Raw genomic sequence first — 144,179 nt, 5'->3', positions numbered from 1 at the left:
TCCCTCTCTCTCCCCTTCCCCCTCTCACTCTCTCGCTCTCTCTTCTCTCTATCGTTCCGTTCCTGCTCCCAGCTGTTCCTATTCCCCTAATCATCATTTAGTCTTCCCACACCTGTTCCCGATCCTTTCCCCTGATTAGAGTCCCTATTTATTTCTTTGTGTTCCGTTCCTGTCCCGTCGGTTCCTTGTTTAGTATTCACCATGCTGTGATTGCCCTGTCCTGTCGTGTTTTTGCTGTGATTGTGTATCGCCCTGTCCTGTCGTGTTTTTTGCCTTCATCAGATGCTGCGTGTGAGCAGGTGTCTCTGTCAACTACGGCCTGCGCCTACCCGAAGCGACCTGCAGTCTGTGGCCGCTTCTCCAGTTATTCCCCTCTACAGACTAGAGGATTTCTGTTATTCCCTGTTTGGACTTAAATAAACTCTGTTTCTGTTAAGTCGCTTTTGGGTCCTCTTTCACCTGCATGACAGAAGGAACCGACCAAGGAATGGACCCAGCGACTTCAGACGCTCGTTACACTGCCGTCGAGATCCAAGGAGCCATGCTCGGCAGACACGAGCAGGAATTGTCTGCTGCTCGCCATGCCGTGGAGAACCTGGCCGCTCAGGTTTCCGACCTCTCTGGACAGTTCCAGAGTCTACGTCTCGTGCCACCTGTTACTTCCTGGCCTGCCGAGCCTCCAGAACCTAGGGTTAATAACCCACCTTGCTACTCCGGGCAGCCCACTGAGTGCCGCTCCTTTCTCACGCAGTGTGAGATTGTGTTCTCTCTCCAACCCAACACATACTCTAGAGAGAGCTTGCTTACGTCATTTCACTCCTTACTGGCCGGGCTCGAGAATGGGGCACAGCTATCTGGGAGGCAAGGGCTGATTGCTCTAACAAGTTCCAGAACTTTAAAGAGGAGATGATTCGGGTTTTTGACCGTTCAGTTTTTGGTAGGGAGGCTTCTAGGGCCCTGGCTTCCTTATGCCAAGGTGAACGGTCCATAACGGATTATTCTATTGAGTTTCGCACTCTTGCTGCCTCTAGTGAGTGGAACGAGCCGGCGCTGCTCGCTCGTTTTCTGGAGGGACTCCACGCAGTGGTTAAGGATGAGATTCTCTCCCGGGAGGTTCCTTCAGATGTGGACTCTTTGATTGCTCTCGCCATCCGCATAGAACGACGGGTAGATCTTCGTCACCGGGCTCGTGGAAGAGAGCTCGCATCAACGGTGTTTCCCTGCTCCGCATCGCAACCATCTCCCTCCTCTGGCTCAGAGTCTGAGCCCATGCAGCTGGGAGGGATTCGCATCTCGACTAAGGAGAGGGAACGGAGGATCACCAACCGCCTGTGCCTCTATTGCGGAGTTGCTGGACATTTTGTTAATTCATGTCCAGTAAAAGCCAGAGCTCATCTGTAAGCGGAGGGCTACAGGTGAGCGCAACTACTCAAGTCTCTCCATCAAAATCCTGTACTACTTTGTCGGTCCATCTACGCTGGACCGGTTCGGGTGCTACATGTAGTGCCTTGATAGACTCTGGGGCTGAGGGTTGTTTCATGGACGAAGCATGGGTTCGGAAACATGACATTCCTTTCAGAGAGTTAGATAAGCCTACGCCCAATAGCCTTAGATGGTAGTCATCTTCCCAGTATCAGATTTGAGACACTACCTTTAACCCTCACAGTATCTGGTAACCACAGTGAGACTATTTCTTTTTTGATTTTTCGTTCACCGTTTACACCTGTTGTTTTGGGTCATCCCTGGCTAGTATGTCATAATCCTTCTATTAATTGGTCTAGTAATTCTATCCTATCCTGGAACGTTTCTTGTCATGTGAAGTGTTTAATGTCTGCCATCCCTCCCGTTTCTTCTGTCCCTACTTCTCAGGAGGAACCTGGCGATTTGACAGGAGTGCCGGAGGAATATCATGATCTGCGCACGGTCTTCAGTCGGTCCCGAGCCAACTCCCTTCCTCCTCACCGGTCGTATGATTGTAGTATTGATCTCCTTCCGGGGACCACTCCTCCTCGAGGTAGACTATACTCTCTGTCGGCTCCCGAACGTAAGGCTCTCGAGGATTATTTGTCTGTGTCTCTTGACGCCGGGTACCATAGTGCCTTCTTCTTCTCCGGCCGGGCGGGGTTCTTTTTGTTAAGAAGAAGGACGGTACTCCTGCGCCCTGCGTGGATTATCGAGGGCTGAATGACATAACGGTTAAGAATCGTTATCCGCTTCCCCTTATGTCATCAGCCTTCGAGATTCTGCAGGGAGCCAGGTGCTTTACTAAGTTGGACCTTCGTAACGCTTACCATCTCGTGCGCATCAGAGAGGGGGACGAGTGGAAACGGCGTTTAACACTCCGTTAGGGCATTTTGAGTACCGGTTCTGCCGTTCGGTCTCGCCAATGCGCCAGCTGTTTTTCAGGCATTAGTTAATGATGTTCTGAGAGACATGCTGAACATTTTTGTTTTTGTCTATCTTGACGATATCCTGATTTTTTCTCCGTCACTCGAGATTCATGTTCAGCACGTTCGACGTGTTCTACAGCGCCTTTTAGAGAATTGTCTCTACGTAAAGGCTGAGAAGTGCTCTTTTCATGTCTCCTCCGTTACTTTTCTCGGTTCCGTTATTTCCGCTGAAGGCATTCAATGGATTCCGCTAAGGTCCAAGCTGTCAGTGATTGGCCCTGCTCCAAGGTCACGTGTCGAGTTGCAGCGCTTTTTAGGTTTCGCTAATTTCTATCGGCGTTTCATTCGTAATTTCGGTCAAGTTGCTGCCCTCTCACAGCTCTTACTTCTGTCAAGACGTGTTTTAAGTGGTCCGGTTCCGCCCAGGGAGCTTTTGATCTTCTAAAAGAACGTTTACGTCCGCTCCTATCCTCGTTACTCCTGACGTCACTAGACAATTCATTGTCGAGGTTGACGCTTCAGAGGTAGGCGTGGGAGCCATTCTATCCCAGCGCTTCCAGTCTGATAAGGTTCATCCTTGCGCTTATTTTTCTCACGCCTGTCGCCATCTGAGCGCAACTATGATGTGGGTAACCGTGAACTGCTCGCCATCCGCTTAGCCCTAGGCGAATGGCGACAGTGGTTGGAGGGGGCGACGTTCCTTTTGTCGTTTGGACAGACCATAAGAACCTTGAGTACATCCGTTCTGCCAAACGACTTAATGCCCGTCAAGCTCGTTGGGCGTTGTTTTTCGCTCGTTTCGAGTTTGTGATTTCTTACCGTCCGGGTAGCAAGAACACCAAGCCTGATGCCTTATCCCGTCTGTTTAGTTCTTCTGTGGCTTCTACTGATCCCGAGGGGATTCTTCCTTATGGGCGTGTTGTCGGGTTAACAGTCTGGGGAATTGAAAGACAGGTTAAGCAAGCACTCACGCACACTGCGTCGCCGCGCGCGCTTGTCCTAGTAACCTCCTTTTTCGTTCCTGTTTCCACTCGTCTGGCTGTTCTTCAGTGGGCTCACTCTGCCAAGTTAGCTGGTCATCCCGGTGTTCGAGGCACTCTTGCGTCTATTCGCCAGCGCTTTTGGTGGCCGACTCAGGAGCGTGACACGCGCCGTTTCGTGGCTGCTTGTTCGGACTGCGCGCAGACTAAGTCGGGTAACTCTCCTCCTGCCGGTCGTCTCAGACCGCTCCCCATTCCTTCTCGACCATGGTCTCACATTGCCTTAGACTTCATTACCGGTCTGCCTTTGTCTGCGGGGAAGACTGTGATTCTGACGGTTGTCGATAGGTTCTCTAAGGCGGCACATTTCATTCCCCTCGCTAAACTTCCTTCCGCTATTCATTATTGAGAATGTATTCAGAATTCATGGCCTCCCGTTAGACGCCGTTTCAGACAGAGGCCCGCAATTCACGTCACAGTTTTGGAGGGAGTTCTGTGTTTGATTGGTGCGTCCGTCAGTCTCTCTTCCGGGTTTCATCCCCAGTCTAACGGTCAAGCAGAGAGGGCCAATCAGACGATTGGTCGCATACTACGCAGCCTTTCTTTCAGAAACCCTTCTTGGGCAGAACAGCTCCCCTGGGCAGAATACGCTCACAATTCGCTTCCTTCGCCTGCTACCGGGTTATCTCCGTTTCAGAGTAGTCTGGGTTACCAGCCTCCTCTGTTCTCATCCCAGCTTGCCGAGTCCAGCGTTCCCTCCGCTCAAGCGTTTGTCCAACGTTGTGGCGCACCTGGAGGAGGGTGAGGTCTGCACTTTGCCGTTACAGGGCACAGACGGTGAGAGCCGCCAATAAACGCAGGATTAAGAGTCCAAGGTATTGTTGCGGCCAGAGAGTGTGGCTTTCCACTCGCAACCTTCCTCTTACGACAGCTTCTCGTAAGTTGACTCCGCGCTCATTGGTCCGTTCCGTGTCTCCCAGGTCGTCAATCCTGTCGCTGTGCGAACATCTTCGTCGCGTCCATCCTGTCTTCCATGTCTCCTGTGTTAAGCCCTTTCTTCGCACCCCCGTTCGTCTTCCCTCCCCCTCCCGTCCTTGTCGAGAGCGCACCTATTTACAAGGTACATAAGATCATGGACATGCGTTCTCGGGGACGGGGTCACCAATACTTAGTGGATTGGGAGGGTTACGGTCCTGAGGAGAGGAGTTGGGTTCCGTCTCGGGACGTGCTGGACCGTTCACTCATCGATGATTTCCTCCGGCCAGGATTCCTCCTCGAGTGCGCCAGGAGGCGCTTGAGTGGGGGGTACTGTCATGTTTGTCATTTATTATCATGTCTTGTCCCTGTGCTCCCCATTCTGTTCGTTTCCCTCTGCTGGTCTTATTGGGTTCTTTCCCTCTTTCTATCCCTCTCTCTCCCCCTCCCCTCTCACTCTCTCGCTCTCTCTTCTCTCTATCGTTCCGTTCCTGCTCCCAGCTGTTCCTATTCCCCTAATCATCATTTAGTCTTCCCACACCTGTTCCCATCCTTTCCCTGATTAGAGTCCCTATTTATTTCTTTGTGTTCCGTTCCTGTCCCGTCGGTTCCTTGTTTAGTATTCACCATGCTGTGATTGCGTTTCGCCCTGTCCTGTCGTGTTTTTGCTGTGATTGTGTATCGCCCTGTCCTGTCGTGTTTTTTGCCTTCATCAGATGCTGCGTGTGAGCAGGTGTCTCTGTCAACTACGGCCTGCGCCTACCCGAAGCGACCTGCAGTCTGTGGCCGCTTCTCCAGTTATTCCCCTCTACAGACTAGAGGATTTCTGTTATTCCCTGTTTGGACTTAAATAAACTCTGTTTCTGTTAAGTCGCTTTTGGGTCCTCTTTCACCTGCATGACAACCAGAGACTCTGGGTTCGCGCCCAGGCTCTGTCACGGCCGGCCGCAACCGGGAGGTCTGTGGAGCGACAGACAATTGGCCTAGCGTCTTCTGGGTTAGAGGTGGTTTGGCTGGTAGGGATATCCTTGTCTCATCGCGCACAAGCGACCCCTGTGGTGGGCCGGGCGCTGTGCACACTAACCAAGATTGCCAGGTGCACGGTGTTTCCTCCGACACATTGGTGCGGCTGGCTTCCAGGTTGGATGGCGCTGTGTTAAGAAGCGGTGTGGCTTGGTTGGGTTGTGTTTCGGAGGACGCATGGCTTTCGACCTTCGTCTCTCCAGAGCCCGTATGGGAGTTGTAGTGATGAGACACAATAGTTACTACTAACAATTGGATACCATGAAATTGGGGAGAAAACGGGGTCAAAAATAAAAATATATATATTTTTTTAAATGGGAAGAGTTAGCCTGTAATCTGTAGTTACCTAGATTACCTCATTGGCTCACAGAACAATGTAACATTTTTCATACGCTTGTTTTAGTCAATTACAAAACTACTTTCAAGAAAAGTAAAACATGTCTAGATGACTTTTCAACATTGCCATGCTCCCAAGCATTCTCACTACTTATATAAATGTAATATGCCCCTTTTCATGAGGATGCTAGCAGCCACCTGAGTGAGTGCTAGCTAGCTACCGACCAGAACATTAAGCTAGCCAAGACCAACAACACAAACAAACGGACTACACAGCTACACGTAGTGAGTGAAGTTACAAACGGCCTGTACTACACAAGTGAAATGTATTACCTGTGATTAAATGTTTTCCACACACATAGCTACGTGTAGTCTACTTGGACAATGCATCCCCACATTTCCCACTCTCCCACAGGGAATAGCCTGAAGCCACAGGGCTCTTCTCGCAGGCTCTATTTCCCTACATGGAAGCATTGCGAAACGTAGGTTGGGATTTTTATCTGGCTACATGTACATTTAACAACACAGCAGCTTTTTGGCATGTTTTGTTATTTCTGTATCACAAAAAATCTACAATGAACATGTCTCTTTTCCAATGGGGCTCAATTGGAAAGAATGTTGGTTTTTCCCCAATTTGTGGGCGTGGTCGAGGGGAATTAATTATTATTACGTGAATACCTACTGGGACTATATACAGTAGAAACTCTTAATGGTTCTTCATGGAACCTTAGGAAAGGATTATTTATAGCACAATACAGTTTCCATTAATAACCTTATGAGCATAGTTCTTTCTAGAACCTTAAAAAAAAGGTCCCACTGTCGTTACAAGCCAAATAACCCTTATTTGGCACCATACCATTTGTTTGTGGTGTATAAACTGAGACAAAATGATTCTAGCACTGCATTTGGTGGCTAAATCACAATTAACATGTAATTAAAAACACAAAGGTGCAACGAGGTTTCTAAATGCAATGAAATGCGTGAGGCATGTAGTGAAAGAGCCACCGTAAATGAAGTTAAATGAAACAAATGAATGAACACTGTAACTCACCTGAGAACAGGAAGCTATTAAAGATGTGTCTTATCAGAGCGCCCTGGCGACACAGGTTCCTCTCCATGGGGAGGGCCATGACTCTTCCGTGCTCTGATCCTGGGCACATTAGATTTAATTGGAGACTCCTGCTCTCACTTGCTCAGAAGGCTGACTTCCTCAGCTGAACCCACATTAACTCCTTTGAAACTGCAGAGTGCTGGAGTGCGGGGCTGAATGGAGGAGCGGGGAACCGCACGGGACACGCTCTGAGTGTAATTATTCCCGAATGAATTATGGCCACTTTCTCCAGGGGCCTGTCTATCCTTTCACAGCTGTGTGCCTTATCGCAAGCTCCATTCTTCCACTGTTTACCTGTGCTATGCCACCCCTGACACCACACACAGGCTGTAGTCCCTGGGCTGGAGTGACTCATTTGTCTTGTGCTGCTATACCTGTTTAAGCAGAGAGCAGTGTGTTTCCTTTTTCTATTTCTGCAGTGAATGATAAAAAAAACAGACCAATGCATACTCCCAACTACTTGGCTAATCTGCTACATGATATATACCAATTCATCTGAATGGATTATGCTGCTGCTATTCTTTGTAAGAAACTCCTCTTTTGCTTATTTTAGTTTCAATATTCAAATGGGCAATAGTATTCATAATAGATTATGTGAAGTTTGTATAATATTTTATAACAAATTACAACAATTTTAAAATAGAATTGAAAAGAGACTCAATTGTTTGCTTTTAGGCCAAAAAAGTAACTTATCTTGTTAATAAATGGTTAATTATTCTCCCCTAAAGCTCATCTGTAAACTGCTGTACCTACCTCAAATCCCTTCCTCTAATCCCAAATGAGAAAGCTATATTTATACACGCTTGATCTTGGTTATGCATTACAAGTTTACATTTTTCATACTTCTTGTCCAATATGCAGGATCTTTGTTCAATATTCAACACTAAGCCAACGATGGGAGAATCCATTGAAAATACAGCAATAGAATTCAAGGAGCTCATAACTAATGATTTACATTGAAACATGGTCAACACACAGTTCCCAAGGTTTCCATATCAAAATGCATTATAATCTATAAGAGGAGCGAATCAATGGGCAAATTATTTGGGGAAGGATAAGCCAAACTGTGATACTACGTATAACTCTGAAACACTTTCTTTATCCAATGCTAGAATGTCCACAAGACAGACAAACTGTATTTATATGCTCACAGAAACATGAATAAACATCAAGTGCACTTTAAATCAATTCATAAGTCTCATGCCACCCACCCACACACACACGTCTTAGCATGAACACATAACAGAAACACAATAACAAGGAAGATGAAATTTGTTCTCCAAAACCAGTGAATCGTAAAAAAAACCTTGGGTTTGCCATGGAGGGGGCAGAGAGGAAGCCAAGACAACTAGCCACGTCAATGCACAACTAACTAGTTATGGCCTGTGTCTGTCCACAAACGGCACCCTATTCCCTATGTAGTGCACGACTTTTGACCAGGGCCATATGGGCCCTGCATAGGGAATAGGGTGCCATTTGAGAGGCATCAATGAAAGACCAGAAGACTTCCTCCAGCTCGCCTCCAGAGGCACGAACTGCTGTACAACTCAAGAGCTTCACTTGCCACAGCAAAGCTTTCTCTTTTTCAGTGATTTGTTTTGTCCATCATTGTGGTGTAACCTACAATCAGCTGTACCAGAAATGACTGTTTTTGTTGGTAAATGCCGGGCAGGCCAAGATGTCACAAAATGTTGTATTAAAATATTCAAAACCGGAAGAATCTTTTCCAAAGCGGCCTAGATGCAAAGTCAGCTTGCCATGCAACAACCCGTGGAATTGCTCATTTAAAATGGTCTAATAAAATGTTCCACTGCAGCTTTCGGCTGGACTTGTTCAGAAAATATTAGCGAACACCTCTTTAGCATCATGTAAATGCCACAGCATGTTCCCAATAGCCCATCAATCATTAGCATGTACAGTTGATGGCGGTTTTGGAGCAGTGGCTTCTTCCTAGCTGAGCGCCCTTCCAGGTTTTGTCGATTTTATAGGACTCATTTTACTGTGGATATAGATACTTTTGTACCTGTTTCCTCCAGCATCTTCACAAGGTCCTTTGCTGTTGTTCTGGGATTGATTTGCACTTTTCGCACCAAAGTGCGTTCATCTCTAGGAGACAGAACACGTCTCCTTCCTGAGCGGTATGACGGCTGCATGGTCCCATTGATTTTCTGGAATTTTCCGAGCTGTTTAAAGGCACAGTCAACTTAATGTATTTACATTTCTGACCCACTGGAATGGTGATACATTGAAATATCAGTGAAATAATCTTTTGGAAATTTTTGGGAAAAAATGACTTATGTCATGCACAAAGTAGATGTCCTAACCAACTTGCTAAAACTATAGTTTGTTAACAAGAAATTTGTGGAGTGGTTGAAAAATGAGTTAATGACTCCAACCTAAGTGTATGCAGTCCACTCATAAAGCTCATTTCCTGCTGATGTGCCAATGTTTTTCTAAACATAATTGATGAGTGAACACACAACTGAAATGAAGTGCTTCACACTTTTTTTTTTAAATGAAGAGCTGCAAAGTGTTGTGGTAATCAAGTGCCACACAACTTCTGAGGGAGAAACTCTGTGTTGCTGACAGAATTCTTCCTCTAGTCTATCACATATTCAAAGCCAGCTTGCCATGAAATGAACATCACAGCCTGTTTATCCTTTAACTGAGCTGATCAAAGAAGTATGGTATTGTTTCTGATCTCAAATTAAGACGGAGAATTGGCCTAAAGTACAAAATTGCATGTTAGATTTACAATGTATAATTCATGTAACATTTCGAACAGAAGAGTGGTGAAGCAATTGCAGTCTGAGCAATTTCACTTCTGCACATACAGTGAAGTGAATTTGATTGCACCTCGGTGATTCAGTTTAGTGTTCCCTGGCATGACATTGATGATGATGACTCTCAATAGCTGTGTATAGACTAGAGTTGCAAAAATCTGGTGACTTCCTCCAGAAATCCTGTTTGGAAGATTTCTGGTATTATGATGGAATAAGCAGGAAATCCGGGAACCCACCAACCAGGATTTTGGGAAAACCAGGGAATTTTGGGAAAGTAAGAGGAATTTTGCAACCCAAGTACAGACTGTTTCTCAATCCTTTCAAGTCTACTTTTCTTGACATTCATAGAACGAACAGTTTACTAAACCTAAACCATTTGGAGTCAACAATTATATCTGTTATATTAATTTGAAATATTTACACAATTTTTAAGTTCTTGTATCATTCTACTCATCGTCACGGAGGATATGCTGAAAAGTGTCTGAGTTTGATGTTTGTTCTATTTAACATGCCATTCTAATAAATGTATTTTAATTCAATTAAGTGCCTTGCTCTTTTGTTTTTGTTATAATACTCTCATACAGTAGATTTGGAAAGTGTTCAGACCTCCTCTTTTAGTTTTTCCACATTTTGTTTATTTACAGGCTTATTCTAAAATTAATTAAAGTATTTTTTTCCCTCATCAATCTACACACAATATCACATGACAAAGTAAAAAGTTTTTTTTCCAAATGTATGAAAATTTTAAGTATTCAGACCCTTTTCTAAGAGACTTGAAATTTAGCTCGGCAGCATCCTGTTTCTATTCATCATTCTTGACATGTTTCGACAACTTGATTGGAGTCCACCTGTGGTAAATTCAACTGATTAGACATGATTTGGAAAGCCACAGACCTGGCTATATAAGGTCCCACAGTTCACAGTGCATGTCAGAGCAAAAACCAAGCCATGAGGTCGAAGGAATTGTCCATAGAGCACAGAGATAGGATTGTGTGGAGGCACAGATCTGAGAGTACCAAAAAATGTCTGCAGCATTGAAGGTCCCCAAGAACACAGGGGTCTCCATCATTCTTAAATGGAAGAAGTTTGGAACCAACAAGACTATTCCTAGAGCTGTGCTTTGACAAGGTAGGAGTGGGATACAGAATATAGCCCTATTTGGTAAAAGATCAAGTCCATATTATGGCAAGAACAGCACAACATAGCAAAGAGAAATGACAGTCCATCATTACTTTACGGTCAGTCAATATGGAAAATTGAAAGAACTTTGATCATGAACTTCGACCACATTTCTTCAAGTGCAGTCGCAAAAACCATCAAGTGCTATTGTGAAACTGGCTCTCATGAGGACCACCACACGAAAGGACCCAGAGTTACCTCTGCTGCAGAGGATAAGTTCACTTGAGTTACCAGCCTCAAATTGCAGCCCAAATAAATTATTCACATAGTTCCAATAACAGACACATCTCAACATCAACTATTCAGAGGTGACTGCGTTAATCAGGCCTTCATGCTCGAATTGCTGCAATGAAACCACTACTAAAGGACACTAATAAGAAGATACTTGCTTGGGGCAGGAAACACAAGCAATGGACATTAGACTGGTGGAAATCTGTCCTTTCGTCTGTTGAGTCCAAATTTGTGATTTTTGGTTCCAACCTCTGTGCCTTTGTGAGACGCAGAGCAGGTGAGCGGATGATCTCCGCATGTGTGGTTACCAATGTAAAGCATGGAGGAGAAGGTGTGATGGTGTGGGGGTGCTTTGCTGGTAACACGGTCAGCGATTTATTTTGAATTGAAGGCACACTTAACCAGCATGGCTACCACAGCATTCTCCAGCAATACACCATCCTATCTGGTTAGCGCTTAGTGGGACTATCATTTATTTTTCAACAAGACAATGACCCAAAATCCACGTCCAGTCTGTGTAAGGGCTATTTGACCAAGAAGGAGAGTGATGGAGTGCTGCATCAGATGACCTGGCCTCCACAATCACCCGACTTCAACCCAATTGAGATGGTTTGGGATAAGTTGGACCGCAGAGTGAAGGAAAAGCAGCCAACAAGTCCTCAGCATATGTGGGAACTCCTTCAAGACTGTTGGAAATGCATTCCAGGTGATTACTTCCTGAAGCTGGTTGAGAGAATGCCAAGAGTGTGCAAAGCTGTCAAGGCAAAGGGTGGCTACTTTGAAGAATCTAAAATATATTTTTGATTTGTTAAACACATGTATGGTTACTGCATGATTCGATATGTGTTATCATTTTGATGACTTCACTAATATTCTACAATGTAGAAAATAGTAAAAATAAATAAAAACCCTTGAATGAGTAGGTGTCCAAACATTTTGACTGGTACTGTATGTAAATGTGATTTCAGTTTCTTATTTGTAAGAAAATTGCAAACATTTCTAAAAACCTGTATTTGCTATGCATGTCATTATGGTGTATTGTGTGAAGATTGATGGAAAAAAAAATGATTTAATCAATTTTATTATAAGGCTGTAACATAACAAAATGTGGAAAAAGTGAAGGGGTCTGAATACTTTCCAAATGCACGGTATAATGGTCTCATGCAGGCAGTGATTATGTTCAAAACTCTGATAATCTAACAGATGGGAAGTCATGTGCTGCTGACTTTGAGTTGATGATATCATGAACGGGTGGGACGACGATTTGAAGCTCATTGTGTGAATATGAGCTTAATAATGAAGAAGTACTCCGGGGTGAGAGAGCTGGGCCAAGAAAATGAACGCGATAGAAAACCGTTTCACCCCCCCCCCCCCCCCAATACCATAGGAATAAAATCTAAGTTTAGGTGCAGTGCTGCAATCCGGAATGCTCAAGGAGCGGTTGCCATGGAAACAGAGTTACATTGGACCAAAATGAAAGCGTCTGAGGCTTAGACTTTTACTGTACATACATTTTGAACCACATATATTGTTTTCACATCGTCATCTCTTTCTTGTTCTTTAACCTCATACCACACGTACAGTACGTTCGTATTGGCCCAGTCAAGATTACAGTGCTAGCTGGATTTAACATTGACATTGAGAAAATATAGCATGTGTTCAAATCCAATTATAGTAAAAATGTGCTGTCAAATTCTGCTGTTGTATCCAGTTGCATATGATGCATGTGAACCTTTTACCTCCCAAGTGAAAGTTTTAGAAATCTTATCTGCATTCTTGAATCTTCTGTGATAATGACTCACCGACGAATCCAAACATTGGGAGAAGATGTAGACATGTCTAATTCTTAGGATGAATCTTAAAAGGCAGCTCCCGTAAGGTTAGACTTATCATAGTCATTTCTCTGCACCTTTTTTTTTCTATATACCATCCCTATGTAAGCCCTCATAAATAAAATAAAAAAGCCCCATGAAATGTTCATATACTATACGAGTTCTGTGTCAGTTGCTACAGATCAACACATAAACTATATTGAAAAGAGCTTGGATTCTGAATCAAATCTGAGGACTGAAGATATTTCCTAGTTGATGTACAGTTTGACTTTGTTTGTGGATATCTAATGGCATGACTTGTAAAGTCTGCTACTGCCACGTACGTACAGTAGAGGACCTACTTTCTCATGATTAAAGTAAATCTGCAGTGGTCTGTTCTGCGTCAGCCAGGATTGCTAGAAAAGTTATGTCACTCCACAATCTTAAAGGCCCTCCCTTGAAAACCTTTTATTAACTCCCTCAAAGGGAACAGTTTGAAAATGCCTACACACCATGATCACGTGTGGCAATCCTGTTCTTGTTGAATTTATGTTTCCAATTTCAAAAAGCACAAATTTAACCGATTGCTTAATCAGAGTTAATCTGTGAGTTGAGTGGAGTTTTTTGTTTAAAGACATGAATTAGAGCTCATGTGTTTAAAGTTTGTTTATTCAACAAAATCTTCTCAAAGTAAGCTAAATTTGAAAACTGTTGTTGAGTAAAACCCTTTCCCATCACACTCAGCTTGTTCATGTTTGCCTTTGGAATGCAACACTGTAAAAAAAAAGTACATTCAACCAATTGCTTATTCAGCATTATTATGTGAGTTGAGTGGGCTTCAAAAGGACTAGAATTTGAGTGAATGTGCTGAATTCTGTTTACTCAACAAACTCTGCTCGAAGTCAGCTGAATTTGAAAACGGCTGCTGAGGCAAATTACAAATTCATGTTTTCTTAAAAGAACTCAACCTTCCCCATCATGCTCTGCATGCTCTTTTGCAGGTAGATTTTCTGAATTGTTTGTTTCAATACCCGTGTTTGTGCATGTACTTTGATTGGTTGATTAATATTATCCTACACAAACATAGCATACATTTTTTTCTAAACTAATCCAATCTAGTAGTTGGATTTATGGCACCTGTTACTGAGATGGCTGTTCCAGTTTATATGATTTAGGTAAGTCTTAATAATTTATTTATTTTCAATGACGGCCTAGGAACAGTGGGTTAATTGCCTGTTCAGGGGCAGAACGACAGCTCTGAATCAATCTATATGCAGGTTTCGGGATATTAAAAGTTCCAGTTGTTGGATATCTTCACTCTGGCTGGATTCCAATAGGAATTGCACAGCACTTTGCAAGCCAGCATAATCTGATTTGCAGACTTGCTGTGGCCTGTAAACCAGGAGTTTGAGACCATTGTGTTGGGGTGTAAATAGGCTCTCAAAAGGCCTTATCATAAATGTAATTGTATTGTCATAAAGAGTTTAATATTAAATATAACATATTCACTTAGACACTCACTTGGTGAAGGCTGCAGTACTGAAAACAATTGAATACAACAACCATGTCTCTGTCGCTAACAAATACAGTAATGGGTGGTAACTACCATTCACTCGAAACGCAAGGCAGTCTGGTAAATAAGCAAACAAGGTCCAATAAATTCTCAAATTGAATGCATGTTGGTTCAGCTACATGCCCAAATGTTGAGCAAAATCACAATCCTATTGCAGCTGGTTGCCTTACAATTGTAAATCACCATATTTTTTATTTACATTGTACCCTCCAGAAGAGTGTGAGGTTTGTATTTTAAAACGGCAATAATGTTCTCTAGACATCAACTCTTTTGGAATATGTTTTAGGAGATCTCATAAAAACAGAGTCAATTATTTCTAAAATAACTCAATTTACCAGCATTCTTGTTTAGTTGTATTTCTTACCAAGCACCACTGTCAATGTTGACTTACTATATATCAAATTACATTTTTTTTTCCATTTCCACTGCATACAGAAAATCAAATCAGAACATATTATTTATAAACGTATCCAGCTGTGTCACATAAAACCAATATCATGCAAACAATGACATTCACTAACACCCAGGGGTCATTAGACAAGCCCATCTGGGTCAACATTGGCCACTTAGAGTAAAACCCTGCAACTTCACATTATACATTCACTTTACACTCATCCTTGTATTATTACACTCATACTAACACACATTTATTTTTGCTATCATATACTCTAGCCTGAGCCAAACATAGCGCACCACTTTATCTCAGGGCACAGACACGAAATAGGCCTATGGTCTTTACTATAATACTGCAAGAAAGAACAATTATGTATTTGTGATAACTTACCAGTGGTTTCCACTATTCCTTCCAATATGACCACAATTTCAAACTGCTCTGTTTGCATGGATCTCTGGGAGAGTTCGTAGAATGGGCTTTTGGTGTCGATCACATGGCAGATTGTGAGTGGTGAGACCAGGAAGAGCTGGTCCGCCCCGGTACTGAAGCCCACGTCCAATTCCAACTGATCCAGAGGAAGAAACTCGCCTTCGGGCGTCTGACGAGACTATGGAAGCGTGCATAGATGGAGTTTGAAAGAGAGACACAGTTTAACTACTGCGACCTAGCGAGCCATACTGACAGCCATCCACAATTTGTGAGCAATCAAAGGCGATCAATCATCAGTAAATAGACAGAGTGAGTCAATCGAATGAGGAGGGCTATAGCTAATCAGGCACATCAAGCCACATAAAAGGTTGTTTAACCCAGTTACCACCACTATAGCGCTCCAACTTAAATGGGGTCTATAGGTTTATTAATCAAATTGTTTAGATTCATAAAAATGTAAACATTATAGCATTGCCACTAAATGTGTCTGGAATTAATAGCTTTATGATTTTAATTCACATTGGTAAGCCCATTTGCAAAGAAAGTAAAAAATAAAAAGTTATATCAGCAGGGAATAATACACTTTATAATAATAACTTCATTCTAATAACGATTTATTTCATTATCTTTTCCAACCGTGTTTAATATTTAATTGTGCGTAATTAAACGATAAGAAAACAAATGCATTACACCGTCTGAAATAAGTATTTTGTAACGTTTTAATACACAAATATTGTTGAGCTATATGGAGGCATAGAAGTGCCACTTACTTTCAGCAATTTGCAGCGGATCTGTGCGGAGACCATATGGCTATTACGCAGGTTGCCGACTCTGAACATGAGAGTTAGTTTTCCATCTCGCATCGAAATAGCTGCATGTTCACTGAACATCAAAGTCTCTGCCCTTTTCTTGGGCTGGGACATCTTAATGAACATGCAGCCAATCAAAAAAGCATCAACGATTGATCCCAGGATTGACTGGAAAAGAAAGAGAATGATCCCCTCGGGACATTTGTCCGTGATATACCTATAGCCATATCCTATTGTGGCTTCCGTTTCTATGAAGAATAAAAACGCGGAGGGAAAGTTGTAGACATTGGCAACGCATGGCGTATACTTGTCATCGTGGGCTCGATGAAGGTCTCCTCTTATGTAGGCTATGATCCACCACATGAAGGCCATGAAGAGCCATGCCACCGTGTATGTAAGGATGAAGATGAATAAATTCCAGCGCCATTTCAAATCGACCAGTGTGGTGAATAAATCGGATAGATATCTACTGGTTTCACCACCCAGGTTTCCATGCTGGACGTTACATCGCCCGTTCTTGTCCACAAAGCGTTGCCTCTTCTTCTTCTTCTCTGGTGCCGGCTGGTTGAATCCAGACCCGCTGGATGAGGTGGTCACTACCTGATAATCGTCCCCAAATTTCTTTCGGAGTGCAGACATACTACGATGGCAGCAGCGATAGAAATAATCTGAAGGGTTTAATGTAAAGTCTATTTCTGTACAGGACTTCGTTGTAGTTGCAGCAATTGTCCTTATGTTGTGTCCAATATCTTGGACCTGGAAATAAGGCGAGGAAAGTGCGTTCTGTAACGAACTAATCATGCACTGTCCCCTCGCTCCACATACTGTTCCTACTACTGCACTCCAAAGCCATGAAAATAAGAGAGGGCTAATGTCACTTCAATCACAACAAAGAGCTCTTCACCCGAAAAGGAGTCCGCTATAAAACAATTACGCACAGGATCATCTGCTATCCAAACGCGTCCGTTGCAGTTCAGGTTTTGAACAGATTAGTCTTTGGTGAGTCGCTGCTGATTACTTATCGCCCTCCCAGGTTAGACCAATGCAGGTTGGCTCAACACTTTCCTCCTCCGTGAAGTCCACACCTTGGGTTAAAAGTTTAAACTGTTTCGACGCCCCATCAAGCAATCTGGATCCGGTAGGTAATTAATGAATCGTTGGTAAATGTGATTAGAAACCGTGGTCAATATGAAACGGCACAATACGTACTGTACATCCGATTTCAGCGTTGGTGTTGGACACAATTTGGTTTCCAAACCTCCGCTTTGTGCTACTGCAGGCGCACATAGGATCTGCATTCAGTCCTATGACAGTGGAATATGATGGATTCGGGGAACAATTTACTGTCCGCTCATACTTATGTGGTTTCACCTTACCGATGATGCCTGCAATCTGTATTTCCCGCGTCCCCTTTTCCTCTTCTGGTGTGATTTTTCTTGTGATGTTCTTATGGATGCAGGTATTAAGAATCCAACAGCAGCTGTTTCGTTCTTTCTCTCGATTTTCCCCTTCACGTCTCCTGCGCACTGCACGTTCCTTATACAACGATGCACTCACTATTTCCTACTGGTACTACAAACAGGGGCGGCCGTAGTGATTTGCAGGCCCCAGGATGAGGCCCCAGGTATGACACCACATTCATGTCAATAGGAATTAACACTCATTTTGTCTTCCATTGTGTAAAGACGCTCACTATCAAAAGAAACTATTCACACTCAACACAACAACAAAGAATTAGTGTATTTAAATTGTAGTACATTTGACTAAATTACTCACTCAAAATGTATGAACTATAATATATTATACTTATAAATATACATTTTTAAAAGTATTTTCACACAAAGTAGACTTTCATTGACAACGATGCTTAACATGCAAATGACTATTCAGAGACTTTCAAAATGTACATAACCTCAAGATTTAGTACAGACCTGGCCTGAAACAAAATGTAGATACAGTAGCCTATTTTGACAACAATTCAGTGAATGCAACAAGTATTACATAGACAGATAAAGGGAGAATATTTTTTTAAAAAAACACAACTATTGTTCAGAGACAATTTCCTTAAAAGATTTGTAGGACAAATTCATGTCACACTGTCACATGAGTGTTTGCATTTAGCCGACAACATGCCATGAAACTTCTTGAAGCCTCCCCATCCTACAAAGTCAAACAACATGTAGAAATTTACAACAAATCAGTAAATGCAACAAGTAGTAGATACAGTTGAAGTCGGAAGTTTAAATACACTTAGGATGGAGTCATAACTTGTTTTTCAACCACTCCACAAATTTAGTAACAAACTGTAGTTTTGGCAAGTCGGTGAGGGCATCTACTTTGCATGACACAAGTCATTTTTCCAACAATTGTTTACAGACAGATTATTTCACTTATAATTCACTGTATCACAATTCCAGTGGGTCAGAAGTTTACATACACTAAGTTGACTGCCTTTAAACAGCCTGGAAAATTCCAGAAAATCAATGGGACCATGCAGCCGTCATACCGCTCAGGAAGGAGACGCATTCTGTCTCCTAGAGATGAACGCACTTTGGTGCGAAAAGTGCAAATCAATCCCAGAACAACAGCAAAGGACCTTGTGAAGATGCTGGAGGAAACAGGTACAAAAGTATCTATATCCACAATAAAACGAGTCCTATATTGACAAAACCTGAAAGGCTGCTCAGCAAGGAAGAAGCCACTGCTCCAAAACCGCCATAAAAAAGAAAGACAATGCTACCAAATACTAATTGAGTGTACGTACACTTCTGACCCACTGGGAATGTGATGAAAGAAAGAAAAGCTGAAATAAACAATTCTCTCTACTATTATTCTGACATTTCACATTATTAAAATAAAGTGGTGATCCTAACTGACCTAAGACAGGGAATTTTTACTCAGATTAAATGTCAGGAATTGTGAAAAACTGAGTTTAAATGTATTTGGCTAAGATGTATGCAAACTTCTGACTTCAACTGTAGAAAAAGATTTATAGCAGAACTCCAAATGCACCCACACAAAGTAGGCTATTGGACTGACAAAGATTCTTACTTCTGTAACAATGTAAAAATGCAAACAACTATTCGGAGACTATTTACAAATGTAGAGATATGAGCCTACTTTGAATTCAGTGACTGCAGACAGATACTGAGAGAAGATACAAAACACAATTTTTTTTAAAGTACCCAATTACCCCAGAAGACATGTAGGACAAATACATATTTCACACTGTCACTTTAATGTTTACATTTAGCCTACAACATGTCATACAACTTCTGGAAGCACGGCCCCATTCTGCAAAGTGGCACAGAACACGTAGAGCACCCAAAGGAGGTTCCTACACATCTCCCACTATTTGCCCTGTGTCCACTCCGGATGTACACCACACACCCTCTCTTGCTCCCTTCAAACTTCACCAGGGAGTGGCCTGCTTTTCATATTAGGAGTAACCACTCTTGGTGAAACATTCTTGTCTCCCCGCTTTCATCCACAGTAGCCATATCACAAAGTGAATGCACAAGCTGCATTTTGAATGCCTTCAGGGACCGGCACCTGCGGTTTCTTGGAAGATGCCTTTGCAGGGTCCCCCACACTGGTCTACTGTCGCCGCCCTCAGGGTACCACACATAGGAAGAAATATGCCATGCAATCGCTTTGAGCAGCTATGTAGGTACATGCACTTTTTGGATCCAAATTCAACAAACGAGACCTACACATTTCACAAAGTAAGCTGTGTGGTACATGGGTGAATGATGAGACTTAGGCTCCCCTCTGTAGTGTGCTCTCTTCCCCCTCCTCTCAATGTTCCTCTTCATATTCTTCTCCCTCCTGTTCCTTCTCCTCTTCCTCTCACCCTCCACTCTCCTCTTGCTCCACTCCTCCCTTCTCTTCCTCCTCCCTCCACAGCTCTATGCCTCCAGTCATCTCTAACCCCCCCCCCCCCTGCCTTCTGCTGCTGAGCCCTGACTCTCCACCGCTTCCCTCGCTCACTGACCTAGAGTAACAGAGGGAGAGAGAGAGAGGGGGAACAGAAGAACAAATAGGATACAATGGTGGTCAGGATCATAATCTCTCCCTCTCTTTCTCTTTCAGACATATGCACACACTCTCTCCCTTCCTCTCTTTTCCACAGCCATACAGATACTCTCTAATAATCACCTCTTAAGGGTTTCCATAATAAAATAACCCTAACCTTAACCGTAACCCAAACCCTAAACCAACTCCTAACACTAAACCTAACCCTAAACCAACTCCTAACACTAAACCTAACCTGCTCACTGACCTAGAGTAACTAGTAAGTCTTACCGTAATTCTAACCCTAATCCCAAAATAGCCTTTGCCCTCATGGGGATGTGGGATATGTCTCCACAAGGGAGAATTTACCTAGACACAATCACACACACAGTATAATCACGTGGTACCCCTGGAAGAGTTGCTGCTGCATCTGCAATAGCTAATGGGGATCCTAATAAACTAAACGAAATCATGATGCTATACAGCACTTCCATTCAATAAATCAGTCAAATCCCATTACACACAAGCACCCCCACACATATACAGTATCATCATAAAGCTATACAGCACTTGCATTCAATCAGTCAATCATCATTCACAATTATTTTTTTATAAAGCCCTTAGTGGCCGGATTGTTTCTAAGATCATTATATGCTTATAGTTTTGTCAGACTGATGGGTAATCAGGCAGGATAGAGCACACGAAAAGACGTTCATAAATATGCTCATAGGTGACCAGCAGGGTTCGATTATAACCGTAAAGGCTGTATATGGTACACATACTTCAAGACCCATGGTCAGATTAATTAGTTAGCTGGTTGTCTTTGTAGAGGGGAAGTGAGACGATCAGGGGAGTGTCAGCTTCCCGAGCAAAGCACAGTGTTGCTGCCTCCACTCTACTCTAATTATCTTATAACTACTGAGATAGATAATGTTCTTATTAGTTACGAAGCTGGGAGAGTTTCCAAACGAATAGCACTGGCAGAAACAAGCAACTTGTTATGAAATAAATATCACTAACTCAATATCATTTGAGCTAGCAAACAGTAATCTAAGTTCCACAAATCAACACAAGTTACTCTAATCTCAATTTCGTGGCATGTTAGCTGGTTTTCTGTATGGCTAATGATAGGTACTGAAATTGGCAGCTTGGATTGTTTTCATATGGATTACTTCAGTAGAAACAAGACAAAATGTGACCCGATTCAGGAAACTAGGCGTATGTCGCAATTCACGACTTCACAGGAGAGCCGTTTTGAACGTAAAAAATATTTTGTGTGTAACGGTCGTCATATGAAGAAGGTGTGGACAAAAGCGCAGCGTGGTACGTGTTCATGATTCTTTATTTAAAAAAAACTGAACACTGAGACAAAATAACAAAATGTAACAACACAAAACAGTTCTGTCTGTTGAAGACACACAAACAGAAAAACAACTACCCACAAAACACAGGTGGGAAAAGGCTACCTAAGTATGGTTCTCAATCAGAGACAACGATGGACAGCTGCCTCTGATTGAGAACCACACTCGGCCAAACACACAGAAATAGAAAACATAGAATGCCCAACCCAATTCACGCCCTGACCAAACCAAAATAGAGACAAAAAAATATGATCTCTAAGGTGATGGTGTGACAGTGTTTTTTGGCAGAAATACCTTTCTTGAACATGTGAACATTCATGTGCCTTAATAACAAACTTTTATGCAATCTGTAAATACGAATAAAGTTGTTAAATTAAGAGCCGAGTTGGTTTAGCCAAAGAAAAAGGTAGGAACCTTCACGCTAGCCATAATTGGTTTGAGATAATGAGTGGGCTGGACATGCCAAGAGATGAATTTCCGATTATTCTGCGGTGTAGCATCTTGTCTATAAAATGAGCTGCTCATTATGCATAGATAATCCTTTCTACTGCAGTAGCCACAGAGAACTGCAAATATGTTGCTACTGCTCTCAATAACATTGCTGCCCTGAATTTATCAGGCCCTATCAACAAAGGTCAGCGGGAAAAAGTTGTGATGGAATACTTTCTGGAGGACGATCGTGCCATGCTGACTCTCTCTGACTCTGAATCAGAGGAAATCCCTGATTTAGGTAAAAACATTTTCATTGTAGAGTCTTCTGATGATGGTGATGAGGAAGAAACCGCGATCAACAGTGTTGTTGTCACAGAAGAAGTTGACCGAGTTTTGAAATCAGTGGAGCACGAAGAGAAAACAAGCTGTGCAAACTAAACTGAAATGACACAGGATGTCTAGCTAGCTAACATTGAACCTGTTTGGTTAACTTTATGTAGCTATGACAATCATTTTGTGTTGCTAGTTAGCTAGCTACCATTACGTGTATGAAGTACAGTGGGGCAAAAAAGTATTTAGTTAGCCACCAATTGTGCAAGTTCTCCCACTTAAAAAGATGAGAGAGGCCTGTAATTTGCAAATAAATTCATGAAAAATCTTACAATGTGATTTTCTGGATTTTTTTTCTAATTTTGTCTGTCATAGTTGAAGTGTACCTGTGATAAATTACAGGCCTCTCTTTTTACATGGGAGAACTTGCACAATTGGTGGCAGACTAAATACTATTTTGCCCCACTGTATGTATGGTGATGTGAAATGGCATTCTGAGATGACATCTATTGTATAATAATGCAAAAATGTTAGTGGAATTTGTCTTTCAGCATCAGTAGAACTCGCCGGACTCTCCTCTACCAGTCATACAGGGAGAATGGTCTAATGCCTCCCATCAAAAAGAGAGCTGGCCCAGCAAAGGCAGCAGCGGAGTCATCAACTACATGCACCAAGTTTGCCCCTGACTGGTGCTTCGGCCTCATCAAGCAGCGCTTCAGAAAGACCAGCATGAACACTTTGTCTGAGATTGCTGGTGTTGTGAAGGACAGCACTGTGACAGGGGTCAACATCCCACAGTTGGTTGGAATGGAGGATGGTACGGTGCTGGAGGAAAGCTATGGCTGGCAACAACACCTGACTCCGTACTTCAGGCCGTTGCCAGAGATCAAGCAGTACCAGCACTTCAGGTGAAAATCATTTTCATTGCATTGCATGAGGTTATTCTTCTTATCTAAACTTGGGAGGTGAATTGATGTTGTGCAGGGTTGTAATGTCTTATGATTTCTTGTTGTTGTTATTGCCTGGTTTACAGCTTCGATGCTCTGGAGCCTGGTGTTGTTGTCGCCAAGGACATTTCTGACTGTCGGGACCAGGCTTCAGCTGCTGCGCAATGCCGACATCCTTCCTCCCATAGATGGTCTGCCTGTACAAACACCACCTGGACTGGACACAGCTAGACAAACTTCTCTTTTTGAGAAGATCAGGGAGTTTTGCGACGAAGAAGCTATGGACATCACATGCCCTGCACCAAAGTCAAGGGCAGGACAGAAACAGGCTCTTCGAATATAGATTCCCTTGTTCATGAGTGGTTCGGACGGAACAGTCATCAGCACTATCTGCAGTGTCTCTATTCAAATGACTCTCTCCTAACACACGCCATACGTTGCTGCTACTATTTTACATTTTTTTTATCCTGCTGCTCAGCCACTTTACCCCTGATTGTATTCGTATAACTACCTTGTCTATCACTCTATCATTATTGATATTGTTCTTGTACATACTGTGTATTTTATTTATATTGACACCATCTATTTCTGATATTGCTACTATGCAAGTAACCATTTGGCTGTTCACACCTTCTGTAGAGACCCATCCACTTAGCAAAACTTAACATAATATTGATATATAACGTGAATATTGATATGTGTGGTCATAACATGATTTTGTGACATACCACAACAATATCATGTGACCGTATCAAATGTCCACCACATAAATATAAAACGCATCCACATAAATATATGGGGCATCCACATCAATATATGGGGCATCCACATCAATATATGGGGCATCCACATCAATATATGGTGCATCCACATCAATATATCGGACATCCACATCAATATATGGGGCATCCACATCAATATATGGGGCATCCACATCAATATATGGGGCATCCACATCAATATATGGGGCATCCACATCAATATATGGGGCATCCACATCAATATATGGGGCATCCACATCAATATATGGGGCATCCACATCAATATATGGGGCATCCACATCAATATATGGGGCATCCACATCAATATATGGGGCATCCACATCAATATATGGGGCATCCACATCAATATATGGCGCATCCACATCAATATATGGCGCATCCACATCAATATATGGCGCATCCACATCAATATATGGGGCATCCACATCAATATATGGCGCATCCACATCAATATATGGGGCATCCACATCAATATATGGGGCATCCACATCAATATATGGCGCATCCACATAAATATATGGGGCATCCACATCAATATATGGCGCATGCATCTGTTTATGTACTGTACATGTGCACCACAGTGAGGTTTCAACTCAGGTTGCATGGCCTTAACTTATGTATGGAATACTATGTGATAAGTGTGTGTGTAACAGTATATAAAGGAGGCTAATGTATGGTGTGAAGGCATTTGGGCAGTGTTCAAAGCACTTAAAGTACTACATAAGTATTTTGGGGGGTATCTGTACATTACTTTACTATTTATATTTTTTGGCAACTTTTACTTTTACTTCACTACATTCCAAAAGAAAATAATGTACTTTTTACACCATCCATTTCCCCAGACACCCGAAACGAAAGTACTCGTTACATTTTGACAGGGAAATTGTCCAATTCACACACTTATCAAGAGAACATCCCTACTGCATCTTATCTGGTAGACTCACTAAACACAAATCCTTCGTTTGTAAATTATTTCTGAGTGCTGGATTGTGCCCCTGGCTATCCGTCGATGAGAAAATAAATAGTGCTGTCTGGTTTAATATAAAGAATTTGAAATTATTTACTCAAGTATGACAATTTAGTTCTTTTTCCACCCCTGAACATGGCTGGGGGTTATAGCATTTATTTCACATGATCCATCAATTTAGACACGTGTGTCTGGGTAAGCGACATGTAATATTTGTACAATATTTTTATCTGGACACTTTGTTTACTTGATTTTTTTCTTATTGTAGGCTACTACCACTTTTAGTCTTAATCTTTACTACACTACTCACTGTTTAGCACATGACCTCATGTGAATCCTTAAAGAGATGGGTGGGGCTATCTTAAGATGGTGTGAACACTGCTGAATGGGTGTAGACAAAGGAGAGCTCTCCAGTAGGTAACAAAACATTCAAAGGCCATTTTCTCAGTGTATCAACTTTCAAAGCAGAATGACTTTCCTATTGTTCCTAAAAAAATGCTGTGTATGATATACCACTTTGTAGCTCTGAGTCTCTACTATCCAATGTAAAAAAAGCAAAAGCAGTTCTCATGGTAACCAAACAAACAGACTTGTTAGTTTAGCTAACCAAACCATCTGTCCTCATTTTCCATCATGAAAATGGAATTCAACAATGCCAATGTTTCAAATTGACTTTAGCTTTCAAAGGCATCTCAAACATAGAACATGCAAGAATGAACTATGGCCATTGAATTCTACCATGCAAAAATACTGTGCTTTCTAGGGAAATAATGCATGCTCTAGAATACCCGTCAAGCTAAACAGAAACAAGTATTCCACAATGCAATGGAATATGTAGGTATACTCGGGATACCCACTTATTCTTCAGTGAGCATTGCGTATTCTCATGTCTTAATCCCCACGATGTGTATCAAGGTAGTGGAAGTATACAGTGGGGCAAAAAAGTATTTAGTCAGCCACCAATTGTGCAAGTTCTCCCACTTAAAAAGATGAGAGGCCTGTAATTTTCATCATAGGTACACTTCAACTATGACAGACAAAATGAGAAAGAAAATCCAGAAAATCACATTGTAGGATTTTTAATGAATTTATTTGCAAATTGTGGTGGAAAATAATTATTTGGTCACCTACAAACAAGCAAGATATCTGGCTCTCACAGACCTGTAACTTCTTCTTTAAGAGGCTCCTCTGTACTCTACTCGTTACCTGTATTAATGGCAGCTGTTTGAACTTGTTATCAGTATAAAAGACACCTGTCCACAACCTCAAACAGTCACACTCCAAACTCCACTATGGCCAAGACCAAAGAGCTGTCAAAGGACACCAGAAACAAAATTGTAGACCTGCAACAGGCTGGGAAGACTGAATCTGCAATAAGTAAGCAGCTTGGTTTGAAGAAATCAACTGTGGGAGCAATTATTAGGAAATGGAAGACATACAAGACCACTGATAATCTCCCTCGATCTGGGGCTCCACGCAAGATCTCACCACGTGCAGTCAAAATTATCACAAGAACGGTGAGCAAAAATCCCAGAAGCACACGGGGGGACCTAGTGAATGACCTGCAGAGAGCTGGGACCAAAGTTACAAAACCTACCATCAGTAACACACTATGCCGCCAGGGACTCAAATCCTGCAGTGCAAGACGTGTCCCCCTGCTTAAGCCAGTACATGTCCAGGCCCATCTGAAGTTTGCTAGAGAGCATTTGGATGATCCAGAAGAAGATTGGGAAAATGTCATATGGTCAGATGAATCCAAAATATAACTTTTAGGTAAAAACTCAATTTGTCGTGTTTGGAGGACAAAGAATGCCATACCTACTGTGAAGCATGGGAGTGGAAACATCATGCTTTGGGACTGTTTTTCTGCAAAGGGACCAGGACGACTGATCTGTGTAAAGGAAAGAATGAATGGGGCCATGTATTGTGAGAGTGAAAACCTCCTTCCATCAGCAAGGGACACCGCCCGGGCAACAATGGAGTGGCTTCGTAAGAAGTATTTCAAGGTCCTGGAGTGGCCTAGCCAGTCTCCAGATCTCAACCCATAGAACATCTTTGGAGGGAGTTGAAAGTCCGTGTTGCCCAGCAACAGCCCCAAAACATCACTGCTCCAGAGGAGATCTGCATTGAGGAATGGGCCAAAATACCAGCAACAGTGTGTGAAAACCTTGTGAAGACTTACAGAAAACGTTTTACCTCTGTCATTGCCAACAAAGGGTATATAACAAAGTATTGAGATAAACTTTTGTTATTGACCAAATACTTATTTTCCACTATAATTTGCAAATAAATTCATTAAAAAAAATAAAAAAATCGTACAATGTGATTTTCTGGATTTTTTTTCTCTCTCATTTTGTCTGTCATAGTTGAAGTGTACCTATGATGAAAATTACAGGCCTCATCTTTTTAAGTGGGAGAACTTGCACAATTGCTGGCTGACTAAATACCTTTTTGCCCCACTGTATGCCATATCAATGAATAAGGCTGATGGAACAGATCAGAATGTTTAGCTCAAAATGTTGACAAACTATTATTTCTTCACATTTTAGGCACACGGTGGTAGATCTGTGAGCGAATGTTCCAAAACGCACATGTTAATGGTTTCATGGACGGAGATGGAAATATCTGTTAGACATTTAGAAAGAGAGGAGATCTAAAGATGCAACAACTATCATGGGCTGCTAATATAACTAGGATAATGCCTTTGGCTGCTAGACAATGAAAGAACGAAAACTAATAGAACAGGAGAAAGCAGATAAAGAAGGTTTCAAACATCCAGGTTTCAAATAGTGAAGTAACAGGAGAAATATTGTTATGCAGGTGAATGAGGACCCAAAAGCGACTTGGCGAAAACAGAGTCTTTATTCCAGTAAAGGAAATAGGCAATACTCCTAGACAAATCAGAGCAGAAAACAAAACATAAAAAACTAATTCCACTCGTAGTGACGAGGACAGACTGGAGACTCGACCATAAACTGTAGGTTGCCTCGGGAAGGCACCGATCGTAGCAGACTCAGACACCTGCTCACACGCAGCATCTGAGGGAAACAAGACACAGCACGGCGAACAATATACAAGGATCCGACAGGACAGAAACGGAAAACAAGGGGAGAAATAGGGACTCTAATCAGAGGACAAGATACGGAACAGGTGTGAAAAGATTAGATGATTGATTAGGGAATAGGAACAGCTGGGAGCAGGAACGGAACGATAGAGAGAGGAGAGAGAGGGGGGGAGAGAGAGGGATAGAAAAAGGAAACGAACCTAATAAGACCAGCAGGGGGAAACGAACAGAAGGGAAAGCAAAATGACAAGACAATATAAGACAAAACATGACAGTACCCCCCACTCACCGGCGCCTCCTGGCGCTCTCGAGGAGGAACACTGGCGGCAACGGAGGAAATCATAGATCACAAACGGTCCAGCACGTCCCGAGAAAGAACCCAACTCCTCTCCTCAGGACCGTAACGGAAAACGAAAAAAAAGGAAACTAGGGTACTACTCTAAAAAAAATGAGACACGGGTAGAGAACTGAAAGCTTTAGAGCAAACAGGACCAAACAGGCCAGGAGAGTAACAACTAGGGACAGACTGAGACACAGCAAGGGCAGGAACAAGAACAGGAGAGATGCGGTGGCAGGGAACAGACTGAGACCCAGCAAGACCAGGAGCAGAAGCAGAAAAAAAATTACCAGACTTATTCTGCGCGCAGTCCGAACACGCAGCCACGAAACGGCGCGTGTCACGCTCCTGAACCACCAAAAACGCTGGCGAATAGAAGCAAGAGTACCTCGAACGCCGGGATGGCCAGCTAACTTGGCAGAGTGAGCCCACTGAAGAACAGCCAGACGAGTAGAAACAGGAACGAAAAGAAGGTTACTAGGACAAGCGCGCGGCGACGCAGTGTGCGTGAGTGCTTGCTTAACCTGTCTTTCAATTCCCCAGACTGTCAACCCGACAACACGCCCAACAGGAAGGATCCCCTCGGGATCGGTAGAAGCCACAGAAGAACTAAAGAGACGGGATAAAGCATGAGGCTTGGTGTTCTTAGTACCCGGGCAATAAGAAATAACAAACTCGAAACGAGCGAAAAACAACGCCCAACGAGCATGACGCGCATTCAGTCGTTCCAGAACGGATGTACTCAAGGTTCCTTTGGTCAGTCCAAACGACAAAAGGAACGGTCGCCCCTCCAACCACTGTCGCCATTTCCCTAGGGCTAAACGGATGGCGAGCAGTTCGCGGTTAGCCACATCATAGTTACGTTCCGACGGTGACAGGCGATGAGAAAAATACGCACAAGGGTGGACCCCATCGTCAGTATCGGAGCGCTGGGACAGAATGGCTCCCACGCCCACCCCCGACGCGTCAACCTCAACAATAAACTGTTTAGTGACGTTGCAACAAGGATAGGAGCGGATGCAAAACGCTTCTTGAAGAGATCAGAACAACAATCATACGACCGGTGAGGAGGAAGGGAGTTGGTTCTGGACCGACTGAAGACCGTGCGCAGACCATGATATTCCTCCGGCACTCCTGTCAAATCACCAGGTTCCTCCTGAGAAGAGGGGACAGAACAAACAGGAGAAATAGCAGACATTAAACACTTCACATGACAAGAAACGTTCCAGGAAAGGATAGAATTACTAGACCAATCAAAAGAAGGATTATGACACACTAGCCAGGGATGACCCAAAACAACAGGTGTAAAAGGTGAACAAAAAATCAAAAAAGAAATGGTCTCACTATGGTTACCAGATACAGTGAGGGTTAAAGGTAGTGTTTCACATAAGATACTGGGGAGAGGACTACCATCCAAGGCGAACATGACCGTGGGCTCCCCTAACTGTCTGAGAGGAATGTCATGTTCCCGAGCCCAGGCTTCGTCCATAAAACAGCCCTCCGCCCCAGAGTCTATTAATGCACTGCAGGAAGCTGCCGATCCGGTCCAGCGTAGATGGACCGGTAAGGTAGTACAGGTACTTGATGGAGAGGACCGTCTAGTAGCGCTTATCAGTCGCCCTCCGCTTACTGATGAGCTCTGGCCTTTAACTGGACATGAAATGACAAAATGACCAGCGGAACCGCAATAGAGACAGAGGCGGTTGGTGATTCTCCGTTCCCTCTCCTTAGTCGGAATGCGAATACCCCCCAGCTGCATGGGCTCAACACCAGAGTCAGTGGGGAAAGATGGTAGTGTCGGAGAGAGGGGAGACACAGTTAACGCGAGCTCTCTATGAGCTCGGTGACGAAGGTCTACCCGTCGTTCAATGCGAATAGCGAGTTCAATCAAAGAATCCACGCTGGATGGAACCTCCCGAGAGAGAATCTCATCCTTAACCTTAGCGTGGAGTCCCTCCAGAAAACGAGTGCAACGCCTGCTTTACTGGAGGCAGCAAGAGTGCGAAACTCTATAGAGTAATCCGTTATGGATCGATTACCTTGACATAGGGAAGACAGGGACCAGGAAGCTTCTTTCCCAAAAACTGAACGATCAAAAACCCTTATCATCTCCTCTTTAAAGTTCAGATAATCGTTAGTGCACTCAGCGCTTGCCTCCCAGATAGCTGTGCCCCACTGCCGAGCCCGACCAGTAAGGAGTGATATGACGTAGGCAATCCGAGCTAGTATGTGTTGGGTTGGAGAGAGAACACTATATCACACTGGGTGAGAAAGGAGCGGCACTCAGTGGGCTGCCCAGAATAACATGGTGGGTTATTAACCCTAGGTTCCGGAGGCTCGGAAGACCCGGAAGTAGCTGGTGGCACGAGACGAAGACTCTGATACTGTCCTGAGAGGTCGGAGACCTGAGCGGCCAGGGTCTCAACGGCATGCCGAGCAGCTGACAATTCCTGCTCGTGTCTGCCGAGCATCGCTCCCTGGAACTCGAGAGTAGAGTAGAGAGAATCCATAGTCGCTGGGTCCATTCTTGGTCGGATCCTTCTGTTATGCAGGTGAATGAGGACCCAAAAGCGACTTGGCGAAAACAGAGTCTTTATTCCAGTAAAGGAAATAGGCAATACTCCTAGACAAATCAGAGCAGAAAACAAAACATAAAAAAACTAATTCCACTCGTAGTGACGAGGACAGACTGGAGACTCGACCATAAACTGTAGGTTGCCTCGGGAAGGCACCGACCGTAGCAGACTCAGACACCTGCTCACACGCAGCATCTGAGGGAAACAAGACACAGCACGGCGAACAATATACAAGGATCCGACAGGACAGAAACGGAAAACAAGGGGAGAAATAGGGACTCTAATCAGAGGACAAGATACGGAACAGGTGTGAAAAGATTAGATGATTGATTAGGGGAATAGGAACAGCTGGGAGCAGGAACGGAACGATAGAGAGAGGAGAGAGAGGGAGGGGGGGAGAGAGAGGGATAGAAAAAGGGAACGAACCTAATAAGACCAGCAGGGGGAAACGAACAGAAGGGAAAGCAAAATGACAAGACAATATAAGACAAAACATGACAAATATAGTGATGCTAATGATAGGCCGTACTCTGGTAGATGGAAAGGCTTTCCCAATAACCTTCTCAAAGAAATGTTAGCTAGTTACAAAGTAGCCTATGCCTACCTGGCAGAATAATTTCATGCTTATTTGCATCAATCCAGTGGCCATTTGTTTTGCATGTGTTACAGAAATACCACTATCCAAACAACAGTGCTAGGTGCCTGTGCAATTGAACTAAAGGGTAACTACACAAAAAAAAAAAAAAAAAATCTTACATTTTTCCCAGACCTCAAAAGTGGTCTTGTGATGTGGTGTAAGCATTGTTAAGGACTTACAATATCAAATGCTGTTATTTTTCTATTACAAAAGTGTGACTTTGAGAGCAAAAACATTTTTAAAAAATGGGGAAAGTCAGAAACCTGTGAATTTCTGACTCAGTTCACAGACTAATTGATCTGTTTCAATAGTAGGCCTACTATTAGCCTACTTGCACAGTACAGCTATGGTTGTCCTGACTGTGAAAGACCAATATGGGGTTTATAATATTAGGTCATTCAGAGTGTATGTCACGGCTTCTCATACAATTTTTCACACAGGGTGCCTTTCCTTCATGATGTCGGGCTATTTGGAAATAGTATAGTATACCCACTTCTCAGGCACCACGACACCACTACACACAGAGAGACAAAATGGCCAATTTTGTGCAGGTCCCAGACCGCATACAATCGTTCGGAAAAGAAAAATAACATTTGAAGACGCTTCGTAATCAGCAGGTATACACTAACAGTAAAATATTTACCTTACAGCCCTTCTCAAAAATGCAGAGAAAAAAATATAAACAATAGAAAAATAGTAGCACAAGGAATAGTACACGAGTAACGATAATTTGGTTATATACAGTGCATTTGGAAAGTATTCAGACCCCTTGACTTTTTCCACATTTTGTTACGTTACAGCCTTATCCTAAAATGTATTAAATACATTTTCCCTCATAAATCTACACACAATACACCTTAATTATTTTTTTTGCAAAAAAAAACAAACATAAGTATTCAGACCCTTTGCTTTGAGACTCGACATTGAACTCAGGTGCATCTTGTTTCCATTGACTTGTTTCCATTGATCAACTTGATTGGAGTCCACCTGTCATACAGTCAATTGATTGGACATGATTTGGAAAGGCACATACCTCTCTATATAAGGTCCCACACCTGACAGTGCATGTCAGAACAAAAACCAAGCCATGAGGTCAAAGGAACTGTCCATAGAGCTCTGAGATAGGATTGTTTCGAGGTATAGATCTGGGGAAGGGTACTGAAACATTTATGCAGCATTGATGTTCCCCAAGAACACAGTAGCCTCCATTATTCTTAAATGGAAGAAGTTTAGAACCACAAAGACTCTTCCTAGAGCTGGCAGCCTGGCCAAACAGAGCAATTGGGGGAGAAGGGCCTTGTCAGGGAGGTGACCAAGAACCCGATGGTCACTCTGACAGAGCTTCAGAGTTCCTCTGTGGAAATGGGAGAACCTTCCAGAAAGACAACCATTTCTGCAGCACTCTACCAATCAGGCCTTTATGGTAGAGTGGGCAGATGGAAGCCACTTCTCAGAAAAAGGCACATGACAGCCCACTTGTAGTTTGTCAAAAGGCACCTAAAGACTCTCAGACAATGAGAAAAAAGATTATCTGGTTTGATGAAACCAAGATTGAACTCTTTGGCCTGAATGCCAAGTGTCAAGTCTGGAGGAAACCTGGCACCATCCCTACAGTGAAGCATGGTGTTGGCAGCATCATGCTGTGGGGACTGGCAGGGACTGGGAGACTAGTCAGGATTGAGGGGAAGATGAACGGACAAAGTACAGAGAGATCCTTGATGAAAATCTGCTCCAAAGTGCTCAGGACCACAGACTGGGGCGAAGGATCACATTCCAACAGAACAACGACCCTAAGCACACAGCCAAGACAACGCAGGAGTGGCTTCAGGACAAGTCTCAATGTCCTTGAGTGGCCCAGCTAGAGCCCAGACTTGAACCCGATTGAACATCTCTGGAGAGACCTGGAAATATCTGTGCAGTGAAGCTCTTCATCCAACCTGACAGAGCTTGAGAGGATCTGAAGAGAAGAATGGGAGAAACTCCCAAATACAGGTGTGCCAAGCTTGTAACGTCATACCCAATAAAAATGTAGGCTGTAATTGTCACACCCTGACCATAGAGAGCCTTTTTATTCTCTATTTTGGTTAGGTCGGGGTGTTCCTATCTAGGTGTTTTGTTTCTATGTTGGCCTGGTATGGTTCCCAATTAGAGGCAGCTGTTTATCATAGTCTCTGATTGGGGATCATATTTAGGCAGCCATTTCCCCACTGTGTTTTGTGGGATCTTGTTTTTGTGTAGCTGCCTGTGAGCACTGCATGAGCTTCACGTGTCGTGTATTCTTCATTGCTTTTTTGTTCGATTCCCTTAAATAAAAAGACGTTGAACCGATATCCCGCTGCGCTTTGGTCCGAGTATGCTTATGACGATCGTGACAGTAATCACTGCCAAAAGTGCTTCAACAAAATAAAGGGTCTGAACACTTATGTAAATGTAATATTTCAGTAAAAAAAAAAAAAAATATATATATATATATATATATATATATATATATATATACACACACACATTTTAGAATTAAGGCTGTAAAGTGGGAGCCACAATCTCACATTTGGACTCACCCAGAGTTCCACTGGTCTAATGTCCATTCGTGTTTCTCATGCAAAGCTGTCATCAAGGCAAAGGGTACTTTCAAAGGGTGGCTTCTTCTCAAATATAAAATATAATTTGATTTGTTTAACACTTTTTTTGGTAACTACATGATTCCATATGTGTTATTTCATAGTTGTTCTGTCCTCACTATTATTCTACAATGTAGAAAATAGTAAAAATATTGAAAAACCTTTGAATGAGTAGGTGTGTTCAAGCAGACTGGTACTGTATATTAACAGATACATAGATATAGAAATACACTGCACTTTCCCCCACTTTCGTCAAGTGTATTCAGCTACTGTGAGCAACTTCAAACACTCACTCAATCATTTTCCAACCAATTTGACGTGGTATCCCACCTGGTTCTTCAAGATCAATATGAGTGTTGAGGCTGTTTGTTTGCAGCCAGCATCTCATTAGCGCTCGTCTTCATCCATTTGCTGTTATCTCACCTCAAGTCTTTACACGTCTGTGCAGTACAAATGATCACATTCTAAAAACAGCACAAAGTCTGTGGCTGGCTAAAACCAACGGAACACTCGCCAAACGAAGGATTGTGTAACAGCTAACACGTTGAATGTGCACCCAATAGCAGCGTGTGTCTGAAGCAATAATTCAAGTCTCTCGAGGGAAAGAGGGAAGGGAACACACGTTTTTTTTAAAACCAGGCAGCAGTCACCGAGGCCTTCATTATACCAGGTAGACGAAGAAGAACACAAACGAACTGCAGCATTCAGTCATTTTATAATGAGTGTGGGGTGACACAGGTCACCTTTTATATGTGTACTTCCCTCGTTAAGAGGAAGAGGCTACTCAGATACTGATTCCTGTGCAAAGATGAAGCCATTAGCTTTGGCTGGACAAAGGTCTACTCTTGTGCTGTGAGCTCGAGCTTTTTAATTGCTACGTTTCCAGACACATACAGCTAAACTTTTGCCAGGCATCCATACCCTGTCACAACACTTGACAATGTGTCTGTCTGCACTTTTAGTAGATACGCTACTTAGGCCTAACTGGATAACTTAGTGTCCATGTGTGTCGAAGTCACTATGTTACCCTGTTGTGTTCTTATTACTGTGCAATCAGTCATAATACAGCATGCCAACCGACGACATTTACACGGTACAAGAGGTCAACAGTAAGCTGCTCATCACACAGTCGTAAGAAGTCGGTGAAGTGTTACCCTCCCGTTCTATTGCTTTTTGTCCATTTCAGACCGTGTTTGGCTATTCTGGAAATAATTAGCCTTTAAAACAGCTACTTGTTTCCATGTGGATTCACTCTTACTTCGCAGGCGTCAGAATCAAAGCAAGTAAATTACCCAGCTAGCATTGACATATGGTGCAAGGGAGTCTGCTATTGCGCGGCTATTTATGGCTGCTCCCGGCTGGGTCAGTCAGTCACAAGGGACCCTTCGAAAATGCTGTGTGAACAATCGCTTTAATTGTGAGCAATGCCTTTAACCCACACACTCACACGCAATTAGTTTGACATTTTCACTTTCATACTGCATGTGTCACTCAAAAGCACATAGAGGATTTGGGTTGGAGGTTGATCTGAGTCTCTTCACAGTTCACACACTGGAAGGCTGTTGAGTTATGCAACATTGTATACTAAACTGGGGGGGGGGGGGTTGCAGATTCATTCTTGTTTTAAGATTATCCTAGAAAGGGGTTCGGGGATCTGTAATGCACATTGCAAAGAGTACAGAATAAAACACTCCCTAGTTGTGATCGCACATGTAAAAGGATGATATCAGGTTTTCTATTCCATTTCAAGTGAATGGTATTTCGGATTCCCATCATCGCCAAATCTTGTGTAAGGAAATGTTATAGGCCTACTCTGCTAATCAATATATTTTTTAGCCAGTATACTGTCTCCCATCAAGAGCTTAAAGGAAGAAAGTTTGACATTCTTGTGTAACCCATTTCATAAAAATAGCCTGGGCAAGACCTGATGGGACGGCCGGGATTGATTTATTAATCTAATCAGAGAGACGTAGGGGACATGCATTTATCGTGCACTCTGTATCAGCAGAGATGGCACTTGAGGTCATTTGCTGGGAAGAACAGCCAATCACTTGACAAGATCTTCTCTCATTTCCCTTCCCATCTCACTCCATAATCCTTCTGATCAGGGATACTGCATGAGGCCATGCTTCTGGTCACATATTAGGTTGGTTGATTGGGCACCCTATTTCTCACCAATGCTGTTGTCCTCTATTTGAAATACTATACGACCTTATTTTATTGTGACTACTCTGTCACGCCCTGGTCGAAGTATTTTGTGTTTATCTTTATGTATTGGGCCAGGCCAGGGTGTGGCATGGGGTTTTTGTATTGTGGTGTGTTTTGTCTTGGGGTTTTGGTATATAGTGGGATTGTAGCTAGTGGGATGATCTAGCAGAGTCTATGGCTGTCTGGAGTGGTTCTCAATCAGAGTCAGGTGTTTATCGTTGTCTCTGATTGGGAACCATATTAGGCAGCCATATTCTTTGGTTGTGTTGTGGGTGATTGTCCTGAGTGTCTTGATGTCCTTGTTAGATGTTAGTTGACACATGTATAGGCTGTTTCGGTTTTCGTTTCGTTTATTGTTTTGTAGTGTCCGTGTTTAGTCGTGTTTTACGTTTGTTTAAATAAACATGTATCGCAATCGACACGCTGCAGTTTGGTCTGACTCTCCTTCACCATTAGAAAACCGTGACAGAATCACCCACCACAAACGGACCAAGCAGCGGCGTGTCAACAGGCAGGAGCCACAGGAGAGGCAGCAGCAGCAGGAGCAGCAGCAGCTGCAGTGGGAGAGGTTGCACTACCTGGAGAAATGGACATGGGAGGACGAACTGGACGGTAAAGGACCCTGGGCTCAGCCAGGAGAATATTGCCGCCCCAAAGCCGAGCTGGAGGCAGCAAAAGCAGAGAGGCGGCATTATGAGGAATTAGCACGGCAGAGCGGATGGAAGCCCAAGAGTCGGCCCCAAAAATGTATTGGGGGGGGCTCACAGGGAGTATGGCTACGCCAGGTAGGAGACCTGAGCCAACTTCCTGTGGTTACCGGGGGGCTGGAGAGACCGGGCAGGCACCGTGTTATGCTGTGGAGCGCACGGTGTCCCCAGTGCGGGTGCACAGCCCGGTGCGGTACATTCCAGCTCCGCGTATCGGCCGGGCTAGAGTGGGCATCGAGCCAAGTGCCATGAAGCCGGCTCTACGCATCTGGTCTCCAGTGCGTCTCCTTGGGCCGGCTTACAGGGCACCAGCCTTGCGCACGGGGTCCCCGGTTCGCCTGCATAGCCCAGTGCGGGCTGCTATTCCACCTCGCCGCACTGGCAGGGCGACCGGGACCATTCAACCGGGTAGGGTTGGGCAGGCTCGGTGCTCAAGAGCTCCAGTGCGCCAGCACGTCCCGGTCTATCCGTCACCACCTCCACGCACCAGCCCTCCGGTGTCAGTCCCCCGCACCAGGCTGTCTCTCCGGCTCATCCTTACAGGGGCTCCCGCCTGTCCGCGCTGCCGGAGTCTCCCGCCTGTCCGGCGCTGCTGCCGGAGTCTCCCGCCTGTCCGGCGCTGCTGCCGGAGTCTCCCGCCTGTCCGGCGCTGCTGCCGGAGTCTCCCGCCTGTCCGGCGCTGCTGCCGGAGTCTCCCGCCTGTCCGGCGCTGCTGCCGGAGTCTCCCGCCTGTCCGGCGCTGCTGCCGGAGTCTCCCGCCTGTCCGGCGCTGCTGCCGGAGTCTCTTGCGCTGTCGGAGTCTCCCGCCTGTCCAGCGCTGTCGGAGCCGTTCTCCTCTCCTGCGCTACCGGAGTCTCCTGTCTGTTCGGAGCAGTCACAGCTGTCAGTCTGCAAGGAGCTGCCAGTCTGCAGGGAGCTGTCAGTCTGCAAGGTGCTGCCAGCCTGCATGGAGCTGTCAGTCTGCATGGAGCAGCCAGAGCTGTCAGTCTGCATGGAGCAGCCAGAGCTGTCAGTCTGCATGGAGCAGCCAGAGCTGTCAGTCTGCATGGAGCAGCCAGAGCTGTCAGTCTGCATGAAGCAGCCAGAGCTGTCAGTCTGCAAGGAGCTGCCAGTCTGCAAGGAGCTGCCAGTCTGCAAGGCGCTGCCAGTCTGCAAGGCGCTGCCAGTCTGCAAGGCGCTGCCAGTCTGCAAGCTGCCAGTCTGCAAGGTGCTGCCAGCCTGCATGGAGCAGCCAGAGCTGTCAGTCTGCATGAAGCAGCCAGAGCCGACAGTCTGCAAGGAGCCGTCAGTCTGCAAGGAGCCGCCAGTCTGCAAGGAGCCGCCAGTCTGCCCAGCACCGCCAGTGCCGCCAGTCTGCCCAGCACCGCCAGTCTGCCCAGCGCCGCCAGTCTGCCCATCGCCGCCAGTGCCGCCAGTCTGCCCAGCGTCGCCAGTCTGTCAGGATCAGTTAAATCTGCCAGTCTGCCAGGATCCACCAGTCTGCCAGGATCCGCCAGAACTTCCAGTCGGCCAGGATCTGCCAGTCGGCCAGGATCTGCCAGTCGGCCAGGATCCGCCAGAACTTCCAGTCGGCCAGGATCTGCCAGTCAGCCAGGATCTGCCAGTCGGCCAGGATCTGCCAGTCGGCTAGGATCTGCCAGTCAGCCAGGATCTGTCACTCAGCCAGGATCCACCAGTCAACCAGAATCCGCCAGATCCGCCAGTCAGCCAGGATCTGCTGAGACCACCAGCCAGCCAGGATCTGGTAGATCTATCTACCTGCCTGAGCTTCCTCTCACTCCTGAGCTTCCTCTCACTCCTGAGCTTCCTCTCACTCCTGAGCTTCCTCTCACTCCTGAGCTTCCTCTCACTCCTGAGCTTCCTCTCACTCCTCAGCTTCCTCTCACTCCTGAGCTTTCTCTCACTCCCGAGCTGCCCTTCAGTCCCGATCTGCTCCTCAGTCCAGTGAGGTTCTGGGTGAGGACTACTAGGCCATGGTCGGCGGCGAGGGTGGACTATTCAGGACGCGAGGAGAGGGGACTGGGACATTGACTGAGTGGGGTCTGCGTCCCGCACCGAAGCCGCCACCATGGACAGACGCCCACCCGGACCCTCCCTGTTGTTTTGAGGTGCGTTCGGGAGTCCGCACCTTAGGGGGGGGTTCTGTCACGCCCTGGTCGAAGTATTTTGTGTTTATATTTATGTATTGGGTCAGGCCAGGGTGTGGCATGGGATTTTGTATTGTGGTGTGTTTTGTCTTGGGGTTTTGGTATATAGTGGGATTGTAGCTAGTGGGGTGATCTAGCAGAGTCTATGGCTGTCTGGAGTGGTTCTCAATCAGAGTCAGGTGTTTATCGTTGTCTCTGATTGGGAACCATATTTAGGCAGCCATATTCTTTGGTTGTGTTGTGGGTGATTGTCCTGAGTGTCTTGATGTCCTTGTTAGATGTTAGTTGACACATGTATAGGCAGTTTCGGTTTTCGTTTCGTTTATTGTTTTGTAGTGTTCGTGTTTAGTCGTGTTTTACGTTTGTTTAAATAAACATGGATCGCAATCGACACGCTGCAGTTTGGTCCGACTCTCCTTCACCATTAGAAAACCGTGACATACGTTGATTTCGAAACACAGCTCAAGGTTGATCATCAATCCTCGGTCCACGAAAGGATCATCTAAAATACCGTAGTCAAATCAAATCAAATTTTATTTGTCACATACACATGGTTAGCAGATGTTAATGCGAGTGTAGCGAAATGCTTGTGCTTCTAGTTCCGACAATGCAGTAATAACCAACAAGTAATCTAGCTAACAATTCCAAAACTACTACCTTATAGACACAAGTGTAAGGGGATAAAGAATATGTACATAAAGATATATGAATGAGTGATGGTACAGAGCGGCATAGGCAAGATACAGTAGATGGTATCGAGTATAGTATATACATATGAGATGAGTATGTAAACAAAGTGGCATAGTTAAAGTGGCTAGTGATACATGTATTACATACAGATGCAGTAGATGATATAGAGTACAGTATATATGTATACATATGAGATGAATAATGTAGGGTATGTAAACATTATATTAGGTAGCATTGTTTAAAGTGTCTAGTGATATATTTTACATAATTTCCCATCAATTCCCATTATTAAAGTGGCTGGAGTTGAGTCAGTGTGTTGGCAGCAGCCACTCAATGTTAGTGGTGGCTGTTTAACAGTCTGATGGCCTTGAGATAGAAGCTGTTTTTCAGTCTCTCAGTCCCAGCTTTGATGCACCTGTACTGACCTCGCCTTCTGGATGATAGCGGGGTGAACAGGCAGTTGCTCGGGTGGTTGTTGTCCTTGATGATCTTTATGGCCTTCCTGTGACATCGGGTGGTGTAGGTGACCTGGAGGGCAGGTAGTTTGCCCCCGGTGATGCGTTGTGCAGACCTCACTTGAGTTCCTGTATGTTGTTGTGGCCACACCACGTCTTGTTAACCATAAAGCATACGCCCCCGCCCCTCTTCTTACCAGAAATATGTTTGTTTCTGTCGGCGCGATGCGTGGAGAAACCAGCTGGCTGCACCGACTCCGATAGCGTCTCTCCAGTGAGCCATGTTTCCGTGAAGCAATGAACGTTAGTCTCTGATGTCCCTCTGGAATGCTACCCTTGCTCGGATTTCATCAACCTTGTTGTCAAGAGACTGGACATTGGCGAGAAGAATGCTAGGGAGTGGTGCACGATGTGCCCGTCTCCGGAGTCTGACCAGAAGACCGCTTAATTTCCCCCTTTTACGAAGTCGTATTTTGGGGTCGCCGGCTGGGATCCATTCCGTTGTCCTGGGTGAAAGGCAGAACACAGGATCCGCTTCACGAAAGTCATATTCTTGGTCGTACTGATGGTGAGTTGACGCTGCTCTTATATTCAGTAGTTCTTCTCGACTGTCTGTAATGAAACATAAGATGACCTGCAGTACCAATGTAAGAAATAACACGTAAAAAAAAAAAACTGCATAGTTTCCTAGGAACGCGAAGCAAGGCGGGGTCAAAGTGTGATTCCAACACAGCGGGGTCAAATAGACAGAGCCACTGAGGCACACAATAAACTGTCAACATCTTGTGGTGATCAAACGATATTACATGTGTCCAAGATTTGAGATGATTGTCTTCCATACAGTAGATCAGCTTCTCTTTAACTATATATATATATATACATATATATATATATATTAGTGTATAATTATTATAAAGGGTTGTGTGTCAGAGTTAATACTGTCACGAATCCCGCTTCCTGAGTCTGTGTTTCTGTCCTGGAACGCACCCTGTCTGGTTGCCGGGCGAATTAGCTTGTTGGGAGATCGATGTTCACCCGCACCTGTATCCCATCAGTAATCTGCACACCTGTCCTGATCATCACCTCTCCCCTTCAAAAGCTCTGACCTGACATCCATTCCTTGCCGGATCGTTAGCCATGAACAGTATGTTGTGCCATAGTATCAGCCTCAAGTTGGATAGAATTTGTTTCGTTGTTTTTTCCGTATTGCTTGCCTTAAACTTACCTCCGTTTGTTCTGTCTTCAGTTACTCACCCGGATCATTTACCCCATTCCCGCCTGGTCGTCGGAGGATTCCGCTACCCCATTGGATCCACCTATTTACTCCCATCAACTCACCACCGCTGCCCGCTACGCCACCTGGATATATCTACACATTCACATTCACTTGTAAATAAATACTCACCTTCTTCCTACTCTCCTTGTCCTGGTCTGCTTCTGGGTTCGATTTTGAAAGAACGTGACAAATACACACTGGCAAACCATTTCACTCATATAAGATACTGTATTGCAAGGCATAAACACCCCTGAATGAGTAACTACACAAATGGAATTCATACTTTATTATACAGTACTTTTAGTAGGCATCCTTTTCATAAACACAGGAAACAGCGAGTCCTATATGGATGTTTTCATTGTCTAGAATAGCAGCACAACAGGGATTGTTGCTAATGCACCAGCTCCTGGTGATTGAACATTGGTTACCACACAATTACTGTTTTTAGCAGAAGGGTTCCTCCTTCTAATCACTGCCTTACTGTCTAAATGGCTATTACCACATAGAAGTCGTTTTTTTCATTTATTTTTTTACAATCACTTCCCTTAAACATGTCAATATCCAGATTGCGTCAGGGATTGCACAACCGCCGTCCACGTCAGTGGCTTCTGCAGCCGTCGCTGCAGATTGTCTAGGGTCCGCGTCCAAAATGGAACCCTTGTTCCCTTTATAGTGCACTACTGTTGACCAGAGAGGTGCATCAACAAAAAAAATAGTGCGCCATCTAGGGAATAGGATGCCATTTGGGTCGCGGCCAAGATCTGCACATTTGAGATGTACTACTACAAGACAGACAGCTCTCCCATGGCAATGGATCAGTCTCCCCAGTCTCCCACACAGTCTTGCCTCAAACCATCTCTAATTAAAGCTATGTTTCATTCTGGGCACAGTGGAAGTGCAGGTCCCCACAACAATCAAGGGCAGGGTTACTCCTCTGGACCTCTGATCCTGTGTGGGAAGAAAGGGGCCATCCAGGGTGCTGATTCTCCCCTCTCTCCCCATTATTGGATTCACTTCTCCGGCTGAATAAAATCCCATATATCAAGCGCACTAGCAGGGAAGAGAGAGGCTGGCAGACACACGCGATCATGTACATATCAGACACGAGGAGAAACCCAGTCTTGGACCGTGGCCTTCCTCCCTTGCATTTAACCGTGAGGGTGTTGTTGTTGAGAAGGAAACGAATTGAAATCGGGTGAATAGCGGAACACATTTAAGGTGACGGTGAATGTAGTAGTCAAGTGCTGTAGTAGCTAACGCTCTGCCGCTTCTTCAGGATACTGGATGTGAAACGTCTCTATAATCACGACTGAGGACGCTGGTGTATAATGGCCCATAAATCGTGTGAGTGTTGAGGCTTTTCATAGCAGGCGTGTCGGAACTGCAATCCCTTTTTTTTTGTGTTACAGTAAGTCCCTGCTGCTACAGGAGACGAACACAGGCGTGAAAGCGTTAAATCCCCGGCTGTCTCCATGGTGAGGGGCACTAATCATGCAGTACCTCTTAGCGCCACAGCGAGCCCAGTCAGATAAGGCTTCCATTATGCTCTTATTTTAGACCATCTCATCCCTGTAATAGACTGGCAGCCCTGTGTGGCTGTCTTATTTATCCCCATGTGTCCTGATTTGTCTGTCTAGGCCCCACAGCAGCCTGCAGGTGTGAGCCTGGCTGATTGATGCTGGCTTAGGGTGCCTGCCTCCCTGCCTGCCTCGGAGTGCCTTGCTGCCTGCCTCGGAGTGCCTTGCTGCCTGCCGCTGTGCAGAGGTGCTGAAGTGTTGTGTAGCCAAACTGAGATTGGGCCCCATGAGGAGTCATTAATTACACTGGAGTGGTTGCCTTGGAGAGGTTTACAAATATTTATTTAAAAAAAAAACTCCCATTCTCTGATGTGGGTGGGGAAAAGGGAAATATACAGTGAAGCAATTAAGTGATGCTATTACATGTAATATTATGCAAATACGCTTTGAGACAGTTATTCAGTAATGTAAGGCCTCTATAAACCAAATTAGTGTGAAATCGTTTGTCGTCAAGACCTCAACCTTAGACCGAGTCTTTATTGGAAGCCATTTTCAACTGAGATTCAATCTGATCGCAGTTTGTTGACAACGCACCATCTAAAAGGCCGTTTCAGATTGCGCCGACATATTTACATTTGAGTCATTTATCGGACACTCTTATCCAGAGCGAACTTACAATTAGTGCATTCATCTCAAGATAGCTGGGTGAGACAACCACATCTGCACAGCCATAGCAAGTACATTTTCCCTCAATAAAGTAGTTACTATCAAAGTCAGTGCTAGAAGGAAAATACACATATATTTTTTATGCAGCGTTTACCGTGAATGTGGTCTCCGCGAAAGCGGGAACATTGCCTTTTTAAAGGACGCATTATCGGCAAAGGGCAATCAGATTGAAACCCGGCCCCAGTTTATACTGGACCTTCTCCATAGGCTAACTCTAGACCTGACCTAGCAACTATAATGAGCGTATTATTGAGCCATGGTTAAAGCGCCCACCAGGCTCCTAGTAGATACTAAGTCTGAGTCCCAAATGGCACCCTATTCCCTCTACAGAGCACTACTTCTGACCAGGGACCTAGAGCCCGATGGGCCCTGGTCAAAAGTAGTGCAGCATATAGAAAACAGGATGCCATTTGGGACGCATCCCTAGAGCTAAGGAGGAGACGGGAGACACGGGGGGGGGGGGCCTAAAAGCTTCAACAGAAACGTTTAATCAACAACAGATGTATTTGATTTGTCGTTCACCATTTCATTGGTTCGTATCATCCCCCAGTAATCGAACACATGGCAGATTCCATCAAGATTGTTTTTCATTTCTTCTTTTTTTTGGTGGTTTTTACAAAAATGTACAAACAGGTAACATACATCAGCTTAGACCATTACATGTACAGGGTAACAGTTCAAAATTCAAACACAATCTATAGTACATTCCTATTGTAGTACCATGCATGTCAAGATAAGCTACGGGGTGAAGTTTCCCCTACTGTCGGAACAGATCTAGGATCAGCTTCCTCTTCCCCAGTCCCAACCTTAACTATTAGTGGGGGATATGAGTCTAGGGGCAACTTCACCCTACACCTAAAGATAATCTAGGTGAAACTAAACGATAAATATATATGAACGTAAACAGAGTTCATTTCATTTGAGTCTGAATGCCAAACAAACAGTAGGCATAGATATGACAGTGTTCAAGCATTGAGATAGTTTGAATCCGTTTTAGTACAGTAATGTCCATTAGGTAGTTTGTGTTTTTTTGCTGATGAACCTCTAAAACACATTGCACATTTCATAAAACCCCTAGAAAGCATTAACAGAGTTCCATTGGTATTTCTGAACAGCGCACGGGCAATGGATTCAATTACATAACCATGCCACGCTCTACATTTCAACGGGGCTTTCAAGTTTCACAGCGTCTTAGAAAAATAATTGGTTCTGTATGTACAGTCACCGTGACGACGAAAACACGATGATGGCCGTTATTTATTTACACCACCGTGGGATGTCAGCGGGTCCGGTCTGACAATCCATTGAAAAACATAGTTGATCCGTTTTCTAAAAACGTTGATCATATCAAGACATTTTTTCATGCATCCCAAATGGTCCCCTGTTACCTACATAGAGCACTACTTTTAGACCAGAGCCTATTATGAGACCTGCTCAAAAATAGCACAACAGGGTACGATTCAGGACGCATCGTTTGACTGACGATCAAAATGGCACAGTATAGTGGTAAAACACGATGAGTTCTGTTTAGTCTCATTATACTGTTGCCATTGTTCACATTGATCGATTCGCTAAATGCTGAGATGTTTCGGGGAGCTTTTAGACTTCACAATAGCTTAATTAAATAAACAAGAAACTTGATATTCAAACCGACATTGTAAATGTACTCACAGCCTTATGTCGACAGATCATTTTTGCTTTATGTTTAGATCGGGCAAATGATATGTTATGATGAACCGTGCAAATGATAAGTCAACTATTGTAATGAAAGTGATGGACATAATGTAGAAAGTAGAATAAGGGAACCTTCAAGTAGACAAACGTATCCAAAATAAACGATACGTTCAATAATCCAATGTTTGGGGAGCGGACCGTGCTACAGTGCAGTAGAAACAATTTTGACAAACTGTGGCAACTACTCCGGTTGACTTTGAGGCAAAGCTTGTCAAGATTTTTCCCTTTCTCTTACATTCCTTGACCCATTCAATAATTGACTATTTCTCTTAAGGCATACCGTATCAATCCAAGTAACTTTGGCCTCAGATATACAGTTGTGTTTTGAAATGACATATCTATTTCCTGTAATACAAATTTAATTTTAATTTTACCTTTATTTAACCAGGCAAGTCAGTTAAGAACACATTCTTATTTTCAATGACGGCCTGGGAACAGCGGGTTAACTGCCTGTTCAGGGGCAGAACGACAGATTTGTACCTTGTCAGCTCGGGGGTTTGAACTCGCAACCTTCCGGTTACTAGTCCAACACTCTAACCACTAGGCTACGCTGCCGCCCCAAAGGAACAGTGCAAACCTTTATGCCATTGAGCATTGAAGCAAAAAGCTGCCGAAATTACATTTATAATGCAAATTGGATAATGGTAAATTAGATTTGACAGATATATGCCTCCATGCACGAGTTCTGTATGACCTCTAATGTTTTGCGTTTTGTCATGTACCCATCAACAACAGCAACCCTTACCCTTCACCCTCAGATGTACACGTGGCTCCAACATAGCTGTGAATTGGGGGTGTACAATGTCCGAACCGAATCATCTCTTGTCAGGGCTACACTTTAAACACACACTTGTGTTCAGAGCCAGAGTACATAGTCTGCGAGACCCCACGGACGTACAAATGGTGTCCTGCTATCGGTGCTGCTGCTGTACAAAAGTCGGGAACCTCTGAACGCACACACGCGACCGGGTCTGAGAGCCATCTGACATATACGGTACCGTCAGTGCGATAGTCACTCTGACTCCAGCTTCCTCCACATGTAAAAGTGTGAGTCACCGTCACCTCAGACCCGTTCATATGAGTCAACCATACAGATATTGTCTGGCTGAGAGTGTGCACGCCAGCCTCTTGCCAGCCACTGTGTGTAATATTGATTGAATGAGGGGATCGGAATCGCAGATAACGCCCTTGCCGAGCCTCCGAAGCCCCGCGGGGAAAAAAAACACACAAAAAAACCCTGCTACCTGCCTGCTTCTTCCCCACCTGCGAGTGTTGAAGGAGGCAGGAGCATGTGCATGATTTAAAAAAAATACCTGGTGGAGCGAGGCAAAGGTAGTGGCCAGCGGGAGCGAAGTGGGTCGGTGGTTCAGGTGGGGGCGAAACTGGCCAGGGTGGTGGTGAGTGAAGGTGGAGGTCCTGCTCCACGTCAGATCAGAGCGTCAGTGTCATGTTGCGGAGGAACCACTGCTGGGAGCGGCTGCCTGTGCAGTCTCTCAGGGTGGGCACCATCTTGTCCTCCTCAGTAGGCATGTCCAGACACTGGTTACTGTTGACGTGCAGCAGGGTCAGCCGCTGGGGAGAGAGGCGCAGGCAGTCAGAGGCAGACAGAGGCAGAAACACGCACGCACACACACACACATACACACACACACACCAAGGTGAATGAGCATTATGCACTGAACACATAGGCTGGGTTCTTAGCCTCTGCTCCACCTTGCAGCCAGAAAGATGGTTACTGGGAAGATTAGAGATACTTCAAAATGAATGTCCTCCACCCGCTAATACAGACTATGCAGTATATTTTCCAGCAGGTTGTATGTGGATTACATTTCATTTACAGGAACATCATCATTGGGTATTGAAATTATGCTGATTTATGTTGCACTAAATAAGTCTTTCTACATTCATTTTGTGCTAAAAATCAAGGCTCTTGAATTAATCTCTGGACTCTTTTACCTCAAGAGGATTCGTTTTGTAGAAATCAATCTTTTGAGTGTCGATAATCTTTTGAGTGTTTCCTCGTGTCGATACTTAAGCCCCAAGACTAACGGCAAGGAGAGGTAACATAAAAGGTCTTAACTAACCAGTTATGGCCACTTGCTCTCTCTTTGTCAGAGGTACTGTACTTTGCCATTTTATACCTCCTTCGCCAGTCACTACTCTAGTCAAAATGGCCATACAGAGCAGAGAAGGGGTAGACTCCACTTCCTGCCATTTGGCCATGTTTCACTTCTGAGGAAATAAAATGACACATTTCCAACCGATAGCGTTAGCTGTATTGTGTCAGAACAGGTATCCATGCAATGAATCTCCAGCTCAACCCACTTGGGGTTTGAGGCCTGGTCAAAAGTAGTGCACTATACATGGACACGGGTGCCATTTGGGACACATCCCTGGTCTGTTAGAGGTAATATGATACAGCTCTGTGTGTGTGTTGGGACACCAGTCATCACCCAGAGCCATTGTAGAAGTACAGTACATCATTTTTTTACATACAACTGGCGACGAGACACATCGCTCGACCGGTAACATGTCCCGCCTGACTTACTGTACAGTAGAGGAATCAGATGGGCTTGAAAGTTGAAAGTAATAGAGGATGTGGGGTTCAGAGTACAACGTTTTATATCGTCAGGTCCATAATTATTGGCACCCTTGATACAGATGATCAAAAAACATTGTATAAAATGAATAATACAAATACTGGGCTATATTGTATGTGCCAACAACAAAAAAATGGGAACATTATTTTCTACTAATGCAATTGCAGAGAGAAATATATATATTTTAACAAGTGACAATAATACAAAATAAATCAGATGTACAGATTTTTCCCCCCCCCAAATACTCTAGCACTGAGCCTTTATCTAAAATCTTTAATGAGATTGGTTTCCTCCATACCCAAATCCTTCCAGATCCTTGATATCCTTTGTCTGCTCTTATGGACTGACATCTTCAATTCAAACCACAGGTTTTCAATGCTGTTCATGTCTGGAGATTGCAAAATGTTAATTTTGCATCAATTAACAATTTCTTTGTGGATTTTGATTAGTGCTTGGGGTTATTGTCTTGCTGGAAGATCCACTTGCGGCCAAATGTCAGCCTCCTGGCAGAGGCAACCAGGTTTTTGGCTAAAATGTCCTGGTACTTCGTAAAGTTCATGATGCCGTTGACCTTAACAAATGGCCCCGGGACAAGTGCACGCAGAAATAGCCACGTAAACATCAAAAATCCACCACCATATTTTACCGTAGGTATGAGGTATCTTTCTGCATAAGCTTTCGTTTTTCAATGCCAAACCCACCACTGGTGTGTGTGTGGCCAAAGAGCTCTAATTTCACGTAACCTGACCATTGCACCGGTTCCAATCCAAGTCCCAATGCCAATTATCAAACTCCATAGTGTTTAATATCATATTTTTGTGATGACTTCTACTTCTTGATCAATTCATTGTGATATTCATGAACTGTATTTGGATGAACTAACAGTCCTCTAAAACAAAATGATTCAGGGAGTTGGTTTAGCATTTCAACTTAAGCACTGCGTTGGCATCATAGTTTGACAGAATGCTCGAATCCATATTCTCCAGCCCTATTGCTTATCGGTTAGATGAAATGCGATGAGTTTCCTTCTAGGGAGCTTTTCCCGTCCACTGTGTTCACACCTCTTGCTTCGCTTGCTCTATGGGGTCTAGACCAGGTAACTGTAAAGGGCTGTGTGACAACTCCTGATATTAAAAGGGCTTTGTGAAATCTTTTGATTGATTAGTTGATCGATTGATTTTCCTGTAGCATAACTGAGAGACATATGCATTGTTACCCTCAAGTTAAAAGGGAAATCATTAGCAGCCTAATTGGGAATAATTGCAACTAACATTGGCCACTTGATTGTCGCCAGCTGATCTCCCGTTAAACCATCAATAGTCGCTGAAATGTACCGCTCCATAGTGTAGATGTCAGGGTTATATTTTAGTCCTGATGGCAACCAGAGAGAAATAGGCACAGTTGTTTACACCGCCCAAAATCGGTCCACGAAATAACCACAAAGCGAGGAATTTTTGTATGGAAGTCAATGAGTGTCAAATTTGGTCAACAAAAAGTGGAATTGCTAATTTGCTACTTGAGGCTTATTTGATCGAAATAGAAGTTTCATAATGGTTCGTTAAGTAGTTACGAATGCAATGATTGTTACGGTTTTCATATGGTGAAGGAGAGTCGGACCAAACTGCAGCGTGTCGATTGCGATCCATGTTTATTGAAAACAAACGTAAACACGACTAAACACGAACACTACAAAACAATACACGAAACAAAAACCGAAAACAGCCTATACATGTGTCAACTAACATCGAACAAGGACATCAGGACAATCACCCACAATACAACCAAAGGATATGGCTGCCTAAATATGGTTCCCAATCAGAGACAACGATAAACACCTGCCTCTGATTGAGAACCACTTCAGACAGCCATAGACTCTCCTAGAACACCCCACTAAGCTACAATCCCACTAAGCTACACACCACATACAAAAACCCATGTCACACCCTGGCCTGACCAAATACATGAAGAAAAACACAAAATACTTCGACCAGGGCGTGACAATGATAAGTGGATAGCATGTGTCATTTCGGCAACTTTGGGGAAAAAAATACTTTATATCGGAGTTGTACTTATCGTTCACTCACGTATCTGCCCTCTCATTGGCTGGAATAGTCCCACCTGATCACAACTCCTCCCGCCTGCCTTCCATCTTTGAGGAAATACATTTCCATTGTTAGAGCGGTCACTCGACTATATTGTCAATATAATAGAAAATATTTGTTGCAACCAACATCTTAAAAACTATTTCACCCTCTGTTGGGTATTATCATCGGAACAATTAGATCTTGCCAGGCGCTATTCAATCTATCGCTGAAGCTTTACAGATTGTGCATAGACGCAGGAACATTGCCTTTAAATTTCAATCACGCATTAACGCTGAACTTCCATGATATGGATTAGAGGGCTATTTATCTATTTATCTATTTATCTATAATCATTCTGTAAAACTGAAATAAAGTATTTCATTTCCTTGTTTACCACACAATATTTTCTATGGCAATGTGGCCTACCCTAGAACATATAAAAATATGCCTATCCGATTTATCGGGTACAGGACAGAACAACTTATCAATTCTGGTATGCTCCCATGGTGATTTTAATCAGATGCACAGGGGGGTTGTGGTCAGGTCAGATCACCTTAAGGGAGAAATAAAAGTTTATGCCCGTATCACTTATTGTCCTGCCGAGCAGTAAAGAACAAATGTTTGTACAGGTGGGTAGGAGGACACTCAGCCTATGGTTAAATATGAGTGCTTGTGTGAAAATGTTTTTTGTCTGAATGCAGCTGTATCGAAGCTTTCATAAGGTCCGTTGAGTGTTTTACTTTGAGAATTAGAACCTAACACCTTCTTTGTGAGACATTGGAACATCTCCCTGGTCTTTGCGGTTGACTCTTTGTTTGAAATTCACTGTTTGACTGAGGGACCTTACAGGGTTCAATTCTCGGGCCGACTCTTTTCTCTGTATATATCAATGATGTTGCTCTTGCTGCGGGCGATTCCCTGATCCACCTCTACGCAGACGACACCATTCTATATACTTCCGGCCCGTCCTTGGACACTGTGATATCTAAGCTCCAAACGAGCTTCAATGCCATACAACACTCCTTCCGTGGCCTCCAACTGCTCTTAAACGCTAGTAAAACCAAATGCATGCTTTTCAACCGTTCGCTGCCTGCACCCGCACGCTTGACTAGCATCACCACCCTGGATGGTTCCGACCTTGAATATGTGGACATCTATAAGTACCTAGGTGTCTGGCTAGACTGTAAACTCTCCTTCCAGACTCATATCAAACATCTCCAATCGAAAATCAAATCTAGAGTCTGCTTTCTATTCCGCAACAAAGCCTCCTTCACTCACGCCGCCAAACTTACCCTAGTAAAACTGACTATCCTACAGATCCTCGACTTCGGCGATGTCATCTACAAAATAGCTTCCAACACTCTACTCAGCAAACTGGATGCAGTTTATCACAGTGCCATCCGTTTTGTCACTAAAGCACCTTATACCACCCACCACTGCGACCTGTATGCTCTAGTCGGCTGGCCCTCGCTACATATTTGTCGCCAGACTCACTGGCTCCAGATCATCTACAAGTCCATGCTAGGTAAAGCTCTGCCTTATCTCAGTTCACTGGTCACGATGGCAACACCCACCCGTAGCACTCGCTCCAGCAGGTGTATCTCACTGATCATCCCTAAAGCCAACACCTCATTTGGCCGCCTTTCGTTCCAGTTCTCTGCTGCCTGTGACTGGAACGAATTGCAAAAATCGCTGAAGTTGGAGACTTTTATCTCCCTCACCGACTTCAAACATCTGCTATCTGCAGCTGTACATTGTCTATCGGTAAATAGCCCACCCATTTTTACCTACCTCATCCCCATACTGTTTTTATTTATTTACTTCTGCTCTTTTGCACACCAATATCTCTATCTGTACATGACCATCTGATCATTTATCACTCCAGTGTTAATCTGCTAAATTGTAATTATTAGCCTACCTCCTTATGCCTTTTGCACACATTGTATATAGACTCTCTTTTTTTCTACTGTGTTATTGACTTGTTAATTGTTTACTCCATGTGTAACTCTGTGTTGTCTGTTCACAGTGCTATGCTTTATCTTGGCCAGGTCGCAGTTGCAAATTAGAATTTTTTCTCAACTAGCCTACCTGGTTAAATAAAGGTGAAAAAATAAAAGATTATTGTACTGTATATGTGGGGTACAGAGATGAGGTAGTCATTCGTAAATCACATTAAATATTATTATTGCACACAGAGTAAGTCCATGCAACTTATTATGTGACTTGTTAACACCTGTATTTATTTAGGATTGCCATAACAAAGGGGTTGAATACATATTGACTCTAGACATTTCAGCTTTCATTTTTAATTAATGTAAAAAAATAAAAAACATTATCGAAAAACATAATTCCACTTTGACATTATGGGGTTTTGATTGTAGGCCAGTGAACCCAAAAAAATCTCAATTTAACCCGTTTTAATTCAGGCTGTACAACATAATTTGTAAAAGTCAAGGGGTGTGAATACTTTCTGAAGGCACATACAGTTGAAGTCGGAAGTTTACATAGACTTACGTTAGAGTCATTAAAACTTGTTTTTCAACCATTCCACAAATTTCTTGTTAACAAACTAGTTTTGGCAAGTCGGTTAGGACATCTACTTTGTGCATGACACAAGTCATTTTTCCAACAATTGTTTACAGACAGATTATTTCACTTATAATTCACTGTATCACAATTCCAGTGCACCAGAAGTTAAATAGAGTAAGTTGACTGTGCCTTTAAACAGCTTGGAAAATTCCAGAAAATGATGTCATGGCTTTAGAAGCTTCTGATAGGCTAATTGACATCATTTGAGTACCAAACGCAGTGCCTCTTTGCTTCACATCATGGGAAAATCAGAAGAAATCAGCCAAGACCTCAGAAAATAATTTGTAGACTTCCACAAGTCTGGTTCCTCATTGGGAGCAATTTCCAAATGCCTGAAGGTACCCCCTGAAGGTAAACACCATGGGACTATGCAGCCATCATACCGCTCAGGAAGGAGACGCGCCCTGTCTCCTAGAGATGAACGTACTTTGGTGGGAAAAGTGCAAATCAATCCCAGAACAACAGCAAAGGACCTTGTGAAGATGCTGGAGGAAACAGGTACATAAGTATCTGCATCCACAGTAAAACAAGTCCTATATCGACAAAACCTGAAAGGCCACTCAGCAAGGAAGAAGCCACTGCTTCATCCCAACCGTGAAGCACGGGGGGGGGGGGACATCATGTTGTGGGGGTACTTTGCTGCAGGAGGGACTGGTGTACTTCACAAAATAGATGGCAACATGAGGAAAGAAAATTATGTGGATATTTTGAAGCAACATCTCAAGACATCAGTAAGGAAGTTAAAGCTTGGTCGTAATGGGTCTTCCAAATGGACAATGACTCCAAGCATACTTACAAAGTTGTGGCAAAATGGCTTAAGGACAACAAAGTCGAGGTATTGGAGTGGCCATCACAAAGCCCTGACCTCAATCCTTTAGAAAATTTGTGGGCAAAACTGAAAAACCAGGTGTGAGCAAAGAGGCCTTACAAACCTGACTCAGTTACTCAAGCTCTGTCAGGAGGAATGGGCCAAAATTCATCCAACTTATTGTGGGAAGCTTGTGGAAGGCTACCCGAAACGTTTGAACCAAATTAAACAATTTAAAGGCAATGCTACCCAAATACGAATTGAGTGCATGTAACATTCTGACCCACTGGGAATGTGATCAAAGAAATAAATCATTCTCTCTACTATTATTCTGACATTTCATATTCTTAAAAGAAAGTGGTGATCCTAACTGACCTAAGACAGAGATTTTTACTAGGATTACATTTTTTTTACTGAGTTTCAATGTATTTGACTAAGGTGCATGTAAACTTCCAACTTCAACTGTACATATATACACATACAGTACCTGTCAAAAGTTTGAACACACCTATTTATTCAAGGGTTTTTCTTTATTTTTACTATTTTCAAACGTTGTAGAATAATAGTGAATCCATCAAAACTATGAAATAGCACACATGGAATCATGTAGTAACCAAATTAAGTTTAAAAGATATATATATTTTATATTTGAGATTCTTCAAAGTAGCCACCCTTTGCCTTGACAGCTTTGCACATTCTTGACATTCTCTCAACCAGCTTCATGAGGTAGTCACCTGGAATGCATTTCAATTAACATGTGTGTGATGTTAATTTGTGGAAATTCTTTCCTTCTTAATGCGTTTGAGCCAATCAGTTGTGTCATGACAAGTTAATTAAGGGTGGAGAACAGAGAATAGTATTTTACTGCAGAGTGAAGGAAAATCAGCCAAAGAGTGCTCAGCATATGTGGGAACTCTTTCAAGACTATTGCAAAAACATTCCTCATGAAGCTGGTTGAGAGTATGCCAAGAGTGTGCAAAGCTGTAATCAAGGCAAAGGGTGGCAACCTTGAAGAATGTAAAATACAAAATAGTTTTGGATTTGTTTAACACTTTTTTGGTTACTACATGATTCCATATGTGTTATTTTATAGTTTTGACGTCTTTATTATTATTCTACAATGTCTTACGAGGGGTTTTGAACTGGTTTTGAACTGGTTTCAAAATGATATTTCAACTGTCTATCACACATTTCTGCAATCCAGATTACTTTCATTTACAATGTGCTAAAAGCTGATCTTCAATTACTTTATCATCAGTCAAATCATTGTAGTATGTCACATTCTGCTATTTATCTGTTATATGTTTGGATTTTGTTGTTCCTGATAGGATGGTTTCTTCATTGGGGTGGAAAAATGACAATTTCCCAGACCTTTACCGCTGTCGAGTATTAAGACGGCTTGACACCGTTACAGCGTCAGATCAGCTGGTTTACTAGTTTTAATCCGCTGCTGTTTCATTGCAACCAGGGTTATTTTTTATCTCGGAGCACGATGTAATCTCCCTTTAGCAGCGTGTTAAGAAATCCGGCGGTAACCTGCTGGTAACCCACAGGTGCAATGTCTTTGTTGCAAGTTTTTTTTTAGACCCACTGAATCAAAAAATGTCAAACGGTCCACATACTGTAGCTGAATATATTGACTTTGCAGCAATTATTGTCTTTGACTTTCATGCAATGATTATTCCGAAGTTATAGAGGACGTTTCCAGTTCTGTATTCAGCCTTTTATGTTTCGAATGGGTAGGACAGACCCAGATGGTTTGTTTTTGGGTCGTGAGGTAAAAACCTCCATAAAGTCTACCTGCATACAGAGCACCATGACACACACGGGCCATCACACACACGGGCCATCACACACACGGGCCATCACACACACGGGCCGTCACGCACACGGGCCGTCACACACACGGGCCGTCACACACACGGGCCGTCACACACACGGGCCGTCACACACACGGGCCGTCACACACACGGGCCGCCACACACACGGGCCGTCACACACACGGGCCGTCACACACACGGCCCGTCACACACACACTCTCCACTATCTTTCTCTTTGTTCTCTCTGTGTTTCGTAAAAAATGACTTCACTGGAGAGGAGATGGACCGGGCATTACAGTAAAAACCACTTAGGCAGGTTTTGGTGCACTTAACAGTCAAAGGTTTACAAATATATCTATTAATAATACAATGTTCTGCTTTTTGTTTTCAATGAATAAAACATATTCATGTATTGATGTTCTCGAAATACCTGTTCAAATACTATTACGTTATCAGACCAGAATTGTAATATCTGCCATTATAGTCCTGTACCTGACGGTACGGTCTGAACCTTCACTACACTAAAGCTTATTTATTAATCATAAGGACATGGCCAGGGCAATGATAGAGGTGCTATTTCTGCCATCACTGCAAGATCCCACCATTCCGCAGTGCAGAGAAGAGAGAATGAAGAAGATAGAACAGAGGAAAACCAATCCATATTTAATGAAAATATTAGAAATGTGGAGGATGATTCCTCTGCTCATAATTATTTAATTGCTCCTCAGTGGCAATAAAAAAGTCCCATTCCAGCTGAGGCAGACCCAGCGAGTGGCTCATGAGCCCTGTGCTGTGTGTGTGCACAGCTGAGACCTGCTAATTAAATGAAGATGGTTTCTAGGAGTCGGCCCAGAGCGAAGAACATTTATCCGCAATGTCCTTCACAAGGAAGAGTCGACGACCGGACTCGCTGACAGATGCAGGATCTCTTAAAATGTGTGTTTGTGCTGACACTAACTAACTACGCTTAAAAACAGAGCCTGGCATGTCAAAAAATCAACACCGTACCAACAGATTTAATGGACATTTGTTTCGTGGCATTTTGCCATTTGAGGGAGCAGGCGATGATCAGATAGGAAACGGTGTGTGAATCCCAAATGGCATCTTACTCCCTTTTATAGTGCTCTTCTTTTGACCAGGGCCTGATAGAGCTTCGGTCAAAAGTAGTGCACTATAAAAGTAGGATGGCATTTGGATGGCATTTGAGGTGGTGGTCGCAATATTGTTTGTTCAGGGAGTGTCTTGCAGTGTTACTCTGAAGGACGGCGAACACCGTTAGGAGCAGAACAGGGATTAAGGCCGTCTGACAGCAGGCTTGCTCCGCCACTGTCCCTTGTTCAAAGAGCAATAACCCTGAACGCAACTCACTCACAAACTCCCAATGAATTACAGAGGCACTGGAAAGAGGTAACCAAGGCTAAAGTTACGGGAATGACAAACAGAAAGTACATATATTAAACAGAAGACTGTAGTTACTTGCAGCGAGCGTCCAGGCTACATTTAGAATATTGATAGGTCAAATGGAAATGAGGAGTGGTGATTGAAATGCAGTCCTCAGACAATGAGAGCATGCTGCAAGCTGAACACAGCTGTTATGGCGTGTGTTCAAAAGGCAGCCCCCACGTTCCCGAGGCCAGCGCCATGAAAGAGGGTTCACTTCAAAAGAACTTGTAAACAAAGGCGAGCCCATTTCAATCTGCCCATCAAATAGCTCGGTAATCAGCTACATTTTTTTTTAAACGACCATGTCTCCTCGGCTCTCATTTAATGAGCACCACCGTACGAGGGGCCACAGCCAATGATTTTTGTTGTATCAAAATAAAATATGAACGTACTGTAGGAAAATAAATGTCAAATGAGATCTAATTTGGTGCAGAAGAAGGCTGGATAAAGGTCTTTGCAGATAGCGCCATGTATACAGCACCTTATGTGTCTCTGAGCTCCTGTCATTAAGCATTCATATCAAAAGGTCAGTGGTAAATGCTACTAAATGCCCTTGAAACTGCTTTGCATGGCACACTTTGACTAACGAACAGAAACGTTCCCGAATCCCAGCCGGCTCAAGCTCCAAGAAGAACATGTCAAGGGTGAGGCCTATTCCACCACATAGTCGCACGACTCCAGCTCTACAGACTAGACACTACACACCAGACTAGACTACTACACACTAGCCAACTACACCAGTAATGGCTGGTGAGCAGATATAGCAGGACGGGCTAATTTTATTGGCACACTAGACCACTCTACGCACTAGACTACTACACACTAAGACCTCCACTAGGTCTGGTAGTACAATACTGACCTGCGGTGACCCATGCAGGAAGACAGCCCCTACAGAAAGTAATCAGTGGGGCTGTAGTACAGCTTCCTAAACACCTCCAGCCGGGTGAAGTTCCTCAGGACCCAGGCTTGCAAGGGGCTACTATTACAGTACTCCACCGTGGGGCCCCAAGTGCCGTCCTCCAGCCTGCTGATGGTCAGACACGACTGGGTGATGATGTGGAGGAACGTGTGCTTCTGCGGATGGACATCCAGGATGGAGGATGGACATGTCATGGACAGACAAGAGGAGATGGGAGTAAGTGAGAATCTCTAGGACCGAGCCAGTACTCAGGCCAGGCAGGACCAACAAGATCCATCGACAGTACTGTTATACTTCATTTCCAAAATAACTATTCCAATCAACCTATCTAACGGAGGACAAAGGTTACAGTTGGACCATGTTGGAGTGTCACTCAGAACGGAACCAACTTTGCGTGCAATCAGACAATCTTCAACCCGATTCCCTAGTTTGATAGACATTTTCGAGACTTGTGGTGCGGTGGGACTGATATTCCACAGTCCTAAAAGATGAGCAGGGAGGGATTGAGAATAGAGGTGAGTAAGAGAGATGGCTCTGACCAGTGCTTGAATTGGTCCGGTACACACTGTTACTAAGTACCGGCACGTCAAATGTTCTACTGCTTTGAGTACAGGCTTTAAAATATCGCAGCGTTTCTGCACCTTGATATAAACGAGTACCCAAAGTGAGGACCGACACCTCTTTCAGTCCACAGGCTCTGATCACCTGGAATATGGCGAATGTAAAAGTCAGGTATTTCTCTCTGCTTGAAAATGATGACCAGATGAAAATGGTTAAATGGTATGGGCTGGGATCATCAGTATCGCCTGTCACACCGTTGCTAAACAATAATCAGGCCATTGAGACCCCACCGCCATATATATCAGGGACATTTCTCAATGCATGAATTATTCATGTTTCATATTATATGGATCTCGGGTTGGACAGGAATAGATGGGGGGCTTTTCAAAGTCGACAGTGACATGAGAGATCTTAATCACTGACAGGTGACATCGTACTCAAGCAGGCAGAACATAGGAATGTGTCCGTCCCAGTGGAAGAAATATATTGATAATAATTGTTAATATCAACAAAATGCCCTTTTGTTGGTGCAGTGCTAGTACACTGTGTCTGTTTCAAAGTCTGCTGCGCATCAAAAATAGCACTAGAATTAGCATAGATGATTTGCATGCTAGATATATTATGGAGATATATAGGACTGTATTATTCAGCCCTGGACCATTGAAATAATGAGCCATTCAGTAGTGAGCCATTCAGCATGAGCCATTCAGTAGTGTCTAACATCACTGTCGTATTGTTGCAAAATTCTAGTAACTTTCCCCAAAATTCCCAAGAATTCCAGGAATCTTCCACCCAGGATTTCTGGAAAGCCACGGAATTTTGGGAAAGTTAATGGAATTTTGCAACGATGCCCGAGTCAACGAAGTGCAGTGTGGGACTCACATTCCATTAGGTGCGTAACTGGAGAGTGGAGTCTGATCAGTCCCCTGGTCTGGCTAACAGGTCACATTCCCCAGAGCATTAACATGAACACTCCTACTGACTACTGACACAACGTCACACAGGACTTCACAGACTATAGAGAGATAAACACTGGCCTTACAACCACTAAGCACAAGGTACTACTACCTACCAAACACATGACTTATACACACTTGTCTACATCAACTAGATGACAACATTCACGAGAACCAGGTCAGCAAGCTTACCTCGAAATCATATTCCCACTTGCCAACATACTACATGAGAGCAGAACATTTTTAATAAATGGGGAATATTATGGACTGCAATGTGCACAGGGCAACAGAATTAAGGCGATTGTCCAGGAGTTGAACAGAAGCCCAACTCCTGACATGTAGCACCATCTGGTGGCTCAAAACAATCATAACATTTTGTGTTGTTGACAAAATCCTTTTTCTGATGTATTAGTACAGGTGTGTCATTATACATATGACATCTCTTCCAATGTAATAATAGTGAATGAATGACTCCGGACAATCAGGCAAAAGCATCATAATCCCAGTTTTACAACCCTCCCGTCACGGCTCACGCAGTATTATACAGGGGGAGTCTTGGTCTTACCTCTGCGTCATACGCAAACATCTGATTCCCCTTCATTTGATGACACTTCAGCATGACCACAGGGCCATGGGGGCGAGACACGTCCAGACACAGGTCATCTGTCCGGATCTCCTTATCAGCCGTGTACGAGAACACCTGGCAGAGAAAACGAGACGGTCATACACCTAGTAGTATCTCTCCGAAGGCACTGTTCGCACAGGATTAGTATTACTATAGAACGTCGGTTATGTAATTATTACCTCAGCACGTCATGCGGTGATTTATTTTTTTTCCCTCGTTCACAATGGACAGTTATGACGGAAGCCTGGGGGCTCTTCTAGGCGTGGAGATTTTTCAAATGTCTAGGGATAGCCTAATATTGGCCGAAAGGCCTACAGCTTGGAGAACATCTAAATAATAATGCATATCAAGAAGAACCATGAACTGTAACCTATGCAGACATTTGATTTACCTGACGGATCGTCCACTTCGTCTTTTAAAAGAGCGGTAATCACACTAGGAAAGTTGATATGTGGCAAAACAGATCATTCGCCTGTAGGCTACGTGCATAGCACCTTGTTTTAAACATCAATTTGTTCCCCATGTTCTTAACCAAACTGGGATGCGGCACCTGTTAAAACTCTGTAATATCCCTCAAAACACCGTGATGACGATTTGCACGGGATAAGTATTATCAGAGAACCTGGGAGTTTGCCCGGAAACAGTAGGCTTTTAGGGCGGGGATAATAACCTTCCTGCCAATAAGAAATTACTGACATGGCCGATTTGGAAGGGATAAATTCTGGTAACTTCCCACAATTCTGAGATTTTTCCTGCTAATTCCCTCCGGATTCAGTGTATCTTCCAAATGGGATGTCTGGAAAACCTAGGAATTTAGGTCCATAGCTCTCTCCTCTGGGAAAGGTCCATGGGTCCATAGCTCTCGGTCTTCTTTCTGCAGTCTCCTTACCTGATTCCCACCCATGCCATGGCAGTTGAAGAAGCCAACCTTCTCGTTCTCCTTTCTGCCCATGTTGTCCACACACTGGTTTGTTTCAACATTTCTGATCTAGGGGTAGAAAGGAGTATAAAAACATTGGATTCATAATGACCATCCTTCCATCCACCCCGGCATATTTACAGCTAACAAAAGCCACCGTTTAGAACGGAAGAAGAAATGGCGGCGTATCCTCTCATCAAACACTGGCACTTCATTTCCAGGTGTCAAAATTAAAAGCACCGGTGTCTTTTCTCTGTGGCCCAGATGTCATAATCTAATTAAATATTTACTGTTCAATAAAACAAGCGATCTAAACTCATTGCCTATATTTCACCAGTGATGTAAGTCATAATTAAGGACCTTGCTTAGCATCGCAAATGGCTACATAAATCAGATCTGTGGTGATCTAAGTATTCCCACAAATCCACACCCCAAATGATTATTTAATGAGCCATCTAATATCTAAGTAATATACTCCTAGAGCCTAGGCTATACGCTAGGTGTTGTATAACCTGCTTACTATGCAGGAATGGTATTGTTCCTAATTAAATTATATAAAAGCTAATGACTGGGGATGTTAAAAGTGGGATGTGTGCTATGGAGTAAGTCAATCAAGGAGCAGATGGCGGGACGGTAGGAGAGGGGAAGGGAAGACTCAGACTGCTGCTGCTGCTGCTGTTCCGTGGCCATAGACAGCTTTTACTGCAGTACATTGGATGCAGGCTGTAAAATTCTCAAGCCTCAGCAGAATTCAACTTGGGGATTACAACCTCAGCTCTCCAAACTCCCAACCGGTCACATTATTTGACATGCTCTCTATCAATCGTGGCCTTTCTTTTTATTGGCATACTGTATGTTATCAAGGCCATTCCCCTCTTTGCCTGGTGCTAACCTGTTCGCTAGAACGTTGTTCGCCAACTCTATCCCGTGCTTGGGGTTGAAACCACAACTAAACAAACGCATTAGTTTATTTATCATCCAGTTTCAATGTTTGGAACATCCAGGTCTTCTGACTCACTTTAAAGAGAAGTAGGACTACCGTCTTATGATATCAAACGGATGACCTGCACTGCAAATGACACCCTATTCCCTATGGGCCCATGTTAAAAGTAGTACACCGTGTAGGGAATAGGGTGCCATTATGGATTTCTCCAGGGTCATGAGAGGTGTAATTGGGCTGCAGTATCTGAAAGACTTCATACTTCACCAAGTGAGTAGTATCTCCGGGGGGATCTGAGAGTCGGGGTAGATGTTCTCCAGGTACCAGGAGAAGGGTTTGCACTGCAGAGCTTCACGCAGGGCCTTACGAGAGGACACGTCTCCATAGTCTACCCGGGCCACACCTGCAACACAAACCAAGACCACGGAGCCATGTGTATCGAGCATGTCAGACTGGTAGTGCTGATCTAGGACCAGTTTAGACTGTTAGATTATAATGAATGGACAGGGGGGACCTGATCTGTGCTAACATCGGTTTTATTTTCAGCATAACCATTGTTGAGAGAAGAGCCCGCATTCAATTTGAAAGAAAATCCTAAATGTTATTTTGGGTTTAAAAAAAACACTCCAGGCCACACTTGAACATCTAAAAATACACTGAACAAAAATAGAAATGCAACATGCAAAGTGTAAAGTCCCATGTTTCATGAGGTGAAATAAAAGATCCCAGAAATGTTCCATACGCACAAAAAGCTTATTTCTCTCAAATTCTGTGCACAAATTTGTTTACATTAGTGAGCATTTCTCATTTGCCAAAATAATCCATTCACTTGACAGGTGTGGCATTTGAAGAAGACGATTAAACAGCATGATCATTACACAGGTGCACCTTGTGCTGGGGTCAATAAGAGGCCACTGTACAGTTTTTTGTCACACAACACAATGCCACAGATGCCTCAAGTTTTGACATTGGCTGCAGGAGTGTCCACCAGAGCTGTTGCTAGAGAATTTAATGTTCATTTCTCTACCGCCTCCAATGTCGTTTTACAGAATTTGGCAGTATGTCCAACCGGCCTCACAACCGCAAACCACGTGTAACCACACCAGCCCAGGATCTCCACATCCGGCTTCTTGAACTGCGGGATCATCTGAGACCAGCCACCTGGACAGCTGATGAAACTGAGAAGTAATAAAGCCCTTTCATGGGGAAAACCTCAGTCTGATTGGCCGGGCCTGGCTCCCCAGTGGGTGGGCCTATGCCCTCCCAGGCCCACCCATGGCTGCGAACCTGCCCAGTTATGTGAAATCCATAGATTAGGACCTAATTGATTTATTTCAATTGACTGATTTCCTTATACGAACTGTAACTCAGTAAAATTGCATTTTCTTCATTTTCTTGTTCAGAATAGATAGAAATGATAATGGACCTATATATTTATTTTCAAATAACTGTCCTTTTTCTGTCCCACAAGGGAAAAAAAAATAATGTTTGCCCACTCCTGATAAAGGGAATAGAGTGCCATTTGGGATATGCACTAACAGTGGAGCTGCCCTGACCTGATCATCCCCTGTTATATCCTGGAAGAGCAGACACTCAATGCCGACCGGATACTGCGAGTATGTTTTTTCAGGAATCACTTAGGGTACTGAGCCCCCATTGACTCCTCAGAAGACAGACTAAAGAGCATTCTGGAATCCTGGAAAGGGTCCCTTTCATGCAAAATGTAACTAGATATTGGCAAGGTACTGCATAAATCTAATCTCATAACTTGGCTCCAACATTACTTGGATACTCAGCTGCCAATCTCTTGCCAATCGTATTGCATCGCTAGGCTGTGGGGACAACATTGTCTGAGCTTCCCATGAGATCATAAACAGCAACAGTCTCCCTTGAATACGTCAACGCAATTTCCCGGAAATCTCCAGTCGAACATCTTGAAGGATACTTAGTATAGCACTATTCCAATGAATAAAAGATCAAAGTGTGGAGACATGCAGTTGAACATAACACAATGCCCTGCCTTGTTTGGCACGTCAAGAGCAGCGTAGGAACTCATCGGAGGACGAATGAATGCAACGAACAGTAGAGCGAAGACATATTGTACTTGAGACTCAATGAGACCAGGAGGAGAAGCAACGTGAGCCAGAGTAGGAAGGTCAAATATAGCTAGATACAGTACTGGAAGCTACAATCTACCCTGCAATATGAAAGCTGATCCCCCCCCCCCCCCCCCCCCCCCGAAATAAAAAATATGAAAAACAAACAAAAATATTAAATGAATATACATAGAATTCTTTAACAATATATGGTACAGGTTGCTTCCCTTTCCAACCATTTTGCTACATATCCTCTAGTTCCAGAGCTCAAGGCATTCAGTACAGTACAAAGGAGAAATGACCCTGGCCTGAAAAACATACAGTAATGAGGAATTGGCTGTGAAAAAAAAGTATATATATATACTCCTCTAAGACAAGCGAAAGGTGTTATGGTGCTTGAAATGCATAGTATTGGTATAGGAGGCTACACTAACCAATATAGGTCAATACTATGTATTCTATGCATGTAAGCAGAATAATAACAGTCACGAGGTGAATGCAAAACAACAGGGGATGCCTATTTTCAGAACCCACATTACATGCCACTTATAGACGGGTGGCGCGCGCATTGATGTGGCCGGAAGGCGGATGTTGTTATGATTCTGAAGGGTCAAATAGCTCGCAACAATGATACGAAGCTGCCATATGGGGAATTGTAGTGGGCTCGTTCCAGCTCGTTGTATATTGTTATTGATACATTGTCTTGTTTTGGCTGATGTCATGTTTATGCTAATATGGCTCAAATTCCCTAGCTAGCTCACTAACAACTGTGACAATGCATATGAGACAACAATCGCTCACTGTGCACCTATATGTATGTTTTCAATAAACATTTAGAGACAAAACATAGCCCAGCTATAACATTTGGTTCCTTGGAAGTTGTGGGAACGTACTGTACGTTTTAGTTTCCCATTGGGTCTGGGAACTAAGACATGCGTTTCCTAACGAGCAAAACTGAACGTTTTTGAATTGCTCTGAGAACAGAGGTGAACATTTCATCTGCTCTGGGAATGATGAATTTTTAGATTGCAGGGAGGATCCATTTTTCTTTATTACTATGGTACCCTGAAAGTTTTCCTGTGAGGTTTAATTAACATTATAAGACGGGATATTAAAGGTTATTTGAAGGTATTGAAATAACGTTCTGAGAACATGTTTCAGTAAGACTTATAATAACACCGCTAGCTTAAGTTAACTGTGAACTCCAAGCACAGATAGGACACACGGGAATTCATTGGCTTAGGCATTAATAATCATCCAAACACATTTCTTTTTCATTGTGACATGCCGTCATTGAACTGGGCATCCTGCACAATTCCCAGAACGTTGTGGGAAGGTTATATGCAAAACAACCATAGGACAAGCACGCTCTCACCAAGCTCTAAGATACATATGGTTCTCAGAACGTTATGTGCTAGCTGGGAGTTTACATGTCAACAATCTTAGCCAACCCAGTCTGTTTTGCCCCTTCGTTGCTGACGCATCGGTTTCGTTGCTAAAAAAACAACCAGTCTATACCCAACATGACGGCGAGAGGCTGATTTCACACTTAAAGTACATGCTCGGAGCGCAGCGATTTACCAGACCATTTCATTGCCACTCCATCAGACCTGGGTTTAACTACTATTTGAAATATATTACATCGCTTTAGTTTGCTTCAGTCTGCCTGGAGTGCCAGGTGGGCGGGGTTTTACATTTTCCAATAATTCTATTGGTTCCATTGCGCCAGGGAACTCCCCACTGAGCACACACTGGTTGAATCCACATTGTTTCCAACATGGAATATACGTTGAATTGACGTCTGTGCCCAGTGGGTCCATCAATCCCAGTTTAAGTATTTTAAATGATCTGGGTTCAAATGGGTATTTGAACCCAGGTTTGCATTCCCACCCGCTGAGAGACAACAGGTTCAAACGGAAGCGTGGTAGCGTACCTGGTGATATGATGTAGAAGAAGTCTTTGAAGCCGTCCATCCACACCTCGGCCAATCGCCTGTTGTTCTTGTTGATGACTTGGCCAGTGCCCCCAGGGAAGCTGTATGGGGTGGCCTTCCGGAACACATGACCCACGTGGGAACATGTTATAATCTCCAGCGAGCCGCCACACTGCCAGATCTGCACATACAAGTGGTCACACACACACACGTGGTCACACAGACACACCCACACAATCATTGTCATAATAACCCGGCAGAGCCCTCTATTCTTAACCACTCACCCTGAAAGACATCTCCAAGTTCTCTCCGCCCCAAATGTCCATCCCTGGATCGTACGTGCCAATTTCATCAAAATATGTCCGGTCAATAGAGAATAACCCTCCAGCCATAGTAGGGGTTCTACAAGAGAAAAACAACGAGAGTGGATAAAGAAACACATTTTACAAGAGACACCTATCTTACAAAGTGAGAAACGGATCCGCTTACAAATAATCAATAACATACAGTAATATTGCTGAACAGTATTGCTCGATGGACAGGATGCCCAGCTGGTCACGGGGGCACCTTAGCCACTCTCAAGGTACTAAACGATATCATAACCGCCATCGATAAAAAGACAGTACTGTGCAGCCGTCTTCATCAACCTGGCCAAGGCTTTCGACTCTGTCAATCACCGTATTCTTATCGGCAGACTCAACAGCCTTGGTTTCTCAAATGACTGCCTCGCCTGGTTCACCAACTACTTCTCAGATAAAAGTTCAGTGTGTCAAATTTGAGGGCCCGTGGTCCGGACCTCTGGCAGTCTCTATGGGGGTACCACAGGGTTCAATTCTCGGGCAAACTCTTTTCTCTGTATATATCAACAATGTCGCTCTTGCTGTGGGTGATTCCATTACATTACATTTAAGTCATTTAGCAGACGCTCTTATCCAGAGCGACTTACAAATTGGATTCCTTGATCCACCTCTACTCAGACGGCACCATTCTGTATACATCTGGCCCTTCTTTGGACACTGTGTTAACAAACCTCCAAACGAGCTTCAATGCCATACAACACTCCTTCCGTGGCCTCCAACTGCTCTTAAACGCTAAGTAAAATTAAATGCAAGCTTTTCAACAGATCGCTGCCCGCTGCCAGCACTAGCAAAACTACTTTGAATGGTTCTGACTTAGAATATGTGGACAACTACAAATACCTAGTTGTCTGCTAGACTGTAAACTCTCCTTCCAGACTCACATTAAGCATCTCTAATCCAAAATGAAATCTATAATCGGCTTCCTATTTCGCACAAAGCATCCTTCACTCACGCTGCCAAACATACCCTCGTAAAACTGACCATCCTACCAATCCTCGACTTTGGCGATGTCATTTACAAAATAGCCTCCCACACTCTACTCAGCAAACTGGATGCAGTCTATCACAGTACCATCTGTTTTGTCACCAAAGCCCCATACACCACTGCGACCTGTATGCTCTTGTCGGCTGGCCCTCGCTACATATTCGTCGCCAGACCCACTGGCTCCAGGTCATCTATAAGTCTTTGCTAGCTAAAGCTTCACCTTATCTCAGCTCACAGATCACCATAACAACACCCACCAGTAGCACGCGCTCCAGCAGGTATATCTCACTGGTCATCCCCAAAGCCAACACCTCGTTTGGCCGCCTTTCCTTCCAGTTCTCTGCTGCCAATGACTGGAATGAATTGCAAAATTCGCTGAAGTTGGAGGCGTTTATCTCCCTCACTAACTTTAAGCATCAGCTATCAGAGCAGCTTACCGATCGCTGCAGCTGTACACAGCCCATCTGTAAATAGCCCATCCAACTACCTACCTCATCCCCATATTGTTTTTATTGACTTTTTCTGCTCTTTTGCACACCAGTATTTCTACTTGCATATCATCATCTGCTCATCTATCACTCCAGTGTTAATTTGCTAAATTGTCATTACTTTGCTGCTATGGCCTATTTATTGCCTTACCTCCTTACACCATTTGCACACACTGTATATAGACTTGTTCTATTGTGTTATTGACTGTATGTGTGTTAATTCCATGTGTAACTCTGTGTTGTTGTTTGTGTCGAACTTCTTTGCTTTGTCTTGGTCAGGTCGCAGTTGTAAATGAGAACCTGTTCTCAACTGGCCTACCTGGTTAAATAAAGGCAAAATTTAAAAAATAAAATGTGTGGGGGCTTTGGAAATAAGACAGCAAGACATGATTAATTGCCGAGCTCTTCATCAAACAAATGGGCACTTTGGACACGACCATTTCACACACAAAAAAACCTGACAATCTCAATGCAAAATGACTATTTCATTGTTTGATCCACTTTGCCGTTTTCATTCTGCTAAAAAGAAGCAAACAGACACCGCTAGGGGCTTGGAGATGACAATCTTCTTTTAAGACAATGAAAATCAGATTTATGAAGCATTGAGGGACACCATCATAATACCATGTTGTTGCTCTGTCCAATAAAATAATTGATGGAGAGGTGTGTTAATATTTTTGCAGCACCAGGCTCCACTGATCTATTTTTTATTGTATTCCAAAATGAAACTAGCTACACCGTGAAACTACAACTCCTGTATCAAATAACAACAACAAAAAAAAACATATTAAAAAAAACATTGGCCTCGCAGCTAAGTCAGTATTTCACTGCAATGCAATCTATCTCCAAATGATGCAGCTCTGACAGCTATCGGAGAAGAGGGCTTCTAAAGAAATCCACACCAATGATGTCAGCTCTGCGGCTTCACCAGCACTACAAACAACCTACTCTCACCTGAAATGATAACGCTAGAGAGCGAATATTTGTTGTCTTTTCTGTCAACTGGTCATTAATGTCACTATCCTCCACTACATTTTCTTTTATTGTTCCCCTCTAATCAGGGACTGATTTAGACCTGCGACACCAGGTGCGTGCAATTAATTGTCAGGTAGACCAGTAGGGTCCGGACCTCATAGGGTAAGAGTCGAGCACCCCTGCTTTATTAGTGGCCTACTTTTACAAAAGTAGGGCACTACAAAGGGAATAGGGAGCCAAATAAACTCAGGCAACAGATAAAGGCATATATAGTATGTGTCCTGTGCGTACCTGAGTGGTAATGTCCTGTCCCCTTTGCGCCTGTCCATTTCTCTCTGAGGCACGGGGTACCAACGGAAATTCAGCTTCCAGTTGAATCCTCCGTAGGTCATGTCTGAGCCTGCCATGTACTCAAACGTCTCGTCGCTGATCACATCGATTATAGGACATACCACAGATCTCCTAAACAACCACGAAGAGAAAGATAAGGCATTCATTTGACAAGAAATACATTGACAGCCTAAACAACCACGGAGAAATCGAAAGCATTCATTTTACAGGAAATAGTGAAAGAAAGCCCTCGAAGAATTACATGTGGAATCAACTTCAGAAAGTTACTTTGTAGGACTGTTCTCTTCAATTTATTCACTTTCTTCCCTTAAACCCCAAAACTTTGTGTCATTTCCATTAACAATATTCCACGCCTGGTTATATTAAACTGCTTGGCTGGCAGAGCCAACAGCATTAATTCATCCACAAAATAAATAATAAATCAATAAATAATTTACAAAGCTAATGGTGCCATAACTGTTCATTCTTCAGGTGAGCGCCGAGACAAATAACTAACTGCTGACCATGCATTTCTACAGCGGTGGCATTATCCCCAGCTTCATTATGAGTTTATTTCAATATTAGTAAATCATCGGCTGGTCCATACTCATTATAAACATATCCATTAGGAGAACAACACTGACCGGAGGTAACATATTGCTTCAGTGGGAAGCTACTTACAGTCAAAGGAAATTGAATATATGCATGTTGATTATGTTGACAATGACAATACAGTATGGATGTGTGGCCTCAGACGGTTTGCTTCAGTAGGAGTTTTACAGTAAAGCTGAAGGTAACCTTTAAGGCTTGCGTCTCAAATGGCACCCTATTCCCTAGTGCACTACTTTCGACCCGGGCCCATAGGGCATTGGTCAAAAGTAGTGTACTAGGTAGGGAAATACGGTGCCACTTGGGACTCACCCAGCCTCTAGGTGCTTCAGGGAATTCATTCAACGCTTCCCCTTCACTCAGCACCCACTTCACTTCCTGGTCTAAATCTAATCAGTGTTTGTGCACTTTTATGCTCCGGCACCTACTTTTACACGTCAATAAACGTGCAGGGTTGTAAAAGTGTAATGGCTCCATAATATAATCTCCTCGGTAATACTAAACTAATTTCTGCCTGGCACCTGAGGCAAAATGGGTGGATGTCTGACACCAGATAATAGAGATAAGAGGGGGAAGGGGGGGAATACATTTTCAATCCATTTACACTTTCTCCCTTACATGTAGAAGGAACCCTTCACCCACCGAACAAGCGAGTGCAATCCTGAAACAGGATTAGAATAACCACACCATTACTTCATTAATATAACTACGATTCCAAATAATAGGATTTAAACCCAGCTGTCACTTACAAATAGCCACCAACAACTGACTCAGTGCAATCACATTCTACTGTATCTCCCACGGTATAAAGAAGCGACAGACAGCGTTGTGACAAAACAAGCTGCCACTCAGCTATGGGGCACACAGCTGTCACGGGCATTGGTGTCGTTGCCTGCTATAAAGTCGAGCTAGTGTCTACCATTAACGTCAGATCAGTTTTCAGACGACACAGAAGACAAGCGGAAGGCTAATGAGTTAGCATCTCACTGAGGCAGCAGGAAGAGAACAGAGCAGAGATGATTTGCTTTCGAGCCTCGGCACCCCCATGTCTATCCATTGCCGTGTGTTCCATTTACATCGAGCGTGGTGATGGTGAAGCTCCTTACCGGTCCTCTTTGATCCTGGCCAGCAGAGGCTCCAGCCAGCCCACTGTGCATTCACAGTGGGCGTCCAGGAAGGTGATGACCTGTCCCCGTGTGGCAGCTGCCCCTCTTAGCCTGGCCCGGATCAGCCCCGTTCGCTGCTCCATCCGCAGGACCCGCACGGGAACCTCCAGGGTACGAGCATAGTTCTCCAGCTTCTTTCCCAAGAAGTCTGACAGAAAGAGGACACATCGGAGAGGACATGTTTCAAACGCCCGAAATAACTTCCTTGTTTGGTGTTTTTCCCGCGTTCATTCACAGTTATCAAGGCAAGTGCCGTTTCTCTTTCAAATGTGGTATATTATTATGCTTTAATACAAAGAACGTTACAGACATGTTACAGACATGTTTCAAACTCCCATAGAACTTCATTGTGAAGTGTTGTTTTCCCTTTTCATTCACAATTATCAAGGGCCGATTGTCTTTCAACCTTTGCATCGATACTATCACACAATACTAAGAACTGCATGTATTAATCCCAGAGTGACCCTTTAAACTCAGTGAAGCTAGTAAGTTGATGGTTCAGGCTGGACCCAGCTACAGTACCTCTCTCACTGGCGTCGTCCACCAGCAGGATCTCCTGCAGCAGGTGCCGTGGCGAGCGGTTGATGACACTGTGGACAGTGCGGAGCAGGGTGCTCCACGCCTCGTTGTGGAACACGATCACTATGCTGGTGTCGGGGAGATCGTCCGCGTACACCTTCGTCTTGCAACTGATGGACGGACAACGAGAGCTCTGGTTAAGAGGTCAAATAGGCTGCTACTCCTGATGCGTGTCTACAGTAGAGTGCTATCAACAGTGAGCATAGTTGTGTGACATGCTTGTGAATGTAAAATATATGTGGCTGAAATTTACCTCAGAGCGTTGTAACAAAATGAACTGCTTTCAAACAAAGCCAAAGTTGACAAGACTTAGTATATGCTGCACCAGTGTTTCCCCCAGGATTTTTTTCAGCAGTGGTGGCAAGGGTGCATCGCTTCTAGATGTTAGCACAATGACATGCTAGCTTTTCCCATAGATTTCCAGTTGTTGATTCAATGACTATCCATTTAAAAGCTCATCTCAGCAGAAATTACATGAATATAGCACCTCAGAGAGTGCTGCCCGATATACATAGACTTGAAATCACTGTCCACTTTAATATTTGGAACACTAGTCACTTTCATCATGTTTACATATTTTGCACTACTCATCTCATATGTATATACTGTATTCTATTCTATATCTCCATGTATTCTAGTCCATGCCGCTCCGACATTGCTCGTCCAAATATTGATAAACTCTTAATTCCATTCCTTTCCGTAAAATGTATGTGTATTGTTGTGAAAGCATTTCGCTACACCTGCAATAACATCTGCTAAACATGTGTATGTGACCAATCAAATGTGATTTGATTTGAACACTGTGCTGTGCTAAATGGCATGCTGCTCCGCACACACAGGCTGTGTCCCAAATGGCACCTTATTCCTTATACAGACCACTACTTCTGACCAGGGCTCACACACACTGCCTTCAGAAAGTATTCAGACCCCTTCACTGTCCCCACATGTTGTAGTGTTACAGCCTGAATTTAAAACAGATTACACTGACATACACATAATATCCCATAATGCCAAAGTGGAATTATCTTTATTGAATTGCTTACTAATGAATTAAAAAGGAAAAGCTGAAATATCTTGTGTCGATAAGTATTCAACCCCTTTTGTCATGGCAAGTCTAAGTAGGTTCAGGAGTTAAAAATGTGCTCAACAAGTCACATAATAAGTTGCATGGACTCACTCTGTGTGCAATAATAAAAGTTGAACGTTACTTTTTGAATGACTGCCTCATCTCTCTACAACACACATGCAATTATCTGTGAGGTCCCTCAGTCGAGCAGTGAATTTCAAACACAGATTCAACCACAAAGACCAGGGAGGTTTTCCAAAGCCTCGTAAAGAAGGGCTCCCATTGGTAGATGGGTAGAAAGAAGGAAGGAAACCGCTCTGGGATTTCACCATGAGGCCAATGGTGACTTTAAAACTCCTACAGAGTTGAATGGCTGTGATAGGAGATAACTGAGGATGGATCAACAACATTGTAGTTACTCCAAAATATTAACCTAATTGACAGAAGGAAAAGAAGGAAGCCTGTACAGAATAAAAAATATTCCTAAACTTGCATCCTGTCTGCAACAAGCCATTAAAGTAATATTGCAAAACATGTAGTCACTTTTTTGTCTTGAGTACAAAGTGTTATATTTGGGGCAAATCCAATACATTACTGAGAACCACTCCATATTTTCGAGCATAGTGGTGGCTGAATCGTGAATTTAAAAAAAAACACAGGCAAAATCCTAAATGAAAACCTGGTTCAGTCTGCCTTCCACCAGACACTGGGAGATGCATTCACCTTTCAGCAGGACAAAACATAAAATACAAGGCTACACTGGAGTGGCCTAGTTACAGTTTTGACTTAAATCTACTTGAAAATCTATGGCAAGACCTCAATTGGTTGTCCAGCAAAGATCAACAACCAATTTGACAGAGCTTGAAGAATAATGGGAAAATCTTGTACAATGCAGATGTGGAAAGCTCTTAGAGACTTACCCAGAAAGACTCACAGCTGTAATCGCTGACAAAGATGCTTAAAATTAGATATTTCTGTATTTCATTTTCCAAAAAAAAAAAAAAAAATGTAATAACACGTTTTCACTTTGTCATGATTGGGGTTTTGTTTTGTAGGCCGTGTTTCTGGCTGTAACACAACAACATGTGGACAAAGTCAAGGGATATGAATACTTTACGAAGGCACTGTAGGGAATAGGGTGCCATTTGGGATGCAGTCACACACCCCCAGAGATACAGACCAAAGGCAGGGCAAGCCTGTCATGTAGTGTAGATTGTAATGTTAAATAAAGTATGAGGAGGGTGCATTAAAGATAGAGAGGAGGCAGCCGGGTTGGAAGTGGGAGGTGACAGGCGATTGGAGCGGACAGTAGGTTTATCCCAGTCACCCCACGACGGGTGACAGGACAGACTGACAGAATGGGAGCACCAGGGTAGCTGGCTACTAGCCACTGAGCGATCATCTTATTTCTTTCAACCACTGCCTATTACACCCCATGACAATAACCCTCTCTCTCACAGTCTTGCAAAGCCAAGCTGAGTTCTTTAATAACGTTCCAAGGTGTACTGGCGAGTTTGAGGAAGATTTTGAGATGCAATTAGTACGATTCTGCAGCTTGGCACTCTCTTGGGGTGAAATAAAATCAACAGACGCCAGACCTAGATCTATGGCTCTTTCGCTCTCCATTTTGTACAAATTCTTCATTATAAACCGGGTGGTTACAACCCTGAATGCTGATTGGCTGATATCCGTTGTATATCAAACTGTATGCTACGGGTATGACAAAACATGTATTTTTACTGCTCTAATTACGTTGGTAACCAGTTTACATTAGCAATAAGGCACCTCGGGGGTTTGTGGTATATGGCCAATATACCACGGCTAATTGCTGTTCTTACGCACGACACAAAACGGAGTGCCTGGATACAGCCCTTATATATTGGCCATATACCACAAACCCCTGAGGTGCCGTATTGCTTAAATATACGATAGGACTAGTTCATTAAAGTGGAATTCATGATTCGCTAAATCTACAAGAATTAAACTTAGCACAATCCTTGTACATGTGTGGAATGGAGTGCGTGCAGTGTTCACATATATTGAAAATGTTCCTTTTTTTGTGTGATAACTTTTCATATAAAATGTTATAGCAATGTAAACCCCATGGGGGGACAGTTGATTTTCGAGGCGGTGGTTAATATATAAACAATATAGACAATGTTCACAGTATTGGAATATGCTTACATTCCCTGCATCGTTTTTTAAATATTGTTGTATTGACAATGTTCCTATTTTCAATACCACAAAGAGCACATTCTAAAGACCAGTGGACAAAGAATGTCCTGTAGGAACACAGAAACACGAAATCACTGGGCTGTCTCCCGGAGAGAAGACCTGTCTCTCGATCAACTGCTCAAGATAAATGTGGATCATATTTCACCCAAATTGCTCTTTGGGTTTTCATTATCCAGCTCTAGTAGGTCTTGGGCGACAGTAAACAAAGCCCTTCTCCCATTCAGACTGTCACGGCTGAAGTAAACACACGAAGACTGTGATGGATACCACACGGGCAAATAATCTCTTTGGGTCTAATGTTCTTCAATTAGAGCAGTGGTGTCTGGTGGCACTTTGAAATGGGATGACGGCCTCCTTGTAATCGCCGGAACGGAATAACCGGAATGGTATGAAAAACATCAAACGCGCGGTTTCCATGAGTTTAGATGCTGCTCCATTTATTCCATTCCAGTCATTACTATGAGTCCTCGTCCCCTCACCAGCCACCACTGAATTAGAGTATGTTACATCATGGAATGAATCCTGAGGAGTCAGGGGGGGGGTGAGGCACAGTGTGAAACGTGTAATATCTCCTTTCATTCTGCCCCAACGGGTCGTCTTAATCAAAGTTAACAAATTGGTTCATTCCAGACGATATCAAAATGTTCTGTTGAACCTTAGTTATTTGGCAGACAGTCTCGTTTGCTACGCATTGCTGCGGCTGCTCCTAAAATGACACGCCGTGTTGTCATTCTCAAAGTTGTGTGTCAGCGTAGTGTGGTTTCCCCGGTGAATTCAGCGGAAGTTTCTGGACTAAAACAACAACTAGTGAAAAGGGCAGAAAGTAGATCCAAAATGTGGGCCCTTTTTGAGAACCGGAGCCTGTTGCAAAGCGAAGGGGAGGTATTAGGGCTTCTGAGGTGTAGCGGTAGACGGCTACAGGGTTGTTATAGTGGGTGGTGTGTGTAGTGCCGAGTAAAGAGGTCAGCGGGGGTAATTCACAGTGTGTGTCTGGGAAAAGGCCGAGTTCACTCACCCGTCCAGTCTCACGTCCGGCAGACTCCTGTTGAGAGCAATCATGTCGCTGGCCATCAGATTGAACTGGTTAATCTTAAAGAGCTCCTTCATTTTCTCCTGCTCGTCCTTTGCGATAACCACCGCTTTCCCCATCTCCCCCGGGCCCTCGTGGGCTCGCGACATGACCGCTGCAAAACAATAGGGAGACATGTTGCATATTTTACACTTCCGTGTCAAATGTGATATTTCACTGTTGTTTCAATGGAAACGGGAGGTCCAAACATTCAACTTCAGCTACTGAAATCTGCTAAATGTAGCTACGACTATTATAGTGTATATATTACTAAAGGTACAGAACTGTGGGCAAGCAAATGAACTTAAAATGAACCGTGAGCAAATTAAGCATGCTGTAGACTAGACTGTTAGAAACAGAGAAATATTGACCTCAGATCACTCGGTACCGGTACCCCTTGTATATAGCCTCGTTATTGTTCTTTTATTGTGTTACATTTGTATTATTTTTTACTTTAGTTTATTTGGTAAACTGTACTGTTGGTTAAGGGCTTGTAAGTAAGCATTTCACGGTTAGGTCTACACTTGTTGTATTTGGCGCATGTGACAAACAAAGTTTGATTTGATTTGTCTAACAGAGAAAGACTGGTTGCATATCAGTGTAAAATGAAATATGCCACATCGTCAGGCTTTGAACGCTGAGGTCATTAAAATGTCCCTACCAGCCAATGACATACTGATCAGTCTGACACTGATGCAGCTTCACCAAAGCATTCTGGATCCATTAACTACTAGTCTTATCATCTGCCATACAGTCATGTCCTCCTAGTCAAGCATCATCTGGGCCTGTTGGGGAAATCCAGGATTTGTCCAGAGATTTAGGGCGAGCCCTTCTCTCTCTCTCACTGATGAATGAGGAAGTGATGAGAGCGTTACAACAGCAGCCCTCATTGCTGTTTAAAAATATCAGCTCATATATCTGATCAATCAGCATTACTGAAGGTCCATTAAAGCCTTGAAAACAAGCTGCCTCTGCTGCACACCGCTCCACAATGCTTCACAATTATCCAAAGGTAAATCATCTCCAGTGGATTTATGCTCCGCACTCCGATAATCTCTTAAACCAGAGGGAGTGATTTCCATGGGGGACAATTCACATTTGCTCCAGGCCCCAGGTTAAGAGGATTCCCATTTCGCATTCCAAATGGCACCCTATTCCATTTACAGTGTGCTACTTTTGACCAGAGCCCAACGGGCCCTGGTCAAAAGTAGTGCACGATGAAGGGAATAGGGTGCATTTGGGACACATCCCCAGTCAACCCTCCTAGAGCTCCAATGCTGTGGAGGTGGAGGTTTAGACTCTGATCTGATCGAGGTTCTTCTCGGTGGTGACACCCTCCATTAGGACAATGGCTTAAACCTGATGGGCTTGCAGAGAGAGCGGAGCTGGATTATTCAATGAGCTATCCATCTAACACATGCCCACCACAGCCACTCAGATCATCCATTAATCTATTTGTACAGACACTACATTAGATAAATGGTGCACAAAGAGCTGAAGGCCAGCCATACTGTCTGAAACATACTATATTTGTACCTCACTGATTGAAAAAGGGTCTAAATGTAAGAAGAAAATAACATTGTTATACATAGGGAGAAGAAAATAACATGGTTAAACATAGGGAGAAGAAAATAACATGGTTATATATTGGGAGAAAAAAATAACATTGTTATACATAGGGAGAAGAAAATAACATGGTTATATATAGGGAGAAGAAAATAACATTGTTATACATAGGGAGAAGAAAATAACATTGTTATACATAGGGAGAAGAAAATAACATGGATATATATAGGGAGAAGAAAATAACATTGTTATACATAGGGAGAAGAAAATAACATGGATATACATAGGGAGAAGAAAATAACATGGATATACATAGGGAGAAGAAAATAACATGGATATACATAGGGAGAAGAAAATAACATGGATATACATAGGGAGAAGAAAATAACATGGATATACATAGGGAGAAGAAAATAACATGGATATACATAGGGAGAAGAAAATAACATGGATATACATAGGGAGAAGAAAATAACATGGTTATATATAGGGAGAAGAAAATAACATTGTTATACATAGGGAGAAGAAAATAACATGGATATACATAGGGAGAAGAAAATAACATGGATATACATAGGGAGAAGAAAATAACATGGATATACATAGGGAGAAGAAAATAACATGGATATACATAGGGAGAAGAAAATAACATTGTTATACATAGGGAGAAGAAAATAACATGGTTATACATAGGGAGAAGAAAATAACATGGTTATATATAGGGAGAAGAAAATAACATGGTTATATATAGGGAGAAGAAAATAACATGGATATACATAGGGAGAAGAAAATAACATGGATATACATAGGGAGAAGAAAATAACATGGATATACATAGGGAGAAGAAAATAACATTGTTATACATAGGGAGAAGAAAATAACATGGTTATACATAGGGAGAAGAAAATAACATGGTTATATATAGGGAGAAGAAAATAACATTGTTATACATAGGGAGAAGAAAATAACATGGATATACATAGGGAGAAGAAAATAACATGGATATACATAGGGAGAAGAAAATAACATGGATATACATAGGGAGAAGAAAATAACATGGATATACATAGGGAGAAGAAAATAACATGGATATACATAGGGAGAAGAAAATAACATGGATATACATAGGGAGAAGAAAATAACATGGATATACATAGGGAGAAGAAAATAACATGGTTATACATAGGGAGAAGAAAATAACATGGTTATATATAGGGAGAAGAAAATAACATGGATATACATAGGGAGAAGAAAATAACATGGATATACATAGGGAGAGGAGTTCCCAAATATGCTGAGCACTCTTTGGCTCCTTTTCCTTCACTCTGCAGTCCAGCTCATCCCAAACCGTCTCAATTGGGTTGAGGTTGGGTGATTGTGGAGGCCAGGTCATCTGATGCAGCACTCCATCACTCTCCTTGGTCAAATTGCCCTTACACATCCTGGAGGTGTGTTTAAACAATGCTACCTTATATAATGTTACTTACCCTACATTATTCATCTCATATGCATATGTATATACTGTACTCTACATCATCGACTGCATCCTTATGTAACACATGTATCACTAGCCACTTTAACTATGCCACTTTGTTTACTTTGTCTACACACTCATCTCATATGTATATACTGTACTCGATACCATCTACTGTATGCTGCTCTGTACCATCACTCATTCATATATCCTTATGTACATGTTCCTTATCCCCTTACACTGTGTATAAGACAGTAGTTTTGGAATTGTTAGTTAGATTACTTGTTGGTTATCACTGCATTGTCGGAACTAGAAGCACAAGCATTTCGCTACACTCGCATTTAACATCTGCTAACCATGTGTATGTGACAAATAAAATTTGATTTGATTTTTTGGGTCATTGTCCTGTTGATTTTTTTTTTTGTCCCACTAAGAGCAAACAATGTGGTCAGAATTGTGTTATGTATTTTTGATAGAATTATCTATTTCTGTTTTTGAGGCTTTCTCAACTAGATGATATTCTTTACAGGATGAGCTAATCAGTTCTACTGTACACCCAGAGATGGCACAGAACGTTCTGGGAACCAACAATGTTGACATGCTGACTATGTATACATCATTTATTCATAAAATCAATATGCTATTTGCTTATTGAGTAGGTGATTTCGGTAACTATTGTATACTTCTGACGCCTGCTACAATGGCTTACCCATCGCCAAACGCTTACTGTCTTGCACAGCTTTCATCGAATCCAATTCGTAATGGAAACATTTTTTGTTGGGTTTAACGTAAAGTGGCACCCATTTAATTTATGTCCGTTTTACTCTCTTATATTATTTCTTATTGTTATTGTATTGTCGAGAAGGAACCTGCAAGTACGCATTTAGTTGAACGGTGTATACCATGTATATCCTGTACATACAACTAATAACTTGAAACATATGGTGTGTGTGCGCGTGTGCGTGTGTGTGTTGGGGTGTCAGTGTAAGTATGTGTGAGACTGTGGGTAGAGTACAGTGTGTGTGCATAGAGTCAGTGCAACAGAGGTAACCATTTGCAGGTAACAATTTGATTAGCTATTTAGAAGTCTTGTTGAGAAGTCTTATGACTTGGGGGGGAAGAAGCTGTTCAGGGTCTTGTTGGTTCCAGACTTGGTGCATTGGTACCGCTTGCCGTGCTGTAGCAGAGAGACTAGTCTGTGGCTTGGGTGGCTGGAGTCTTTGAGCCTTTTTGGAGCCTTCCTCTGACACCAGCTGGTATAGAGATCCTTGATGTCAGGGAGCTCGGCCCCAGTGATAGTATGCACTACCCTCTGTAGTGCATTGCGGTCGATGCCAAGCATTTTCCATACCAAGCGAATATGCATCCAGTCAAAATGCTTTCAATGGTGCAGCAGTAGAACTTTTTGAGGATCTGAGAGCCCATGCAAATGCCGGAAGAACTTTTTGAGGATCTGAGAGCCCATGCAAATGCCGGAAGGGGCATTGTCGTGCTCTTTTCATGACAGTGTTTTTCAGAGAGAGAGAGAGAGCCTCCAGGTGACCAGACACCCACCAATGTAATGATGTCTATATGAAAACATGCACAGTATCCTCACAAGTTCAAGTGAACTGCTCAATATTATCCTCGGGCTTAGAAATAAAAGAAAATGACTGTGGCATCTGCCCTTTTCTCTGGCTCTTCAGCCCAACAAACCCATTACTGACCCCCTGACGTGGACCACGACAACAGTAACTCCAACCCTAGTCCTTGTCCAGTGATTTTGTCAGCAATTACTGCTACACGGTCTTCACACTCACATACAACGGGTCTGTAGAGACACAGTCAATAGTGTTGAGCAAAAACAAGAGTGCTCTATTCTTTCATTCCTGTCTCCTGTAAAACATCTGTTTACAGTTTTGGGGGGGACATAAATGGAGATGAATCGATTAGCCTACTTAAAACTTTTGTTGAGTTATTAAATGGACAAATAAATACGAATACAGTATCCAGTATTGCAATCCACAAGTGACAGTGCTAAGAGCTTACTGCAACAGCGGCTATGTGGTGCGCCATTCTATAGCTAGTGGACTCCTGATATTTTTTGTCTTTATCTGCTGCGGTCTAGTACCGTCTTTTTTTGCTAGCTAGGGCCACCTACTTGAAGTGCTGCCCGTCTTCCCAGAGGCCTACTTGCTGTGTGAACTGCTGACTGCTCATATGCTGCAGATGATTGTTGACACATCAACCAGGATCGAGGGGCAGAGCAATTTGTGACTTGTTTGGTAATCAGTGGCTGTACTGGAGGGGGAGTGGTTTCTCCTCTCCGAGGCAATCAGCAATTAGTACAGGAAGGGGGGGGTTGTGCTCTTCACCCCTGCTAGGCAATTAGAAATTAGTGTTTGTACTTCAGTCTCTACTGGTTTCCAAACGGCGGCCGATTTAGCGGTGGTCTCGTCACTGAAACGGAGACGGTTCTGCCAAGTTGTTCGAGGAAGGAAAGAGTATCTTACCTATTGATGTTCCTGATCTCATGTAGCTTTTTTGTTGTTGTATTTTTGGTAACTGCCGTATGTGTTTTCTATACCTGTACACTCCTCTCCCCTGTAGGCTTTATAGACGCTCCCCACACCTTGGCTACATCCCTTCTAATTTAGTGTACCCTGCGCTCACAACCTCTGTGCAATTTTGGGTCTCTGGCAGCGTTTGGAACTGCCCGATCTGCGGTCAAGAACGCAGAGTTCATCTCAGTCTATGCTGCCATTCAATCCCTTGATTTGTTTTTTTGGGGGGGAGGCCCCTGACGGAGACATGGATAACCCCAGAGAACACTGCTTCTCCATCTGACTACATTTTCTGCCATAGTCCGAAAGCATCTGGTCGTCGCGGTTGTGGCGCAGGGCTACTAATTTCTCAAAACTGGAGATTTTCTCTTTCATTCCCTCTCTCAAATCCAACTCATTTTAATTATATGCTGTCACTTGTCCACTCAGGCTTAACATTGCTTTCATGTATCGCCCAGCAGGTGCCCTGGGAGAGTTCCTCAATGAGCTTGACCCCTTGATAAGTTCTAGGCCTTCTCTATACACCAAGTCACTCGGCTACATCATGTTCTCACATGGTCTCTATCATTGCTATGCGGATGACACTCAACTACTTTTCTCCTTCCCTCCTTCTGTCACCCAGGTGGTGACGCGCATCTCTTCGTGCCTGGCAGATATCTCATCTTGGATGTCGGCCCACCACCTCAAGCTCAACCTCCACAAGGCTGAGCTTCTCTTCCTCCCGGGTAAGGCCTGCCCGCTCAAAGAACTCTTATCACGCTGACAACTCCACAATGTCACCCTCCCAGAGTGCAAAGAACCTTGGCGTGACCCTGGACAACACCCTGTCGTTCTCTGCAAACGTCAAAGCGGTGACTCACTCCTGCAGGTTCGTGCTCTACAACATCCATAGAGTACGACCCTACCTCACCTTGAAGCAGCGCAGGTCCTAATCCAGGCACTGGTCATCTCCCGTCTGGACTACTGCAACTCCCTGTTGGCTGGGCTCCCTGCTTGTGTCATCAAACCCTTGCAACGTATTCAGAACTCTGCATCCCACCTGGTTTTCAACCTTCCCAAGTTCTCCCATGTCACCCCGCTCTTCCGCACACTCCACTGGCTTCCAGTCGAAGCTCATATCCACTACAAGACCATGGTACTTGCCTAAAGTGCAGCAAGAGGAACTGCCCCTCCCTGCCTTCAGGCTATGCTCAAACTCTATACCCCAACCCAAGCACTCCGTTCTGCCACCTCTGGTCTCTTGGTCCTCCCACCCCTACGGGAGGGCAACTCCCGCTCAGTCCAAGCTCTTCTGTCCTGGCATGGCACCCCAATGGCGGAACCAGTTTCCCCCTTAAACTAGGACAGCGGAGTACCCCCGCCCCCCCCTTCTAGCTCTGACTTTGCTGATATACTTTTCCTCAATAAAGTAGCTGTTTACTATGCCTGTATGTTGTCACACCTAGCTTAAGATTAATGCATTAACTAAGTCACTCTGGATAGAAGCATCTGCTAAATTACTCAAATGGCAATCGAAGTCATTTTACATTTTGTTTTCCATTTCAAAAGAACCGTGCTCTTTTGGTTTCCATCAGCAGTTCCCAATGTGATTTTCAAACTCAAATTGGAATCATTGATTCTCTCCAGAAAGGCTGTGAAGCCTGCTTATCAAGTGGGAGCAAAGGCTCAAGCCATGTGGGATATCACATTGAGCTGCAGGCGGCTCTGATTATATTATATGATCTTAGCTTGATTTCCAACATCCTCAAGCCATTTCTATGCTTATTTTACTTTGTAGAGTGGAAAGGGACTTTGTGGCCTGTGCAAGGTTGCTGTGTTAAGAGACTGGATGCATCTCATATGGCTCCCTATTTAGATCACTACCTTTGACCAAGGACCCTGTAGGGCTCTGGTCAAAAGTAGTGCACTATAAAGGGCTAGCACTTGGTGAAGTCACTCAATTGGCTTAGTGCAAGTGTATCAACTCAATTCCTGGAGGGCCAAGTGACTGGGTTTGCGCTCTTCCCTTGTACTTGATTGATGAATTAAGGTCATTAATTAGTTAGGAACTCCCCTCACTCGGTTGTCTAGGTCTTAATGTGGCACGAATTGAAAGGAAATTGACACTGCTGGCTTAGTGCTTACACAAACACACTGCTAGGAAAATTGGCATTTTTCTGTAAGTGTATCCTAAATTCCAAGATTATAGAAGGTTTGAACCACAATGCGGTTCTGGGAACAAACAATGCTGACTACATGTACATAATTGATTAATAAAATCAATAAGCTAGTTAGTGAAGTCGGTGGTTACTGAATACTTCTGACGTCTGCTACAATGGCTTACCCATGACCAAAGGCTTTACCCTCTTGCACAGCTTTCATCAAACTTTTTGTTGGGTTTAACGTCAAACGGCACCCGTTTCCTCTCTGTTGGTACTCTTATCTTTTATTTCTTGTTGCAATGTCGAAGGAACCCAAGTAAGCATTTCATTGGACGGTGTATATCATGTGTCGTATTGACAGGATATACAGCTAATAACACTCAAATCATAACTTCATGCAGTACCCAACATAGACCGAGCCACCGCTGAGGTGTACCTACCCTCACCTGGAATCAAACATTCTTTAAAAGTCCACTATTGACTAGATTGTGTACACGCTAGAATCGGCGTCCACTTGTCCAAATGAGATATAATGCAATTGAGAGTGATCCAATCCACATGGCTTACTCTAGGACTTCAGAAGTTGTGATTCCTTAGTCATAGTGTGGTGCTTATATGGTTGTATAATATTGTAAGGCTTGTAAATTGATGTAATACATTTGGTTGCATAATTACCACAAATGGATATCATAGGTAATCATCCGATCTAAAACCAACATGTGTAAAAGACATGTTTTGCTACACAATAAAATACAAATTATACAATACTACACAGAAACTGCAGTATATAAATGTATTGTAGTCATACACTGAGTATACAAAGCATTAAGCACACTCTTTCCATGACAGACTGACAAGGTGAATGCAGGTGAACGCTGTGATCCCTTATTTGATGTCACTTCAATCAGTGTAAATTAAAGGGAGGAGACAGGTTAAAGAAGGATTTTTAAGCCTTGATACAATTGAGACATGGATTGAGTATACTACTTGTGAATGTCCAGTCTCTTGACAACAAGGTAGATGAAATTCGAGCAAGGTTTGCCTTCCAGAGAGACATCCGAGATTGTAACATTCTCTGTTTCACGGAAACATAGCTCTCTCGGGATATGTTGTCGGAATCGGTTCAGCCACCGGGCTTCTCCATGCATCGCGCCGGCAGAGATATTCTCCTCTCTGGGAAGAGGAAGGGTGGGGGCGTATGCTAGTCATATTATCTCCCAAGAGAATTATTGTCAATTATCGTCATAGTGGTGTACATTCCCCCTCAAGCAGACACCAAGATATATATATCCTGAGGCTGCATTTATTGTAGCTGGGGATTTTAACAAAGCAAATTTGAGAACAAGGTTACCTAAATTCTATCAGCATATTGATTGCACCACGCGCGGGTGTAATACATATCACCGCCACCCTAGACCCACTTCAGTTTTCATACCGCCCCAACAGGTCCACAGACGATGCAATCGCCATCATGCTGCACACTGCCCTATCCCATCTGACAAGAGAAATACCTATGTAAGAATGCTGTTCATTGACTACAGCACAGCATTAACCACCATAGTACCCTCCAAGCTCATCATCAAACTGGAGGTCCTGGGTCTCAACCCCGCCCTATGCAATTGGGTCCTAGACTTTCTGACGGGCCGCCCCCAGGTGGTGAAGGTAGGAAACAACATCTCCACTTCGCTGAACCTCAACACTGGGGCCCCACAAGGGTGTGTGTTCAGCCCCCTCCTGTACTCCCTGTTCACCCACGATTGCGTGACCATGCACACCTCCAACTCAATCATCAAGTTTGCAGATGACACAACAGTAGTGTGCTTGATTGCCAACAATGACGAGACTGAGGGATGAGGGCACTCGGAGTGTGGTGTCAGGAAAATAACCTCTCACTTAAGGTCAACAAAACAAAGGAGATGATCGTGGACTTCAGGAAACAGCAGAGGGAGCACCCCCCTATCCACATCGAAGGGACAGCAGTGGAGAAGGTGGAACGTTTTAAGTTCCTCCGCGTACACATCAGGCAAACTGATATGGTCCACCCACACAGACAGTGAGGTGAAGAAGGTGCAACAGGAGGCTGAAGAAATTTGGCTTGTCACCCAAAACCCTGACCAATTTTTACAGATGCACAATCGAGAGCATCCTATCAGGCTGTATTACAGCCTGGTATGGTAACTGCACCGCCCTCAACTGCGTCCCAAACACTCACTGGACCCATATTTACTTTCTATATCTTTTCGATTTTTAATTTGTTTATACCTTCCGGTAACCTGCCTCACCCAATGTGATACGGAATCGATATTATTTTTAATTTTTAGAACACACTCAAGAACCTCTAGAAGCTAACCAGCTAACTAGCTACAAGCTATTTAGTCATTGTTAGCCACTGCTAGCGGCTTTTACCTTTCACCTTTTACCTTCTGCACAGCGACAGTTTTTTTAACCTGGATAACACTCGCCAGTCCAGCTTCCCTGCCCCATCCACCGCTGCCCCCTGGACACTGATCACTTGGCTACATAGCTGATGCATGCTGGACTGTCCATTAATCATGGTACTCCATTCTGCTTGTTTATGTTTTATCTGTCGGCCCCAGCCGCACTCAGGCTCTGTGTGTAGCTAATCCGACCCTTCCTGCCTAGTCAACGCCATTTTACCTGCTGTTGTTGTGCTAGCTGATTAGCTGTTGTTGTCTCACCTACTGTTTTAGCTACTGTTTTAGCTAGCTCTCCCAATTCAACACCTGTGATTACTGTATGCCTCGCTGTATGTCTCTCTCAAATGTCAATATGCCTTGTATACTGTTGTTCAGGTTAGTTATCATTTTTTTAGTTTACAATGGAGCCCCTAGTTCCACTCTTCATACCCCTGATACCTCCTTTGTCCCACCTCCCACACATGCGGTGACCTCACCCATTACAACCAGCATGTCCAGAGATACAACCTCTCTCATCATCACCCAGTGCCTGGGCTTACCTCCGCTGTACCTGCACCCCACCATACCCCTGTCTGCGCATTATGCCCTGAATATATTCTACCATGCCCAGAAACCTGCTCCTCTTATTCTCTGTCCCCAACGCTCTAGGCGACCAGTTTTGATAGTTTTTAGCCGCACCCTCATACTACTCCTCCTCTGTTCCGCGGGTGATGTGGAGGTAAACCCAGGCCCTGCATGTCCTCAGGCACCCTCATTTGTTGACTTCTGTGATCGAAAAAGCCTTGGTTTCATGCATGTCAACATCAGAAGCCTCCTCCCTAAGTTTGTTTTACTCACTGCTTTTAGCACACTCTGCTAACCCTGATGTCCTTGCCGTGTCTGAATCCTGGCTCAGGAAGGCCACCAAAAATTCTGAGATTTCCATACCCAACTATAACATCTTCCGTCAAGATAGAACTGCCAAAGGGGGAGGAGTTGCAGTCTACTGCAGAGATAGCCTGCAAAGTAATGTCATACTTTCCAGGTCCATACCCAAACAGTTCAAACTACTAATTTTGAAAATTACTCTCTCCAGAAATAAGTCTCTCACTGTTGCCGCCTGCTACCGACCTCCCTCAGCTCCCAGCTGTGCCCTTGACACCATTTGTGAATTGATCGCCCCCCATCTAGCTTCAGAGTTTGTTCTGTTAGGTGACCTAAACTGGGATATGCTTAACACCCCGGCAGTCCTACAATCTAAGCTAGATGCCCTCAATCTCACACACATCATCAAGGAACCCACCAGGTACAACCCTAAATCTGTAAACAAGGGCACCCTCATAGGCGTCATCTTGACCAACTGGCCCTCCAAATAAACCTCCGCTGTCTTCAACCAGGATCTCAGCGATCACTGCCTCATTGCCTGTATCCGCTACGGAGCCACAGTCAAACGACCACCCCTCATCACTGTCAAACGCTCCCTAAAACACTTCTGTGAGCAGGCCTTTCTAATCGACCTGGCCCAGGTATCCTGGAAGGACATTGACCTCATCACATCAGTTGAGGATGCCTGGTCATTCTTTAAAAGTAACTTCCTCACCATTTTAGATAAGCATGCTCCGTTCAAAAAATGCAGAACTAAGAACGGATATAGCCCTTGGTTCACTCCAGACCTGACTGCCCTCAACCAGCACAAAAACATCCTGTGGCGGACTGCAATAGCATCGAATAGTCCCCACGATATGCAACTGTTCAGGGAAGTCAGGAACCAATACACTAAGCTAAGGCCAGCTTCTTCAGGCAGAAGTTTGCATCCTGCAGCTCCAACTCCAAAAAGTTCTGGGACACTGTGAAGTCCATGGAGAACAAGAGCACCTCCTCCCAGCTGCCCACTGCATTGAGGCTAGGTAACACGGTCACCACCGATAAATCCATGATTATCGAAAACTTCAACAAGCATTTCTCAATGGCTGGCCATGCCTTCCGCCTGGCTACTCCAACCTCGGCCAACAGCTCTGCCCCCCCCCCCACGCAGCTACTCGCCCAAGCCTCTCCAGGCTCTCCTTTACCCAAATCCAGATAGTAAATGTTCTGAAAGAGCTGCAAAATCTGGACCCATACAAATCAGCTGGGCTTGACAATCTGGACCCTATATTTCTGAAACTATCCGCTGCCATTGTCGCAACCCCTATTACCAGCCTGTTCAACCTCTCTTTCATATCGTCTGAGATCCCCAAGGATTGGAAAGCTGCCGCAGTCATCCCCCTCTTCAAAGGGGGGAGACACCCTGGACCCAAACTGTTACAGACCTATATCCATCCTGCCCTGCCTATCTAAGGTCTTCGAAAGCCAAGTCAACAAACAGGTCACTGACCATCTCGAATCCCACCATAACTTCTCCACTGTGCAATCTGGTTTCCGAGCCGGTCACGGGTACTAAACGATATCATAACCGCCATCGATAAAAGACAGTACTGTGCAGCCGTCTTCATCGACCTTGCCAAGGCTTTTGACTCTGTCAATCACCATATTCTTATCGGCAGACTCAGTAGCCTCGGTTTTTCGGATGACTGCCTTGCCTGGTTCACCAATTACTTTTCAGACAGATTTCAGTGTGTCAAATCGGAGGGCATGCTGTCCGGTCCTCTGGCAGTCTCTATGGGGGTGCCACAGGGTTCAATCCTCGGGCCGACTCTTTTCTCTGTATATATCAATGATGTTGCTCTTGCAGCGGGCGATTCCCTGATCCACCTCCAAGCAGACGACACCATTCTGTATACTTCCGGCCCGTCCTTGGACACTGTGCTATCTAACCTCCAAACGAGCTTCAATGCCATACAACACTCCTTCCGTGGCCTCCAACTGCTCTTAAACGCTAGTAAAACCAAATGCATGCTTTTCAACCGTTCGCTGCCTGCACCCGCACGCCTGACCAGCATCACCACCCTGGATGGTTCCGACCTTAAATATGTGGACATCTATAACTACCTAGGTGTCTGGCTAGACTGTAAACTCTCCTTCCAGACGCATATCAAACATCTCCAATCGAAAAACAAATCAAGAGTCGGCTTTCTATTCCGCAACAAAGCCTCCTTCACTCACGCCGCCAAACTTACCCTAGTAAAACTGACTATCCTACCGATCCTCGACTTCGGCGATGTCATCTACAAAATTGCTTCCAACACTCTACTCAGCAAACTGGATGCAGTTTATCACAGTGCCATCCGTTTTGTCACTAAAGCACCTTATACCACCCACCACTGCGACTTGTATGCTCTAGTCGGCTGGCCCTCGCTACATATTCGTCGCCAGAACCACTGGCTCCAGGTCATCTACAAGTCCATGCTAGGTAAAGCTCCGCCTTATCTCAGTTCACTGGTCACGATGGCAACACCCATCCGTAGCACGCGCTCCAGCAGGTGTATCTCACTGATCATCCCTAAAGCCAACACCTCATTTGGCCGCCTTTCGTTCCAGTACTCTGCTGCCTGTGACTGGAACGAACTGCAAAAATCGCTGAAGTTGGAGACTTTTATCTCCCTCACCAACTTCAAACATCTGCTATCTGAGCAGCTAACCAATCGCTGCAGCTGTACATAGTCTATCGGTAAATAGCCCACCCATTTTTACCTACCTCATCCCCATACTGTTTTTATTTATTTACTTTTCTGCTCTTTTGCACACCAATATCTCTACCTGTACATGACCATCTGATCAATTATCACTCCAGTGTTAATCTGCAAAATTGTAATTATTCGCCTACCTCCTCATGCCTTTTGCACACAATGTATATAGACTCCCCTTTTTTTCCCTACTGTGTTATTGACTTGTTAATTGTTTACTCCATGTGTAACTCTGTGTTGTCTGTTCACACTGCTATGCTTTATCTTGGCCAGGTCGCAGTTGCAAATGAGAACTTGTTCTCAACTAGCCTACCTGGTTAAATAAAGGTGAAATAAAAAAATAAAAATAAAAAAAGGCTCTCCAGAGGGTGGTGTGGTCTGCACAACGCATCACTAAAGGCAAACTATCTGCCCTCCATGACACCTACAGCACCCGATGTCACAGGAAGGCCAAAAAGATCATCAAGGACGACAACCAACCAAGCTACTGCCTGTTCACACTGCTACCATCCAGAAGGCGAGGTCAGTACAGCTGCATCAAAGCTGTGACCGAGAGACTGAAAAACAGCTTCTATCTCAAGGCCATCAGACTGCTAAACAGCCATCACTAACTCAGAGAGGCTGCTGCCTACATTGACACCCAATCACTGCCACTTTAATAAAAGGATCACTAGTCACTTTAAACAATGGCACTTTAAATAATGCCACTTTAATAATGTTTACATATCTTACATTACTCATAAGTGTATATTCTGTATTTTATACCATCTATTGCGCCTTGCCTATGCCGCTCGGTCGCTCTGGATAAGAGCGTCTGCTAAATGACTTAAATGTAAATGTAAATATGTACATATTCTCATTTACCCATTTAGATTTGTGTGTATTAGGTAGTTGTTGGGAAATTGTTAGATTGCTAGTTAGTTACTACTGCACTGTCGGAACTAGAAGCACAAGCATTTCGCTACACTCACATTATAATCTGCTAACCATGTGTATGTGACCATTACGATTTGATTTGTGTTTGTGTGCCATTCAGAGGTTGAATGGGAAAGACAAAAGTTTGAAGTGCCTTTGAATAGGGTATGGTAGTAGGTGCCAGGCGTACCGGTTTGTGTCAAGAACTGCATCACTCAACAGTTTCCTGTGTGTATCAAGAATGGTCTATCATCCAAAGGACATCCAGCCAACTTGACGCAGCTGTGGGAAGCAATGGAGTCAACATGGGCCAGCATCCCTGTGGAACGCTTTCGACGCCTTGTAGAGTCCATGCCCGGATGAATTGAGGCTGTTCTGAGGGTTCCTAATGTTTCCTGCACTTTATTTAAGGGATTCACCCAAATGACATAATGACATATTGGTGAACTATCCCTTTAAGAATGTCAAAAAAAGGCCTAAACTAAATAATATTAACATGTGTAATACAAGGATCAAAGACCATTAGGCAAACCAAATACATTTTACAATGTTCATTGGAGCCTCTTAAAGCAACAGAGAGAATAGGTGACAGACTGCCAAAATCCTAAGCCATTAATTCCCCCAAAAGCTTACACTGACATATTTAGTCGGAAAATGACCTCAATGCTGAGCGCATGTGCCAAACCGGATAACACCATTTCAATTCAACTAAGAGCATAAGTAACTCGTATGTACTCTAACTTCAGGCCCTTGTTGTGATGGAAATGAGTCTGGAATCGAGAAGGCCACGTAACTTTTGAGCTTCATTCTGGCAGAGGTTTCTCCCCAATTCCAACCTTGAAAGCAGCTTAGCGGGCCACTTGTAAACCTGCTTACTGGAAAGGCCATGTCGGGAAATACTGGGCCAAAGAAGGAAAGGACACTCCTGTGGATAAGCTTGATTAACCAGGGATACGGAAGATCCAACTGAAGCCAACAGTTGGATCAAGGCATAGTGTATCCCAAATGGTACCCTATTCCCTATAAAGTGCACTAGCTTCAACCAGAGCCCTAAGAACGCTGGTCAAAAGTAGTGTAGTATACAGGGAATAGGGTGCCATTTGAAACGCAACCCTTTTCTCATTCTCATGTGTTTTTCTCTTAATTGTGCACCCAGGCTGAGATTCAACAAGTTTATTAGTAACTCCATTGCTTTTCTTTGAAGTTACTTTGGTGTTTGTTCTCCAAACTTCCCAAAAGTATAAGCATGAGAATAGTGTAATTTGTATAGGACTCCTGTGTTTACATCGGACAACTACTTGTTCGAGTTGGACTACCGTGTCGAGCTGGCAAATCTGTGTCAAATAAATGTCTGTCTAGCCTGAGTCATGGTGACTGTTTCGCAGGGCCACAAACCCACATCTACAGAGCAAACGCTCGAATGTATGTTTGATTAGGTTTTAAGACTAGAGTATCAAATCCATTGGCTTCTATGGAAGTCATCCGTTGTGCTTGTTTCACCAACCATTGGTGCATTGTCTATGCGTCTCTGAAGTATGCTTTTGGTGTTGTTGTTTGTGTCTTGCTGGTGAGAAACCTCATTTCACCTCCTGGGATAAATAAAGTTGATTCAATTTCGGGCTCACCTCTGAGAGCAGGCAGCAGCGAGTGGTCCTTCCTGTCATCACATTTATTACATTCACTGAAGTAGAGCAGCAGGAAGACATCCACCAGCACCCAGACAAGCGAGGTGGTGAGCACCACCTTACAGTATATGAAACGCCGCATCGGCCCCCCGTGACGTGACGTGGCGGCAGAGAGGAATCAGCAGGCTGGCCCCTGACAGAAAGCAGGAACTCTGGAGTCTAAACAAGGTAACGGAGGGGAGACACACCAGGATGTCATCCCACTACAAGAGAGAGGAGAGAAAAACACAAAGACCTGGTTGGAGAGAGAACTTTGAGAAATGAAAAGAAAACGTTTAATTGATGAAATGTTAAGAGTGAACATTGTGACAATGAAACTGAGGAGAATTCATTGATTTCACCAACAGCTAACTTCCTTTGAACATGTATTTTCATATGGAACACGGTTGTTGACAATGACTTGGTATTTTTCCATTTGAGATAGAAAAGCAGAAAGCTAATTCCTTCCTCAGAGAGTCTGCATATCATCTGTGGTTTATTGGCAGATTTGCCTAGACCAGGCAGATAGATTTCAGTCCAATGAGAATGTTTGTGCGGAACAGAAATCTCAATGGAATGAAATGAATACCTCACTAGTATTCCGCATGAAAAAAAAAACAATTTGCTATGTAATGTGACTTTCTCTAAGGAGAATTACTGGTTTACAGAGGCAACAAGCTGCATTCAATTCTCCCTGTATGAAACTGTGTGTGTGTGTAAAATCACAATAGATGTGCCGGACAAGACCGCTCTAAAAGAAGCAGTCCGAAGAGAATAAATAGACAATGTTAACAAAATGGACACTCTTTTCATAATATTAATTCATATCCACCTGACAACTTTGTTACGATAGTGATGGATTAGATCACAACTGAAATAGAGCGTGCTTTGCACGTTTTCTATTTTCCTCCGACAAATGTTCATCTCCGATCCAATGTTATGATGTACAAGAAGGTTGCTTTGACTGAAAGGTCTACACTGTGGTACTTTCCCTTTAAATGGCCTGTAAAGCAATAAGAGCTATCCATGATCCCAAAGTCTTGCGTTTTCATTTCGGGGGGGAAATTAGACCATATTAAATGGCATTAAAAGGCTATCAAATATGTCTGTCTTACACACAAATTCTGCTATTGGAGTGTTCTGTGGGGCATTGAGTTTCCATAAACGCGGTCACATAACCACACGCAAAAATACAACTGAAAACAGAAACCCCCTTAGTGTACGTTGAAGTGGTGTGTGTGTGTGTGTGTGTGTGTGTGTGTGTGTGTGTGTGTGTGTGTGTGTGTGTGTGTGTGTGTGTGTGTGTGTGTGTGTGTGTGTGTGTGTGTGTGTGTGTGTGTGTGTGTGTGTGTGTGTGTGTGTGTGTGCGCGCGCATTTTTGTTTACCCACATCATCCTCCAATATGCTCAAGGCCCTATGCCAATGGATGGTTCTTATAACACCCCTCTAGACTCATCCCCAGAAGGAAATCTGACTCTCCCATTTCCTTATCATTCTCCTGCTGCGTAGGTGCAGCGTAGTGCAGTCTTTGCGCTCACAACATCCCTCTCTGCTTCCTGTATACGTCCATCACAGTAGATGACAAGCCTGTCCTGAGTTAACTCTTATCGCTTCCAAAAACAGAGATACTGTCCTGTAGGTTCAGTCCAGGCCTAACCCAACATACCTGATTCCGCTATTTAAAGGTCTGGGTGAGCAGCTAATTAGTAAAAACAGGTGTGCTTTGGTTAGCCTCACACTACCATCCTGATCTGGTGAACTTAGGGAGTGAACGTTATTTGTAATAAGGGCTACATGGAGAAAATCGGACCTCTCTGAAATGAAAAATGGATGGCCATCCGTTCAGCAAGATATAGTTGACCTCAACTCTCCCTGAACGCCGTTGCGCTCACAACATCCCCCTCTGCTTCCTGTATACGTCAATCACAGTAGATGACAAGCCTGTCCTGAGTGAACTGTTATCGCTTCCAAAAACAAGCCTGGTCGCCCAGTCATGTTTATTAGTTGCGTCACAGCCCCGTAAACAACAGTCCCACTGATAATGGTTCATCATTGGCCGCTTTCTGTCATAAGTAGGCCTACAAAGCTTACCCACATTTACAGGACATCTTAGGGGGGACATTAGCCCCAAAATGGCCTTGAGGATGGCAGTCTAATAAAATAAATAGTCCTTTGTGTGCAATGTTGTCATCCGTTGCGGCCTTTTCGCAAACCATAAAAACGTATAGATTCCGGTGATAAGGTATTCAAATCCTCCATTTCAAAGACATCATGAATCTGATTGAAATGAAAGAGACCAACGCCTAGTAACACTAGACCGCTGGAACCGTACTCCACGCATTACTTTCATCATATTGAATTCTATGCTAATTTCTGCAGAGAGGAGAAGAAGAAAAAAACTCGGAAACATGTCCGCTGTGTTTTCCCGCGGCCATCTGCTTAGAACTGTCGAGTGCAATGTTTGGGTCTGGTGCCACCAACCAGGCTGGAGGCGACACTCGCGTTCCCCCTCTGAAGCGGCTGGGTCATTAGTCCAACCATCTGCACGGATGAATATTTCCTGTCTGTTGAGCAGTGCACTACAACAAGGTCTCTCCCCTCATTACAGCATACATTTCAGCTGAAAACACTTGTCGGAACAACACAAACCTTATTGACCGTGGCGACGCTTTGACGCTTTAACCCACGGGCCAGAAGTGTTACATTTCTTGGCACCTCCTGACACTGACAGTTACTGTTTGACTGTATCCATACTCCTACACATCAAACAAGGCTGCTCTAAAGTTCAAACAATGGCAATTCAGCTCTAATGTTCTCTATCATTTCCGACTGGTTTATTCTGGAATCCCAGATGCAGAATTATCTGAAGTACATGATTCTTCACTCAAGAAGCAGACTTAACTTCTCTTAATACAAGCTCACTGAGGTACACTCCAGGGCCACTGATATAAGCATTATGACAGGGAGCACTTTGAGCCCAATCTTTTACAATGTTCAGAAAAGGATAAATCAGCACAAATCGTCCAGCGTCAGGCATTCAGGGTACAGGAAATGATTATCAGGATGGACTAGAGGGCTGATCCTCTTAAGTCCGTCCGTCGCTCCGATCCAATGGGGTGCCGTGACGACGTCAACAACAAAGGGAAGAGGTGGGCTGTGCTACTAAAGTACACAAGGGAATACTTTAGTGGCACATCTGTTGTGCAGGGCCCCACAACTCTCATCCTGGAGATACCGTCCTGTAGGTTCAGTCCAGCCGTAACCCAACATGCCTGATTCAGCTATTTAAAGGTCTGGGTGCGCAGCTAATTAGTAAAAACAGGTGTGCTTTGGTTAGTCTCACACTACCATCCTGATCTCATGAACTTAGGGAGTGAACGTTATTTATAATAAGAGTTACAAGGAGAAAATCAGAACTCTCTGAAATGAAAAAAAGGTTTGCCATCCGTTCAGCAAGATATATTTGACCTAAACCCTCCCCGAACGCTTGAAAAAAAACAAGTGACCTTTCGCTATATCTAAAATAATAATGAAAACATCAAATGGATAGCAGAGAACCTGTCTACCATTTACCTTCACTTATTGAACAGACCAGCGCCTTAGATATGCAGTTTTAGAAACTGTTCTTTGTCCTGTAAGCATTAGGCTACATGGCAACGAATGAACTTTGAGAGAGCACAGGGCTGTGGGCCAGAAGGTTGTGGGTTCGCATACCACCGTAGACAAGAGTAGACATGGAAAGATCATCGTATTTACAGGTCCAAGAAGAAATGGCCTTTTATAAACATTTCATGCAATTCTACATCATTTGACATATTAGCAGAATATTTTGAAATACCACACACATTCCTGAAATTACAGGCTAAGAATGGACAGAGAGATAGGCCCATGTGTTCATCTGATCATATTTTTACAATTCTAAATCAGTGTGTCTTGTCTGCAATGAAACTGTCCCCTTTTTTGCAAATAATTTAATCTGAGACTTCGTTAGGAATCTGAGCATGGTACTTCCACAAGTTAACCTACCCAGACAGAGTAGACGTAGTGACACTGCTGGCTACTCTTCTTCCATGGCTTAACCCGACTTGAGAGGGTCACAAGTGTTTCCCTAAAAGCTGTCTGGGTTTAAACATCTTCTACTGTACAGAAAGTGAATATCTTTAATCAATTGATACTGACAGAATTAGATTACTTTTCAAGCAAAGTCCATTTTTTTGTCTCCTCGGCTATAGAAGAATGTAGCTTCGCACTCTCATTCTCAAACCGAACAGAGCATAGGCTATAGGCCAGTCCGCGTGCAAGACTTCATTATTTGGACTAGGCCTAATCATAAATTATTTTCAGAAGAAGCCTTTGACTCTCCTCCTGAACTGCCATCATAGACCTACACAGCACAGCCATTGGTAGGGCAGCACACACAAAAAAATATGGAATCAGCAAGAGCAGAGCAGGCCGGGGCTCAGGATTGTAATATCCATTGCAGTGTGTAATGCAGCCTAGTTGTATTTACACCATCCCAGAAGCTATCTTATGAATATAACTTTGTTCTGTTCTTCTCCGAGCATGCACTTCGTAGCCTATAGGCTATGGATTGTTTGATTGAGACCACACTAAATAGCCTATAGGCTATGGATCGTTTGATTGAGACCACACTAAATAGCCTATAGGCTATGGATCGTTTGATTGAGACCACACTAAATAGCCTATAGGCTATGGATCGTTTGATTGAGACCACACTAAATAGCCTATAGGCTATGGATCGTTTGATTGAGACCACACTAAATAGCCTATAGGCTATGGATCGTTTGATTGAGACCACACTAAATAGCCTATAGGCTATGGATCGTTTGATTGAGACCACACTAAATAGCCTATAGGCTATGGATCGTTTGATTGAGACCACACTAAATAGCCTATAGGCTATGGATCGTTTGATTGAGACCACACTAAATAGCCTATAGGCTATACGCCCAGCGGAGAATCAGAGATGAGGGGCGGCATCGGCCACACATCGATATATAGCCTAATAAGCAACAAATTCCAAAACACTGACAAATATCAACATTTCATTATTTACAAAGTACATGACCCTCCCCTGGACTACATTGAAAAAGCATGACCCTCCCCCATTTTCCTCCAGGTGCCCATTCTGTGCACTTATATCCATCCCAAGCTCACGAGATCAGGATGGCAGTACGAGCCTTTGCTTTATGAGGGTTGGACCGGAAAACCTAGAGGACGGTAGACCCCCAGGAAGAGGACGTAATGTAAGTATCGTACCACTCGATTCATCGAGACCATTATGAAGTGAGAGACAACCCACAGGGTGTGATATGGTGGAAAGCCAAGCGCACACTCCCTCCACTCAGCAGCAGACCGATAAATAAGAGGCTAAAAGGGAACATATCGATTCATCTGTTGTCTTTTATACAGCTGAACTGATCTAAAGACAACGTGTCCATAACAAATAGGCTAAGTGAGACTTAACTTGTTGACCTATTTTGAGAACCCACTGGCTACTACCACTTCAACTGTTACCAGTGTCTCACTGCAGGGTTGGCTTCGATTTGAATACAAGGCAGTCAATTCAGGAAGTAATACTGAAATTGCAATTCAATACTTACAATAGGCCATCTGTTTTCAATGACTGTTCAATAAGTGAAGAGAAGCAACAACAAAAAATCAAAGCTATTTGTGTCAAAGATTTTCCCATTTTTGAATGACCCCCAACCCGGCCTCACAGCACTATATCGAAAGGTAAATTGCTAGAACAATCGTGTGGCAAAATGTCATCCTTGATATCGGACCTCCACAACAATCTTGTCATTACGATGGATGAGTAGGGTATCGACTTCCAACTGCTGCAGAAGGACAGGTGTATATCCAGGCTACAGCTCATCGATCTCATTCCTACATTCAAGACTAAGATTATCTAATTGGAACGCTTAGCGACATTGTTACAACAAATATTGTAGATACAGCCTATATCAGCAGCAGGCTGATATAGGACCTTACATTCCTGCAATATCTAATTGACAGTCTAGAATCTAGTAATTAATAGACGGAACACTAGAACATGCTATATTCCTAATGAACATTTCTACTGTAGCCATCTCTTATGACATTGTCTGAATGCTGAAAGATGAAAGCACGTCATTCAAGAAACATGTCATTTTGTACAATACTTACAGAAAATATGCCTTATTGTAATCAATTAATGGCACAATGATGTCTCGCTTGCCAGCAACGTGTTGCATTGGGTTAACAGCACTAATGTAATTCACTAATCATTTTTGAATGGTTGAAATGGTCAATCAAACTATCAAGCCAAATGTTCCGCAGACGGGAGACCTGTATCTGAATGAAGAGCATAATTTTACGTCTCGATGATGTTGCTGGTTGGCAATCTTCCTTTGCTTGACAGTCTTTACTAGTCCGTCTTCAGATGTACCGCAGTCCCCCCGACGCGACACGTAGACTACCGATATATTGTAGCCTAAACAAGTTCCCCTGTAATCTCTAACATTATATGCAGCGCAAAATGATATGTCTTTGTATCCACCTGTTCTCGGAAAGAATAATGTATAACGGGGTAACGGACAGGCGATACGTTCTGGTGCAATCTACCATGAAAACTATAGAGGCAATAGTCCTTTTATTCATCCGTAATTGGTTGCAAGTCACGTCGATCAGGAAGTCCTGCTGATCCTGAGCATCAAGGGCGTCTGGTAAATGTATTTCTTTCAGTGTGCATCATATGGGAAATAGCCTAAAGCACAAAACTCAAATACATAGGTTACACATGACATATTGAAGTATCCTACGATACATAATATACTATATTCGTGGTATGAATTATTTGTAGGCTATATCTGAAAATATAAGTAGTTTATACACAGTTATTAATGAGTTAATATGTAGGATCTCTAACGTTAAATAGTCAGTAGATAGTTATAAAGTCTTTGTTCAAATTGTGTGATTGTCGTTTGGTGCTTCCAAAATTTGAGTTGATATATGAACAATTCAAAATCAATTCAACCTAAATTAGGAGCAAAGTTGGCACCTTATACAAACCAATATTATCCAGAAGAATGAATCATTTCTCAATCTGGCCCTAATTATCATCACAGCAAAACTGAACAGAAAATGTTTTGAGTGCCAGTTTTGTAACCTATACCTAGGTTTACTATGTTAGCATTGCTCCGTTCTCATGCCACAACCTGGTCTCAGAGCATTTTGTATTATTCTGTAAGTAAATCGAGACTCTCCATTTAGTATGGTTCGTATTGTATGTATTCTTTTTTGGATGCCAATCGCTCATTTCTTATATGTTTTTGAATTACAATTTGTATTATATGTTACACATTTGCAAAATATACAATATGTTACGAATTAGTAAAATGTACAATATGTTACCAATTTGCGAAGATATCATGTTACAAATTCTAGCTAGGTGGCTAACGTTAACTAGGCTAGGGGTTAAGGTTAAGGTTAGGGGAAGGGTTAGATCAAATGGTTAAGGTTCGGGTTAGGCGAAGGGTTATCTAAAAGGGTTAAGGGGGATAGTTAGCTAACATGCTAAAGATGTGGCAAAGTAGCTAAAAAGTAGGAAGTAGTTTAAAAGTTGCTAAAACGCTAAAGTTGTCCATGATGAGATTTGAACTTGCAACCTTTGGATTGGTAGACGTTCACGTTAAATGTCCACCCATCCTCTAAACCTTTTCTTTTTGCCTAAAGTAACCATGTGTCCAACGTAACCATACCAAACTTAATGTACTTGTATCATCCTAATTGGAGATTCCCGGATTTGTGTACAGAATAATACGAAATGCTCTGAGAGGAGGTTACATACAATGGTGTCACTTTTCTACATCAAGTACTATACTGCCATCTGCTGATGATTTAGTTTGGAACCAGGGATGAGCTTCAGTAGGCATATTTTTCAAGTCTTTATTATCTCAATAATTTAACAGCTTCAATAACACGTAACAGTAAAAAGTCAGGCATGTATACCAATAGAGTACATGTACAGTAGGTCAAAGACTATAGTTCGGGTCAAATATTGGGCATAGTAAGTATAATTAAAAAGGCAATAGTTCAGACTAGAATTGATTGCATTTGGATATACTTTGGAAAACAACAATATATGCATGTATTTTCAAAGGATACGTCAATTACAATTAAATGAATTAATTAGTTTTAGATAAACCATTCGACATCCACTAGATGTCAGTGAAAGTATTGTAACGACCCTGGGTTTATAAACGTAGAAATCGACCCTGCCGCACGAGCTAGAAGGTCGAGGGTTCGAGACCTGCTCCCTGCTGTTTCATTACAGTATTGATCATAATGTACACTTGATTTAGCTAGCCCGGAGTGCAGGGACGAAAGAGTTTAGGCTTGACGTCCATATGGACCAATGGAATGATTCCAAAATAAAAGCTCTGAGCCTGAGTACCCGGCACCGGCGTGCGAGCGAGATCAAGTACACTCTGCGCACCTATGAAATTAAAGAGTCACGACGCGAATTCGACAGAGGTTGAGACTGTATTAACTGACAATAACAATATAAAATCAAAAATCTGCTACATTATAAAAATGTAAACCAATATTGGATATTGAATCCAAAATTGCACTTTTTCACCAAATTGCATTTATTTTCCCCATTATTGGACTGGATGGAATGGGCAGGTGCAGGGTTTTCAGCCATCCATTTACGCATTGTGTGTTTCATTGATCATGCTCATGGTGGCGCTACTACTATACACTCTTGGAAAACAGCACTCTCCTGTGCGTCCTGAAATGGTTTCACCCAACCAGGTAGGTTATAATAACCATGGGTTGCTGGAACATCATAAATGCACTGTGGCTGGGAAGAGGACATTTGGAAAGGTATGCCAAAGCAGTTTGATACACACCAGAAGACAGATTTAAAGGTGGCATTTCAATCTCCTGGTTCTCACTCTTCATTTTTTTCTGCGCTTGTGGGGAATTTTTCTGAAATTGCGCTTGAAAGTGCGCTTTTGGCTGTTATTTGTGGTGCCAACTGAACGTTGAAAAGTGGAGATGAATTCTACCGCTTTCAATCAAACGGAGAACTCAGGACTTTTCAATAAGACTGAAGATATTTTTTGCTGTAACTTTTCATCAGTGGTGACTGATAATGGTTTCGTGGCGCCGACTCCGGATGAGAGAAGTCTCTTTCTCATGAGAGTTGTCCAGATTGCCGTTATGTGCGTGTTATCGCTCACGGTGGTTTTCGGTATATTCTTTTTGGGCTGCAACCTTCTCATTAAGTCGGAGGGAATGATCAACTTTTTGGTGACGGACAGAAGACCATCCAAAGAGGTAGAAACAGTCATTGTTGGGGCATATTAGTAGCCCAAAGAGCGCTTTTGGAGACTTTGTCAAAATTATTTGTTCTACCACTGATGCCCAGATGATTAATCCAGTTTTCACCAAAAGCAGAGACGGAGCTCAATTTTCACATAAAATCCAGTCTCCATTGTTCTTTTCTTGTCAGTTGACGAAAATGTAGGATCCAGCAGGTGACTGAACAGTCAGGAGGACAAATTAGGGGTAGGGCTAAACATTTTAAGGACACACATCTCCAAGAAGTATATAGCCAAAATCATCTTTCACTTTTTGTTAAAGACAAACAAACAATGTCAATTGAATTGTACTATCATTTGAATTGGACCCACTAGATTGTTATAGCCTATTGTTATAGCCTAAGTGACAATCGTTTTTTACTTCTAACACTGTCTCGTATTGCTAAAGCAATGGGGATGAATTAATGTTTTTGAAAAATACCTATGTGTTTTTGCATACAATATGCAAGTCAGTATAATGATTTAGTCAATGTGTCTAATGGGTTTCCTATTGAACATTTGTAAATAGTGAGTGGTTAAATGCATGAAAGGTGGATATATAATAAAACAACAGTAGTTTATCTTTGTTTATTGAAATAAATTAATCATGTAATTATGTTGACGTTTTCAGTTTGAGCGATTCTGATTTTCCATCAATCTGCTCTGTGTTCATTTCAAACAATCATGGCCACAGTATGACTATTTCAGTTGTATTGAGATCATTCTGATTACAAAACCCTTCAAATGATAACATTTTATACTGTATCAATATATTAAACATGTACTGTTTATTATTTTAATATCACCACATTTATTTTTGCAGTATATTCTATTGAAAGTGTGGAAATGTCATAATTGACAGGGCACATTGAGAGAAAATGTGTGACATTAGCACCTTGTTGGAGATTGACTCTTGGAGCCCCCAATGGTGAACCACTGAAACCAATGTGATGAGCAAGGTTGCTTTTTCCAGGATTGATGTGTGACGTCCTAGTCCCATTGATCAGTCTGGGGTTTAATGGAAACCTGCCTGACAGTGTTCGTACCATATCAGATGCTCAGAAAACATATACACTCTAAATGATGGGTTAAAAAACCAACCCAACTATTCTTTAGTGTGTCGGATATTGTAGTATGACCCCAATTAGACCCCTCTTTGTCTGGGGACCTTGAACATGATTAGCTCACAAATGCATGGTGTTATAACAATCCACTATATAGGACTTATCTTGGTTTGATCAATTCATTCTCTCTAATGTGGTGGTCTCCTGTTTTCTATAACACTCTTAGACATATGCACATGATTTCAATTAATTATATAAACATACATGAACATTTTTTGGGGTGGTTTAGATGGTTTGAAATACATGTAATTCTACACACTATATGTATTGCACTGCAGTCAGAGATTGTCACATTTTCTCCTTCTCTGTCTGTATTATGTAGTTGTTCCTGTATAGACCATAGTGTGGCTTCTCTCCCCTCAGTGAAAGCATCTGTTGTTCTGCTCCTGCCCCCCCCCCCCCAGCTTCCCCCAATGCAGCCCCCCGGGGGGAACCAAACAACCCCTCCTCAAAAATGACTTGTCTTGTCAAATCAAACCAAGTAGGACTGCACTGCACAAGCTGCTACACTCTGATAAGCCACCTGTGCCCCTGCTCCAATGGAACGGAGTTAAAGCTGAAAAGCGTCTAAAGTCGTTTCACTTCCTCCGAAATCACGCTTCCTGCCTGCCTTGCCGTCGAGGACAAATCAATCTGGTGACCCACCCTTTACAGTTTACTGAATCGCGTTTGACAAGGCCCATTAAGATGTGTTATGATTGATGGACGGCAGCATAGCCTACGGGGTGTGTCACCGGCCGAAGTCCCAAACCACTCTCTATCTCACATAATAATTACACTTGAATGCTAGTGAGACATGAGTGTCATAACAAATAGAACATTTTGTTTGATAAATGTTCTCTCAAACTAATACTATATCATTAAGTATTTTGTGTGCAGCCATTACAGGTACTTCATGATATTCCCATTTGCCCTTGATAACATCCTAAGCATAACAACTTTGATAGTATCTCATGCGTAAGTGTCAATTTGGTTGAATGATATTATACATTCAACACCAACCTGAACTCAGTGAAGTTACCCATTAGTTGAAATGGTCAGCCATCATAGAGATATGGATAATTAGATTACCCTGAACAAGTTAGTGGTAGCCTATGAGTTGTGGAAACTGATCCTACCTAAACTATGGAAATAGAATCTAGATGATTGTATTTATATAGCTTAAACTGTGTTTAGTATCATCCATGTATTAAGCCAGCTGATTTATAGATTGTATATTTTCATCCAAATATCTTCTCTCTTCCTGTATTTAATTGTATTGTATTATAATAGTCATTGCATTATTAAACATTTATTTAATTTATTTGAATGATTGCAATATGTGGTCATTTTCATTATAAATGGGGGAGTAGGCATCTGTAACATGTAGGGCTGAGATGGATAAGGTATGGGCTAAACAGGGTTGGTTAAAAACAAGGCAGCTGTACACCACACTGCCTCTTAAAGTGTGTGTGTGTGTGTGTGTGTGTGTGTGTGTGTGTGTGTGTGTGTGTGTGTGTGTGTGTGTGTGTGTGTGTGTGTGTGTGTGTGTGTGTGTGTGTGTGTGTGTGTGTGTGTGTGTGTGTGTGTGTGTGTGTGTGTGTGTGTGTGTGTGTGTGTGTGTGTGTGTGTGTGTGTGTGTGTGCATTGTATCAGATGATGACTTCCACTTCTGCCTATTGAGAAGTCAGTGTGGCTGTATTGTCCAATTCTTGAATGAACCGCATCATCTCAAACAACAAACACACAAAACAATTCAAGAGGTAACGTATTCCTCCTCCTCCTCTGAAGACGAAGAAGAAAAACAATCAGGCATCAACTTTGTTGAGATGTCTAATGTAGGTCAGAACAGCAGGCTGCATAATTTTCTGGATAAGACTACTTCTTTTTAAGCGCAGAGTGATTATTTCATGAATGAATTGCTGTGAATAGCTCGCAGGAGAATGTTGTGGAAGGGTTTAATATCCAACAAAACAATTTGCAGTCTGCTGTAGCACGGCTGTAATGATGTCACTGATCTAATGGAGGGCATGTCACACTGTGATGCAGTCTTTAGTAGGGTACTTTTCCAGACACATTTGAGTGATTTCATTCATATCAACAGATTCCGGCTAGAAATTCAACTTATATAATTGTATATTATTAGGTGATAATAAGCAGTTACAAACACTAGTATTGACACAGGTGATAATAAGCAGTTACAAACACTAGTAATGACACGGTCCTGTGTGGCTCAGTAGGTAGAGCATGGCACTGGCAACGCCAGGGTTGTGGCTTAAATTCCCACGGGGAAGCAGTACCAATGGAAATGTATGCACTTACTAAGTCGCTCTGGATAAATGTAAAATGTTGACAGTATAGGCTGTCTTCTATTGTAGATCATGATTATGATTTGATCAATAGAAAATGTTATACACCAATACTCTCGAGCATGGCGTGCGATCTCATCCAGAATCTATGCCAGTTTTCTGTTTCAAGATACTGGTGTGTGGGGGACCTAATTCTATGGTAGTTTACACACCAAAACAAGTGTTCAGACCCCTGGACTTTTTCCACATTTTGTTACGTTCAGCCTTATTCTAAAAGGTATTAAATAAATAAAACATCTCAGCATTCTACACACAATACCACATAATGACAAAGCGAAAACAGAGTTTTAGAATTTTTAGCACATTTATCAAATATAAAAAACAAAAGTACTTTATTTACAGTACATAAGTATTTAGACCCTTTGCTATGAGACTCGAAATTGAGCTCAGGTGCATCCTGTTTCCACTGATCATCTTTGAGATGTTTCCACAACTTGATTGGAGTCCACCTGTGGTAAATTAAATTGATTGGACATGATTTGGACACAGTTGACAGTGCATGTCAGAGCATAAACCAAGCCTCGAGGTCGAAGGAATTGCCCGTAGAGCTACAAGACAGGATTGTGCCGAGGCACAGATCTGGGGAAGGGGACCAAAAAATGTCTGCAGCATTGAAGGTCCCAAAGAACATAGTGGCCTCCATCATTGTTAAATGGAAGAAGTTTGAAACCACAAAAACTCCTCTTAGAGATGTCCGCCCGGCCAAAATGAGCAATCAGGGAAGAAGGACCTTGGTCAGGGAGGTGACCAAGAACCGATGGTCACTCTGACAAAGCTCTGGAGTTCCTCTGTGGAGATGGGTGAACATTCCAGAATAACAACCATCTCTGCAGCACTCCACCAATCAGGGCTTTGTGGTAGTGGCCAGACAGAAGCCAATCCTCAGTAAAAGGCACATGACAGCCTGCTTGGAGTTTGCCAAAAGACATGTAAAGACTCTCCGACCATGAGAAACAAGATTGTCTGGTCGGATGAAAACAAGATTGAACTCTTTGGCCTGAATGCCAATTGTCACATCTGGAGGAAACCTGGCACCATCCCTACGGTAAAGCATGGTGGTGGCAGTATCATGCTGTGGGGATGTTTTTCAGTGACAGGGACTAGGAGACTAGTGAAGATCGAGGCAAAGATGAATAGAGCAAAGTACAGAGAGATTCTCGATGAAAACCTACTCCAGAGCACTCAAGACCTCAGATTGGGGCGAAGGTTCACCCTCCAACAGGACAATGACCCTAAGCACACAGCAAAGACAATGCAGGAGTGGCTTTGAGACAGGTTTCTGAATGTCCTTGAGTGACCCAGCCTGGACTTGAACCCGATCTAACATCTCTAGAGAGACCTGAAAATAGCTGTGCAGCCATGCTCCCCATCCAACCTGACAGAACTTGAGAGAATCTGCAGAAAAGAATGGGAGAAACTCCCCAAATACAGGTGTGCCAAGCTTGTAGCATCATACCCAAAAATACTCAATGCTGTAATCATTCCCAACAAGGTATTGAGTAAAGGGTCTGAATACTTATGTAAATGCAAACATTTCTATGAATCATTTTTTTCTTTGTCATTATGGGGTATTGTGTAAAGATTGAAGAGAAAATAAAAACAATTTCATGAATTCTAGAATAAGGCTGTAACGTTGAAAAATGTTGAAAAAGGCCAGGGGTCTGAATACTTCCCGAAGGCACCGTATGAGCAAAAAATAATTGTATTTTATTTGGACAAAATTAAGTGGGCTTATTTATATCATATGAATTCGGAGGGCAGAAATGATGAAATATTAAAGCAATAGACCTCTCACTAAAGGCTTTAGTCATACAAAAACTATACTTCAACCCTAAATGTTTCTCTAGCAGATAAGTAAGACTGACTCAGTCTGTGTTCAAGAATGGCCTTTTCCCCTTTATTCAAATTACAACCTCTCACTTTCGGTTATTCGAAAAGGAAATCATCTCTAATTTTTGGAGAAACAAAACATTTAAACGGTATGATCTTTATAAATTATATCATAAATAGGACTGGTGGAGTTATGTCACACATGCAGCTAACAAAAATATATAGAAATAAAACATTTGAAATGATAAGAAACTAATTGCAGCATTACCGCAAAAATGGAATAGGAAAGTGGAAGGGGGAAAAAGTAATGAACCTGTCTGAAGGCCCTGCATTAAAGACCAAAATTGGTCAAAGAAAATTGTGACAAATGAAAAAGCACACCAGTTTCATTTAAAGACCAAAATATTGGCAGCTGTGCCACGTAGATTGCAAAATAGTTGGAAAGAGATTTTCGATGCACCAATTCCATGGCACATGGTTTATTAATTGATACACAAATTGACGTCGGATTCAAAATGTAAAGTTTTTCAATTTAAATGATTATACAAAATTCTTGCAACCGATAGTATGTTTTATATATATATATATATATATATATATATATATATATATATATATATATATATATTGGGGATACAACCATTCCAGCTCTGCATATTTTGCTGCGAAGAGACAGAATCCTTAGATCACATAAGAACACGTATCTACATCGATGGGACCGCAGTGGAGAAGGTGGAAGGCTTCAAGTTCCTCAGCGTACACACAGATCTGTGGTCCACCCACACAGACAGTGTGGTGAAGAATACATAACAGTGCCCCTTCAACCTCAGGAGGCTTAATAAATATGTCTTGGCCGTTAAAACCCTCACAATGTTTTACAGATGCACAATTGAGAGCATCCTGTCGGCCTGTCTCACCTGGTACATCAACTGCACTGCCCGCAACTGCAGGGCTCTCGAAAAGGGTAGTGAGCCTAAAGCATCCAAAGTCACAGGAAGGCCAAAAAGATCATCAAGGACATCAACCACCCGAGCAACAGCCTATTCACCTCGTTATCATCCAGAAGACGAGGTAAGTACAGTTGCATCAAAGCTTGGACCGAGAGACTGAAAAACAGCCTCTATCTCAAGGCCATCAGACTGTTAAATAGCCATGACCAGCCGGCTTCCACGCAGTTACAAAACCCTGCACCTTAGAGGCTGCTGCCCTATATACATAGACTTGGAATCTCTGGCCACTTTAATAATGGAAAACCAGTCACATTAATGATGTTTAAATAATGTTTACATACTGGTTTACTCATCTCATATGTACTGTATATACTGTATTCTATGGTATTTTAGTCAATGCCACTCAGACATTGCTCATTCTAATATATATATATTTCTTAATTACATTATTTAACTTTTAGTTTTGTGTGTATTGTTGTGTATTGTTAGATACTACTGCACTGTTGGAGCTGGGAACACAAGCATTTCGCTACACCCGCAACAACATCTGCAAAATATGTGTATGTGACCAATAACATTGGATTTGATCGGACTTGTTTTGGTACTGCCCATATGTTGCTTGTTTTTGGTCGCAGGTTCAGGAATGGCTGAAGGATTTCAACATGTATCTGGCGCTACCTCTGCAAATAGCACTGCTGGGTGATTTGAAAAGTCATAGTCAATTATAATATAATATAAATATAATAATACTCTTAGCAAAGCGTTTTAATTTACAATCTGTAGAAAGGTTCAGGACCTTCATGAAACATCACAGTAGTGAAAAATACACTACATGACCAAAAGTATGTGGGCACCTGCTCATTGAACATCTCATTCCAAAATCATGGGCATTAATATGGAGTTGGTCCACCCTTTGCTGCTATAACAGCTTTCACTATACTGGGAAGGCTTTCCACTCGATGTTGGAACATTGCTGCGGGGACTTGCTTCCATTCGCCACATAAGCATTAGTGAGGTCGGGCACTGATGTTGGCCGATTAGGCCTGGCTCACAGTCAGTGTTCCAATTCATCCTAAAGGTGTTTGATGGGGTTGAGGTCAGGGCCCTGTGCAGGCCAATCAAGTTCTCCACATCGATCTCGACGAACCTTTTCTGTATGGACCTTGCAAGGGGAAATTTTCATGCTGAAAGAGAAAAGGGCCTTTTCCAAACTTTTGCCACAAAGTTAGAAGCACAGTATCATCTAGAATGCAATTCTGTAGCATTAAGATTTTCCTTCACTGGAAGTAAGGGGCCTAGCCCAAACCATGACAAACAGCCCCAGACCATTATATCTCCTCCCGCCAAACTTTACAGTTGTCACTATGCAATGGGACAAGTAGCGTCCTCCTGGCATCTGCCAAATCCAGAGTTGTCTGTCAGACTGCCAGATGGTGAAGAGTGAATAATCACTCCAGAGAACACATTTCCACTGCTCCAGAGTCCAATGGCGGTGAGCTTTACACCAATCCAGCAACCGCTTGGTATTGTGCATGGTGATCTTAGGCTTGTGTGCAGCTGCTCGGCCATGGAAACCCATTTCATGAAGCTCCCATTGAACAGTTCTTAATTGCTTCCAGAGGCAGTTTGAAATTCGGTAGCGAGTGTTGCAACCAAGGAAAGATGATTTTTACTTGCTATGCGCTTCAGCACTCTGCGGTCCAGTTCTGTGAGCTGTTGTTGCTCCTAGACATTTCCAATTCACAATAACAGCATTTACAGTCGACTGGGCAGCTCTAGCAGGGCAGACATTTGATGAACTGACTTGTTGGAAAGGTGGCATCCTCTGACAGTGCCACGTTGAAAGTCACTGAGCTCTTTAGTATGGGCCATTCTACTGCCAATGTTTGCCAATGTTTGACTATGGAGATTGCATGGCTGTGTGCTCGATTTTATACACCTGTCAGCAACAGGTGTGGCTGAAATGGCCTAATCCACTAATTTGAAAGCGTGCCCACATACTTTTTACCATATAGTGTATATGGTTAACAGAAATCAAAACTGGATTTGAGGGGTCGAGGGGAGCTGAGATAACTAACATACCGTGTCCATAAAATATATATAGTATGTATCAGCTGGAAGTAGAAGCCCAAGTATTGTTGTCCAGTAGTTAACTCAAATTAGAGGAGGTGTAATGTAGATGCAGGGAGTCTGGAAGCAGGTCCGGTGATTGATTACCTTGATGTTGGGACAGGACAGCCCCCACACCTACTTCTGAAGCGTCCACCTCCACCGCGAAGAGCAACGTAGGATCTGAATGTTTAAACAACGGGGCAGAGGTGAAATGACCCTTTAGTAAGTGGAAGGCTTTATCAGCTGCAGAGTTCCATTCCAACTTCCGGTGACCAACTTTGAGGAAAGAAGTGAGAGGAGAGGCGATCGAGCGAAAGTTCTTCATGAATTGGTGGTAGAAGTTGGCAAATCCCCCAAAAAACATTGTTACTCCTTTGTGGTGATTGGGACTAGCCATGACCTTGACAGCATCCGCATTCCTCTCATCCATCATGACTACTTGCGAACTGATCCGGTAACCCAAAAAGGAGGCCTTCCCCTGATGGAATGGTCACTTCTCTGCCTTGACGTACAGGTGGTTGGTCAGGAGGTGTACCAGGACTACATGGACATGAGCGATGTGCTCCTCCAAGGTAGCCGAGTCGATGTGCATGACCACCTAGTGTCCGAGCATGTCACGGAACACCTCGGTGACAAATGCCTGGAACACTCACGGAGCGTCGGCCAATCCAAAAGGCATCACCAAGTACTCGTAGCGACCAGACATCGTGCTGAGGGCCATCTTCCATTCATCCTCCTCCCAGGTGGGGATCAAATTGTAGGCACTCCGCCGGCCCAACTTTTTAAATAAACGGCTGTTGTTCAATTGCGGCTGGCACCAACGGGAGAGGGTAGCGGTACTTTGTGGTGATGGAATTCAGATTTCTGTAATCGATTGCTCAAACGCAATCCTTCGTTCTTCTTGGCCACGGAGTAGAAGCCTGCCGATGCAGCGGAGGTGGACGTGCCGAATGGAACCCTGCTGGAGAGCCTCCTGGATGTACTCCTCCATAGCCTGGGCTTTTGCCACCGACAGAGGTTAGATGGGGCCACGCAGAGGTGTATAGCCTATAAGCAGGTCGATGGCACAGTCCCAGAGGCGACGAGGAGGGAGACAGGTGGCCTGGGTCTTGTAAAAAACCTCCTGAAGATCTTGGTATGCCTCTGTTGGGCTGAAGGGCAACCACAGGACTTTCAACCGACGTGGAATCACAGGGAAAGGGTAAACAGGTCTTCCGGCATTCGGGTGTCCAGTCTGCAATTTTCATCCCCAGACATGAGATGGTGTGGTTATAACGTTGAAGACGTGGGAGGCCGAGGATGATCTTGTGTATGGGTGCACTGATGATGAGGAAGGGAAGGCTTTCTTGATGTATGGATTCCGCGGTGAGGGTGAGTGGTGCTGTGATGTGTGTGATTGTCCCCGATCTCAGTGGTTGACTATCCAGTCCTTGAACCCGGACAAGAAGAGGAGAGCGGGTATGAGGTGAGGAGGCGAGGGGCTGGTCAATAAAATTCCCCATGGCACCGGAGTCCACTACAGCTGTAGAAACAAAACATGAAAGACAGCCAGCCAGTCAAATTGTTACTAGAAAAAGTTTGGCGGAAAGTGATTATGATGGAATACTCACGCCTAACCCAGGAGACAGATGACGTGGCTGTCCCTCTGCTCCCGTGGATCCCTGGTTAGAACGTACTGGACACCGTTGAAGCTGGTGCCCATCCTGTCCGCAATAAAAACAGAACCTCAGCTGTCTACGACGGCTACGGTCTGAGAGGTGAGCACGTACTCCGCCGTGGTCTGGCCCTCCTGCCGTAGTTGGAATAGGCGCTCACTCCCCTCTCTACCCCTCTGGCGGATGGTCGAAATTCCCCCTGAACAGAGCCATGAACCCATCGGAACCCAGCTCTTCCTCTACTCTCTCCCTGACGGCCGTGGCCCAGTCCAACGGAATAGAGGGAGCTGTGGAGTAGGAAGCCACGTCATTTATATGGGGGATTGGAAATAATGCAGACAATTACATTGATAGAAGCGGCAATCTGTCTGCAATATTAAATCTAGCCCTCCCCCAAAAGAGAAGGGGTCCTATTGGTAGATGGGTAAAAATAAAATAAATAGCAGACACTGAATATCCCTTTGAGCATGGTGAATTTGTTAATTACATTTTGGATGGTGTATCAATACATCCAGTCACTACAAAGATCCTTCCTAACTCAGTTGCCATGAGGCCAATGGGGACTTTAAAACAGTTACAAAGTTTAATGGCTGTGATAGGACAAAACTGAGGATGGATCAACAATGGAGTAAAGCTAAGCACAGGCAAAATCCTATTAAAAAAACCTGCTTCAGTCTGCTTTCCAACAGACATTAGGAGACAAATTCACCTTTCAGCAGAACCATAACCTAAAACACAAGGCCAAACATACACTGCAGTTGCTACCAAGACATTTACATTTACATTTAAGTCATTTAGCAGACGCTCTTATCCAGAGCGACTTACAAGATGACATTGAATGTTCCTTAGTGGCCTAGTTACAGTTTTGACTTATATCGGCTACAAAATCTATGGCAATACTTAAAACCTGCTGTCTAGCAATGATCAACAATCAGTTTGACAGAACTTGAATAATTATTTTTTAAATAATGAGTAAATATTGTACCATCCAGGTGTGCAAAGCTCTTAGAGACCTCCCCAGAAAGACTCACAGCTATAATCACTGACAAAGATGCTTCTACAAATTATTGACTCAGGGGAATGAATACTTATGTAAAATCAGATATTTCTGTATTTCATTTTCAATGAACTTGCATCAATTTCTTAAAACAGGTTTTCACTCTGTCATTATGTGGTATTGTCTGTAGATGGGTGGGAAAAATGATACCTATGAAACATTTTGAATTCAGTCTGTAATACAAACAAATGTGGAGTAGGTCAAGGGTTATGAATACTTTCAGAAGGCACTGAATATTTACATTTTGGTCATTTAGCAGACACTCTTATCCAGTGCGATTTACAGGAGCAATTAGGATTAAGTAGCATGTTCAAGGGCACATTTTACACACAGTCAGCACGAGGATTCAAACGGTACAGCCTTATTTTAAAATTGATTAAATTGTTTCTCCCCCCCTCATCCATCTACAGAAAATACCCCATAATGACAAAGCAAAAACATTTCTATTTTTGCAAATCTATTTTTTTTTAAATGGAAAAATCACAGTTAAATAAGAATTCAGACCCTTTACTCAGTACTTTGTTGAAGCACCTTTGGCAGCAAATCAGAGCTTCAAGTCTTGTTGGGTATGACGCTACAAGCTTGGCATTCTTCATTGCAGATCCTTTCAAGCTCTGTCAGGATGGGGAGCATCGCTGCACAGCTATTTTCAGGTCTCTCCAGAGATGTTCAATCGGGTTTAAGTCCTGGCTCTAGCTGCGCCACCCAAGGACATTCAGAGACTTGTCTTGAAGCTGCTCCTGCATTGTCTTGGCTGTGAGTTTAGGATTGTTGTCCTGCTGGAAGGTGAACCTTCGCCCCAGTCTGCGGTCCAGTGTGCTTTGGGGCAGGTTTTCATCAAGGATCTCTTTGTACTTTGCTCCGTTCATCTTTCCCTCCATCCTGACTAGTCTCACAGTCCCTGCCGCTGAAAAACATCCCCACAGCATGATGCTGCCACCACCTTGCTTCACCGTAAGGATGGTGCCAGGTTTCCTCCAGACGTGATGCTTGGAATTTACGCCCAAGAGTTAAATCTTGGTTTCATCAGACCAGAAAAAAATATTGTTTCTCATGGTCGGAGAGTCCTTTAGGTGCTTTTTGGCAAACTTCAAGCAGGCTGTCATGTGACTTTTACTGAGGAGTGGCTTCTGTCTGGTCATTCTACCACAACGGCCTGATTGGTGGAGTGCTACAGAGATGGTTTTCCTTCTGGAAGTTACTCCCATCTTCACAGAGGAACTCTGGAGCTCTGTTAGAGTGACCATCGGGTTATTGGTCTCCTTCCTGACCAAGGCCCTTCTCCCGCGATTGCACAGTTTGGCCGAGAGGCCAGCTCTAGAAGATTCTTGGTGGTTCCAAACTTCTTCCATTTAAGAATGATGGAGGCCATTATGTTCAAGGGGACCTTCAATGGTGCATAAATGTTTGGGTACCCTTCCCCAGATCTGTGCCTCGACACAGATCCTGTATTGGAACTCCTTGGACAATTCCTTTGACCTCATGGCTTGGTTTTTAGTCTGACATGCACTGTCAACTGTGGAACCTTTCCAAATCATGTCCAATCAATTGAATTTACTACAGGTGGACTCCAATCAAGTTGTAGAAACATCTCAAGGATGATCAATAGAAACAGGATGCACCTGAGCTCCATATCAAGTCTCATAGCAAAGGGACTGAATACTTATGTAAATAAGGTATTTATGTTTTTTTATTCGTAATACATTTTTAAAATGTCAAACAACTTGTTTTTTCTTCGTCATTATGGGGTGTGGGGTATGGGGTGTGTAGGATGAGGAGTTTTTTTAAATCCATTTTTTGAATAAAACTGTAACGTAACAAAATGTGGAAAAAAGGAAGGGGTCTGAATACTTTCCCCGAACGCACTGTATAGTGCTCTATTGGCCCTGGTCAAAAGTAGGGCACTATATAAGGCATAGGGTGCCATATGGGATGCAGATACTCACTAGTTGTCTAGGGACAGGGAATCTCCAGGGTGTTGATTATGGCAACAAATAAACTACTGTCCAGCTGATTGGTGCAGAGCTCTGCTGGTTGGTGGAGGTAGTCAATGATCTCGATTGCCACTGACAGCTTCAAATTGTGGCATGACAGACACAATCATCTCCCCTATTCACTCCTTGCACCTCACTGGCACTGGGTCCCATTCTCCCCCTTCTCCAAAAGGCCATATCGTGCTCACAGACTCGGCGAGAAAAACACAGAGACGCCTGTCAAAGAGAGATAAGGTAGTAGGACTAAAATAAGCACTGGGTAATGTCTTCTTGCCTCCTAGCGTAATGATTCTCCGACAACATCAGTAATTGTGGGATTTAAGCGATGGTGACAAATCTCTTTGGACTGGTTTGTAGGATAATTCCATTACCGGTATATCTCGTCTCAGCTGGGTGCCAGCCTTGGGATGAGTCAGAGCCCTCCTGTGTTGTTGATTGTTTCCCACTGAAATATCAAAGGGATTTATCATCTCAACAATACATCCCTGTACACTTGTTAACTTCACAGTCATCCTTGTGTGTATGTGTGCTCCTGTCATGTGTGTGCTCCTGTCATGTGTGTGCTCCTGTCATGTGTGTGCTCCTGTCATGTGTGTGCTCCTGTCATGTGTGTGCCCTCCTGTCATGTGTGTGCTCCTGTCATGTGTGTGCCCTCCTGTCATGTGTGTGCTCCTGTCATGTGTGTGCCCTCCTGTCATGTTTGTGCTCCTGTCATGTGTGTGCTCCTGTCATGTGTGCGCTCCTGTCATGTGTGTGCTCCTGTCATGTGTGTGCTCCTGTCATGTGTGCCCTCCTGTCATGTGTGTGCTCCTGTCATGTGTGTGCTCCTGTCATGTGTGTGCTCCTGTCATGTGTGTGCTCCTGTCATGTGTGTGCTCCTGTCATGTGTGTGCTCCTGTCATGTGTGTGCTCCTGTCATGTGTGTGCTTTCAGAACTTATAGCCTTGGGGTTAGTATGCGATGGGAACACTTTTCTGTTCTCATAGGAAACAATAAACCTTGCCAAACACTACTGTGGCAAGAAGTGTTTTGGAAGGGAGGACATCGGAAAGGACCATACCTTGTGTAAACTTCTTAATCTTAGACGTTATCAAAAATAATGCAAATAGTGCAAAAATAATGCATTTCACAAGAAGAGCATTTTTATTCTGCACTTTTGAAAAATACTGTAGCCTGCTGAAGTTTATAGATACAACGTGAGCTATACAGATACCCCTTTCAAGTCGGCTTCCCAGACACAAGTCAAACCTAGACTAAGTGTTTTGATGTCGAATCTCCACTGAGTTCTGTTTAGTCCAGGATCAGACTTCATCTGTGTCTGGGAAACCGTCCCCAAGTCTCTTGCACATCTTCTTTTGATGAAAAGTTTACTCGGTTTCAACACTCCACACTGTGGACAATGAGTACTATGCAATACAATACAAATACTACCCATTCCTCATTACAGTATATCACACAGAACAATTAGTGCGTGTTGCTTAAAAAACATTTTTTTAAATATATTATGTCAATGTGATATTGAAATCCATTTCGATTCTGTAGTAAGAGTGATTGTGGGTGTATCAACCGCCCGATGATCATCCAACTCTGTGCCAGTTAGTTTATACTTTTATCAGAATCTCATCACAGAGGGTTAACTATTACTACACTATACTATTACCATTACTATTACTATACTACTATTGCGTTGAGATAACAATGTCTATAGTAATTATTTTTCCGGACACAACTTTGAGCACAGCTGGCTGTTTGAAAGGGCCTACAGCCTCTTTGCTTGTTGGTCCTCAAATAAACTTTCAAATAAACTTTTTGAATTCCACTGCAATGCCACTCAGCTGATTGAATGCATAGTGGTGTTTATTCTGTCAAACGACTGATATGGAATGAAGTTTATAGTTTTAAGGGAATAGTGGAGCACTGTTTTCCATGATACCTCTATAGCATTCTCATTACACTTTTTTTTAAACTTTTTTTTTATAGAACCTTCATTTATCTAGGCAAGTCAGTTTAGCACACATTTTTATTTAGAATGACAGCCTACCCTGGCGACACTGGGTCAATTGTGCGCCACCCTATGGGACTCCCAATGACAGCCGGTTGTGATACTGCCTGGAATCAAACCAGGGTCTGTAGTGACATCTCTTAACTATGAGATGCAGGGCCATAGACCGCTGCGCCACTCGGGAGCCAATAAAGTCCTCCCCATTTTAAAGAGTGACATACCTAAACCTACACAAAACAGTCTCTCTCGTGACTCCAAGTACAGCAACTTGCATACAAGCATACCACTGTGAGACATATTTTTATTTTTTAGATAAGACAAATCATTTTACAGATGTAGAGTTACACTCAAGAGAAAAATGATTCAAACAGAAAAGCTTCGGTTTGCAAACCCTTTGGGGTTTTGCCAACAGTAGTGATGGACATGAATAATACATTGGTGCACCTGAGGACATCCTCATCAAACAGTGGGGTGTTTAATAGAAATATGCAATATTTATCCATGGCTTGTCTCAGTGCACATGCCCCCGTCTTTCTCATGTTTATACCTTCAATCATTTATATTTGAACACTTGTGTTGTCCAGCACCTAAGAAGCATTCAAATATAATACGCCTGTTGTTGTGGTGGTGGCTTCAGGTATTATATGCTCTCTCAAGAGAGAGGGATTCCATGAAAAGCAATGCCTTCTCTGACCCCATCCCATGCTAGCACGCACTCCAGCACATTTCAGTGCAGAACCTTTACAACCTGAGGTGTGTTCATTTCACCGATTCTGTTGCAAAACGTTTCTTAGACGGAAGCAAATGGAACATAATGGAGAGGGACTTACCTGAATTTGTCTACTAGAAACTGTAGTTTTAGTTGCAAAACCGAACATTTTGCAATTGTTTGGTAGAATGTTTACTCCCCTGAAAGCTGTTAAAATACATTTAGTTCCAGTGCAGTACTTTTTTTAAACGATGGTTAGGCCAAGATGGCTGTTACTTGGGAGGGGCCTGAAGTCAAGAAAACCTTCACCTGCATCTCACACACAAAGAAGATGATCATAGAGACAGATGCATGCAAACTGCGCGCGCATCACTCTCTCTCTCTCTCTCTCTTTAAAAAAAAAGCAAACAGTTCAAATTCTTTTGCGGTGATATTGATCATGCCTGAATCTCTCTGTGCTGAGTGCAGTGGGCTCTGACAGCCACTCTCAATTTGGGTAGCAGTGATGAGGCCCCTCCTCTACAGATACACCGTGACATCAGAAATGCAGAACTCACTCTCACACCACATGTCATCCATCCAGCCCCTGTCTAGACAGAAGGAAGATGTCTTTCAAAAGATGCTCAGATCAGCTAAGTGCAAAGGTGAAACATTATCACAGATGCTGCCTATAATACAGTAGTCATTTCACAGAAGCAGCTCTTTCAGGCAAAATACATACTGTGCCTAGAATATATTTAATCTGTAAGGCATTGTAGGTTGCCGTTGTTAGTCGATGAATCGAATATTCTAAATGTTGTTTTGCTTGTTGCTTGTGAATATTTCAACTCACAGAACAAGCCAAGGTACCAAGGATATTGCTCTAATCCAGCTGTCATCTCCATTGTTCATGATATAATGTAGTGGTTCCCAATCCTTTTTCGGTTACTGTACCACCAACTGAATTTTGCTCTGCCTGGAGTACCCCTGAAGTACCCCTTCATATGCCTTTGACCAGTGTCTCCTCAAGTACCCACTGCGGATAGGATAAGTACCCCCATGGGTCCTAGTACCTCAGGTTGGGAACCACTGATATATAGTTCATTACTATAGTTCATTACTGTATATATAGTTCATTACTGTTACGCTTAACACTGTAACAGTCCATGGCATTCAACAACCTGTATAGTATACAGGCATTGTCCATGATGCATTCATACAAACAGGTGATTCACAAGTGGAACTGAACCAGGCCAAAACCGACAAAAAAAAATCAAGAAACAGAAACAACGTTTCAAAAAAACATTAGTACGAGCTCGATCCAAAAATACAATACCTCCTATTTCCACCTCGTGCCCGCCAAAGAACTCATGGATGAACAATGTTACAAATGAATTGTGTTTGCTCAGACCTCAGCGTGGAAAATCTCCAGTGACAGATTAACACATTAAGAATAACGAGGCTATATACAGGGGGAACTGGTAGCGAGTCAGTGTGCGGGGGTACAGGTTAGTTGAGGTAATTTGTACATGTAAGTGGGGGTGAAGGGGGGGGGAGTCAATGTAAATTGTGATTTTAATTGTCCAGCAGTATTATGGCTTGGGGACAGAAGCTGTTGAGGAGCCTTTTGGTCCTAGACTTAGCAGAGAAAACAGTCTATAACTTGGGTGACTGGAGTCTCTGACAGTTTTATGGGCTTTCCTCTGACACCGCCTATTGTATAGCTCCTGGATGGCAGGAAGCTTGTACTGGGCCGTTCGCACTACCCTCTGTAGCGCCTTACAGTCAGATGCCGAGCAGTTGTCATACCAGACGGTGATGCAACCGGTCAGGATGCTCTCGACGTGCACCTGCAGAACCTTTTGATGATCTGGAGACCCATGCCAAATCTGTTCAGTCTCCTGAAGGGGGAAATGTTTTGTCGTGCCCTCTTCACGACTTTCTTGGTATGTTTGGACCATGATAGTTCGTTGGTGATGTGGACACCAAGGAACCTGAAGCTCTCGACCCACTCCACTACAGCCTCGTCAATGTTAATGGGGGCCTGTTTGGCCTGCCTCTTCCTGTAGTCCACGATCAGCTCCTGTGTCTTGCTCACATTGAGGAAGAGGTTGTTGTCCTTGCACCACACTGCCAGTTCTCTGACCTCCTCCCTATAAGCTGTCTCACCGTTGTCAGTGATCAGCCCTACCACTGTTGTGACGTCAGAAAACTTAATGATGGTGTTGGAGTCGTGTTTGGCCACGCAGTCATCGGTGAAAAGGGAATACAGGAGTGGAGTAAATACACACCCCTGAGGGGCCCCAGTGTTGAGGATCAGCGTGGCAGACGTGTTGTTGCCTACTCTTACCACCTGGGGTCAGCCCGTTAGGAAGTCCAGGATCCAGTTGCAGAGGGACGTGTTTAATCTTAGAGTCCTTCACTTAGTGATGAGCTTCGTGGGCACTATGGTGTTGAACGCTGAGCTGTAGTCAATGAATAGCATTCTCACATAGGTGTTCCTTTTGTCCAGGTGAGAAAGGGCAGTGTGGAGTGCGATTGAGATTGCGTCATCTGTGGATATGTTGGGGCGGTATGCGAATTGTAGTGTGCGAATTGTAGTGGGTCTAGGGTGTCCGGGAGGATGCTGTTGATGTGAGCCATGACCAGCCTTTCAAAGCACTTCATAGCTACCGACGTGAGTGCCACGGGGAGGTAATCCTTTAGGCAGGTTACTTTCGCTTCCTTGGGCACAGGGACTATGGTGGTCTGCTTGAAACATGTAGGTATTACAGACTCAGTCAGGGAGGGTTTGAAAATGTCAGTGAAGACACTTGACAGTTGATTAGCGCATGCTTTGAGTACACATCATGGTAATCCGTCTCGCCCAGCAGCTTTGTGAATGTTGACCTGTTTAAAGTTTTTTTTTCACATCGGCTACCGGACCGTTATCACACAGTCATCCAGAACAGCTGGTGCTCTCGTGCATGCTTCAGTGTTGGGAGGAGGTCAGGGAGGATATCCTCCTCCCACAAAAAAGGTCTTCTCTGGTTGCACATGTGACATGCTGGTAAAAATTTGGTAAAACTAATTTAAGTTTGTCTGCATTAAAGTCCCCGGCCACTAGGAGCGTCGCTTCTGGGTGAGCATTTTCATTTTTGCTTATGGCCTTATAGAGTTGGTTGAGAGCTGTCTTAGTATAACCTTTGTTCTGTGGTGGTAAATAGATGGCTACGAATAATATAGATGAGAACTCTCTTGGTAGAAAGTGTGGTCTACAGCTTATGACAAGGTACTCTATCTCAGGTGAGCAATACCTCGAGACTTCTTTAATATTAGACATTGCGCACCAGCTGTTATTGACAAATAGACACACCCCCACCCCTCTCAGAAGGCTGCCCGATCTGCGGCACCTTTTCCTGAGTCTTTTCTTCAAGCAAAAGGTGTGGATCTGGGCCTGATCCAGTGAAAGCAAAATATCCTTCTCAACGGACACGTTAAAGAAAAAAAATTATTCCAGTCCGCGGTGAGTAATCGCTGTTCTGATGTCCCGAAGTTATTTTCGGTCATAAGGGACGGTAGCATTATGAACACAATAAGTTAAAAAAATAAGTTACACAAAACGCAAAAAAACTAACAAGCTAGCACAATTGGTTGGGAGAATGTAAAATGTCAGCCATGTTCTTCGGCGCCATCTGGTCTTCAGTGCACTCCAGTGCTCCCCAGCTGTCAGCTGCACTCAGCCTGTGTACAAGTAAGGAGCAACCTTTGGCAAAAACCTAACATCCTAAAAGGACAACAGATGGATTCAGAACCACTTAAAAACATGTCCCACTGCCTTTGAGACTCCATATTTGGTGAACAGCTAGGTGAATTTGGCAAAAAGCTAGATTCTTTTGAAGATAATGACAGCATCTGTATACCGGTGGAGGCTACTGGGAGGATGACAGCTTATGGTACTGGCTGGAACAGAGAAAAACCATGTGTTTAAAGTATTTGATACCGTTCCACCAATTCCGCTCCAGCCATTACCACTAGCCTGTCCTCCCCAATTAAGGTGCCACCAACCTCCAGTGCTGTATACAGTTAAGGTCCAGTCAAGAGATTTTAGGCTCAATTACTATGGTTGTTGAGTAACATGCTGCTTGCAAAGGATAAATATTACCATGTTAGTATAAGGGACAAATGAATTGCAAAAGAAGACACAGTAACATAGTTGGTGTCGTAACACATTGTAAGTGTTTTATAAGGCCTTATAAGGACATTATGAAGCACTACACGTACTTCAAATAAAATAAGACATTGTCAGTGTACACCATGCCAACTTAGAAAAGCTATTGCATAGAAACTCTAATATGATTTGCCAGTTGAGCAAAGTGTCTTGTGTTTAAAGGCTCCAGGGTTGCAGTCCTACCTTGGGAATTCATACTTAATGGGCCGCTGCCTAGTTCTGTCACACAGCACATCAAAGTTGGCCTCAGTGCTTCATGATAAAACATCTACAGGTCATGACTTATTGAGCTTCCTCAAATTGCTTCTCACTGTGCCAGAAGCAGTCCCAGTTGTGGGCCGGGCTCCATTATTGCCTCGGTCTGGAGAAGCACCACCATCACAACATCGATGTCTGCTTCCATTAAATCAACTTCTTACAGCCAGAGACGAAGTTGAGTCAGCGAGTCTGCTGGTCCATTATAAACCATCCTCACGCTGTGAGAGAAGCAGGTACATACCAAACACAAAGTTAGGGATTGCGAAATTCAAATTCAGATGGGAATAAGCAGGAAATCCAGGAATCCTTCAACTAGGATTTCCGCAACCCTAAAGCAGACACAAAGATGCTGGATGTGGTACGAAAGAGAGGAAATAGAACAGAAAGAGAATATATTTGGCTCTAAAGGATATAATGAGAAATATACTGTCCTTTGGAGAGAAATCATCAAGTTTGGGATGTGGAGACAATTCAGTAGTGACCATTACAAGTTGATTGAAAGGGAAAGGGGGACACCTAGTCCCCCGTAACCATAACCCTAACCATGACCCTTCAACCTAACTCCTAAACTTAACCTTAACCCTATACCCTTGGCCTAGCTAACCTTAATGAGCTAGCTAATGTTAGCCACCTAGCCTAGCATATGTTTTGCACATTCGTAACACATTCTACATTTATGCAAATTCGTAAAATATAACCGAATTGCAATTTGTAACATATCATGCGAAATGAGGGATGGACATCCACAAATGAATACATACCATACGAAATTAAACATATCATACTAAATGGAGTGTCCCATTTCAGAGAGGAAGGAAAGAAGAGCTGGATGGCTCTGCTGCCTTCAGCCTTTGCTAATGATGTCATCTGAGGAGAAAAAGAGAGGGCCAATCACTCACAGTCACAATCAGCCTCTTCACAAACTGCATGTGTGCTAGTTAACATGACAAACAGCATGCTTAAAAAACGTTGGAAAACAAGAAAAACTACTGCATGTCCAACCTTGTCTACATATCTGTCAATACAGATTTATCTTACATTACATTGTACAAGTTTGGTGAAAATGGTGGTAGTCCCCCCCCCTCCCCATTACCATTTCTTTATGTTGAATAATTTCTCTGATGTGACCATTATGGCAAAACATGTCACGTGTTACAGTTTGTTTTGGTTCATTTTCCAGTGTGTTACCTTTATTGAGACAACTCTCCCCTGCTCTCATATACAGTCCAATGGCTTGTGTCACACCTTTAAAAACGTGCATCAGCTGTCACAAAAGATCAGCGTCTGCTGCACAGAGAGAGCCGCTCTCACAAAAGAGCACTGTTGTTCGGTTACCCTGTACTGTAAGTTTATTGTTACAAACTAAAGGTCACAAAATAATAGACTGCTTTTAATCTAGACTCTCCCTCTCGCGGGCCGAGTTTAAAATAGCCTCTGCACCGGTATTGCTTTGGAAAATGCATAGTATTCACATGTAACGCAGAAATATTCATGAAATGTTTGTAGAACCCTTTTAAAAACCTCTAACATTGTATTATCTGTTTTAAATAGAGAAGCCATCTGGGCGGGTATACAGATCAAAGTAGTAGTCTGGGAGAGTTGCACCTGGCTGAAGTTATGTAGGCTTTGATGTGTATTCCACTCCTTTTAACCATTATACTCCTCCCCTAGTGAAAAGGGCCAAAGGTTGAAATTATCAGTATTTAAAGCCCCCATGCAGTCTTTTTCATAAAATGTTTTATATCATCACTGTGTGTCTAATAAATCATGTTGTGTGTGTATATTTCATGAAAATAACTCAAAATGTATGCTTTATTATTTATTTCCCTGAGCCTCCCGATAATGTGGGCGTGTTAATACAAATTTAAATGCATTTATATACACAGCCCTGATTGGTGGATAGGATCATCTAGAGCTTTCACCGCTGAGCTCTTCAAAGTAGGTGGGTACATATGCAAATAAAAGACGCCTGGTCATTGGTCAGAATAATCACATCATATTGTGACGTCATGATCTGAGCCAAAATCTCCATCCCATCTAAATATGCTGAAATTACAGGTACAGTTCTTACAATATAATGGTATTATTATATTTTTTACAATTTCAGAGTGTTCTTTCGACCACATATTGTGGAAATATTATCAACAAAATAGGAAAAATACTATTTTTGACTGCACTGTCCCTTTAAAAGAGGGAAAGGAGGAATGTCAGAGCCAAACAGATGGGAGTTTGAAATAGAGTTCTTCCGTGTTGCTTGAGCATGAAGAGGTGAGGGGGGAAAGTGGTTGTGACAGCAGTTAGAAGGGTGTTTAAAGTGCTGACAGGTAAGCTGGCAGTACACTGCTGCTGTGGGAGAGGTGAAAGACCTCCCTGCCCCTGCTCAGGGAGACAATCCTGACCTCTTGTCACCATAGGGGAACACCTGACCAGACTACATCTTACCAGCACACTCTCCTGTCAATGTTACCCTGGTCTTTGACATAATACCTGGTCACTGGGGTAAGCCATTTGACATGTCAGAATACTAAGACTGAAAAAAAGTCCTGCTTAGACTGAGGCTTACCTAATATGGACACTGTACAGAATATAAAATCAGTTATGTATACTTTTTGGACAGAGCTGGATGAGAGATGCAGCAAAACATAACATTGAGAAAATGTAGTGGTCAATGCATGCTGGACACAGCACTCTGGACACATCATTAAAGCCATATGCTTCCACTTTTAAGATGATTTATTAGCCAGTATCAGACCCACTCCTTAAATAAACTGGACCTCATACACTGCAGGACCGAGCGCTATACGACTGCAGTGTAATCTCAGTCTTGGTTCGCCTGCTAAACAGCTCATTTCTTTTGACTTCAAATGCCTAAAAAGTTGTAATGTTATTTACAGTTGAAGTCGGAAGTGTACATACACCTTAGCCAAATATATTTTAAACTCAGTTTTTCACAATTCTTGACATTTAATCCTAGTAAAAATTCCCTGTTTTAGGTCAGTTATGATCACCACTTTATTTTAAGAATGTGACATGTCAGAATAATAGAATGATTTATTGCAGTATTTCTTTCTTTCATCACATTCCCAGTGGGTCAGAAGTTTATATACACTCAATTAGTATTTGGTAGCATTGCCTTTAAATTGTTTAACTTGGGTCAAACGTTTCGGGTAGCCTTCCACAAGCTTCCCACAATAAGTTGGATGATTTTTGGCCCATTCTCCTGACAGAGCTGGTGTAACTGAGTCGGATTTGTAGGCCTCCTTGCTCGCACACGCCTTTTCAGTTCTGCGCACACATTTTCTATAGGATTGAGGTCAGGGCTTTGTGATGGCCACTCCAATACCTTGACTTTGTTGTCCTTAAGCCATTTTTCCACAACTTTGGAAGTATGCTTGGGGTCATTGCTCATTTGGAAGACCCATTTGCGAACAAGCTTTAACTTCTTGACTAATGACTTGAGATGTTGCTTCAATATATCCACATAATTTTACTTTCCTCATGACGCCATCTATTTTGTGAAGTACACCTGTCCCTCCTGCAGCAAAGCATCCCCAAAACATGATGCTGCCACATCCAGGCTTCACAGTTGGGATGGTGTTCTAGACTTAAGTTCAATTGCATCATACTTGTGGTATTGAGAGAACCATGGTAATGCTTTCACTCATTGCACCTAAAGGAAGATAGTTCCATCATGATAGAATGCTTGCTTTGTTATCCAACTGATTGTGTCCTTTCTTTCATCCTGTGAACCCCGTTCATTGCTGCTCGCAGTTATATTTTGTATTTAATAGTTTAATTGTAAGATGTACTTGTAATTCAGCTTGCTGCTGCCATTTTCTACAATGATCATAGTATATGATGATATTTGCAGTGGTGTAGAGTACTTAAGTAAACATACTTCAAAGTACTACTTAAGTCGTTGTTTGGGGTATCTGTACTTTAATTTTACTTCACAACAATCCTAAAGAAAATAATATACTTTTTACTCCATACATTTTCCCTGACACCCAAAAGTACTTGTTACATTTTGACAGGGAAATGTTCCAATTCACACTTATCAGAGAACATCCCTGGTCATCCCTACTGCCTCTACTCTGAAGGTCTCACTAAACACAAATGCTTTGTTTGTAAATTATGTCTGAGTGTTGGAGTGTGCCCCCTCTGTCAATCATTTTTTTAAAGACAATTGTGCCGTCTGGTTTGTTAAATATTAGTAATTTGAAACAGTTTATATTTTTACTTTACTTTTGATACTTAAGTACATTTCAGCAATTCAATTCATTCCGTTTTTTTTTTCTGTTTCTAATATTTTTTATTAAACACACACAAGAATGTTGTATATCTAAACATAAAAGAGCATACAGGAACAACAAGACCCAGAGTTCTGGGTGCAAAACAAATAATACAAAACACGACATACAAAACAAGGACACGTAGAAAGAAAGAGGGAAGATGCCCCCCCCCACCTATTCCCACCCCCTCACCCCTACTGTTCGGGTGGCAGGGCCAGCACATGCTGCCCAAAGGTAGATTAAAATATTACAATTGAGAGTGCGATAATAAGTACAAATTCACAGCGCCGACTCGTGCAACTAGGAGAGGAAAGGCTGCCAGATTTGATCAAATGTTGATAATTTATTGTTCAGAATGTATCTAATTCTTTCTAAGTGTACAGTGTTTGCCAATTCGCTGAGCCATAATTTGGTAGAGGGCGCATCCCTCCTTTTCCAAAACAACAAGATTAGTTTTTTTGCCGAAATGAGACCATACGAGATTAGTTGTTTTTGGGGGTTGGTTAATCCGTTTAGGGACTCAGATATTCCCAAGATTATCAGAAGCGGGTCTGGATCTATTGAAGTCTCCAAAACTTCAGAGAGGATCCCAAAAATTCCACACCAATAGCCATGCAAGCTCGAGCATAAGGCAAAGCAGTGGAGTAGTGTACCCTGTGCAGCCTGACATTTATCACATGTAGGAGATGTATCAGGAAATATCCTATGCAGTTTAGTTTTAGAATAGTGTAATCTGTGGAATACCTTGAATTGTATGAGACGATGTCTGGAATTAATGGAGCATGTGTGGATATACTCCAAGCTCTCTTCCCAGTCTGCCACCGAGATGTCAGTCCCTAGTTCTTCCTCCCATTTTGCCTTGATGGCATCTGTAGAAGGTGTGCTAACAGATTGAAAAGTATCATATAGACGCGATATCAGTTTATCTGAGGTGGGGCATATTTTTATGCATCCGTCAAACATGGAAGGTTTAGCATTCCCAAATGTTGGGAGGTGTTTTCTAACATAGTCTCTAATTTGTAGGTATCTGAAAAAATTACTTTTGTCCAATTTGTTGTGAAAATGTGCTGACGAGGGGAAAAGTTTTTTGAGATGTGGCTTGAACTAACTATATTATGTGAAAATAGTGCAGCGGTTGGTCAAACGTGCAAGCCTACACATAATATGCAGGGTTTTGTTGATTTTGCTTAAGAAATTGAAATGGCAGAATCCTGGAATCCTGGAGGGATTGAAAAACCATTGCAACTATAATTAGCCCAGCATCAGAGCATCCAGCATCCAACCTGGTCTCGTAGACTAGATGTAACATACTGTATGTAAATGTAAATCTGGGACACTGAAATCAGTATGATATATTACACACACGATCAATGTATAGGGTCATTAGTGGTCAGTCTGATTGTCTTTTCTGGATAATTTCAAGATATTCTCCCACACTTTCCTATAATTTTTGTATAATCCACAAAAATGTTGTACCACATCACATATGTGCAGATATTGGCTAGAACTCAAATTGCTTTGGGTTTGGCCCACGTGGGGAGAAATGTAGGGAAAATAGAGAAGCACAGCTTCCAGAAAAGTGGTTACTTTCAACCTAGGGATTTTGTGGCTAATTGAGGTAAAACAAAAAGAATGGCACCGATTGGTCTATAACTTGCACTGTTATAAGCAGTCTCACTTAAAATAGACACTTTGTATATAGGAGTTGTCCTAATTGTCCCTAGAATTTCTAAGCAAACAGCTGGAGGCAGGGCTTTCTCCTATAGAGCGCCATTTTTATGGAACGGTCTGCCTACCCATGTGAGAGATGCAAACACGGTCTCAACCTTTAAGATTTTACTGGAGACTCATCTCTTCAATGGGTCATATGATTGAGTGTAGTCTGGCCCAGGAGTGGGAAGGTGAACGGAAAGGCTCTGGAGCACCGAACCGCCCTTGCTGTCTCTGCCTGGCCGGTTCCTGGCCGTGCTGCTGCTCCAGTTTCAACTGTTCTGCCTTATTATTATTGGACCATGCTGGTCATTTATGAACATTTGAACATCTTGGCCATGTTCTGTTATAATCTCCACCGGCACAGCCAGTAGAGGACTGGCCACCCCACATAGCCTGGTTCCTCTCTAGGTTTCTTCCTAGGTTTTGGCCTTTTTAGGGAGTTTTTCCTAGCCACCATGCTTCTACACCCACATTGCTTGCTGTTTGGGGTTTTAGGCTGGGTTTCTGTACAGCACTTTGAGATATCAGCTGATGTACGAAGGGCTATATAAATACATTTGATTTGATTTGATTGGAGTATTTTCTCGTAATGAACAAATTGGCCTCAAGGACGGTCCGTCAGGATAGATTTTCCTCCGTCTTGGAAATTTTGGAAAACCTTTTCAAAATGTATTGTCTTGAAAAATGAGTCCAAATAACACCAAATTTGTTATGTAGGCCCATGGTACATCATAGCAGCACTCATCCGTAACACGCGCTACAGCAGGTATATTTCACTGGTCACCCCCAAAGCCTATTCCTCATTTGGTCGCCTTTCCTTCCAGTTCTCTGCTGCCAATGACTGGAACGAATTTCAAAAATCACTGAAGCTGGAGACTTATATCTCCTTCACTAACTTCAGCTGTCAGAGCAGCATCAGCTGTCAGAGCAGCTAACAGATCATTGCACCTGTACATAGCCCATCTGTAAATAGCCCACCCAACTACCTCATCCACATATTATTCTTTATTTTTTTGGTCCTTTGCACCCCTGTATCTCTACTTGCACATTCATCTTCTGCACATATATCACTCCATTGTTTATTGCTAAATTGTAATTACTTCACCACTAAGGCCTATTTATTGCCTTACCTCCCTTATCTTACCTCATTTGCACACACTGTATATATATATTTTTATATTGTGTTATTGACTGTATGTTTGTTTATTCCATGTGTAACTATGTGTTGTTGTTTGTGTCGCACTGCTTTGTTTTATCTTGGCCAGGTCGCAGTTGTAAATGAGAACTTGTTCTCAACTGGCCTACCTAGTTAAATAAAGGTGAAATAAAAAATAAAAAAATTGTAAATAACAATTTGTTCTTATCTGACTTGCCTAGTTGAATAAAGGTTCAATTTTTTTAAATCAACATGAGCTGATACACAAAACGACGCCGGATTCAAAATATAGAATTATCCAATTTAATCTTGCAACCAATAGAATGTTACAAAAATGGGAGATACAACCAACCCAACTCAGGTATTGTCCATATGTAGCTTGTTTTTGGTTGCAGGTTCAGGAATGGCTGAAGAACTGCAACATATACCTGGAGGTAACTCTGCAAATAGCACTGCTGGGTGATTTGAAAAGTCATAGTACATTGATCATTAATACTTTTAGCAAAAATGTTTTTCTTTAATTTACAATCTGTAGAAACTATGAGAATAGGAAGGTTGAGAACTTTTGTGAAACATCACAGCAGTTGAAAAATATATGGCAAATAGAAACTGGATGGTGTTGAGAGATATAGTGGCTTGCGAATGCATTCACCCCCCTTGGCATTTTTCCTATTTAGTTGACTTTCAACCTGGAATTAAAATATATTTTGGGGGGATGTGTATCATTTGATTTACATAAAACATGCCTACTCCTTTGAAGATGCTAAATACTTTTTCAATTGTGAAACAAGCAAGTAATAAGACAAAAAAAAGAAAACTTGAGCGTGCGTAACTATTCACCCTCCCAAGTCAGCAAAGTCCATACTTTGTAGAGCCACCTTTTGCAGCAATTACAGCTGCCTGTCTCTTGGGGTATGTCTCTATAAGCTTGGCGCATCTAACTACTGGGAATTTTGCCCACTCTTCAAGGCAAAACTGCTCCAGCTCCTTCAAGTTTGAAGGGTTTTGCTGGTATACAGCAATCTTTAAATCATACCATAGATTCTTAATTGGATTGAGGTCTGGGTTTTGACGAGGACATTCCAAGACATTTGAATGTTTCCCCATAAACCACTTGAGTTTTGCTTTAGCAGTATGCTTACATTCCTGCTGGAAGGCGAACCTCCGTCCCAGTCTCAAATCTCTGGAAGACAAACAGGTTTCCCTCAATAATTTTCCTGTATTTAGCGCCCTCCACCATTCCTTCAATTCTGACCAGTTTCCCAGTCCCTGCCGATGAAAAACATATGGACAGCATGATGCTGTCACCACCATGCTTCACTGTAGGGATGGTGTTCTCGAGGCGATGAGAGGTGTTGGGTTTGCGCCAGACATAACATTTATCTTGATAGCCAAAAAGCTCAATTTTAGTCTCATCTGACCAGATGATGTTTAAGATGTTTATGATGTTTAAGCAATGTTTTTTTTCTGGCCTCTCTTCTGTAAAGTCCAGCTCTGTGGAGAGTATAGCTTAAAGTGGTCCTATGGACAGATACTCCAATCTCTGCTGTGGGGCTTTGCAGCTCCTTCAGGGTTGTCTTTGGTCTCTTTGTTGACTCTCTGATTAAAGGCCTCCTTGCCTGGTCCATGAGTTTTAGTGGGTGGCCTTCTCTTGGCAGGTGTGTTGTGGTGCCATATTCTTTCAATTTTTTAAATAATGGATTTAAATGGTTCTCCGTGGGATGCGCAAAGTTTCTGATATTTTTTATACAGCCCAACCCTGATCTGTACTTCTCCACAGCTTTGTCCCTAACGTGTTTGGAGAGCTACTTTGTCTCCATGTTGCAGCTTGCTTGGTGGTGCCCCTTGCTTAGTGGTGTTGCAGAATCTGGGGCCTTTCAGAACAGGTGTATACAGTTGAAGTTGTAAGTGTACAAGCACTTAGGTTGTAGTCATTAAATCCCATTTTTCAATCACTCCACAATTGTCTTGTTAAAACTAACTATAGTTTTGGCAAGTCGGTTAGGACATCTACTTTGTGCATGACACAAGTTATTTTTCCAACAATTGTTTACAGTCAGATTATTTCACTTATAACTCACTATATCACAAATCCAGTGGGTCAGAAGTGTACATATACTAAGTTGACTGTGCCTTTAAACAGCATGGAAAATTCTGATGGGCTAATTGACATCATTTGAGTCTCAATAGCAGTGCCTCTTTGCTTGACGTCATGGGAAAATCAAAAGAAATCAGCCAAGACCTCAGTCTGGTTCATCCTGGGGAGCAATTTCCAAACACCTGAAGGAACCACATCCATCTGTACAAACAATAGTACACAAGTATAAACACCATGGGACCACGCAACCGTCATACCCCTCAGGAAGGAGACTAGTTCTGTCTCCTAGAGATGAACGTATTTTGATGCGAAAAGTGCAAATCAATCCCAGAACAACAGCAAAGGACTTTATGAAGATGCTGAAGGAAACAGGTACAAAAGTATCCATATCCACAGTACAAATGAGTCCTAAAAATGAGTCCTATATCGACATAACCTGAAAGGCCGATCAAAAACCGCCATATAAAAGCCAGACTACGGTTTGCAACTGCACATGGGGACAACAATCATACTTTTTGGAGAAATGTCCTCTGGTCTGATGAAACAAAAAAGAACTGTTTGGCCATAATGACCATCGTTATGTTTGGAGGAAAAATGGGGAAGCTTGCAAGCCAAAGAACACATCCCAACTGTGAAGCACGGGGGTAGCAGCATCACTTCATGAATTAGATGGCATCAAAAGAAGGAAAATTATATGGATATATTGAAGCAACATCTCAAGACATCAGTCAGGAAGTTAAAGCTTGGTCACAAATGGGTCTTCCAAATGGACAATGACCCCAAGCATACTTCCAAAGTCAAGGTATTGGAGTGGTCATCACAAAGCCCTGACCTCAATCCTATAAAAAATGTGTGCGCAGAACTGAAAAGGCGTGTGCGAGCAAGGAGGCCTACAAACCTGGTTCAATTACCCCAGCTTAGTCAGGAGGAATGGGCCAAAATTCACCCAGTTAAACCATTTAAAGGCAATGCTACCAAATACTAATTGAGTGTATGTAAACTTCTGACCTACTGGGAATGTGATGAAAGAAATAAAACCTGAAATAAATCATTCTCTCTACTATTATTCTGACATTTCACATTCTTAAAATAAAGTGGTGATCCTAACTGACCTAAGATAGGGATTGTTTACTCAGATTAAATGTCAGGAATTGTGAAAAACTAAGTTTAAATGTATTTGGCTAAGGTGTATGTAAACTTCTGACTTCAACTCTATATACTAAGATAATGTGACAGATCATGTGACACAGATCGCACACAGGTGGACTTTATTTAACTAATAATGTGACTTCTGAAGGTAATTTGTTGCAGCAGATCTTATTTGGGGGCTTCATAGCAAAGGGGGTGAATATGCACGCACCACTTTTCCATTTTATTGAATTTTGTTAATATATATATATATATATATATATATATATATATATATATATATAGTGCCTTGCGAAAGTATTCGGCCCCCTTGCGACCTTTTGCCAAATTTCAGGCTTCAAACATAAAGATATAAAACTGTATTTTTTTGTGAAGAATCAACAACATTACAACATCATTAGTCATTTAGGTCAACATTGGATAATTCAGAGATCCTCACTGAACTTCTGGAGAGAGTTTGCTGCACTGAAAGTAAAGGGGCTGAATAATTTTGCACGCCCAATTTTTCAGTTTTTGATTTGCTAAAAAGGTTTGAAATATCCAATAAATGTCGTTCCACTTCATGATTGTGTCCCACTTGTTGTTGATTCTTCACAAAAAAATACAGTTTTATATCTTTATGTTTGAAGCCTGAAATGTGGCAAAAGGTCGCAAAGTTCAAGGGGGCCGAATACTTTCGCAAGGCACTGTATATATATATATATATATATATATATATATATATATATATATATATATATATATATATATGGGTGGTTGGAAATGACACAGACAATTACATTGTAGCTACCATCAGTCTACCTGCAATATTAAAGCTGATCTACCCCCTAAAAATATATATACATACATATATACACTACCGTTCAAATGTTTGAGGTCACTAAGAAATGTCCTTGATTGTGAAACAAAAGTACATTTCTTGCCCATTAAAATAAAATAAAATAACTCAGAAATACTGTGTAGCTGGAAACGGCAGATTATTTTATGGAATATCTACATTACATATCTACATTATCAACAACCATCACTCCTGTGTTCCATTGGCACATTGTGTTAGCTAATCCAAGTTTATCGGTTTAAAAGGCTAATTGATCATTAGAAAACCCTTTTTGCAATTATGTTAGCACAGCTGAAAACTGTTGTTCTGATTATAGCAGCAATAAAACTGGCCTTCTTTAGACTAGTTGAATATCTAGAGCATCAGCATTTGTGGGTTCGATGAGATGCTGTCAAATTGGCTGTTAATCATTGCTAGATAACCATTTTCAGGTCTTGCCATAGGTTTTCAAGTAGATTTAAGTCAACTGTAACTCAGCCACTCAGTAACATTCACTGACTTCTTGGTAAGCAACTTCAGTGTAGATTAAGCAACTTCAGTGTAGATTAAGCAACTTCAGTGTAGATTAAGCAACTTCAGTGTAGATTTGGCCTGGTGTCTAAGGCTATTGTCCTGCTGAAAGGTTCAATCTTCTCCCAATGTCTTGTGGAAAGCAGACTGAACCAGGTTTTCCTCGAGCTCCATTCTGTTTCTTCTTTATCTGAAATGCTCCACAGTCCTTAACGATTACAAGCGTACCCATAACATAATGCAGCCATCACTATGCTTGAAAATATGGAGAGTGGTACTCAGTAATGTGTTGTATTGGATTTACCCCAAACATAACACTTTGTATTCAGGACAAAAAAGGGAATTGCTTTGCTACATTTCTTGCAGTATTACTTTAGTATTACTTTAGTGCCTTGATGCAAACAGGATGCAAGTTTAGGAATATGTTTTTTCTTTTTGTACAGGGTTCCATCTTTTCACTCTCACAATTAGATCAGTATTGTGGAATAACTACAATGTTCAACTCTGTAGGAGTTTTAAAGTCACCATTGACCTCATGGTGAAATCCATGAATTCTTTGTATCTTTGTAGTGACTGGGTGTATCGATACACTATCCAAAGTGCAATTGATAACTTCACAATGCTCATAGGGATGTTATATTTTTTTGTACACCTCTGGTCTTTGTGGTTGAATCCGTGTTTGAAATTCCCTGCTCCACTGAGGGACCTTACAGATTATTATATCGTTGGGTACAGAGATGAGGTAGTCATTCAAAAATCATGTTTCAACACTGTTATTGCACACAGAGTGATCCATGCAAGTTATTATATGACTTATTGGGTTGGCAGATAGCCTAGAGGTTGTAGTGTTGGACTAGTAACCGAAAGGTTGCAAGATTGAATCCCCAAGCTGACAAGGTAAAACATCTGTCGTTCTGCCCCTGAACAAAGCACTAGGCTGTCATTGAAAATAAGAATTTGTTCTTAATAAGGTTAATAAAATAATTAATCACACTTTTAGGCTTGCCATACATAACAAAGGGGTTGAATATTGACTCAATACATTTCAGCTTTTCATTATGTATTCATTTGTAAAATAAATTTTTAAAAATAATAAATTATTGTCTGTAGGCCAGTGACACAAAATCCCTATGTAATCCACTTTAAATTCAGGCTGTAACAAAATGTGAAAATATTCAATGGGTGTGAATGCTTTCTGAAGGCATTGTAAATACCAGTATATCCAAACATTTAGGGGCACAGAAAGAAAGGAAATGCACAATGTATGAACCTAATATTCCACAAAAAAAAATGTAATTCCAATGACAGCTATTCGTATTAAATTGTAGCTTTAGATAATCAAATATATTTACAGCGTTACATATTAGTTTCTAGAGCATAACATGTGCTTCAAAATGAGCTAGAATTCATGTAGCCCCGATATAGGCTATATCGCAATCAATAAAATACAAAAAATCTTGTGCGCCTAAATTTCATGTGGTACTCCTAACATTTAAGTTGCTACCAATTTGTTTTAAAAATAATTTACAACCCTGCATACAGTAAGTAGTTAGTCAGAGTATAAGCTACGTAACCATGCTGGTAAATCATGCAGTGCTAGTTGTTTGGGGAACAATTTCTTTCACCTCGGAAGGTAAATTGACAATGTGTACCGATGAAACAGATGTCTAACTTGTCTTTGAGGGAAACCTTGTGACAAAGAGAGTGAATAAGTCAGGGGAGGATAAAACAGATTCTCGTGACCAGTTCGGTATCAACTTTGTCAGCTGATGGCTATTAGGGAGCAGTGCAGCAGCGAGATGGGCCCTGTGAGAGAGACCCCGGGGCGGAGGGAAACAGCAGTGCTGTAGCGCTCGCTACCTCCCTCCCTTCCTGCCTGTGTCGTCACGCAACTCCACAACGCACATCTGAACATCACAACACTGGCAGCCACGGCAGGGGGCTCTTCTCACATGGCAGCCAGGGACATTGTTGTCTGGGCATTTGAAAGATTATCTGAGAACAAAATTGCCTTCCAAAGGTTTCCGAAAATAGCTCACTCAATAGCATTCTATCCATTTAGGCTGGGTTTTCAGTGTGAGATTTAATGCACTTTCAGATTGTCATTAGTCAACCTATTAGATTAGTTTGTTATGAAACAGGAAGGCAAATATAGCTGCGAGCAGCAATGAACGGGGTTCACAGGATGACAGAAAGTTGGATAGCAAAGCAAGCACTCTATCATGTAGGACCTTTCTTCCTTTATGTACAATCAGTGAAAGCAAAACTAATAAAGCAGTTATTTTACTCAAAGAGCAGTGGCCAAGGTTTGTTCGGCTCTACCCAAGTAGGGTTTGTTCATTCAGCTCTTCCTCCCAAGCATGGGACGTTAGTCGATGGCTGGTCCAGTAGTTGATGGCTGGTTTCTCAATCTGTACTGGCCTGCTGGGTCGTAGTTTTGGGTGTAGCCTCTCGTAGTTAAGTTGGGCGTGTCCTCCTTGTCTGCAGTCATAGAGGACAACAAACATATAATTAGAGCATTTTTAAATTTATTTTACCTTTATTTAACCAGGCAAGTCAGTTAAGAACATATTCTTATTTTCAATGACGGCCTGGGGACAGTGGGTTAACTGCCTGTTCGGGGGCAGAACGACAGATTTGTACCTTGTCAGCTCGGGGGTTTGAACTCGCAACCTTCCGGTTACTAGTCCAACGCTCTAACCACTAGGCTACTAGGCTACGCAGCACATAATGGCAAACAATTGGAGCCACATTCACAAGTTCAAAACAAGCACTTTCCTTTGGTAGTGCTATTGAAAGCATTGTGATTTGTGTGTTTTCCGGAGAGGAAAAGAGGAGAGAAGCAGCGGTCGAGAAACAGCAACTATATAGACTTCCGCTGGTCAAAATGGCGTGCTAAAGGTAAGTTCCAGTTACTTTTAACTCTAGTCCTGGGGTGTGTTTAGCAATTTGTTTGGGGAGGGGGGAAATGATAGGGTATTGGCAACAGATGTCTCTTAGTCAATGTAGTCCATTCCAATCTGGGGAATCACAGTACACCATGCAAGCAAGCAAATAGTTCATGCAATTCAATTTCACACAATGTCGGAGTTAAGTGAAGGCAATCTTTGTAAATGCACACAGCTCATGTGATTACAAGGCACTTGTAAATAGGCATGATATCAAAAAAGATCACATGCTGATAATAAATACGAGGCAGATTTACAGTCTCTTGTTTAGTAAAGCTGTCTTATGCCACGATTTTGCCATCCCAGACAAAATGTCCAAGTCGCGGGCAAATTTGTGGGTCGTAAACAAACATTGGACGTCTTGGGTCATTCAGTTTGACAGGGTCTAGGCCTGCCGATTAAGCCTCCCACAATGTTCTGTCAGTGTCAGATTTTTTCCCCTTTATTATGTTATTATGTAGTGTGCTTGATGTTACGAGCCGATTCCGGTGACTGGCGAATAGTAACACGGCCGTTCCGCACTGAGTATGTACACAATAATGTGGCTATTGTGAATAGTTATATGAATATAATAGTTCGATTTTAACGTTTACATGCCATGCAATATGAACAATTTCTCTAATAATCTTGTTTACATGACACATCTGAAATCAGGCTACTTGACGGGATTTTGATTAATTCATGCACAAAAACGGCAATCAAAATAAGCGTTCTACCACAGCAACCGTGTTATTTTGGGAAAGCATTTTTGATTCTGAGTTCGGACATATACAATTTTTAGGTGAAAAATATTTCTAAGATTCCTACTTTGAGTTTTTCCGAAATCACTTCAATCACACATAAGCAGAGACATGCTTGCGCTGCTGGTACTGGCACATGTGCAGATCAAATGTATCCCTGCAGTCGATGTAGCCTACGTCGCCTGACATAGCCTCTCAAGCCATTCGCAGAATGTGACGACAGAACTGAAGCAAATAGTATAATCTGGCCAGGTTGAAATCAAGATTTTAATTTGGTAACGTCGCACTATTAGTGGCTCCCCTCTTGATGGCAGAGAGAAAAACGTTTTTGAGTACATTTCCAGTAATTCTACACATTTTCCCATGACTTATGCCATGCTAATATGATGGCAGGGTCAGTAATTCGACCATGATTACAGTTTAGGTAGCTGACTAGACTCATTTACTAATGTAAAAAATGTTAGCTGATATGGCAGTGTTCATTTCGTCAACAATAACTATGAACGATGAAAAAAACTCCTCAGCCACCTATTAAAAATGACTGATAACAAGAGGAGATACCCTCGAAAAAACCCGCTAACTATTTCATAACACTTTTCATTTTAGTTGACGAAAATTGGAGACAAGAATTCCACGTGAGACTAATTGACATTTCATTTCATCTGTTTTGTCCAATCCTAAACATGCAAGCATGCAGAATATGTCATGCAATCCTCTCACTGGCAGAATTGACATCTTTCAGTTGCGGGATCTGATTGAGCTGATTTTCCCGACTCTCCCACACAGCTCCCAGGTGGTCGTTTCAGTCACAACCTTTTGAACTGATGCGAAGCCAGGACACTTGACTTGTAACTAACCTCAACTAGAAACAATGTTTACTCTCTCTTACTGTAATGTAGGATATTTTTGCTTTCATCACATCAGAAGCTCTATTTTCCCATTCATCTGGAGGTCTGTAAATGTGAGTTGCGTTTGCTTTTTTTGTTGCTATTTGTAGAATATTAGGGGTACAGCAATACTTCTGAGATTTTTGATAGGCTCAAATTATTGACGGTTATTTAACCCCTTGGCGGTTATAATGGGGAATAAATCAGAGCTGAAAATTGTTTAACCTGTAGCCAAGGCTTTGACAGCCTACATGGTTAATTATGGCTGCCGTTGGTTACAATCTACCATAATATCAATGTTGCCAGCTAAGGTATACGAGGGGATAGTAAGCATAATTGAACAAGGCAATCTGAATGTGCACATGGTGGAAGTTAGAGGTAGCCTAAATATTCATTATTTCATAGACATAAATGCACTGTTTATGTGACTAAAATGGCTCTGAGTAAAACTAGACTAACATTTTTCAGAGTTTTAGTCCACTGATAGTAACTAAAACTAACAAAGGATGAAATGATTCAAATGTGACTAAGAGTAAAAGGTACTTTAAGACTAAAACTAAGACTAAAATTAAAATCTAAAATAGAACCAAAATTAACACTGTGACATGAGGCATTTGAGTGTGACTGTCAGTTACCAACATAAGAGAAAAACTGCTGATGCACAACCAAATTTAGAAATTGCAACTTTTATATTCTAACTAACTATATTCTAACTCTAAACAGATGAGACCTTGACTGAGTTAAAAAATATATGATAATAACAATAATTTTTAAAATTTGCGGGGGGCCTAGGAGCCACACGGCCCTCATCAGTTGCTTATGCCTGGAACTGGCCCTACATACAGTCTGCAAAGGGCTTTAGAGTCAGTGTCACTTGTGACATTTATATACCAATTCTGGGGTAAATTTCACTAATGGTTTATGTTAAGATTTGTGTAAATATTTTCAGTGTAAGTGTATTGGTATTGTAAGAGCCATTTTGCATTGGAAAGAAAATTATGTGTTGAAATATTGGAAACTATTATGCTCTTTATTTGTGTGGAATTCCACTTGAATTGCTATTGTGACACCTGGTTGCTACCTTTTGGGTTTAACTGCAGGTTAGCATATAAGGGGGTTGTGGGTAAAGATAGGAGAAGGCCAAAAGGGCTCGATCTTTGGCAAAGGAAGTGGGATGCTAGGAGTAAGAGGCAATTTTATCGCTTGCACCGATCAGTTAATGAAGAGGTGGGGAGTATGGGATGTCAGAGAGAGGATGTTGTGTGGAGGAGACTATGGTTTGGGCACACAGGTTTTAAATACCACATTGTGGATGATAGGCAGACATGAAACAGGTCTGTGTGACTTGTTTAGTGGAGGAAACAGTGAACTGCATAACGTAGGTAGGGAGAGATTGTGTGAAAGGGTTAGAGAGGCTGGACGGGGTTGGACTTTGTGTGGGAGAGTGGGGGGATGGGGGGGGGGGTGTATATGGCTCTATTTCGGGACTAATGAAGAGAATTTAATGTAGGTAGGCCGTGACTGGCCTCATACTCCAATACAGTGGGTGGCAAAAAAAGAAGATGAGGATGGCAGAAGACTGATTAGAACCGGTGTACAAGCCTGTTTAACAAGAGTTTGTTTTCAACTGTTTGAAGCATTTAATTTACCATTCATCCTTTTTGACTTCATTAATATCACTTGAATCGGTTCAGAACACCCGGAATATTGCTTTGTTTCACGATACACCAACTGGAATCTGTGTGACAAATATAATTGAACTGTAACAATCTCTTCTCTTCTATGGGGGAAACGCGTTGGAACCTACCTGTAAAGCAGCCAAAGAAGCGGCTTTTGAACTCGTTGAACATAGCCCCTACAGGTAGATTGCGGTTACCTTTGAATTCGGAGACTTTAGTTTGTAAATTTGTTTAAATGATTTAAATCTCACAGTTGGTACACTCTACATTGGCATTCCAAAATAATTCAATACTTTCTCACAACTGTAATACGCCGACTGTGCAAGTGACAGGACGTGTCACTGTGTTAAGACCACACAGTAGGGCAACAATGTGTGATTATACAGATATACACTGAACCAAAATATAAATCCCATGTTTCATGAGCTGAAATAAGAGCCCAGAAATGTTCCATATGCACAAAAATGTGCACAAATTGGTTTACATCCTTGTTAGTGAGCATTTCTCCTTTGCCAAGATAATCCATCCATCTGACAGGTGTGGCATATCAAGAAGCTGATTAAACAGCATGATCATTACACAGCTTGTGCTGGGGACAATAAAAGGCCACACTAAAATGTGCAGTTTTGTCACACAACGCCACAGATGTCTCAAGTTATGAGGGAGCGTGCAATTGACATGTTGACTGCAGGAATGTCCACCAGTGCTGTTGCCAGATAATCAAATGTTCATTTCTCTACCATACGCTGCCTCCGTCATTTTAGAGAATTTGGAAGTACGTCCAACCAGCCTCACAACCGCATTTAGTCAAGTGGGCGAGCGATTTACTGATGTCAATTATCAGGAATCAAGCTAAGACCCAAGTGCAGACTGTGTGAAGTAACAATGTTTATAGTAACCACAGGAGCAGGCAAATGACAGGTCAAGGTTGGCAGGGGTCAATAATCCAGAGCAGGGGCCAAGGTACAGGACAGCAGGCAGGCTTCAGGTCAAGCAGAGGTCGGTAAATTCAGAGCAGGGGCCAAGGTACAGGACAGCAGGCAGGCTCAGGGTCAGGTCAAGCAGAGGTTGGTAACCCAAAGGTGGAGCAAAGGTACAGGACGGCGGGCAGACTTATGCTCAAGGACTGGCAGTGGTCAGGCACAGGGTTAGGACAGGCAAAGGACAAAAACCAGGAGGACAAGAAAAAGAGAGACTAGGGAAACCCAGGAGCTGAGACACATTTGGTAGACAAACTGGCGACACAGGTATAAATACACAGGGGATCATGGGGAAGATGGGCGACACCTGGAGGGGGTGGAGACAAGCACAAGGACAGGTGAAACAGATCAGGGCGTGACAGTTCCCCATGGTGGCGTTGGAGTGATGGTGTGGGCAGGCATAAGCTATGGACAACGAACACAATTGCATTGTATCGATAGCAATTTGAATGCACAGAAATACCGTGATGAGATCGTGAGGACCATTTATTTTAAGGCTCTGTGACCAACAGATGCACGTGTATTCCCAGTCAGGTAAAAACCATAGTTTAGGGCCTAATTCATTTATTTAAACTGCCTGTTTTTCTCATATGAACTGTAACTCAGTCAAATCTTTGGTGCATTTGTATTTTTGTTCAGTGTACTCATCACGATATTTCAAATTGTTTGTCTCAATAGTTATTGCTCTAGTATCCTATGGTGCCAATTATATCTATAGTGCCACCAACTGGTCTGGTGCAGCCATCTTAGTTTGCATTTCATTTCAATTTAATTTATGGCTCATGAGAATTTTTTTGTTGTTGCATTAGCATATGTGCTAATGTGCATCTATAGCCATATGGCCATATTTGAATTTTTATTTATTTTATTTTTTACCTTTATTTAACCAGGCAAGTCAGTTAAGAACACATTCTTATTTTCAATGACGGCCTGGGAACAGTGGGTTAACTGCCTGTTCAGGGGCAGAACGACAGATTTGTACCTCTTTGTACCTTGTCAGCTCAGGGGTTTGAACTCGCAACCTTCCGGTTACTAGTCCAACACTCTAACCACTAGGCTACGCTGCCGCCCCAAATGAGGCAACAATTTTCTCAAAACCAATAAATACAGAAATCTGGAGTGAATCTGACATATGGTTCACCAGGAGAAGTTGATTGCATATGATTTTGAGAATTAGCGTTGCATATGGAAAGAATGCATTAATAGTTTCCTTGTTTGTTTTTTAGATATCAATGCCAAATCGAGTGTGGTTCATCTTAGGGACGTCCATGACAGCGATGACAAGTTTCTAGTTGATAAGCCAGTGTGTAGCGGATTTACTGTGGTTTAAATGGACGCATAAAATCAGATTTTTGATTTGTCCATAACTCTGCCATCTTTTGACCAATCCCTTAGCCTTTTCTATTTGCAAACTTCCAAGTTTGTTGGAATTTGGTCCTATGGAAAATAATACTTTTGAACTATTTATGTTACATATTTTAGTATATTAGTGTATGTTCTAATGCATCTACTGGTATAGTGTGGCAATCTGTGAATGCATCAACGTTATTTTCTATTTAGGGACAATTGTGACAAGTCCAAAAAACAAATTTGGATGTATCAATAACTCAGCCATAACTTAACCAATCACCTAGCTTTTCTCAAACCAAGGTAAGAGATGTACCATACAGTACCAGTCCAATGTTTGGACACACCTACTCATTCCAGGGTTTTTCTTTATTTTGACCATTTTTGTACATTGTAGAATAGTGAAGACATCAAAACTATAAAATAACACATATGGAATTATGTACTAACCAAAAAAGTGTTCAACAAATCAAATTATATTTTTGATGACAGTTTTGCACACTCTTGGCATTCTCTTATAACAGCACCCCCAAGAGACCAATCGGTGTCATTCATTTTGACCAAATTACTCATGGCGTCCAGTTTCTGTGTGCCTAATAAGAAAAAAGTAAAACATGTATGCTTGAGGTAATTATCTGCCAATGATAATTTAGCTTGGTAAGACAAACCAAGGAAAAACACTTATGTGAATTGTCACTCAATATAAGATATTTAGGCTTGCTTAGATGTAACTTTCTTGCTGGCATTATCAGTGAGCTTCCTGTGTACAGCGACATGTTTTCTGCTTTCTGTTCCTTTCAGATGAGGGAGAGACCTTTTCAAACCTCCCTGCCACGAAACATTGGGCTTCCGTTTGGACAATGCGTAAGGTATTTTCAGCACATTTCATTTTAAAATGTTCCCCTTCCAGCAATTTTCTAAATGTCACCCATAATTGTGTGCTCACTCTTGCTCCTAAAAACCCAAGAAAATCTCTGACATCACTCGGTATGTGCAATGGGCCAATCAGTCCAGCAGCAACCTGCCAGCAGACCTGCCTCATTTTATGAGATATGCAGGGGCAGAAAGGCATTATGCAACACCGATGGCTTGTCACAGTATGCTCAAAATCATCTGCAATCAACTTCTCCTCATGAACCATCTGTCAGATTCACTCCAGATGTTTGTATTTACAACGGTCTTGAATGGCTTTCAGGAGAACTAAATCTGCATTAATATATGGCCACACTGTTCCTATAGGCAGTGTTGTGCTCGTGACCACCTAAAGTGAGACCGATTTCAAGACCAAGGCCGGAGTAAATCGAGTTCGAATCAAGGACAAGTCTGGAGGAATCAAGACCAAGACCGGGAGGAGGCAAGGGGTTCGAGACAAAGTCGAGACCAAGACCAGACAAATGTGAGTCTAGTTCAAGACCATGGTTGGAATTGAGTCAAACTTCCTCATGTCTCCCCTTACTAACAGTGAGTGCGCAACTTTTAAACAATGTCCCCCACTCTTCCCTACCAGTGTATCAAGGACATTCTGATCGAGCCGACAAAGTTTGAGGATATTTTTCAGCAAAAGTAAAGGACAGCGATGTTATGAGTAAAGTAGGAAGCCCAGGTTTCAATGCGCGCTAAGATAGTATTGTCTCATGAAAGGAGAGTGTATATTTAATCTGGTGAAGCGGTTTTATGGGCTGAATAAATGGATGCTGATTCATGAGTTTTTCACTCCGCTGGTCCCAACATAGTCTGGGCAAGAAATTATGATTCTTCATTGTCAGAGACGGTGTCAAGGCCGAGTAAAAATGTATCCGATGCCCAATATGTGGTCTTGAGAACGAATTATAGACCGAGATCTGTCTCGAGTACTGCAAACGTTAGCCCATATGTTAATGCAAAAAATACTTTACAAATCTTCTCATGAACCAGAAATCATATTGACTCCAGACATGGTATTAATACTCAATTAAATAGCCTCCAATGAATTTGAGAATAATTTGTTGCAGAACTGAACCGATGTACAACAGGCCATGAAATTTGATATGTAAGCCTTATGTACAGTTGAAGTTGGAAGTTTACATACACTTAAGTTGGAGTCATTAAAACTTGTTTTTAGCCACTCCACAAATTTGGCAAGTCGGTTAGGACATCTACTTTGTGCATGACACAAGTAATTTCTCCAACAATTGTTTCCAGACAGATTATTTCACTT

General features: G+C 42.7%; 3 protein-coding genes across 3 annotated transcripts; 1 reads left to right on the top strand and 2 right to left on the bottom strand.

Moving 5' to 3' along the window:
- Positions 1-14,341: 14,341 nt before the first annotated feature.
- On the bottom strand, positions 14,342-17,526 carry LOC124016891 (G protein-activated inward rectifier potassium channel 1-like). Its single transcript, XM_046332232.1, has 2 exons — positions 15,986-17,526; positions 14,342-15,393 (listed from the first exon to the last, which is right to left on the bottom strand). Exons 1-2 carry the CDS (start codon positions 16,823-16,825, stop codon positions 15,061-15,063), a joined length of 1,173 nt encoding a protein of 390 aa, XP_046188188.1. The 5' UTR covers positions 16,826-17,526; the 3' UTR covers positions 14,342-15,060.
- Positions 17,527-43,401: 25,875 nt separating this feature from the next.
- On the bottom strand, positions 43,402-98,691 carry LOC124016890 (polypeptide N-acetylgalactosaminyltransferase 13-like). Its single transcript, XM_046332231.1, is given in 13 exon segments — positions 43,402-47,121; positions 59,895-60,029; positions 60,844-60,942; positions 62,076-62,102; positions 62,104-62,216; positions 65,843-66,023; positions 66,127-66,244; positions 68,940-69,110; positions 70,694-70,901; positions 71,276-71,442; positions 75,649-75,817; positions 92,007-92,269; positions 98,236-98,691. Coding segments are annotated over 12 exon segments (1,671 nt in total). The 5' UTR covers positions 92,149-92,269; positions 98,236-98,691; the 3' UTR covers positions 43,402-46,980.
- Positions 98,692-100,896: 2,205 nt separating this feature from the next.
- Positions 100,897-102,217, top strand: rprma (reprimo, TP53 dependent G2 arrest mediator candidate a). Its single transcript, XM_046332233.1, has one exon. It carries the CDS (start codon positions 101,113-101,115, stop codon positions 101,422-101,424), a length of 312 nt encoding a protein of 103 aa, XP_046188189.1. The 5' UTR covers positions 100,897-101,112; the 3' UTR covers positions 101,425-102,217.
- The last annotated feature ends 41,962 nt before the right edge of the window (positions 102,218-144,179 follow it).

This window comes from Oncorhynchus gorbuscha, unplaced genomic scaffold (genome assembly GCF_021184085.1).
Source record: "Oncorhynchus gorbuscha isolate QuinsamMale2020 ecotype Even-year unplaced genomic scaffold, OgorEven_v1.0 Un_scaffold_1071, whole genome shotgun sequence".
NCBI classification, from domain to species: domain Eukaryota; kingdom Metazoa; phylum Chordata; class Actinopteri; order Salmoniformes; family Salmonidae; genus Oncorhynchus; species Oncorhynchus gorbuscha.
The sequence above is the reverse complement of the archived record's forward strand: the minus strand, read 5'-3'. Positions and strand labels throughout refer to the sequence as shown.

Excerpts from the sequence above, each read along its gene's own strand:
- LOC124016891 (XM_046332232.1), bottom strand. The coding sequence starts at position 16,825 with ATGATTAGTTCGTTACAGAACGCACTTTCCTCGCCTTATTTCCAGGTC. Across the intron at positions 15,394-15,985 it reads TCCGCTGCAAATTGCTGAAA|TCTCGTCAGACGCCCGAAGG; the intron begins GTAAGTGGCACT and ends ACGCTTCCATAG.
- rprma (XM_046332233.1), top strand. The coding sequence starts at position 101,113 with ATGAATTCTACCGCTTTCAATCAAACGGAGAACTCAGGACTTTTCAAT.